The sequence below is a fragment of the Aotus nancymaae genome, unplaced genomic scaffold (assembly GCF_030222135.1).
Source record: "Aotus nancymaae isolate 86718 unplaced genomic scaffold, 86718_ANA_hifiasm-v0.15.2.pri h1tg000043l, whole genome shotgun sequence".
NCBI lineage: Eukaryota > Metazoa > Chordata > Mammalia > Primates > Aotidae > Aotus > Aotus nancymaae.
Window position 1 is genome coordinate 2,305,140 of NW_026988457.1, and position 144,179 is coordinate 2,449,318.

General features: G+C 38.3%; 1 protein-coding gene, 1 long non-coding RNA gene and 1 other non-coding gene across 5 annotated transcripts; 1 reads left to right on the forward strand and 2 right to left on the reverse strand.

Annotated features, from left to right (window-relative positions):
* Positions 1-5,047: 5,047 nt before the first annotated feature.
* KATNAL1 (katanin catalytic subunit A1 like 1) lies at positions 5,048-111,542 on the reverse strand. 3 transcript variants are annotated; one of them, XM_012474138.2, is made up of 11 exons: positions 111,485-111,542; positions 85,170-85,345; positions 81,654-81,814; positions 65,662-65,830; positions 39,068-39,195; positions 38,571-38,676; positions 31,048-31,206; positions 30,216-30,342; positions 27,158-27,292; positions 8,960-9,086; positions 5,048-7,757 (listed from the first exon to the last, which is right to left on the reverse strand). In XM_012474138.2, exons 2-11 carry the CDS (start codon positions 85,329-85,331, stop codon positions 7,559-7,561), a joined length of 1,473 nt encoding a protein of 490 aa, XP_012329561.1. In that variant the 5' UTR covers positions 85,332-85,345; positions 111,485-111,542; the 3' UTR covers positions 5,048-7,558. The 3 variants fall into 3 exon arrangements, with proteins under 3 accessions (XP_012329561.1, XP_012329563.1, XP_064217798.1); XM_012474140.3 differs by lacking the exon at positions 111,485-111,542 and adding an exon at positions 110,913-111,000; XM_064361728.1 differs by lacking the exons at positions 39,068-39,195; positions 65,662-65,830; positions 111,485-111,542.
* Positions 83,638-83,740, forward strand: LOC135268827 (U6 spliceosomal RNA). Its single transcript, XR_010337163.1, has one exon. It is a non-coding gene; the product is annotated as a U6 spliceosomal RNA (small nuclear RNA).
* Positions 111,543-119,521: 7,979 nt separating the features above from the next.
* On the reverse strand, positions 119,522-124,907 carry LOC105732126 (uncharacterized). The gene is made up of 2 exons (XR_001110906.2): positions 122,541-124,907; positions 119,522-121,162 (listed from the first exon to the last, which is right to left on the reverse strand). It is a non-coding gene; the product is annotated as an uncharacterized LOC105732126 (long non-coding RNA).
* Between the last annotated feature and the right edge of the window lie 19,272 nt (positions 124,908-144,179).

Genomic DNA, 144,179 nt, shown 5'->3' on the forward strand with positions numbered 1-144,179 from the left:
AATGAGTTACCATTACAAACCTATCAGTAAACCTAGTGAAACAGCTATTAGGCTTGTGATCATTATTGCTATTAGAATGGCAAATCCCAAACTACCGACAATACCAAATGCTGATGAGGATGTGGAGCAACAGAAACATTTATTCATTGCAAGTGGAAATATATAATGGTACAACCACTTTGGAAGATAGTCTGGTAGTTTCTTATGAAACTATACATACTCTTACCATACATTCCAGCAGTCACACTTGTACTCAAGTAAGTTGAAAACATTCTGCTATAAACATTCATGTGCTTGCAAAAACCTGCACATGAATGTTTACAGCAGCTTTACTCATAATTGCTAAAACTTGGACGCAAACAAGATGTCCTTCAGCAGGTGAATGGATAAACAAATTGTGGTACATCCAGACAATGAAGTATTAGTCAGTGCTAAAAAGAAATGAGCTATTGTGCTACAGAAAGACATGGAGGAACCTTAAGTGCATACTGCTAAGTAAAAGAAGGCTGTCTAAAAAGACTACATAATATATGATTCCAATTATATGACTTTCTGGAAAAGACAAAACTAGAGAGTCGGTAAAAAGGTCAGTGGTTGCCAGGAATTGGGAGGAGAGGGAAAGATGAATAGGTGAAGCACAGGGAATTTTTGAGCAGTGAAACTATTTTGTCTGCTATTGTAAAGATGGATACATGACACTATGCTTTTGTCAAAACCCATAAGAATGTCTAACACAAAGTGAACCCTAATGTCAACCGTGGACTTGAATAATAATGGATCAACATCAGTTCACCAATTATAACAAATATATCATAATAATATAATGTAAGATGTTAATAAGAGGAGAAACTGGGGGTGGGAGTTGAGAGTAAATAGGAGCTCCATATTTTCTGCTCAATTTTTCTGTAAACCTAAAACCACTCTAAAAAAAAAACAGTCTATTAACTTAAAAAAAATTATTTGAAGGTCATAAAGTAAAACTTAGTCATCTAGAAAATTCACCATCTGGAACATCCACTTTGCAATGGTGTTACACAAATAAGACAAGTGTATTGATTATGCCAGTTAGAATTAATTGAAAAAACACACATCTCACCTGCATCAACCTTGAAATTACTGGCATAATGCACAGCAAATACAAAATGTCAGGTTTACAATATGTGATTTTATGAGAACAAAAATCTGGGGAAAGCCATTCCTTACTAGTGAGGATTTTGTTGCTCCCACTGGTGGCAAGAAGTGCACCTGTGACTATAGATCAAAGTGAATCACAAAGAAAGCAATGACAACCAACACTATCTAAATTTATTACCAAATTGTAACCTATCCACAAACACAACCAAGTTAATGAGATTAGCAAAGTAGCAGCACAAAATGTAAGGAAAAACACATTTAATAAATAAAACTTGGAACGTCTTTTTCTTTAAATTAGGCTCGAATACTGGGGAGACAAACACTGAAACAAAAGTCTTAACAACGCACTTTTGACAAGCCATCATAACATGCAGTGATCCTGCTGGACACTGTGTCCACAACCATGTTAACTGGCGCCACTCCCAGCTGCCATATCATCATATGAATATACATTTGTCAGCAAAAATATGACAAAAATGTGACATTTGTCCAGGTTTGTGTGTTTTCATAAAGTTACTCAGGTTTTTAGAGAATGAACATAGGAACATGTAGGCTCCACAATTTTTAATGTCATCACATTAGTTTGTATTTACGAAACTATAGTAAAATAGATGTGTGCTGTTTGAAACTGCTGCTTAGAAAGCAATACAACCAAATAATGACGCTGGCCATAACAAAGAAGAGAAAAGTAATTCAGACATTTCACAGAGGCTTAATTTGGAATATAATGCTTTGCTAAGAAAGACAAAATATTTTAAACAATTTTAAGTTTAAAAAGAAAGGTTAATGGGAGGAGGGAAACAGCAGAACGGAAGAACGTGCTTAAAGAAACAAATCTGCATAGATGATGAACTGAATTTAATTCAATTCATTCCTGCCTAAAACCAAGCCTGGTTAACTGAGGTAGACTCTGGGAATTACACGTGCAAAGAGTCGGGTTTTCCAAAGGGTGATATTTTGTCATTTCAGATATGGTAAAGTAAAAGTGCATTTCATAGTTTTGAACAATCAAATGGGAGTCCTTTTATAAGAAGGAAATTTCTCTATACTAATTCCCTATTTTTTGTGCCAAATTTCCAAACATACAAAAACCTACACACTGCTGGTAATAAAGCAATATCCAGGTTTTGTTCATTTATTTATTTTCTCAGGAAATGAGGAAGGTAAAATAAATTTTATGACATTATCTGAATATTTTTCCTGTTTTTATTAATAAGTCACTGGGAATTAAGAAATATCATTAAAGCTAAAGAGTTGTCTGGAGCCAAAAAAACTAATAAAAATTCAAAGATCTATTTGTTAATGAGGTGAATGTTTAAAAATATATCTATCATCCTAAGGATTTAATTTTTTAAATACTCATACAATTTCTATATTAAGAAACAAACATTAAAAGCAAATGTTAAAAAAAATTAAATAAGTATGAAAAGCCTAATTTAAAAGTATAAATAAGTGAACTTACAGTAATTACAACAGAGTTTTTAGTTTTTTCCGTAAAAACAGTTAGTGGAGATGAGAGTAAAACATTTGAGGCTTAAATATTGTTGTCCTCCTAACATGTCCTCCAACTATAATTTCTGCTTTTATCTATTGTGACATATTCTTAAATTCACATAAATATTATGTGCATCACAAATTAAGTGGTTTCTTAAAAATATACAATCCAAACAGTTAAGGGAAAGAAAGATACAAAAAAGAGAATAGTTAGCATTTTTTCCTCATACAAGTTAAGGTAGCCTTTTCTTTTTTTTTTTTTTTTTTTTTTGAGACGGAGTTTCACTCTTGATACCCAGGCTGGAGCGCAATGGCGCGATCTCGGCTCACCGCAGTCTCCGCCTCCTGGGTTCAGGCAATTCTCCTGCCTCAGCCTCCTGAGTAGCTGGGATTACAGGCACGCGCCACCGTGCCCAGCTAATTTTTTGTATTAGTAGAGACGGGGTTTCACCATGTTGACCAGGATGGTCTCGATCTCTTGACCTCGTGATCCACCCGCCTCGGCCTCCCAAAGTGCTGGGATTACAGGCTTGAGCCACCGCGCCCGGCCAAGGTGGCCTTTTCTTGGAAAAGGCCAGCATACACCCTTAACATCTGATGGCTGTCATACAGAATATACCTAAAGTGATTTATCATTAATAAGACAAAACGAAGAGTGGGAATCCACTGGCAAAGAAAGACTCAATAACCAAGACAATACTGAAGGAACCAAAGTCCACTCATACAACATGAAATACTTGCCTAGGTCCTTCACTTCATCTCAAATTAGGGTGGGGGGAAAGTGAATTGTAATTACCTCAGCTGGTTACTGTTTTATGATTCTCATCACAGATTTAGCAGTGTATATAAAAGCTTACTCCTAAGGAAGGACTTCAAATGAATCCAGGCTATCCAAAACCTAGAGTACTAACAATTTCATGTTCAACAGAGGCTACACAAGGCAAAGTCAAGGAATGACAATTACATTGTAAATTTGGATTGTACACATACATTTTCCCCTGATGTATCTGTATGACTGTCCATAGTAGATTCACCAGGTATTTGCTTACTTTTTGAGTAATCAGTGCTTTCAGCCTATGTTTTGAGACTGAAATATGACATCACAAAAACTGTCATCTCAGAAGCTCAAATTAAGCCCCGAGCTATACAGCTAGATCATTGCATGCTTCCCCTTCCAAAATGGCTAGGTATTGTGGGAGGTACTGGTCAGACCTGAAAGTGTGTAAAGTCTCTGATGCCATCATCTATTGTCTATTTGGGTAACCAGAAGGTTGCAGCTTCCATTAAAGAGCTGTTTGATACATTTCACTAATATTAATTTCCTTTAAAAAAAGAAATTATGGGGGCAAAAGGTTTATAGTAAACATGTCATGCTTATAATAAATATGCAGCTTGGGAAATGATAAAAATTGTTCATTAAAATAGATCTAAAATAGTTACACATTATTCAAACAAACGGGTATCAGTTCCAATTTCAAAACAGATTTAAAGTGCAAAAAAGAGGGAAAAAACCTTTTACATAATATTTTTCCAAAGCACACAGATTACTATGCCTCTCCATCAGTGATCTAAACTCTTGTTTCAGCAGAGGCCAGAAGCTATACAGAATCATTAGAGAAACTGCCAAGTTGGAAAGGTACTCTCTAGTCCAGCTTTGTCTGGTCCACAGAGCTCCCACCCACTGTGTCTTGGACCAATCAACACACATCTACAGAATGAAGGGACTATCTGATCAGATATCTGCAAAGCAGACTTATACATAACTTAGTCCTACAATCATTGTGCTGCAGAACTCAAAATACTCATGTTTTGTTTTGTTTTTGGAGGAATTAAAGGAGCCAAATATTTCTCCTTTGATAACGCATCTGCTACTGCAACACAGAATAACAAAACAAAACGAAGCAAAACAACTCAATCTCATTCTGGGTAAGGCAACACACTGTGTTCTGCAATAACGACATTGTGTGTGTGTGTGTGTGATGTACACTAAAAGTTAGGACTGGGTGCAGTGGCTCATGCCTGTAATCCCAGGAGAGGGGTGGGTGTGTGGGTGGGTGAGAGAGAGTGTGTGTGTGTGCATGTGTGTGTCTAATCCCAGGAGGGGTGTGTGTGTGTATGCATGTGTGTGTATTAGTACATTAAAAGTTAGGGCTGAGAACAGTGGTTTACGCCTGTAATCCCAGGAGTTAGAGACTAGCCTGGCCAACATGGTGAAACTCCGTCTCTGAAAAAACAGGCGTGGTGGCGGCAACTATAATCCCCGCTACTCAGAAGGCTGAGGCAGGAGAATGGCTTGAACCTGGGAAATTAGCTGAAATCGCACCACTGCACTCCAGTGTGGGCGACAAGAGCAACATTCCATTTCAAAAAAATAAAATAAAAAAACCAAAATAAAATAAAAGTTAGAACACCTGAGGGATGTCTTCAAGATCCTTTAAGGGATTTAAGATATAAAGCATTTACCATCCACTGATAGGGCAAAATGAGAAACAAGGTAAATAAAAAGCACACCAGACTCACTTAACATAGTAAAATTAAGCTTCCAGGAAGTTTGAGTACTGCTTAACTGACATAAAAAGAATCACAATTACTATGTCATTATATAAAGATTTCAGAAAAATAATTAAATGCACACCAAAATATTTAATACAAAACTCAGAAAAGGTCTAACTAATCAACTAAAATATTGTTAGGCTGGTGCAAAAGTAATTGCAGTTTTTGCCACTGAAAGTAATGGAAAAACCACAATTACTTTTGCACTAATGAAAACAATTTTTTTTTTTTTTTTGAGATGGAATCTTGCTCTGTTGCCCAGGCTGGAGTGCAGTGGCATAATCTTAGCTCACTGCAACCTCTACCTCCTGGGTTCAAGCAATTCTCCTGCCTCAGCCTCCCTAGCAGTTGGGATTACAGGCACACACCACCATGCCTGGCTAATTTTTGTATTTTTAGTAGAGACGGGGTTTTGCCATGTTGGCCAGGCTGGTCTCAATCTCCTGACCTTGGAAGATCTGCCTGCCTCAGCCTCCCAAAGTGCTGGGATTACAAGGGTGAGCCACCACACCCTGCCCATACAAACAAGTTTTAACAATCACAAGACTAATGTTTTAGTGATGGCTCCTAAAACTTCAGGGAAAAAAAAAGTACATTTCTGAATGGCAATAGTTTGCAAAATAATCTTAATGGAACTACTTATTTCTTTATTTTAAATGTTAATGAATAAAAGGAACCTTCTGTCAATTTTTAGGAAGAATTCAATTACAATAAAATCATTATGCCTTATAATCTGGCATCTTATAATCTGTGTCTCAGAGAGAAGGGCAATTTATAGCCTCAGATGAATACTGGAGTTTAGAGTCAGACTTAAGTTATCTGAAAAGAACATAAGGCATTTATAGTTTTTAGCAGGGGAAAAAAAAATCAAATCTCTTTTAAAAAAGTCCTTCTTAGTATCTTGCTTAAGTGTCCAAAAAGCTGTATTATTTTTAGTTTTAAACCAGTAAGTGCTATTAAAAACTGAGAATTCAGGATGCTATCAAATACAAATTTAAAAAAGCTTGACCATTACAGCAATAAATTGCCTAATAAGACACATGTAATCATAAAAACTAACACCAGGATCATTTAGTTGTGATTAGATATATGCCATTTACTTTTTCTGGCTTTTTTCTAATGTATAATTCCTGCTGAATTGAGTGACCATGTCAGATTTCTATCCTTATCTTACAGTAAAAGTTCTCAACCTAGACAAGGATGAATTTTAAAATTTTCAAATGAACATCAGCCATTATGTACGATGCTGTTTTGTTAAACTAGCTGTCTGCAAAACTATAAAGATTTTATTTGTTTTGTGTTAGCCACAGAGAGTGGACTTGTTTAGAATGCCAAAGTATTTATCTCAAATATTAAAATCAAATTCAACAAAAAGCAAACAATGTTGGAGCTAAGAAAAATAATGGCTATATATCTGTTTGAATATTTTGAAAGAAAAGTGAAAATATAGCCAGGTGTGGTGGTGTGCCTATAGTCCCAGTCACTCAGGAGGCTGAGGCAGGAGAATTGCTTGAATCTAGGAGGCGGAGGTTGCAGTGAGCTGAGATCATGCCACTGCACTACAGCCTGGGTGACAGAGCAAGACTCTGTCTCAAAAAAAAAAGTGAAAATAAACTGAGAAGTCTAGAATGAAGAATTACACCTAATGCAATAATATTCTTCCCACCTTTCCAATATTAAGAAGCACCATCAAAAAATACTAAAGACAGAGAAACAACCTGGCAAAATGATCCAAATACCACAGAGCATGAGAATATTCCTGAATAAAGCTCAGGACGTTCTTAAACAGCTAATAGAAGAAATGGCAGGGGGAGGGGACGTAAAAATTCTAACCATAGGACAGACTCTAACCGTAAGTAATAAATTCTAAAGGTTTAACTAGTAAATTCATTATTTCCTCCAAAATATGCTCTTACTCTTCTCTTAACAATAAATAATGAATTTGACACATATCCAATTTTGATGTTAAAATCAACATATATAGATATGACCCTCATGTTGACAGAGCAAAGAATTGGAAAAAAAAATGACAAATGCAAATGAAAAATAGGGGTCTTTTTAAATCTTCTGTAAACAAGTTCTTCAAATAGCACACTGCTCCCTTTCTACAGCCTCCCTGATAGATTGGTTTGGGTGTGCAATATTAATGCAGGAACATGTGGAATACCAGCACAAAGCTGACGGCGACCAGCAAACTCTCGCCATGAAATGTTCTTATTTCTCAACTACATTTAGTATTCTTTAGAGTTTTAGACTTTTTTCCTTTAAGTGAAAACCATTCCACTGAAAAAAATTCCAAACCTGTTTTTTAAAAATTGCAGGAATTCTTTAACATTTCATAAACAAAAATACTGGAAATTAAAGAGCTGACAGAAATTCAAGCAGATCCAAATTCAACCATCCATTTTTCATACTTCTCCAAGTCTGCAGCAGAGACAGACTTAGCAATTTTCTTAAGGGCCAATTCAAAGTCTCCTTTGGTAACAGGCATCTGAAGCTCTTCTTTAGAAAGTGCACGGATCTCTTCTGGACTTAAGCCATTGATACGCCGTCTCATTGCCATTAAAGAGGCATCCCTAAAAATATACCAAAATCAGTTAACAGTAATTTCTGCAAATGTTTTGAACACTTTCAACTGTAACAAAGTTATAAAAAAAAAAATCAAAAGATTATTTTATATGTTTTTATGATGCTGCTTAGAATTTTCCACTTAAGAAAAATCCTGGGGGTTCAGGAGAAGTTAAAACAGAATGCAAATAACCAAAAACGTAAAATGTACATAGTTAATTAACCCTAAAAGTCTAGGTTAAGTTCAAATAGTACTGAATTTTCCTTGCCCCACTTGCTCCTCAAAGTCAGCCAAGAAGTTTAGGAAACTGGAGTCAAATTTTGAAATATTGAATTGTACACTCAGAAGTGAACCACAGACCAGTTTGTCTACAGCCTAAATAGAGGAAAGAAGCCAGGAATCACTCCCTCTGAAACATGAATATCCACATATAGTGGACATGGAATTCTCTACATGGAGTATTTGTAGGCAACTGAAGGCATAAACTCTGGCTTCTCCTGATCCCATCTGCAGCTCTCTTTGACCAACTATAAGTATGAAGGGCTGGAAGAAAAGGATAATTCATAATCACAAAAAAGCTATTAGGAGGGCCAAGCCAACAAAAATTTCAAGTTCTTAAATATTTTACTATTGTAGCAGTAGGAACTATTGTGAGCTTATCGTATGCCATTAAACTTAGATGCACATGGGAAAAATGTGAGCAGAAAAGGTGAGAAAAACAGATGCTATGGCTTTAAAGAAAGGCTACTAAAGTCAATTTAAGTACAGTTAGAAAAATAAGACAAAAATGCACAGAGTGACAGGAACTGTCTAAAAATTATGATGTTGCTAAACTGAAAAATTTTTAAATGTGTGTGTATCTTCCCAGCTTACACTGATCATTTTTGCTCATCTGCATGTGTTTAAATAACGCCAGCTGAAACTAAATATTACCTTATGTTGATGCAGAAAGGCTCCAACACAAAGCTAAAGTAATCTTAGGTTGTCAAAGTCATTATTACCAAGTTAGACACAATTTCTTAAAAATCGAAAGATCAAAAATGAGGAATAAAGTTATATGGGAAAAAAGGACAAATGGAAAACCATTTCAAAAATATGGGTAGCTGCTTTCATGTTTAACTACACTGGGCTAACTACACTGACTTGAAGAGCGGTCCTCCTGCCAAGTTTATAAGTAATGTCTAAAATCACAGATCATTAAAAAAATACCTGCAAACATTAGTGATGTCAGCACCAGAATAGCCCTCAATCTTCTCGGCTATATCTTCCAGTTGAATATCAGGATCTAATTCGACCTCTCGAAGGTTGATCTTCAGAAGCTCGGCTCTTCCTTTTGCTGTTACAAGATTTTGGTGGTGGTGTTAGATGTTTACTTTACAAATAATTTTGCTAAGAAATGACATTAACAACAGGGGGAAAAAATGACGCCAATGCAAAGAAGAATCAATAACTGTGTGTCCATTAGTATTATTACCAATTCACTGCATGACTTACGGAATCATTTAATTTCCTATGTGTCTCTGTTGCAGTAACTAAAAATTGACCAAAAAAACCTATCTAGGTTTTCTTTATAGACTGTGAAGTTACCTACTATGAGAACAAAGAATCTGAGATCCTTCAAGAAAAACACAAATATCAGTTTTCAAGCACCAGAAACGCTTCTCATAAAAAATACTTAGCCTGGTGTTACAAAATTAGACTGTATCAAGTGTAACTCCTATGAATTACTTTGCTCACCTGTTAGTATGACATGGATCTCCAGAACTCTTATTAGTAGTTTAAAGAACATTTCCTGAAAATCAGTAATTGGCACAAAAAGCTCATTAGTGTATTTTTTACTTGGAGCACCAGCCCACAGAAATTTGGTGTTCCAGTATGATTTAAATGTGAACTGAATAAGTTCAAACATACTACAGAATTTTTAAAATAACCAATCACGTTTGCCATTTCACTAGTGCTTTTAGTGGCAAATCTGCTTAGCACAGCGCACTAAGATAATGCATTACTAGTTTACCTGGCACTCTATTTCCTGAGATGCGAAATGAAATTTAATTTTCTTCTACTTTTATTTTGAAAAATGCTAAATCTACAGGAAAAGAAAAATCAATGAATACTCAGATTCACCAATTGCTAACATTTGGTGAATTGCTAACATTAGGCCATCACTCTAGTGGCCTCCTCATCTCCTCTCCTCCCCCAACTTTTTGAAGTGAGCACCAGCTGTAGGCATCACAACACTTCACCTTAAATTCCTCAGCATGTATCTCCTAAGAAAAAAGGTAGATATAACATTTCTAACCCTTATCAGGAGATTTAATACTGGTACATTAGTGTCTAATACACAATTCAAAGCAAAGTTTCCCCGTTTGTCCCAGGCCTTTGTAACTTTTACGTACCAACACATTGCATTCAGTTACCATGTCTCATTCATCTTCTTTCATCTAAAACAGTTTCCCAGTGTTTACTTTTTGGTTCATTTTGTTTTGTCTTTCATCTAATTGACAATCCTCCCCCAACTGATCTTACAGAGCCAAAGCATTCCAATAAAGATCCTCCTAAAAGGTCTATGTATAGAAATTAATGGGCAGATACCAAGTGTTCATGGAAATGGAAAGAACCAAGAACAGCCAAGATGCTCTGGAAGAGCATCAGCAAAGTGGAAAGAATTGCTCTATCAGATTTCAAGACTAATTACAAAGGTATAGGACTCAAAGCAGTGTGACACTGTTGTGGAAATAGACAAATAGAGCAATAGTACAGAACAGGGTGCCTAGCAGCAGACAAAAGCATACACTACAGACACTGAATTTATGACAGAGGTGGTTCAGGCCGTGAGGGGAAGGAATACTTTTCAATTAATGATGTAAGAACAGCTGACTATCCACAGGGAAAAAAATGAAATCAGGTCCTACCTCATACTGTACGTGAAAATCAGTGCCAGATATATTATATCTAAATGCAAAGTTGTAAGTATTTTATTAGATAACATAGAATATCTGAATCCTCAGGGAAGTATTCTCAAGACATATATTCAAAAAATCAACTAAACTAGGAAAAGATGGCTAAACTGACCACATTAAAATAAGAAACTTCTATTCATCAAAAGATACTGTAAACATAGTGAAAACAGGTAAGTTACCGAGTTTAAGAGATATTTGCAACATATATAAACAACCAAAGACTTATATCAAGAATATTTAAGGAATTCCTAAAAATCAGCAAGAAAAAGACTAGTCAACAGCCAGCATGCCTGGCTGTGCAGTGGCCAGACCACGGTGCTCGCTCGCTCATGAACCCCTCACCACTCTGTGCCTGGCTCACCCTTGGCAGGCATGGGATAAGGGCCAGTAGCTCCAGCTGAGCACAGGCTGCCAGGCCAAGTGGGTGAACACTGGGCTCAAGCAAAACTCCAGCAATGGTGCCACCAAGGATCCTGCAACACAAGCACTTTGGAAAACACACTGAATTCATCTATTAATATTGCAGCACAACCTAGCAATTCACTCCTAGGATGGACTGCTCCATTCTGGCATTCTTACTATTATGCATGTATGAAAATGTTCACAGTAGCACAGTTCATCACAGCCTAAAACAAGAAATAAAAATGTCCACTAAATAACATGATGGATACATTTCAATATAATCACATAATAGATGTTATGGGTTGAACCACGTCTCTCAAAATTTTTATGCAGCTCCTAACCCCCAGTACTTAAGAACATGACTGTATTTGGAGACAGGAGAGGTAATTAAGACAAAATAAGGCCATGTGGACTCTAATCCAGCATGACTGGTGTCCTTGTAAAAAGAAGAGATTAGGACATGAACACCCCTAAGGGAAAGACCACGTGAAGGCGCCAGGACAAGATGGCCACCTACAAGTCAAGAAGAGAGGCCCCAGAATGCAATCACCCTGCCTACACCTTGTTCTTGTACTTCTAGCTTCCAGTACTGTGAACAAATTAAATTCTGTTGTTTAAGCCACCCAGTCTTTGGTATTTGTTATGGCAGCCCTAGCAAACAAATATGATGGAATACCACACAGCAACAAAAATGAATCTGAGGTGGCATCTATATGTGGTAACATGGATGAACCTTAAAATACACTGAGCAAAAAGGTCAGGCATGGTGGCTCATGCCTGTAATCCTAGCACTTTGGGAGGCCAAGATGAGTGGATCATGAGGTCAGGAGTTCAAGACCAGCCTGGCCAACACGGTGAAATCCCATCTCTACCAAAAATACAAAAATTAGCTGGGCACGGTGGCAGGTGCCTGTGATCCCAGCTACTCAAGAGGCTAAGGCTGAAGAACCACTTGAACCAGGACCTGGAGGCTGCAGTGAGTCAAGATTGCACCACTGAACTCTAGCCTGGGCAAGTCTTCATCTCAAAAAAAAAAAAAAAAAAAAAAAAAAAAGTACACTGAGTGAAAGAAGATACAAATGAACACAATCCTAGTGATTTCATTTATGTAAAGTTTGAAAGGAGGTAAACTTTGTTTGGGGATAATATTATTAGATGATAAAATTATACAGAAAAGCAATACATTATTTCTGTAAGAGGAAACCACCGTAAGGAAAAAGTGGTGACCCCTAGCAGAGGGCAGGAAGGAGCCATGCTGGGAAGAAGCACACTGGGAGCTGCTGAGTTGCAAGGAGGCTCCACTTCTCCTGGAGCTGGTAACAGGGCTGTCTGCTTCACCAGCTACTGGAGAAACTAAACATTTTAGTAACTTTCTGTATTGAGTTCCATTTCACACACCATACACACACACAGTAAGACTGAGCAGAGCAGTGCCAAAAGCAGTAAGCAGGTGTGATTTGGGATTACCAGAAAACAGAAAGGGCAGGACTGGAAAACCTCTACCTACACAATTGCCTAATCTCAGACGCCCCTATCCTGGATCTCAGCCAACAGGCTTGCAGGGAGTACACCTGCTCAGTATGTGGTTTACAGCCAAAGAAGTCCTCCAGTAAGGCTGAAGGCAAGAGGGGTAGGGACAGGAAGGGGTGAGGGGAGGAAGCTCCTGTGCCTACTGCTACAGAAGGCTCATGTGCACCTGATGTCCAGGTAAGAACTAACATTAACATAAGAGCATCGTTACACCATGTTCTACATAGAGCCAGAGACAGCCAGTGAACAAATACCCCTTTTCATTCTTATAAGCCCAATATTAGAATACCACTGTATGTGTAAATCAAATGTTTCACTGTGCCTGGCCTAAGATCCTAACACCAAGTTTAATATAATATATTCTCCCATTGAAACAAAGTTCCAGACAGCCAACTTAAAATGAACCTGGGAACATAAACCTGATCATAAGTGAGGACCTGGTGGTATCGAAGCTTAACCAGAAGCATCCTCTGTTTCCCTAGTAACTATGATTTTGGGGGCAAGTAACTTAATACTAGTTATATCAGTAATTTTTTAGAATAGTCTTAAAATTTATCAGTGCTATAAAAATGAATTAATGATCTTCAATAAGCTTGTGAAAAGATTTAACAAGGGATTAATGTGTTGTTAATAATAGTGTAATGAACTGCCAATTCTGTATCACACATTCTAAATTTAAATAAATGTTGTTAGAAGAATCATACACTCCTTAAACAACTCCTCTTGAATACACCAGGCAGTCCAGTGCAGTTAAAAACACTATGCTCTGGGCCGGCCTATCTGGGCTGTGGACTCATATGCCTGCTCTCACTTAGCCTCTGGGTGTATCAGTTTCCTAAGTGAAATAAGAACAGAATCTACCTTATAAAGCTGTCATGAGGGTTAGGTGAGTTGATGCATGCAAAGCCTGGCCCATGGTAAGTACTCAATAAATGTTCACTGCCCCCACCACTAGTCAATCAACAAAGAGGACTCTGGGGAGACAGAAGTGTCCTTTTCCTGGGAGACATCTGGGAAAGCAGCAACCCAGATGAAATACCTGGGGACACAAGACAGGCCAGGGAGAGAAGACTGCATGACATCCACATGCTGTAACACTGGCTTTGAAAAGGGTCAAATTTAAAGAGAAGGGAAGAGAGAACCTGGGAAATGGGAGTACCATAGATAATGACACGGAAGTAGGAAGAAGCATGTGTGCAGCAGAATGAGAAAAAAAAGGGTAGAAAGTAGAAAAATACAATAAAATACTGATAGATGCAAACAGACACAGATAGGATACATAAGGTGTGAACTTGCAGTAAAAGGAATATAATAACAAAATAAAAATAAAAGGACTCTGACCCTGATGTAATAGGAAGTCAGAGTCACTTTGAGTCAAAAGGACTCTAATGCCTTGGTGCTTAGGGGGTCAGCCTAAAAGTGAAACAGAATTAAATGAAGGGAAGTTGAGGAAGGAGTATATTGGGCTCACCAGGTAGCTGCTGCCATAATAGATGCTTAAAATGAGAAAAGCCTTAAGGTAAGGACGTTAGAACTCACTTGTGCCTATGATTTTGCCATTGACTAAAGCAGATTGTATTTACCAAGATGGCGGTAACAGTTATCGCTCATCCCACACCCATTTCTACAATGTGACCCTACCAGTTCCCAACCCGGAGGCACTCTAATTCCCCTTCCCTTGATTGGTGTGGGCCTGAGAATGGCAGAAGTATGAGCAGAAGGGACATTATATAACCTCCAAAGCTAATTCATAAAATCTGATGCCGTTTCCACCTTATGCAGTGGAACAATCACATTTGGAGCACGGAGCTACCATTTATGAGATGCAAATATCCCAAGGCCACATCGAATGGCCACAGGTAAAACGTAGGTGCTCCTGAGAAACAGTCCCAGCAGAGGTCCAAACATGTGAATGAAGACATTCCAGAGGATCCCAGGCCCCAGCTGTGCAGCTGCCTCCAGCCATGACCCAAGGAATCATGGAACAGACACAAACCATCCCCACTGTGCCCTATCCGATGTCAGTGTAATAATATGATTACTTTGTCCCTTTAAATTTTGGAGTGGTTTGTTTAACCACAAGAGCAAGTGATATATTGGCTTTTCTTGCCACCAAGTTCTTAAAGAAATATGTATATTTCTTTATGGAAATTACATAAAAAGGCACATTAGATGATGGCTTTCTGGTTTCATCTATCCTGATTCTTGTAATCCTTGCCTTTTTCAAATAAAAATTCTTATTCACAGTTGCTTTTGTTCATAAAATATCCAATTTTTAAAATTTTAACACATTCTATGTTTCTTTTCATTAATTTTATCCTGGATTTCCAAAATCATTCTTTTCAGATCTCTTATCTTCTTAAATTTTCTTTATTGTTCAATCTCTTTTTTTGTTGTTCAGACCCTTTTATCCTATCAGTTGGCTCCAGCCCCAACACCTATCTATCTATTCATTTTCAAGCACCCTTCGATTCTACTTTTCTCTATGAAAATTCAGTTAAAATGCAACTTCCTTCATGAAATCTTCCCTAAGTACGCCAGTCAGAATTTATGATTCCTCCCTCTCCATTCCAAAAATACTGTGCAGAGCCCTTGGCTCATGCATTCCACTGTTTTACTGAAGTTTTAACCTAGCCCAGCCAAATTAAGCACTATTTTAAGAAAAACAAAAGTTTTCTTTTTAAATAATGAGATTATTAAATTAATAGAATACAGAGTAACAGCCAGAAAAGATAATATAAGATGGAATCTGTGAGCCAAAAATCTATCAGTTAATTATGTTATATACCCTTGGGGTCTAGTCAAAAAAGTGATCAAGGAATATGTTACAAAAATTAAGTTTCAAAATTCACAGGTGAAGTTTCCACTTCTAGTCATGATGAAGTAACTGTTACCAAACTTGCCCTCCCATGGTAAACAACTATAAAATAAGACAGAATATAAAGAAAACTGTTTTCAGGTATTAGTCAACAGGCAGTAAAGAACTGAATACTGATTTTTCTTAGTTCTGCCAGTAATCTGAGTGCCTGTCAGAACACCGTTTAAAGGAAAATACATAACCTGTAATCCCTACAATGTAGTGCATACAATAAAATTACGGGTATGTGAAGAAGCAAAAAAATATGGTCCACACTCAAGAAAATTAAAAAGTAGCTAACAGAAATGAATCAAATGCTAAAATTAGCTGACAAAAACTATAAAGTAGATTATCCGTTTCTGAATAAAAATTTATACTAAAACTTAGAGACTTAACATAACTTTGTTATCCTCAGAGTTTGTTATCCTCAGAGTTTCTGTGTGTCAAGAATTTAAGAGTGGCATAGCTACAGAGTTCTAGCTTGGGGTCTGTAATGGTTAATTTTATATGTCAGCTTGGCTGGGCAATGGATCCCGAAGAGTGGATGAAAAATTATTCTGGCCCAGGCACAGTGGCTCAGGTCTGTAATCCCAGCACTTTGGGAGGTGGAGGCGGGTGGATCACTTGAGGTCAGCAGTTCAAGACCAGTCTGACCAACATGGTGAAACCTCAACTCTACTAAAAATACAAAATTAGCCAGGCATGGTGGCACATACCTGTAATCCCAGCTACTTGGGAGGCTGAGTCAGGAGAACTGCTTGAACCCAGGAAGTGGAGGTTACAGTGAGCTGAGATTGCACCACTGCACTCCAGCCAGGGCAACAAGAGTGAAACTCCATCTCAAAAAAAAAAAGAAAAAGAAAAATGAAAAATTATTCTGAGTCTGTCTGTGAGCATGTTTTTCAATGAAAGTAACATTTAAATTGGTGGACTTTGAGTAAAGTAGATTGCCCTTCCTAATGTGGGTAGGCCTCATCTAATCAATGGAAGGTCTGAATAAAACACAACACTAAACGCCTCCACAGGAAGAGGAAATTCAGCAAATGGCCTTCAGATTTCAACTGCAACACTGGCTCTCCCTGAGTTTCTGGCCTGATAGCCTTTGGACCTGAACTGCAATATCAGTTCTTCCTGGGTCTCTAACCTGCCAGCTCAGGGTACAGATTTTGGACTTACCAGCCCCCATAATCATGTGAGCCAACTGCCTAAAATAAACCTCTCTATATATACACATCTTGTTGGTTCTGTTTCTCTGTAGAACCCTGACTAATACAAGGTCTCTCAGGAAGCTGCAATCAATATATGGACCAGAACTACAGTCATCCAAAGGTAGCTCACTCACACTGCTGGCACGATGATACTGCTTGCTGGTGGAAAACTTCAGTTCCTTCCCATTTGGGCTTCTCCACATGCTTCCAAGCGTGACAGGTGGCTTCCCCAAGAGCAAATTATTCCATGTGATCCAAGTGAGGGAGAGTCAGGCAGAAACTATCTTTTTCATGATCTAGCCTCAGAAATCATTTAGCATTACTTCTGACGTATTCTGTTCCTTAGAAGAAAATCACTAAGTCTAATCCACATTCAAATGGAGGGGAATTAAGCTCTACTTTTTCAAGGGAAGGATGTCAAAAAATTTTTAAAAAGAGAGAAAAATAAATAATCAAATGAGGAATCCCAGCCAAGTAATGAAAACTATAAAAAGTAACCAAATGGAAATGTTAGACTTGGAAAATACAGTATCTAAAATAAAAAATTCACTAGACAGGTTTAAAAGCAGATTGGGGATGACAAAAGAAAGTGTCAGTAAACATGAAGATAGATGACTAGAAATTATCCAACCTTAAAAGTATAAAGAAAAATCTTGGGAAAAAAACATTTAACAGTTTTAATGTCCTTTGAGACAATATCAAGAAGTCCAACATACATGCAAGACAAAAGGAAAATCCCACAGAGGCAAATCATAGTCAACCTGCTGAAACACAAAGATAAATAGAGTATTTTAAAAACACCATAGAAGACAATCACTCAAGAATATGCCAACTTATTTTCTACAGTAGATATATACCACACCACATGCCCCAGTCATTTCACATATAGGTGTTTATCCAAGAAAGACAAAAAGTCTATGTCTACATAGACTTGAACATGACTATTCACAGCAGCTTTATTCACAATAGCCCCAAACTAGAAATAATCCAAATATTTATCAAGAAGATAATGGATAAACAATCTGTGGTATGTTCATGTAATGGAACAAATACTACTCACCAATAAAAACAACAAATGTGGATGAAATTCAAAATCACCATGCTGAGTGAAAGAAGATAGTCACAAAATAATACCTACTCTATGATTCTATTAATATGAACTTCAAAATACTTTATACTGACAAAAATTAGACCAGTGGTTTCCTGAGGGGAAGGTGTAGAGGGAAGAGGGAAGGATGGATTACAAGAGGCACAAGGAATCTTTTGAGGATAAAAGACATGGTCTCCATCTTAACTGTGGTGTGGTTTCAAGGCTGTATAACTGTCAAACTCATCAAATTTTAAATGAATAAAATTTATTCCTCAGTAAAGTTGATTTAAAAAAAGTGGCCAGAGGGAGAAAGACACATCCCACACAAGGAAATAATGATATGAATGGCAGCTGACCATGTGTCAAAAAAATAATGGAGGCCAAAAGTGACATCAGCAAGGTAGTAGAATAGGATGTCTCAGACTGCCTATAGAAGTTCCACCACAGAAAAAACAACTTAACAATAAATATAGTTCAAAAAGCCTTTATAAGAACTTCAGACACTAGTTAGGAGGTCACAGAACCACAGGCAAGCTCAAAGCCTAGAACTGCACTGAAATGAGTAAGAAAAGCCATTTCATGTTAATTTTGAGTTAACTCCTTCCTCAAACTAGCAGAGCTCCATGAAATCAAGAGGAAATGCCTACCTCACAACTTCCCCCTTCGGAGAAACAGAAAAGCAGAATATACATCCAGCATTCCAGCTTTTCACAGGGCTACCCAAGGGACTGGTTTCTGTCTTGCTACACTTGGAGCAGTCACGAAGAGAGAACTCAGCAACTTTGTTGCAGCACTAGCAACTTACAATACAACAGACAAAAGCCAACACAGCTCCATATGATTGGGAGAAAGCAACCAGCCTGTGGCTCCTTCCTTGAGGGGGAAAGAGAGAAGAGGAATGTGTATCTAATGTTTTAGTTTTTCAGAGGACTGCCCAAGGGACTAATTTCTATCTCATCTGACTTTAAGGATTAATGGAACTGGGTGACCTTGGAGGCCCAGTGGCCACAAAGAACAAAAGAGAGTTAAGTAATTTGTTGCATGCCAGAGAACCTACAATACCACATATAGATAACAGAAGGAGCACCAGAGACCCCAAACTCATGAAAAAGAAATCAGCAAATCTCTCTAATTGGGAAATTACATGCATAAGCCCAGAGAGGTGGTAGCCCCACAAAAGGTTTGGGAGATCCTTGGAATATCCAGCCAGGATAATTGGCGAAGGTCTTCCCCTGCACAAAATGAGTTCATAAAAGAGCCAAAGGGCTTGCTGTTCTTTTAAATGCAAAAATCACAAAAACAGAAAAAACAAGGCACATGTTAAAGAGAAACATGCACCAATAAAGGGAAAAAATTAATTTCTAGGAATCAATAAAAAAAACTAAGAATTATCCAACAAAGAATTCAATATAATCATCTTAAAGAACCTCAGCAATATACAGGATAACCCAGAAAAACAATTAAATGTAATCAGGAGAACGATGCACAAGCAAAGAAAGAATTTAACAGACAGAAGCTATATAAAGAACCAAACAGAAATTTTGGAGCTAAAATATACAGATTCAGTAAAGAGGATCAACAGCAGTCTTGATCAAGCAGAATACTTAGTGAACCCCAAGACAAGTCATTTGAAATTATCATGTCAGAAATGAAAAAGAAAAAGAATGAAAAAATGTGAAGAAAGTCTAAGGGACTTAGATACAGCAAAATAGACCAATAAAGATAAAATGGAAGCTCCAGAAGGAATCCGAGTGAGAAAGAAACAGAGAGCTTATTTGAAGAAATAAAAGCCCAGAACTTCCTAAATACAAATATATTGCAGGTTTGGTTGCAGACCACCACAATAACATGAGTCACACAAATTTCCTGGTTTCCCAATGCATAGAAAAGCTGTATTTACACTATAGTCTATTAACTGTACAATAGCATTACATTAAAAAAAATAGACATTTTAATGTAAAAATACTTCATTGCTAAAAAAGAAAATGCTAACAATAATCTCCACCTTTAGCAAATTATAATATTTTGACTCATGTAGGGTCTTGCCTCAATGTTGATTGATGTATGTTGATGAATCAGGGTGGTGGCTGCTGAAGGGTGGGGTGGCAATATCCACTTCTTAAATACGAAAACAGTGAAGTCTGCTGTATCAGTTGTCTCTTCTTTTCATGAAAGAGTTCTCTGTAGCATGCATTGTTGTGTGATAGCATTTTACCCATAACAGCACTTCTTTTGAAATTGGAGTTCTCTTCAAATCTGCTGCTGTCTTATCAACTAAGTTTATAAACTAAGTTTATAGAATATTCTAAATCCTTTGTTGTTATTTCAACAATGTTCACAGCATCTTCACAGGAGATTCTACCTCAAGAAACATTTTCTTTGCTTATCTATAAGAAGCAACTTCTTGTCTGTTCAAGTTTTATCATGAGATTGCAGCAATCCAGTCCCATCTACAAGTTCCACTTCTAATGCTAGTTCTCTTGCTTTACCACCACATCTAGGTCCACCTCCACCGAAGTCTTGAACCCTTCAAAAAGTCACTCATAAGGGTTAGAATTAACTTTTTCCAAACTCCTGTTAAGGCTGATGTTTTGACATCCTCGCACAAATCACAAATGTTCTTAATGGCATCTAGAATGGTGAAACCTTTCGAAGGTTTTCAATTTACTTTGCCCAGATTTATCAGACAAATCGCCATCTATGGCAACTATAAGTTTATGAATGCATTCCTTAAAAGTAAGATTTGAAAGTCAACATGATTCCTTGATCCATGGGCTGCAGAATGAATGTTGTGCAAGCAGGCATGAAAACAACATGAATTTCCTTGTATATCTCCATCAAAGGTCTTGGATGACTCCAGGTGCACTGTCAGTAAGCAGTAACATTTCAAAAGGAATCTTAGTTAGTTCTTCTGGATAACTTGCTGCAGCTTCTGAGTGCTGCTTCAGTACTGCTGCTTTACCTTGCACTTTTATGTTATATAGATGGCTTCTTTCTTTAAACCTCATGAAACAACCTCTAGATTCCAATTGTTTTTTCTTGCAGCTTCCTCACCTCTCTCAGCCTTCATAGAATTGAAGAGTTGAGGCTTGCTCTGGATTAGGCTGTGCTTAAGGAAATACTGTGGCTGGTTTGGTCTTTAATCTGGATCACTAAACTCTATCCATATCAGCAATAAGGTTGTTTGACTTTCTTATCATTAATGTGTTTTCTGGAGTAACACTTTAAATTCCCTTCAATAAATTTTCCTTTTCATTCACAACTTGGCTGTTTGGCCTAAGTGGTCTAGCTTTGGTACAGCTCAGCTTTCATCATGCTTTCCTCACTAAGTTTATTCATTCCTAGCTTTTGATTTCATATAATGTCTTCCTTTACATGAAAAGGAAGATATAATTCTTCCTTCACTTGAGTTGCATTTTCCTTTTCACGTGAACACTTAGTGACACTGTAGAGTTCTTAACTGGCCTAATTCCAATATTGTTGTGTCTGAGAATATGGGGAGCCCTGAGTAGAGGAAGAGTCATAAAACACACATTTATCAATTAAGTTTGCCATCTGATGTGGACATAGTTGGTGGTACCCCAAAACAACAACACTAACATTAAAGATCACTGATCACAGATCACTGTAACAGATAAATGATAATGAAAAGTCTCAAAAATTGCGAGAATTACCAAAATGTGTCACGGACACAAAGTGAGCATGTGCTGTTGAAAAAATGGCACTCACAGACCTGCTTAATTCACGGTTGCCACAAACCTTCAATTTGTGAAAAACAAAGTATCTGCAAAGTTCAATAAAAAGAAGCATAATAAAACAAGGTATGCCTGTATAAGAAAAGAAATGAACAAATTCATGAAGCTTAAAAGGACTCCAAATAGGATGACCTAAAAAAGAGCACAGACACACATAATCAAATTGTCAAAATTCAAAGACAAAGACAGAATCATGAAAGCAACAAAAGAAAAGGTATTTGTCATCTATAAGGGAACACTCATAAAATATCAACATATTTCTAAGCAGAAACATTACAAGCCAGAAAGCAGTGACATTATATATTCAAAATACTAAAAGAAAGACCCTGCCAACCAAGAATACTATTTTGGCAAAACTGCGCTTCAAAAATGAAGGTGAAATAAATGAAGGAGACCTTTCTAGATCAACAAAAGCTGAGGGAGTTTATCATGAATAGACCTGCCATGCAAAAATTGCTGAATGGAGTCCTTCAAGTTGAAACAAAAGGAAACTAGACTGCAACACAAAAGCAAGTGAAAATATAAAGTTCTCTAATAAAGGTAAATATACAGACAGGTACAGAATCCTGTAGTACTATAATGGTGGTGGTATATAAATCACTTTTAATTTATGTTTACAATTTAAAAGATAAAAGCACAAATAATAACTATGTAAAATTATGCATACTGTAATTGCTAGAGCAACTAGTAAAATAGATATAGTTAGATATAGCTCAAAATCCAATAATGGCATTAAAACGAATAGTAAAAAACAGTCAATTAACCCAAAAGAAATTAGCAAAGGAGGTATAGAGAAACAAACAAACAGGACAAATAGCAAGATGGCAGACTTAAACACAGTCATATCACTAATTACATTACATTTAAATAGACTAAATACTCCTATTAAAAAGCAGAGATAGCCAAACGCAGTGGCTCACGCCTATAATCAGCATTTTTGGAGGCCAAGGTGGGCGAATCTCCTGAGTTCAGAAGTTCGAGACCAGCCTGGACAACATGGCCAAACCCCGTCGCTACTAAAAATACAAAAAAATTAGCCGGTGTGGTGGCACACACCTGTAGTTTCAGCTACTCAGGAGGCTGAGGCAGGAAAATTGCTTGAACCTGGGATGCAGAGGTTGCAGTGAGCTGAGATTGTGCCATGGCACTCCTGCCTAGGCAACAAAGCAAGACTCCGTCTTAGAAAAAAAAAACAACAACCAAAAAGCAGATATAGACTGGACAAATAGCAAGACTCAACTATATGCTGTCTATAAAAACTGCACTGTAATGGCCAGATGTGGTGGTTCATGCCTGTAATCCCAGCATTTTGGGAGCCTGAGGCGGGTAGATCACAAGGTCAAGAGATCAAGACCATCCTGGCCAACATGGTGAAACCCTGTCTCTATTAAAAACACAAAAATTAGCTGGGTGTGGTGGCACACGCCTGTAGTCCCAGCTACTCGGGAAGCTGAAGCAGGAGAATTGCTTGAACCGGGAGGCAGAGGCTGCAGTGAGCTGAGATCGCACCACTGCACCCTAGCTTGAGCAACAGAAGCGAGACTCTGTCTCAAAAAAAAAAAAAAAAAGAAAAAAAACCTGCACTGTAAATATAATGACAGACAGGGTAAAAATTAAAGATAAACAGCAGACATATCACATCAACAGTAGCAAAAGAAAGATGGTAAGGCTAAATTAATAGCAGTCAAAGCAGTATTTCCAGAGAGGAGTGTCAGAGTGTATTCTGGGAGATAAAGAGAGGCATTTCATAATGGTAAGAGGACCAAGAACATATAACAATGATAATTTATTTAACTAACAACAGAACATCAAAATACATGAAGCAAAACATAAAGCAGAAACTGAAAGAAGTAAAGGGAGAAATGAACAAGTTCCCAGTCATACTTGAAGATTTCCATAAGCCATTCTTAGTAACTGATAGAAAAACTAGACTAAAAAATCAGCAAGGATCTTAATTTTTGAGTAACACTATTACACCAAATTGATCTAGCTGACATTTATAGAATATTATAACAAGCTCAGAATAAACATTCTATTCAATTGCATCTGGAGCACTCACCAAGATAGACTATATGCTGAATCACAAATCTCAAGAATTTCAAAAATTGACATCTTACAGAGTATGTTCCTGACTGCAATGGGATTAAATTAAAAATCAACCATAAGATATCTAGAAAATATCCCAATTATTTGGCTCCCAAACCAATGTGAGTGCAAAATAACTCAAGGGCCAAAGAAAGGGGAAAAAAAGGAAAATTAGAAAATAGTTCTAACTTAATAGTAGAAAATATATTATGGTCATATTATGGTCATTGGTATGCTTTTTGTGTAGTATCATTTCAAGTCTTTTGCCCAGTTTTTAATTGGATTATTAGTTGCTTTATTAATGCTTTTTATATTATTTATCAGATCTGTGCACTGTGAATATTTTCTTCCAGTTCGTAGTTTGCCTTTTGATTTTCTTTATGGCATATAGGAAAATTTGTGAGATAAAAGCAAAGCAGTACTTACAAGAAATTTATAGCTTTAAAATGTGCACATTTAAAAAAGAAAAAAAAAAGCCAGGCACAGTGGCTCACATCTGTAATCCCAGTGCTACTAGGAGGATTGCTTGAGGCAAGGAATTCGAGTCCAGCCTGGGAAACACAGCAAGTCTCTGTCTCTACCAAAAATAAAAATAAAAAAAATTAACCAAACACAGTGGCATGTGTTTGTACTTCCTGCTCAGGAGGCTGAGGTGGGAGGATCTGTTGATCCCAAAAGTTTGAGGCTGCAGTTAGTTACAATCATGCCACTGCAATCCAGCCTGGGTAACAGAGCAAGACTCTGTCTCTTAAAAAAAGAGGGGGGAGGGTGGTTCCTAAAATCAATAATCTTAGTTTGTAACTTCAGAAAGAATAAATTGTACTCAAAGTATAAAACAAAAAAAATTTTTAAAGAGAGAAGAAATCATTGAAAAAGAAAATTAACAAAGCAAAAATTTGGTTCTTTGAAAAGATTAACAATATTGATCAATCTCAACCAAAAATGATGAAGAACAATAGAGATAAATTAGTAATATTAGGAATGAAAAATGAGCCATCACTACAGATCCTATGGCCAATAAAAGGAAAATAAGGTGTATAGATTTGTACTATGCCAACTTAAGTGAAGGTAGAATTTCATTTCCCAGAATTCTCTTCATTGCATAGCTCTGGATTAGTGTGGACCACATGAGTCATTATGTCTGAGCTGTGAAAGGCAAAAATTAATCATCTCAGAAAGTTGGCGCATACTGTCACTTATTTCTTGGTTCTCCTTGTTAGTATGAGGTAGCACTTGTGCTTTCAGCTCTTTGTAGTTTCTGCCAAATTTCTTCCTTCCGCTTTTTTGAACCTTGAACCAGGTATACATTTAGCTAGCTGCTTCTGTAGGAAAGCCCATTCATCTAGATTAGGAGTCTCAGTGGAATAAAAGAGCTCAACATAGATTCCAATGTATTCTCATGGACTGAGCTCATCCCCACAGGTAGAGTTTGTCCTTACTTCTACCATGGCACATTATCATCTCTTCCTAAGTGTTCTCCTTACTGACTTCAAATTTCAGAATCAGACGTGAAATCTACAATCGCCCATAAACTATTTCATCAGCTTCCACATTCACATTAGATCAAATCCAAATAAATTTGACAACTTATGAAAAATAGACAAATTCTTTGAAAGACACAAATTACCAAAGCTTGCTCAAGAAAAAAACAAGTAACTTAGATAAAAAAACAATGGAAAAGAATAGTATTCAGAAATAAACTCACACGTACACAAGAAAATAATTTTCAGTGAAGGTGCCAAAGGAATTCAATGAAAAAAGCAGTCCTTTCAGAAAGTGATACTACAACTGCATACATATATGAAAAAAATGAAACTCATCTCCTACCTGACACACACACACACACACACACACACTCTCTCTTCATTCAAGAGGAATCACAGATATAAATACAGTTTCCAAAAGAAAACAGGAGAAAAGCTTTGCGGCCTTGGGATAAACAAGATTTCTTAAGACACAAAAAGTACTATTCATTTAAAAAAATTGTCAACAGGACTTCTGCTTATTAAGAGATACCATAAAGAAAATCAAAAGGCAAACTACGAACTGGAAGAAAATATTCACTATGCACAGATCTGATAAATAACATAAAAAGCATTAATAAAGCAACTAATAATCCAATTAAAAACTGAGTATACCAATGACCATAAAAAGCACATAAAAAGATACTTAACATAAATCATCAGAGAAATACCAATTAAAATCATGAGACAGCATTTCATACTTAATAGATTGACTGAAATTAAAATACTGACAATGCCATGTGTTGGCAAGGATATGGAAGCATTTGAATTCTCATTTATTGATGATGGAATATAGAATGGTACAACCATTCTGAAAAACAGTTTGGGTATTTCCTATAAAGCTAAACATATGCCTGCCCTATGACCCATCTTTTCTATTCTTATACAAAAAAACTGAAAACATTCATCCACAAAAAAGATATATACAAGAAAGTTTGCAGCTTTATTCATAATGCCCAAAACCTAGAAATAACTTAAATACCAATCAAAAGAAGAATAAACAAATTGCGGCATAATCCTACCAGGAATAAGCTGCTGATACATGTGATCACATGGATGAACTTCAAGTGAAAGTAGCCAGATACAGTGAGTACACACTGTCATGATTCCATTTATATGAAGTCTAACAAGAGGCAGAACTAATCTATGGTGATAAAAATCAGGTACACTCAATGCCTATTGGAGGATTAGCTGGTAGGGGCACACAGAAACTTTATAGGATGATAGAAATGCCCTACATCTTGATTAGGGTATTGATTAAACAGGAGTACAGATTTGTACTCATCAAATTATATACTTAAGTACATTTCATTCTATGCAAACTTTATCTCAAAATAAAAAGAAAAAATTCACTCATGGAAATTTCATTACAGGATGAAATTATATTTTCCAGGCTGAGCATGGTGGTTCACACCTGTAATCCCAGCACTTTGTGAGGCCGAGGAGGGAAATCACTTGAGGCCAGGAGCTCGAGACCAGCCTGGACAACATGGCAAAACTCAGTCTCTACTAAAAATACAAAAATAGCTGGGTGTGGTGGTGTACATCTGTAATTCCAGTTCAGAAGGCTGAGGAACAAGAATCACCTGAACTTAGTAGGTGGAGGCTGCAGTGACCCGAGATCATGCCACTACTGCACTTCAGCCTGGGCAACAGAGTGCAACTCTGTCTCAAAAAAAAAAAAAAAAAAAAGAATATATACGTGTGTGTGTGTGTATATTCCAAAACAGCATATTTTGAAAAAGATCCAAAAAAACTTCAAGTTTAAAAGTGAAAACTTAAAAGTATTACCAAATTTATTAACATAAATATTGTTCTAAATTCAAGAATTTCTCTGAAATGTAAGAAATTTCAGTAGAGTACTGTGGTCTGTGTTTATATCTACTACAAATTAGTTTTGTGATGCTATAAACTTCTTTAAGCAGAATGGCAATGAAATAAAGATTTAGATACATGGGAAACATAACAGAAAGCTCAAAATAAAGAAGTCATCATACCTGTTGGGAGAGGTATATATATCCTTTTTTCTAACCTTCTTCGCAAAGCTTCATCAATGTCCCAAGGGAAGTTAGTAGCGGCCAATACCATAACCATTTTGGAAGGATCGTCATTTTCTAAAGCTCCTCCAACTCCTATACACAGTAAGGGAGGAAAAGATAGTGTTTTTCTTACAACCCTTTATTCTTTCATTCAATAAACATTTCTAACCATTAGCCATAGTGACAGAATCAATGATGAACACAGCGCAGTCTGATTTCTGTGTGATGGCAAAACCAGACTCATTAACAGATAACTACAAAACAAAGAAGTAGAAGAATTCACATAACCTAGTGCAGGATTTCTTTTCTTTTCTTTTTTAGTTGTGCAACCTAGTGCAGCATTTTAATCCAGTGAAAAACATCCATTTTTCTCTAAGAAAATGAACACATATTTCCTCTGAAAAGAAAAGGTATGGGAGAATAGGTTCTGTTTTATTCCTCTTATTTCTTTTAAATCATAAAGTTCCTTAAAATTTTTATTTTAGTTTTTAGTCTATTTTCTCAAGAAGTAAAAACAGAGGGTTCACATTTACTTAATATTCTAGCATGCAAGTATAATTCTGAAAGACAGGTTATATTGCAATGATGTTGTCCTTTAAACTTTTAAGTGACTTGTGAAAAATAAATAAGACATTTGAGGATGACCCTAGTAATCACAGATAAAAATAACCAAACCAACTACATGTATATACAGTGTCTCCTTTTCAGAATTAAAATTTTAGAATAAAAAATTTCAGGTCACACAACAGAAACTCTAGAAAATACCTAGTGGAAAAATAAAAGATAAAAAACTCATAAACTTTATTGATAAGACTTTTTAGACTGGCATAATAAAGTACTAGTGGATTTAAAGCAACTTAGTTCATTATAGTATTATTATTACTTTTTTTAACAACGTCTGGTTCTGTCATTCAGGCTGGAGTGCTCTGGCATGATCTTGGCTCACTGAAACTTACAATATTTTCTTGTTACTAAACTACTTCAAGCATTGGGACAAAGAATCAAGCTGTCCAACTAATAATCAACAATAGTCATAAGTATCCCTCAATGAAATTCAGCTGACTAAATTTGTATTCAGTGATTTCCTTTTCCAATTTTAAACCCCTAATGTTTTCTCCTATACCCCACCTCAAAAATCAAACATATTCATTCCTTCTCTCATACTTTAGTAAGTGAGGGAAAGGTCTCATACTACATTGTAAGTATTCAGTAAGTATCTACAGTTGATGAATAACCATGACTGTTTTTAAACAATACAACTTGGATATTGCTGGCATTTTGTTGTCGTTATGGGACATGTTCTTGCTCTGTCACCCACGCTGGAGAGCTACAATCACAGCTTACCGTGGCCTCAAACTCCTGGGCTCAAGCTTTCCTCCCACCTCAGCCTCCTGAGTAGGTAGGACTACAGGTAGGCGCCACCACACCCAGCTACTTTCTAAAGTTTTTGCTATGTTAAAAAGTCTTGCTGGTTTTCAACTTCTGGCCTCAAGTGACCCTCCCACCTTCGCCTCCCAAACTGCTGGCATTACAGGCATGAGCCACTGTACTCGACCCCTCAGCCTGGATATTTTTAAACAATTTTATTGGTTCTCATGTTTTGCTTAAATGGCCTCTTGCTTACCACACAACTAACTACCAGAGTAACTCATCTCTAAATAGCAACTCTGAGCCCATAACCCTCTTCCTTCCATGGCTCCCCAGGGCCCTTTTTCTCTGTCTGAATAACTCCTACCAATGCTTCAAAGTTCAACTAGTCTATCTCTTTCCATGACTCCTCTAGCCTTGGTGGTACCTCTCCTACTGTTTCCACTGCACCCAGACTTTACTTCTACCCAACTTACCATAATGTATTATACTCCTCGGATCAGCTGCCTGCTTCCCATCTAGATCAGTGGTTCTCAAACTTTCTGATCTCAGGAGCCTTTTATCCAAAAGAATTGAAAACATTCATTCATAAAAATTACTGAGGCTTAAAAATTACTGAAGCTGGGTGCAGTGGCTCATGCCTATGATCCCAGCACTTTGAGAGGCTGAGTCCAGAGGATCACCCGAGCTCGAGAGTTCAACTACAGCCTGGGCAACATGGTGAGAACCTGTCTTTACAAAAAATAAAACTTAGCCAGATGTGGTGGCGTGCGCCTGTGGTCCCAGCTACTCAGGAGGCTGAGGCAGGAGAATCGCTTGAGCCCAGGAGGTCGAGGCTGCAGTGAGCTGTGTTCACACCAGTGTACGCCAGCCTGGGCAACAGAGCAAGACTCTGAACCTAATATATATATACTCCAAAGACCTGTTTTGTGTGTGGAGTGCATCTATCAATACCTTTAAATGTGTACATTTAAGATGGTACATGCGTAAATTGTATGAAAAAAAGAAAAAAACTAAAATAGAAATTTAAAAATATTAATTCACTTAAAAATAATAAATCCATTAATCCATTACTTGGTTCATATATTTCTATGAAAAGTATGTTTCCCAAAATATTAAAAAAACAGAAGAGGGCCTTTTTTTTTTTTTTTTTACATTTTTGCAAATCTCTTTAATGTCTAACTAGAGAACAGCTGGATTCTCATATCTGCTTTTGCTTTCTATGCTTTTATGATATCCTATGTCTTATAGCCCCTAGAAAACTCTACTGTACACTTGTGAGAGAATGAGAGTGAAAAGGAAAGGCAAATAATGACTTGATATTCCTATGAAAATAGTTTTGACCTTGCAAATTCTTTAAAGGGTCTCAAGGAACCCTAGGACTCTAGATCACAGCTCTAAAACCCTTGCTCCAAATAGTAAGCTCACTGAAGGCCATTTTAGCCTTTTTCTTTGTAATCTCAGAATCTGAAATGGTGCATGATTTCTAACAAGTATGCAATAAATGCTTTCTGAGAGCATGAACAAATGGGTGAATTAACAAATAATTAAACTCAGGCTGCCTTCTAATCCAACCATTGATTATGAGTTTACACAAAATATTTTTTAAAAATTAAGAGTTTTGAAACAATAATTAAGTATCAATTACCATCCATCTGAATGAGTAGTTCAGACTTGACCCTGCGACTTGCCTCATGTTCATCAGAGGTTCCTCTTCGACTGCAGATAGAATCTATCTCATCAATGAAGATCGTGGTAGGCGCATAAAATCTAGCCTTTATGAAAATATTTTAAAGAAATCATTCAATGATCTCATAAAATAATCTGAGTATTTAAAAAACAATCTTTTAAAACAATGGCAAAAAAGAGCAGAAACTTCTCGTGTTTAATGCCATCATCTGGTTATGGTAGAGGCTAAATCAGTCATTCCCATGAGAAAAAAGAAATATCTAAAAATAAAGGTTATGGGTGAAGTTGGGTGACAGATACATGAGGGGTCATTGTACTATGCTTACTTTCAGGTCTGGAAATTTCCATAATAAAAAAACTTTCAAAAATAAATCAACCTCAATCCTCAAGTAGGCATTCTTAAGGTACTGCAAATCCCATACAAAAAAGGAATAAACTTTAACGACAGATTAGGCATTTTTAAAATAAATATTAAAGTATTATTCTGCTCCATCAGCTTCCTAGAGATCCAGAAACACCAGTCAACCCACACACATGGCCAAAGTCTCTCCTTCCAACCTCAACGGATAGGATGCTAAAAGGCGTTCTTTTACCTTAAAGAAAAAGATACATTGAAGATACACCAACTACCCCACAAAACCCACCATCCCATTTCTCATCAGTGTGTCAAGAACTATTAAAATATAACTATACTGTCCTTTTCAAAAAGATTCCAGGTGGACAGACCTGATTGATGGGGGCATCATAGGCCTACACACACTACTTCGAAATCTGAATATATCATCACTTACCATCTCAAACAACAGACGAACTAACTTCTCAGATTCACCTCTATATTTAGATGTCAGCGTAGAAGAGGAAACGTTGAAGAATGTTGTACCACATTCAGTAGCAACAGCTTTAGCTAGCATAGTTTTACCAGTGCCTGGGGGTCCAACCATTAGTACACCCTGAAATTTCAAAAGATGAATTAAATGATTTATCAGATTAAAAGTTTTTTTAATAAATTATCAGCTATTAATGTACATTAGGATTTTTCCATAAAAAGATAAACTCAAAATTGTCACAGTAAAATCATGATGCATTTAGCGAGAATATCATTTTATAGCTAGAAAAAATGATGTAATTTCATAAAATATCTCAAGTCAGAGGCAGTCAGAGATAACCTAACAAAAAGCCTAGACAACCAACAATTTTCTCATATATTTAGAAATAATCTACTGTTTCCTGAACCTGACATATGATATATACATATAATATTGAGCATTGCTTAAAAGCAACTATTCTGTTTACACATAGCAAAAATAAGACATTTTCTATCACATGTAGCAGAATTACACATTCCTTACCCTCTATAAGAGACGAAACCTATCTTCCACAGTGCATTTATAATATACAGCTTTCAGTAAAAAATAAAGACCTATTTATGAGTTAATAAAGTAACAGTAAAAATGCCAGTGGTGATTCAAACATAATCAAATTAGCAACATTTTAATCATTTTAGACAGTTTATATAAAACAGTGATCGTGATAAAGGAGACAATAAATACAGAATAAAAACTTCAGTTACTTCTTAGTTTTGAAAACAAACATAAAAGTATTCTATAAAAACAAATCAGAGAGGAATAAAAATTATTCAAGGAAACCAATCTTCTAGTCTTAAAAACTAATGGATATTTAAATAATTATTTTCTTCTAGCACTTTTAATGGAGTTTAAACACATGGCTCACACTAAATTTTTTTTGCATAATATTTGGTAATTCCTTAAGAGGAAATTCTGATCCAATTGCTACTTTGGCTTGACAAACTTTTGGGGATTTAAGCTTTGAAAACTGTATATGTCAAAGTTTCATAAACTCCAAATTCAGAAACTGTCCAAATGGTGGCTAAAGAATTTTGATACAGAGATCAACCAGGAATCACTAAGATTTGAAACGTTAGTTTTACAAAAATATTTTTTTGCTTTGTTATGGAGTCTTCAACTTTGCATGAGATTGAGATTTTAAAAACCATGAAAATGACCAACTGATGCTACAGACATAGCCATAGCAAAGTTCTTATTTCTTCCATAACTTTTTTCATGCTCTCTGAGAGGGGCATCCTATAATGTCCTTAATGTGGCCACCTCCTATAGGAGTTAATTTCTAACATTAGCATCTGTTCACAGCTACTGTACAACTTCACCTCCTCATGACATTACTCCTTTAATTAACTTCTCTCTTTCCTGTATCTCCTTGTCCACTGGCCCTTTCCCCTCGGTATATACATATACTTTAATCTGTCACATTATAAAATCTCTTAAGGAAAGAACAGTCTCTTTAATAAATGGTGCTAGAAAAACTGGATAACCATATGCAGAAGAATGAAACTAGATGCTGATCTCTCACCATATACAAAAATCAAATAAAAATGGACTAAAGAACATATATGAAAATCAAATCAAATAGATTAAAGACCTGAAACTATGAAACTACTAGAAGAAAAAACTAGGAAAATGATACAGGACATCAGTCCAGGCAGATTTTTTTTATGTGTAAGACCTCAATAGCACAGGCAACCAAAGCAAAAACAGAAAGATTATATCAAAAAAAAGCTTCTGTACAGAAAAAAAAAAATCAACAAAGAGACATCCCTGCAATGGGAGAAAATATTTGCAAAATATCCATCTGACAAGGGATTAGTAACCGGAACACATAAGCAGCTCAAGCAACTCAACAGCAAAAAGACAAATAATCCAATTATAAAATGGACAAAAGGTCTGAATAGACATTTGTCAAAAGAAGACATACAAATGTCCAACAGATAATGAAAAAATGCTCAACATCACTAATCGTTAGAGAAATTCAAGTCAAAATCAAAATGAGGTATCATCTCACTCCAATTAAAATGGCTTTCATCAAAAACATAGGCAATAACAGACGATGGTGAGGATATGGAGAAAGGGGAATGCTCCTATACTGTTGGTGGCAGCCACTGTGGAAAACTGTACAGAAGTTCCTCAAAAAATGAAAAGCAGGTCTATCATATGATCCAGTAATTCTACTACTGGGTATATATCAAAAAAAAAAAAAAAAAAGGAAATCAATATATTGAAGAGGTATCTGCTCTCCTGTGTTTATTACAACACTAGTCACAATAGCCAAAATATGAAATCAACTTCAGTGCCCAACAATGGATGAAATGGAAAAAGAAAATGTGGTATATATACAAAATGGAGAGATTAAGAACCATGGGCAATGATTCAATTGATCATGTGAGTTTCCCTAATTGGCAATACTCTGTGTATTTCTCTTAGTCCATTTGTGTTGCTATAGAGAAATACCTGAGGCTGGGTAATTTTAAAGAAAAAAAAGTTTATTTGGCTCACAGTTCTGCAGGCTGTACAGAAGCATGGTGCCTGCACCCGTTCAGCTTCTAGTGATGGCCTCATGCTTCTTCTACTTATGGAGAAAGGTGAAAGGGAGCCAGCATGCAGAACTCATACGGCAAGAGCAGAAGCAAGAGAGAGGGGAAACAGCCAGTTCTCATGAGAGCTAACAGAGTGAGAACTTGCTATTATTATCATGAGTTCGGCACCAAGCCATTCATGAGAGATCTGCCCCCATGCCCAAACTCCTCCCATTAGGCACCACTTCCCAACACCACACACCAAGAATCAAATTTCAACATAAGATTTGGTGGAACAAATATCCAAACCATATCCAAACTATAGCAGTACTGTCACATGTCCATGTACTGCAATAATCTGCATATTGTCACACATCCAGGAGAGTAAAGCATCCTGACTCCAGGAGGAGAGGACAAAAGCATCACCTTCAGCATCTTTCCAGACCTTGCCCTTTAAGTTTCTCCTCTTGGCTGGTTCCGATTTATATACTTTGGCTATAGTAACACTGTTATCATGAGTATGGCAGCTCCCTGTACAACTCAGGGGTTGGGGCACCAATCCCCGATACGGTCAAAAATCTGCCTATAATTTTTGATTCCCCAAAAACATAACAATGAATATCCTATTGTTGATTTGAAGCCTTATTGGTAATAAAAATTGTACATAAACACATATTTTGTATATGTATTGTATATTGTATTCTTACCATAAAGTAAGCTAGAAAAAAGAAAACGTTATTAAGAAAATTATGAGAGAATATATTTATTATTCATTAAGTGGAAGTGTATCACCTCTTCACCGTGGATAGGCTAAGGAGGAGGAGGAAAAGGAGGGGTTGTCTTGTTGTCTCCGGGGCGGCAGAGGCAGAAGAAAAGCCACGTGTAAGGGGACCCACAATGTTCATGCCTATGTTGTCCCAGGCTCAATTGTAAGGCTTCCTTTCCTTCTGTAAGGACTCACAGTTCTGTGAGTCATTCTAGAGAATAATCAAACCTGAGAGGGTAGTGGGAACCCCTGAATTTGTGGCCAGTTGGTCATAAGAGTGACTTGGAGACCCCCAAGTGTGCAGCTAGTGTGTGAAGTGAGGGCAGTCTTGCAGAAAACTGAGCTTTCAACCTTGTGAAGTTTGGTCCAACTCTGGGTAGGTGATGTCAGAAGTCATTGCATATGCCTTCCATTCAAGCCTGGAATCTGAGAGTCATACAACTTGTCTCTCTCCCACATCCCTGTAAACAGTCAGTCATTTATACCTTCTAAACATCCCTCACAAATTCATTCATTTTTCACTAGCCAAAAAGCCAATGCCTTTGTGCAGGCATTTTTCCTCACTGTTTGGCTAGATTATTTCAACTGCCTCCTGATCAGATTTCTTTTCCATATCCATCTATGCCCATCCCTAACCTATCCTCCATACTGCTACAGAAAAGAGATCTTCCTACACTTGCAAATCACCCTCCTACTAAAAACTCTTCAATAGCTTACTGACATCTTTAGCATGGCATGCAGGGCTCTTTGTGAGAAGTAGGTCACATCGACCATTCTAGCAGTGTCTTTTGTTACTATGTCCCATATAAACACTCTATACTTCCAGCCACACTGAACTACAGAAGATTCCTCACATATACTATGTTCTCTTACACTTTTCATGTGTTTGTACATGACATCCATTCTGCCTTAGAGCCCTTCTTCATCACATCTGCCTGCTGAACTTCTATTCATCTTTCAAGTCTCAGCTCAGAATCACCTGCTCTGGGGGGCTATCCCTGTTATTATTCTCCATAGCAGACTAAGTCCCTGTTCCTCTCTCCTGCCATAGCAACGTGTTCATTACTCTATCAGACACTAGTCACACTGTCCTCAACAAATACTGCACTTAACACATGGTGTCCATTAAATATATGCTATTCACCCAAAGACCATGAGCTTCTTGGGGGATGGTATTCACTCATTTTGGTATCCTCTGCACTTAGCCTATCACTTAACACAAGGTAAATACTCAATAAATGTGTATTTACCCAGTGTAAATTTATCCAATGCTTACTAAGTACTAGGCCCTGAGGAAAAAAAGTTGAATCTGTCAGGAATCACACATAAATCCTCAAGAGACTTTTAATCTATTAGAAAATATGGATAAATTATGGTGCAGTCTGAGAAGTGCTAAGATAGCCTGGATAATAAAAGGATAGATGAATAGAGTCTCAATGTAAGACTGATTCAAGGATATGTTTATATACTTCAGTCACTGAAAATACAGTAGGTCTATTCCTTGGGTATCTTCTTATTTTCTGAGTATAATTTTCTGATCTTAAAACTTATAAAGAAGAACCTCACTATTATTCTGTTAGAGAAATGTTTGTCCCAGAGATGTATTTTTGAAAAAGCATTTAATAGCTCCATCTTTTACTGCTCTCATAAGCTTCATTCCTGTATTTCTAACTTGGTGCATTTCTGCATGAATATTGTACCAAAATTTCACACTCAAAAATAATTCCTTATCTCTTTCCCTAGAAGCATCCCTTGCTCCTGCTGAACTTTCATCAAGAAGAATAAACCAGTGTCTTTCACCTTCCTGAGCTCCACATTTATGTTATTGTCACTATTTGCTATAGGCAAAACCCAATTTTCTTTGCCCCGCCTTCATCTTGACATACATATTACATTCAAAAGGTTACCAGCTTCCTTCATTAAATATCACCAGCATCTGTCCTTCCATTCCTAATCACCACCCAATTCAAGTTCTTTGAATTTTAAGCCTTAGCTACTGCCAATCACTTCTGAACATGCTCTCTGCCTCCCGTCTTTCTGTGCTCATTGCAACCAGACTGTTTTCCCCAACTCACTAGTTTAACTATGCTACCTACCTGCTCAAAGAGGTCTCCCAGATGCCTATAGAAAAAGGACCAAATTCCTGGGAAATACAATCTGGCCTCAACCTTCCTTCCCATTTGAATCTCCCACTAAGTTATTTCTTAACACTTATAAGTGCTAACTATTGCAGATACTGTCTCATTAACTCATTTTAACCTCACTACATCATATGAGATAACATTATTCCCATTTTATAGATAAGAAAACTGAGGAATGGAGAAGTTTTGTAACTTGCTCAAGATCACAGATCCAGTAAGTGGAAAGGGCTAGAATTCGTATGCACCCAGTCTGGATCCAGGGTCTGTGCTCCTTACCAATATGCTATGCTGCTTTCCTTACAAAACTTCAATGCATCTATTTCCCAAATACACTTACACTTTCTCACTATATTCTACTGCTCACGTCATTCATCCCCCACTCAAGTTCTTACAACTCCAAAATGTCTCCTCCAACACAGTGAAATCCTCACAACCCTACAAATTGCCACTTGAATCCCACATCCTCAAGCATAAAACCCTCTCTAATCACGTCATGTTCGCTCTCCAAGCACATGTGCACTGTACCACCCATTAGGCTCTGCTACTGACTAACACTGAAAGCTACCTGTAAGTGTCCAACTCTATTTGGGATGTCTCACAGTTCAGGACTATGTCTTGAAAAACAAAATAAAAGGGCTAAACAAGTGCCTGATGGATAAAGGAATAGTATCACACCATGCAGGAGAAAGTGTGCTGCTGAGGGAAGGCACATATTAACATAAGAAGCTGAGACACACTGAATTTTAAATTTTCTAAAGGTCTATTATGGTTGTCACAACCTATTTGGACTTCAATTTTCTAGTCTGTGACATAGTGGGGATTTAAGATGATCTCAAAGACTCATTCCAGTTCTGAAATTCTGGAATTTACGTTTTGACACAAATTTTATAAATATGAAAAATTTCTGAGGCCTCCTTATTTTCAAGTATTCTTTAAAATATATTTATCAGGCTCACACCTGTAATCCCAGCACTTGGGAAAGCTGAGACTAGTGGATCACTTGAGGCCAGGAGTTCAAGATCAGCCTGGCTAACATGACAAAACACAGCCTCTACCAAAAATACAAAAATTAGCTGGTGTGGTGGCGCGTACCTGTAATTCCAACTACTCAGGAGGTTGAGGCATGAGAATCACTTAAACCCAGGAGGCGGAGGCTGCAATGAGCTGAGATCATGCCACTGCCTACCAACCTAGGCAACAGAGTGAGACTCAATCTCAAAAAATTAATAAAATACATTTATTGTCCTATTTTAGTAAATATTCTCACAAATCCCTATAAAATTCAAACATACCCTTTTAAAAAACGTAAAAGTTCTATTCAAGAATTTTATTCTACTGTTACAGAAAAAAATGTATTAGGTCAGGAATAAGATTCTTTGGAAATATATCTTTACATTTATTTTCTTAATCTAGTTTGCCAATAAATACTACAAAAGCACAGCAAGGAGTAAATAAATTGATAAAGTCAGATCATATTTTGTAATGACATAAGAAATTGTTTTTTTAAACACAGCTAAATACCTTTTTAGAAAAAACATTTGTGAAAACTCAAAAGTATAAAAAATGTAGTCTATAGTTAACAATGAGCTTCAAGTCAGTGACGAGTAAAACAAATTAAAATAATTAACCATCAGTGAGAAATATTCCAACTTTTGAAAAATAACTGTTTTACCAAACCTTTCTTCTAGAAGACTATGTACTATTTCTGCTTAATCTGCTTAACTTTTTATCTACAAAAACATACATCTAGAAAATTCCTAAAACTAATCTCTAGCTCAGCACCTCTGAGGAAAGTGACTTTACCTAAAGGCTACATAGTTTAACACTGCAAGCCCATCTCTCCTGCCATGCAGATGCAGCACACCACACTACAAATTCAAATCCAGGTGTTTTGGGTGTATATAAACTTCTCCCAACCTTTTCAAAATGTGATAAATACATTAAAAACTACAGCAATGCTGCCTTTCATTCTGATATAAGCAGCATTCTTATACTAAAACCAGTTTAATAAATTCTCACCTTCCATGGCCTTCTAATCCCTTTGAAGAAGTCGGGCATCCACATTGGAAGAACGACAGCTTCTCTTAGCAGCTTCTTAGCTTCTTCCAGATCTGCTATGTCATCCCTTTGAAAGAATAGCAAAGTTTCATAAGGTTTATTCAGGGACCTTTGATTTATGGTCAAAACTAATTCTTTAAATTTTTTTTAATTATGAAATTATTCACCTATTAAGAACATTATTCTAATTCTTACTGCATAAAAAGATCAGTGAAAACGTTAGTTATTAATAAGGACATGTCATTCAATTAACAACTTTCATCAGTTACGTCAACTTCAAATTAATATGTAAAATGTCCTTGGTTATGTTCGACAGAAACTGTCCCACCAATTCTATACTCTCATATTATAAATGTGGTCATAATGAGATTAATGAATAACAAGAGAAAACTCACACCAAGCCAACCTATAACTTCTTTTATCCTCTAATTTAGTTCAATAATTTGAAAGACTCTAACCAATGAATGCTAGGATTCCTGGATACAATGTCTCTCTCAAGGGCTTCCACCAGATCCTTATCATAACCAGCACCATCAAATTTTTGAATTTCACCATCACTTGCACCATCTGGCATATTCTTCCTTCCCTGGGGATAGGTATAAAAAAAGTACTAGTCAATAACTGTATAATTTTAATTAACATCATTAAGCTTTGAAAGCATTGTAATGCCATCATTTTCTAAATAATTTTTATTATTTTAAGGTAGTATTTTCTGATTACTACCATTCTCCTCTATTTATCAGAAATACATGAACTGGTTAACTTTATTAAAAACTTCAAATCTACATCTTGCAGGGACAGTTGCAGGTAAGACTAAAATGAACCTTGCTAGATCCCAAAAGATTGGGAAAGCCTACCTCTGAACTGGTAGATGCAGAGGATTTCCATCACTGCAGAAAATATTTTGAATATTAATGTAGAAGGACCTTTTAAATAGTATTATTAAGACCATTAAAGCAATATGTTTTACCCCAAATTCTTCATTTAATAATATAGTTGTTTTAAAAGAATTATATGCTATGGTTTCTATGGGGTTCTGCCAAGATTTACACAGCTTTGAAGAGCTTTAAACGAAATGCACTTATTTGCCAGAGGCAGTCCAACTACTGGAAATACTTCAGCAAGCACAGCCAAGTGCCTCCCCAGAGCTTTAGCCCCAGTTACTGCCTAGAGTAAAAATGAAATGGGAAAATGGTCAAAATGAGTCAATCTCCTAAACTTCAACCTGAAAAGAGACAAGAGAACATGACAAACTTCTCCAATCCCACTTCTGAAATAGTCAAAAGGCTCAATCATAAGTGCTGGGAGGAAACTAAACAGCTCCCTTGGACAGAAGCTCTAGTTCCTTTAAGCCACTAGGTAAGTGACCAAACAGTATTCTGGTACTTCACCTCCCCAAAAATGAACAATTTATTATTTCTGGGCAGTATGGCAGTAGTATTAAATTTATTAGTAAATTTCAGGAAGATTCTTGCTTTCCAGATGACAGAAGATATCAATACTGACACTACTAAAGGAGTAAATTTCTGGCACCTACACAACAAACATAACATTGACAAACTTAAGTTTAGGCTAGAGTCACATTTTATAGTACAGATAGGCCAAGACTACCAAGTCATATTTCAACCAATCACTAGGAACATTTTGTAATCACTTAAAAACTATCCTAGAAATACATCAACTAAAGAATATACCAGAAACTAACATATCTGGGGCTAGAGCCTTCATATGGCATTGTAATTTATACTTACCAAGTTAAAATTAAAATATCATTTTAATATGAATGTCCAAGTAGCTGGAAAGAATTTAGTAAACACTACACCAGGAGAAAGAAAAAGCTGCATGCCTATCTGAAAGTAACAGGAGTACCATAGGATTTTAAGAATAGTAAGTATTTGTGCATCTTCTATGTGCAACACATGTTATTCTATATTAGGTTTTACAGCAGTGAATGAAAATACATTATCTGCCTTCATCAAGCATCTAGTCTAGTGGGGGAAACAAGTAAATAAAGCAAAAACACACATAAACTGTGAAATGCTATGAAAAAACCTGAGTAGCCAGTATAGATAAAAGGTACAGCGCGGAAGGCAGAGGTTGAAGATATGGGCAGAGGTGAGTTTGGATTTCTTCTGGCTGCTATAGAGGATGGGTAGAGAAGGAGAATTAAAGAAGTAAAAGTCTCTCACTAGGCAGAAGAAGAAATGTGTGTAGAGGCCAGTTAAATGATCTGCCCGAGAACACAAAGTTTCTCAGTGGTACACATGAGACTTGAATACAGATCGAGGGCTACAAAAAAGATTCTGGGAACGTTTTCAAATCAAAATGGTGACGTTATATAAAACAGACTTAGGGCCAGGTGCAGTGGCTCACACCTGTAATCCCAGCACTTTGGGAAGCCAAGGCGGGAAGATCACGAGGTCAAGAGATGGAGACCATCTGGCCAACATGGTGAAACCACATCTCTACTAAAAATGCAAAAGTAGCTTGGTGTGGTGGCACACACCTGTAGTCCCAGCTACTAGGGAGGCTGAGGCAGGAGAATCGCTTGAACTGGGGAGGCAGAGGTTGCAGTGAGCCGAGATCGTGCCACTGCATTCTAGCCTGGCAACAGAGTGAGACTCTGTCTCAAAAAAAAAGAAAAAAAAAAAGGAAAAGAAGAAAAACAAACTTAAGAAAACTAAAATTAATTTGGTTATACCAGGAAATCAGTAAAATGGGTGATAGTTATTCTTCATAACAAATACTTACATTAGAATATAGACATCAAATATAAACAGCTAGATTAAATGCAATACCTAAAAGAAACTGTTAGTTGAAGGCAATAAAGCTAACCTCCCCCAAGATATTATTAAGAGTACATAAATAATACTAACTGCAATGTCACTGAAATGATCTTAGAATTATTTCCTTAGATTTTCATATTAGTTGACTAAGGTCAACATTAGCAAGAATTTGATTTTTAGCATGAAGGTTGATATACTTTTTTTCTCAAAATTTACCATATCAAGAAAGCTTTGTTACTAACCTTTTATTAGCGTTGGCTAATCTTGTATTTGAGGAAAATTAGGCTCAAAGTGACTAACCAAATATTACAGTGTCAATTAATGATATATTGCCCTAAAATGCAAGTGTTTTTTACACTTTACTATGCAACTTCTCACACTAGCAGATTAAGTGAAACATGGTCAGTTACTAGCTCTGGGTCTTGCATCTTAAGAGAAATACCGATAAACGAATTACCCCCAGGGAAGGATAATCAACTTGTACAGTGTTCAAAACCCATGTGATATGGAGTAAGACCAAAGAAACTAAAGCTTTAAGCTGAAGAAGCAAATCCTAATGGAGCAATACAACCAACAGGCCTATTAGGTATTACGCACACCCCCGCCGCCACCAAAAAAAAGAGCCAGGGCCAGTTACAAAAGAGACAGACTTCAGATCAACAAAAGAAAGAATTTTCTTACAAAGGATTCTGTCCAACAGAGGAATCAACTCATTAGGTAGTAAGCTACCACACTTCGGGAATTACTGACTAATTAGTAATAAAAATCACTGGGGTCATAGTCACAGGGATGTCTAAGCTGAATTATAGCTGACCTTTTTCCTGTAAAGCCACTGACTCTCATTTGCCTAATTTATTCATCTGTTGCCTGATTTCAATGGCCCAAAGGAAGTATAAAATTTACTGGAAATCTCATTATTTCTCTCTTTTCTAAAATGATACTTTAAGTTCTAAGATACATGTGCACAACGTGCAAGTTTGTTACATAGGTATACATGTGCCATGGTGGTTTGCTGTACCCATCAACCCGTCATCTAGATTTTAAGCCCCGCATGCATTAGGTATCTGTTCTGATGCTCTTCTTCCCTTTGACCCCACCCCCTGACAGGCCCCAGTGTGGGTGATGTTCCCCTCCCTGTGTCCATGTGTTCTCATTGTTCAACTCCTACTTATGAGTGAGAACACGTGGTGTTTGGTTTTCTGTTCCTGTGTTAGTTTGCTGAGAATGATGGTTTCCAGCTTCATTCATGTCCCTGCAAAGGACATGAACTCATTGTTTTTTATGGCTGCATAGTATTCCACGGTGTATATGTGCCACGTTTTCTTTATCCAGTCTATCACTGATGGTCATTTGGGTTGGTTCCAAGTCTTTGCTACTATGAATAGTGCTGCAATAAACATACATGTGCATATGTCTTTATAGTAGAATGATTTATAATTTTTGGGGTATATACCCAGTAATGGGATTGCTGGGTCAAAACGTATTTCTTGTTCTAGATCCTTGAGAAATTGCCACATCTTCCACAATGGTTGAACTAATTTACACTCCCACCAACAATGTAAAAGCGTTCCTATTTCTCCATATCCTCTCCAGCAAACCCTTCAAAAAAAAAAAAAAAAAAAAAATCAATGAATCTGGGAGCTGGTTTTCTTTGAAAAGATTAACAAAATAGACTGCTAGCCAGACTAATGAAGAAAAGAGAGAAGAATAAAATTGACACAATAAAAAATGATAAATAGGATATCACCACTGATCCCAAAGAAATACAAACTAACATTAGAAAATACTATAAACACGTCTACACAAATGAACTAGAAAATCTAGAAGAAATGGATAAATTCCTGGAAACATACACCCTCCCAAGACTAAACCAGGAAGAAGTCGAATCCCTGAATAGACCAATAACAAGTTCTGAAATTGAGGCAGTAATTAATAACCTACCAACCAAAAAATGCCCAGGACCAGACGGATTCACAGCCGAATTCTATCTGAAGTACAAAGAGGAGCTGGTACCATTTCTTCTGAAACTACTCCAAACAGTAGAAAAAGAGGGACTCTTCCCTAACTATGAAACCAGCATCATCTTGCTACCAAAACCCGGCAGAAACACAACAAAAAAAGAAAATTTCAGGCCAATATCCCTGATGAACATCCATGTAAAATCCTCAGCAAAATACTGGCAAACCAAATCCAGCAGAACATCAAAAAGCTTATCCCATGATCAAGTTGGCTTCATCCCTGGGATACAAGGCTGGTTCAACATACACAAATCAATAAACATAATCCATCACATAAACAGAACCAATGACCAAAATGACATGGTTATCTCAACAGATGCAGAAAAGGCCTTCGATAAAATTCAACACCCCTTCATGCTAAAAACTCTCAATAAACTAGGCATTGACTAGCTATTTATGACAAATCCACAGTCAGTATCACACTGAATGGGCAAAAGCTGGAAGCATTCCCTTTGAATACCAGCATAAGACAAGGATGCCCGCTCTCATCCCTCCTATTCAACATGATATTGGAAGTTCTGGCCAGGGCAATCAGGCAAGAGAAAGAAATAAAGAGTATTCAAAGAGGAAGAAAGGAAGTCAAATTGTCTCTGTTGACAGATGATATGACTGTATATTTAGAAAACCCCATTGTCTCAGCCCAAGATCTCCTTAAGCTGATACGTAACTTCAGCAAAGTCTCAGGATACAAAATCAATGTGCAAAACTCACAAGCATTCCTATACACCAATAATAGACAAACAGCCATATCATGAGTGAACTCCCATTCACAACTGCTACAAAGAGAATAAAATACCTAGGAATACAACTTACAAGGGATGTGAAGGACCTCTTCAAGGAGAACTAAACACCACTACTCAAGGAAATAAGAGAGGACACAAACAAATGGAAAAACATTCCATGGTCATGGACAGAAAGAATCAATATCGTGAAAACGGTCATACTGCCCAAAGTAATTTATAGATTCAATGCTATCCCGATCAAGCTACTGTTGACTTTCTTCACAGAATTAGAAAAAACTACTTTAAATTTCATATAAAACCAAAAGCTCGATAGCCAAGCAACCCTAAGCAAAAAGAACAAACCTGGAAACATTAAGCTACCTGACTTCAAACTATACTACAAGGCTACAGTAATCAAAACAGCATGGTACTGGTACCAAAACAGAGATACAGACAGAACAGAACAGAATGGAACAGAACAGAAGCCTCAAAAATAACGCCACACATCTACAATCATCTGATCTTTGACAAACCTGACAAAAACAAGCAATGGAGAAAGGATTCCCTATTTAATAAACAGTGTTGGGAAAACTGTCTAGCCATAGGCAGAAAACTGACACTGGACTCCTACCTTATACAAAAATTAATTCCAGATGGATTAAAGACTTAAGCATCAGACCTAAAATATAAAACCCTAAGAAGAAAATGTAGGCATTACCATTCATAGGCATAGGCAAAGACTTCCTGACTAAAACACCAAATGCAAAGGCAACAAAAAGCCAAAATTGACAAATGGAACCTAATTAAACTAAAGAGCTTCTGCACAGCAAAAGGAACTATCATCACAGTGAACAGGCACCCTACAGAATGGGAGAAAATTTTTGCAATCTATCCATCTGACAAAGGGCTAATATTCACAATCTACAAGGAATTTAAACAAATTTACAAGAAAAAAACCAACCTCATCAAAAAGTGGGCAAAGAATATGAACAGACACTTCTCAAAAGAAGACACTTATGCAGCCAACAAACATATGAAAAAAAGCTCATCATCATTGGTCATGAGACAAATGCAAATCAAAGTCACAATGTAGATACCATCTCACACCAGTTAGAAAGGCGATTAACTCTCTTTTTTAAAAAAGTGATTTTATTCAACAAAATTCAATAGCCCTTTATGCTAAAAACCCTTAGTAAACTAGGTATTGATGAAACCTATCCCAAAATAATAAAAGTTATTTAAGACAAACCCACAGCCAATATCATATTGAATGAGCAAACACTGGAAGCATTCCCTTTGAAATCTGGCACTAGACAAGGACGCCCTCTCTCAACATTTCTATTCAATATAGTATTGGAAGTTCTAGCCAGAGCAATCAGGCAAGAAAAAGAAATAAAGGGTATTCAATTAGGAAAGGAGGAAGTCAAATTGTCTCTATTTGCAGACGACATGATTGTATATTAAGAAGACACTATTGTCTCTGCCCAAAATCTCCTTAAACTGATAAGCAATTTCAGCAAAGTCTCAGGATACAAAATCAATGTGCAAAAATCACAAGCATTCCTATACACCAATAACAGACTTAAAGACAGCCAAATCAAGAACGAACTGCCATTCACAATTGCTACAAAGAGAATAAAATACCTAGAAATACAACTAACAAAGGATGTAAAGGACCTCTTTAAGGAGAACTGCAAACCACTGTTCAACAAAATAAGAGAGGACACAAACAGATGGAGAAACATTCCATGCTCATGGTTAGAAAGAATCAATATCGTGAAAATGGCCTTACTGTCCAAAGTAATTTATAGATTCAACGCTATCCCCATCAAGCTACCAATGATCTTCTTCACAGAACTGGAAAAAAACACCTTAAACTTCATACGGAATCAAAAGAGAGCCTGCATGGCCAAGTCAATTCTAAGCAAAAAGAACAAAGCTGGAGGCATCATGCTACCTGACTTCAAACTATACTACAAGGCTACAGTAATCAAAACAGCATGGTACTGGTACTAAGACAGAGATACAGACCAATGGAACAGAACAGAGGCCTCAGAGGCAATGCCACACATCTAAAACCATCTGATCTTTGACAAACCTGACAAAAACAAGCAATGGGGAAAGGATTCCCTGTTTAATAAATGGTGTTGGGAAAAGTGGCTAGCCATGTGCAGAAAACAGAAACTGGACCCCTTCCTGACACCTTATGCTAAAATTAACTCCAGATGGATTAAAGACTTAAACATAAGACCTCACACCATAAAAACGCTCGAAGAAAACCTAGGCAAAATCATTCAGGACATAGGCATAGGCAAGGACTTCATGACTAAAACACCAAAAGCATTCGCAATAAAAGCCAAAATAGACAAATGGGATCTAATTAAACTCCAGAGCTTCTGTACAGCAAAAGAAACAATCATTAGAGTGAACCAGCAACCAACAGAATGGGAAAAAATTTTTGCAACCTACCTATTTGACAAAGGACTTATATCCAAAATCTACAAAGAACTAAAACAGACTTACAAGAAAAAAAAAACAAAAACCCATTCGAAAGTGGGCAAAGGATGTGAACAGACACTTTTCAAAAGAAGACATATATGAGGCCAACAAACATATGAAAAAATGCTCATCATCACTGGTCATTAGAGAAATGTAAATCAAAACTACATTGAGATACCATCTCACGCCAGTTAGAATGGCGATCATTAAAAAATCTGGAGACAACAGATGCTGGAGAGGATGTGGAGAAATAGGAACACTTTTCACTGTTGGTGGAAGTGTAAATTAGTTCAACCATTGTGGAAGACAGTGTGGCGATTCCTCAAGGACCTAGAAATAGAAATTCCATTTGACTCAGTAATCCCATTACTGGGTATATATCCAAAGGATTATAAATTGTTCTGTTATAAGGATACATGCACACGTATGTTCGTTGCAGCACTGTTTACAATAGCAAAGACCTGGAACCAACCCAAATGCTCATCAATGATAGACTGGATAGGGAAAATGCGGCACATATACACCATGGAATACTATGCAGCCATAAAAAACGATGAGTTTGTGTCCTTTGTAGGGACATGGATGAACTTGGAAATCATCATTCTCAGCAAACTGACACAAGAACAGAAAATCAAACACCACATGTTCTCACTGACATGTAGGTGTTGAACAATGAGAACACATGGACACAGGGAGGGAAGCATCACACACTGAGGTCTGTCGGGGAAGACTAGGGGAGGGACAGTGGGGGGTAGGGAGTTGGAGAGGGATAACATGGGGAGAAATGCCAGATATAGGTGACAGGGGGATGGAGGCAGCAAACCACATTGCCATGTATGTACCTATACAACAATCCTGCATGTTCTTTACATGTACCCCAGAACCTAAAATGCAATAAAACATACATACATATAAAAGTGATTTTATATTCTATTTCTTATCTGTGTTAGTCCCCCACTTTCATGTTACACTGATAACTAAAACTCATATATGGCCTACTCAATGTGCCACGTACTGTTCTAAGCACTTAATATTTACTAACTCTCTTATTGATCCTAAAAGTCCTATGAGGTAGGTACTCTTATCATTTCCATCTCATAGATGAAAAAACCAAAGCACAGAGATGGTAAGTAAATTGCCCAAGGACATGCAGCTAGATCCTAGGAAATCCAGCTCCAGAATCGGTGCTTTCAACCACTTTTTACTCTAGCATACTGCTGCACACTCCTGGGCTACTCTCATCCCAGTGTGAGAAGCAACACAGGAAAAGTTAGAAAAGGTTTCTAAATTGCATCCCACTCTAAGACTTTATTATTATTATTATTTATTATTATTATTATTTTTGAGACGGAGTTTCGCTCTTGTTACCCAGGCTGGAGTGCAATGGCGCGATCTCGGCTCACCGCAACCTCCACCTCCTGGGTTCAGGCAATTCTCCTGCCTCAGCCTCCTGAGTAGCTGGGATTACAGGCACGCGCCACCATGCCCAGCTAATTTTTTGTATTTTTTTAGTAGAGACGAGGTTTCACCACATTGACCAGGATGGTCTCGATCTCTTGACCTCGTGATCCACCCGCCTCGGCCTCCCAAAGTGCTGGGATTACAGGAAAACTTTATTATTTTACAAAGTAAAATAAGTTAACAAATGCAAACACTGCTTACTAATTTCAGTATCATGCCCTGCATTTGAGTATTAATACATGTAGACTGAAATTATGAATCCATAGCATTCTGCATACCTATCAACAATATTTGCCAGTACTTACTATGTGCTAAGCACTATTCTAGGCACTGGGGATATTACAATGAAGCAAACAGAAACCCCTGCCCTCATGAGGCATATATTCAATTTAGAAGGCACAATATATTAATAAGTAAAATATATAGTAAAACAGAGATAGAACAGCAAGTTCAAATGCATCACAGTCAGCATGAACTTGACAAGTCTGAGGAACAAGGAAACCAATAAAAAGAAATGAGATGAGGGGAAAAAGAAGATGAGGTCAAAGAAGAAATCTAAGATAGGAAACCACTAAAAGTTTTGAGCACAAGAAAAGACATAATCTGACCTATGTTTAAGAGGAACTCTCAGCCAGGTGCGGTGGCTCACACCTGTAATCCCAGCACTTTGGGAGGCTAAGGCAGGTGGATCATGAAGTCAAGAGTTGAAGACCAGCCTGGCCAAGATGGTGAAACCCCGTCTCTATTAAAAATACAAAAATTCCCCGGGCGTGGCGGTGGGTCCCTGTAATCCCAGCTACTCGGGAGGCTGAGGCAGAGAATTGCTTGAACCTGGGAGGCAGAGGTTGCAGTGAGCTGAAATCGCACCACCGCACTCCATCTTGGCTACAGAGTGAGACTCTGTCTAAAAAAAAAAAAAGGAAATGTGGAACTCTCTGGCTGTTCTGCTGCCAACAAGCCAGGGACAATGTGTTCTACACTTTCTGTAGTATATAGAATGGCTAAAATGAGTGGTAAAGTCTGAGAGAGGATAAGAAAAAACATATACAGCTATTCAGATCCCACATTTAATCTTACTATATAAGAAATACCAAATACCACATTAAATAAGAGCTCATGCACTCCTACTAAGATAGCCCTGAAACTGGGAAACTTAAGATAGTTCAATAAGGATAACAAAATTATAAAATCAAAAAGCTAAAGCACTCTCACTTGGCAAGGATGAAATACAGTAAGACTGTTCAGTTTGAGAAAAATATGTGTATTAGTCTTTTAAATAAGAGGTTAAAATATTTGAATGCAATTCTTCCATGACCTAAGACCTCATCCCTGTCAAAGACTAAGCTGACATTTGCACAGGAAAAGAAAATCAACAGCGGGTCAGTAAAAAAACCAGAATAGCACAAATTTCCACAAACGGGTTTAGAATTCTAAATCACAAGTTTGGTCAAATAGTTATTTAGATGTAAAAACTACTTTACCACAATTTAATACAGTAAGATAAAAAAATAAAAACAAAACCCAGCACTATAAATTAGCTACCATCAGAGACAAAATTCGTGGAGTAACTTAAGATTCAAAGGACAGAACAAGATATTTCTTAAAAACAAGTCATTGATGATACAAAACAAGCCAATGAACATATTCTCTTGAGGTTCCATAGTTTATTGTATCTCTACAATAAACTCTATTATATGGTGGAAACATCATATAATGGTGGGCTGCTACTCAAACTCATCTCAACTATTAGTTCAGTGACATGAAGTTGAAATCTATCATACAGGTAGTATTTATATCATAGAACTAGCAAATGCTATAAATCAGGGCTTGATTTATTGTTTTCTTGACTGCCTAGATTTAGAAAAGTAATAGGGAAAATGTTAATAATGCAGACTTAACTTAAAAGCATGTCATTTTTGCTGTTGCTATATTGTAAATAGTACAAAAAATCAGATTATTTTTCCAGTATTTGAAAACTGCTCAAGTCACTGATCAATGAGTGAAGCACTAGCATATGTTTTTATTGTTTCACTATCATCTTATTATTTAATGAAAACAAATTATCAACCAACATTCATGCCAACACTACACGACTCCATCATATGCAACCACAGGTTCACCACAGATAGAAGCTTAACAAAAATCAGTAAAAGCATTCTGTGAGAGTCCATTGGCTCTGTGAAATTTACAATAAAAAGTACTGGGTATTTGATTATTTGTAAATTATATAATCATCTTTTATATACTTTTATATGAGATTTATAATGAGCTCGTGTGTGAATGTGTATATGTGTGTATACACACACACATCTTTTTTCATAGAAGCAGTTATTAACATATACCACTGACTAGATTATCATTATTCATCAAAAAAGTACCCTTATAATTTGTGCACTTTTCTTCAATAAAAAGGTTTTTTATGAAGTCACTGTTCATCTGTATACTCAATCAATAGCTCTCAGAAGAATACGTCAATCCAGTTTGCAACATCTCACCTTATCAGATATCCCTAGACATAACAAGGCTTTCCTTCTCATGATAAATGGCCACTTGTTATGTATAATTCAATGAAATAAAGTCCTTTAACAACTTTAAAATGAATTCAGAGAATATAATTTACCCTAACTTAATCTGAATTTTAATGGGGTCTGTTGAGGGGGAATAGAGGAGGGATGGGGGGGTAGGGAGGTTGAGGAGGGATAACCTGGGGAGAAATGCCAGATATAGGTGACGGGGGATGGAGGCAGCAAACCACATTGGCACGTATGCAACAATCCTGCATGTTCTGCTCATGTACCTCAGAACCTAAAGTGCAATAAAATATATATAAAATAAATAAATGAATAAATAAAATTTAATTTAAAAGTATGTATAGCTTTAATCATGAGATGTTAATGGAAGTTGTGCTCATTTTACTGAGTTAATTAACCATAAAACTATAATCTTAACAATATTTGAAAATCAGAGTTTTATAAATTAAGGTTATAAAACAATAACATTTCTTCTACTCCCTGATATTTTACTTTCAGATTATACTTCTTAAATTAAAAAAATCCTTTTGTTACTTCTATGTATATTTCTATTTGACTCTCAGTTTAAATAGCAAAATAATAATAAATCCAATTTTCCCAGGTGCTATGGTCTGAATGTTTGTGTCCTTCCAAAATTCATGTTGATATCTAAGCCCCAATATGACGGTTATTAGGAGGCGGGGTTTTTGGAAGGTGATTAGGTCAATGAGGTTTCTGCCCTCACGAACAGAACTGGTGCGCTAATAAAAGATGCCCACCTGGCCAACATGGTGAAACCTCGTCTCTACTAAAAAAAAATACAAAAATTAGCTGGGCATGGTGGCACGTGCCTGTAGTCCCAGCTACTCAGGAGGCTGAGGCAGGAGAATTGCTTGAACCCGGGAGGCGGAGGTTGCAGTGAGCCGAGATCCCGCCACAGCACTCCAGCCTGGCGCCTGGCAACAGAGCAAGACTCTGTCTCAAAAAAAAAGAAAAAAGATGCCCAAGGGAGCCTGTTAGACCCTTCCATCCTGTGAGGACACATAAGAAGGTGCAACCTAGAAGGAACAGACCCTCAGCAGACATCAAATCTGCTAGTGGCTTGATCTTAGACTTCACAGCCTCCAAAATTGTGAGAAATAAATTTCTATTACTTCTAAATTATCCAGTCTAAGTCACTTTATTATAGTAGGAAGAAGAGACCAGATGCATTGAAATAAAATAATATAGCTTAAAGGTTACTAAGGCCAGGAGCTACGTTTCGTTAATGTTTGTATTTCTAACACCTAGAAGTTTTACTGACACAAAATGTACACTTAATAAAGATGTGTTCAATAAACAGAGTGCTAACTAGCCTTATAGATGACCCTGTGGACCTCAGGGGGGAAAATGATAAAGCCTCAACAACAGATCACTATGCAAAGTGACTATTACTTACTGAAAAATGGCATTTTATGCTTGGACCTAACCTGAAGCCTGTCAGTAACTTAAAAGACATAATCACTCGCAGAAAATAAATTGGTACTCTTAGAAGAAGATAGTAGGCATTTGCAAATAAGAGGCTGTATAGCACAATGATTCAAAACTCAGGTATTTCAATTAGACAAGGTACAAATCCTAGTTCACCATCTATTTACAGTTAAGACTTCAGTGTCTCAATTTCTTTACACATGAAACAGGAAAAATAATGCTGAGCTCACAGGATTATGCAAGGATCAAATAAACCAATAAATGTAAAAAGCTTCAAAGAAGGCTTTTTTGGTAGAAAGCTTCAAAAAGGATAAGTGTGCTCAAGGAAGACTAACATTTGCTACTACTGCTATTATTAGTTCTTCCATCGTACAGTTCCCAACACCAAATTAAAAATCCAAAAATACACCAGGGACCTTAAGCAAGATATGTCTAACTTCTCTTATTCTCATTTTTTTTTTATATCTATAAAGTTAAGTACACAGTTAGAGTGCTGCAGAAGCTTTCAAAATTCTGACCCAAGCACAAAGTAAAAATGCATTCTGGATCATAAGCTGGTGTACATAAACATATATGCCTATATGAATTAATTTCCATATATTTTTATAAATAAATTTGTATCAAAATAATACTGTACTTATGGTCAATAAACTCTGAATTTTCTATTCTATTCTGCTTCAATTTTAAAGTTAGTTGCAACATACAAAACTGATCTTAAGAAAAACAAATACAACAAACACCGGGGACTCTCATACCTCTTCTGAGGGTACTTCCAAACAACGCTAATTTTCCTTTTTTTTTTTTTTGGAGATCGAGTCTCGCTCTGTTGCCCAGGCTAAACTGCAGTGGCATGATCTCAGCTCACTGCAATCTCTGCCTCTCAGGTTCAAGCAATTCTCGTACCTCAGCCTCCTGAGTAGCTGGGATTACATGCCACCATGCCCAACTAATTTTGTGTTTTTAGTAGAGGCAGGGTTTCACTATGTTGCCCAGGCTGGTCTTGAACTCCTGGGCTCAAGCAATTCACCTGCCTTAGCCTCCCAAAGTGCTGGGATTATAGGCGTGAGCCACTGCCCCCAGCCCCAACATTCATTTTCACATCATCTTTTAGCAGTAGATATCTATTAGTTTCACCTAACCTGCCTCAAATCCTATCACAGCCTTCAATGAGTTTTATAAACTTCAGTATCCTAATGAATATTTGCACAGTTGGGAAAGCCATAACTGAGTCAAATATACTTTTCAAAGGCTAACGAAGTTTCCATGAGTTTGTTTTTAAAAATTGTAGTCCCCTTTCCCAAAGTGGACTCAGAAAATTTATTTTATCTCCAAACAACTGTGGAGTTATTTTCTCTTCTTACATAAAAGGCTTACGTTCTAGTGACATTCTGAGTACTTACATGTCAATGAAAGAATAACTAAGATTGAGATCAAAGATGGCCGAATAGGAACAGCTCTGGAGTGCAGTTTCCAGCAAGAGGAACACAGAGGGTGAGTGATCACTGCATTTCCAAACAAGTTTTTACTGCCCACAGACCAGGAGATTCCTGTGAAAAGCACCACAAGTTTCCAGCATGGCTGTTTCAGCCAGTGCTGTGGGTCTCCGCACAAAAACTCACACAAATCTGGGCAGCCATTTCAACAGGTGCCCAGAATGCCTGATACAGAGCCACCCATTCAACTGAAAAAAAAGGGGGGGCTGAAACAGGGAGCCAGGAGATCTGGCTCAGTGGGGTCCACCGCCACAAAGACCAGCAATCTGAAACACTCTGGATTGAGAGTTTTGCAGCAAGCACAGCTGGACCCAGGACGGTCCAGCTTGGTGAGAGGAAGGGCATCACCCATTACCGAGGCAGTCTGCCACTACTGAGGCAGTCTGCCATTACCAAGGCAATCTGCCTTTTACTGAGGCAGTCCGTCATTACTGAGGCAGTCCTCCATTACTGAGGCAGACCATCATCACTGAGGCAGACCACCATTACCAAGGCAGTTCTAACTGTACCTTTGTAAACAAAACCTCAAAGAAGTTCACACAGCAGCTGGGCAGAGCCCACAGCAGCTCAGTAACAACTCTGCTGGCAGACTGTGATCAGACTATCTCCTTGCTGGGCAGGGCATCTCTGTAAAAAGGCAGCAGCACATCAGGAATTTATAAATAAAGTCCTACTTTCCCAGGACAGAGCACCTGGGAAAAAAGGGGGTGATGAGTTCCACTGCAGCAGACATAAACGTACCTGCCCAGCAGCTCTGAACCAAACAACAGAGCTCCCAGCTCAGCACTTGAGCTCCCATAAGGGACAGACTGTCTCCTCAAGCAGCTCCCTGACCCTTGCTGTCCAAAGAGACACCTCATAAAGGAGAGCTCAGGCTGACATCGGGGGGTATTCTTCTGGGACAAAGATAACAAAAGAAGAAACCAGCAGCAACCCTAACTGTTCTGCAGCTGCCGCAGGTGATCCCAGGCAAGCAGAGTCTGGAGTGGACTTCCAGCAGTCCCATAGCAGAGGGGCCAGACTGTTAGAAGGAAAACTAAAAAACAGAAAGAAATAACTTCAACATCAACAAAAAGGACATCCACTCAGAGACCCCACCAACTACAAAGACCACAGGTAGATAAATCAACAAAGATGGGAGGAAACCAGTGCAAAAAGGATGAAAACACGAAAAACCAGAACACCTCTCCTCCTCCAAGGGATCACAACTCCTCACCAGCAAGGGAACAAAGCTGGATGGAGAATGAGTTTGATGAACTGACAGAAACAGGCTTCAGAAGGTGGGTAATAACAAATTTCTCTGAGCTAAAAGAACACGTACTAACCCAATGCAAAGAAACTAAGAACCTTGAAAAAAGGTTAGATGAAATGCTTAATGAGAATAGACAGCTTAGAGAAGAATATAAATGACTTGGTGCTGAAAAACACAAGAGAACTTCGTGAAGCATACAAAAGTTTCAATAGCCAAATCGACCAAGAAGAAGAAAGGATATCAGAGATTGAAGATCAACTCAATGAAATAAAACAAGAAGGCAAAATTAGAGAAAAAGGAGTGAAAAGAAATGAACAAAGCCTCCAAGAAATATGGAATTAAATGAAAAGACCCAATCTACGTTTGATAGGTGTACCTGAATCTGATGAAGAGAATGAATCCACGCTGGAAAACACTCTTCAGAATATTATCCAGGAGAACTTCCCCAACCTAGCAAGGCAGGCCAATATTCAAGTGCAGGAAATATAGAGACCACCACAAAGATATTCCTTAAGAAGAGCGACCCTAAGGCACATAATCGTCAGATTCACCAGGGTTTAAATGAAGGAAAAAATGCCAAGGGCAGCCAGAGAGAAACGTCGGGTTACTCACAAAGGGAAGCCAATCAGACTCAGAGCGGATGTCTCAGTAGAAACCCTACAAGCCAGAAGAGAGTGGGGGCCGATATTCAACATCCTTGAAGAAAAGAACTTTCAACCTAGAATTTCATATCCAGCCAAACTAAGCTTCATAAGCGAAGGAGAAATAAAATCCTTTACAAACAAGCAATTGCTGAGAGATTCCATCACCACCAGGCCTGCCTTACAAGAGCTCCTGAAAGAAGCCACTCCAAAAATGTACCAAATGGTAAAGACCATCGACACAATGAAGAAACTGCGTCAACTAATGGGCAAAACAACCAGCTAGTATCAAAATGGCAGGATCAAATTCACACATAGCAATATTAACCTTAAATGTAAATGGTCTAAATGTCCCACTCAAAAGACACAGACTGGCAAATTGGATAAAAAGTCAAGATCCATCGGAGTGCTGTATTCAGGAAAACCATCTCATGTGCAAGGACACACAAAGGCTCAAAATAAAGGGATGGAGAAAGATTTAGCAAGCAAATGGAGAGCAAAAAAAATCATGAGTTGAAATCCTAGTCTGATAAAATAGACTTTAAACCAAAAAAGATCAAAAGAGACAAAGAAGAGTATTACATAATGGTAAAAGGATCAATGCAACAAGAAGAGCTAAAGATCCTAAATATATATGCACCCAACACAGGAGCACCGAGATACATAAAGCAAGTTCTTAACGACCTACAAAGAGACTTAGACTCCCACACAATAATAGTGGGAGACTTTAACACTCCACTGTCAATATTAGACAGATCAATGAGACAGAAAATTAGCAAGGATATCCAGGACTTGAACTCAGATCTGGACCAAGCAAACCTAATAGACATCTACAGAACTCTCCATCCCAAATCCACAGAACATACATTCTTCTCAGCATCACATCACACCTACTCTAAAACTGACCACATAATTGGAAGTAAATCACTCCTCAGCAAATGCAAAAGAACGGAAATCATAACAGTCTCTCAGACCACAGTGCAATCAAATTAAAACTCTGGATTAAGAAACTAACTCAGAACCGCACAACTTCATGGAAACTGAACATCTGGCTCTTGAATGTTGACTGGATAAATAATGAAATGAAGGCAGAAATAAAGATGTTCTTTGAAACCAACGAGAATGAAGACACAACATACCAGAATCTCTGGGACACATTTAAAGCAGTGTTTAGAGGGAAATTTATAGCAATAAATGCCCACATGAGAAGGAAGGAAATATCTAAAAATCAACATCCTATCATTAAAACTGAAAAAGCCAGAGGAACAAGGTCAAAAAACTCAAAAGCTAGCAGAAGACAAGAAATAACTAAGATCAGAGCAGAACTGAAGGAGTCAGAGACACAAAAAAAACCTTCAAAAAATCAGTAAATCCAGGAGCTGGTTTTTGAAAAGATCAACAAAATAGATTGCTAGCCAGATTAATAAAAAAGAAAAGAGAGGAATCAAATAAGTGGGGAAAAAAAAAATAAAGGGGATATCAACCATAGATTCCACAGAAATACGAACTACCATCACAGATTACTACAAACAACTCTATGCACATAAACCAGTAAACCTGGAAGAAGAGGATAAATTCCTGGACACTTGCACCCTCCCAAGCCTAAACCAGGAAGAAGTTGAAACCCTGAGTAGACCAATAACAAGGGCTGAAGTTGAGGCAGCAATTAATAGCCTATCAACCAAAAAAAGCCCAGGTCCAGATGGGTTCACAGCTGAATTCTACCAGACATACAAAGAGAAGCTGGTACCACTCCTTCTGAAACTATTCCAAATAATACAAAAAGAAGGAATCCTTTCCAAATCATTTCATGCGACCAACATCATCTTGATACCAAAACCCAGCAGAGACTCAACAAAAAAAGAAAACTTCAGGCCAATATCCATGATGAACATAGATGCAAAAATCTTCAATAAAATACTGGTGAACAGATTGCAACAGCACATCAAAAAGCTTATCCATCACGATCAAGTAGGTTTCATCCCGGGGATACGAGGCTGGTTCAACATACACAAGTCTATAAAGGTCATCCACTACATAAACAGAACCAAAGACAAAAACCACATGATCATCTCAATAGATGCAGAGAAGGCCTTTGACAAAATTCAATAGCACTTTACGCTAAAAACTCTCAATAAACTAGGTATTGATGGAACGTATCTCAAAATAATAAAAGCTATTTACGACAAACCCACAGTCAATGTCATACTGAATGGGCAAAAACTGGAAGCATTCCCTTTGAAATCTGGCACTAGACAAGGATGCCCTCTCTCACCACTCCTATTCAATATAGTATTGGAAGTTCTAGCCGGAGCAATCAAGCAAGAAAGAGAAATTAAGGGTATTAAATTAAGAAAAGAGGAAGTCAAATTGTCTCTATTTGCAGACAACATGACTGTATATCTAGAAGACCCCATCGTCTCAGCCCAAAATCTCCTTAAACTGATAAGCAACTTCAGCAAAGTCTCAGGATACAAAATCAATGTGCAGAAATCACAAGCATTCCTATACACCAATAACAGACTAAAAGAGAACCAAATCAAGAGCGAACTCCCATTCACAATTGCTACAAAGAGAATAAAATATCTAGGAATATAACTAACAAAAGATGTAAAGGACCTCTTCAAGAACTGAGAACCAGTGCTCAAGGAAACAAGAGAGGACACAAACAGAAGAAAAATATTCCATGCTAATGTTTAGGAAGAATTAATATTGTGAAAATGGCCATACTGCCCAAAGTAACGTATAGATTCAATGCTATCCCTATCAAGGTACCTATGACTCTCTTCACAAATCTGAAAAAAACTACTTTAAACTTCATATATAACCAAAAGAGAGCCTGCATAGTCAAGACAATCATAAGCAAAAAGAACAAAGCTAGAGGCATCACGCTATCTGACTTCAAATTATACTGCAAGGCAAGTAATCAAAACAGCATGGTACTGGTACGAAAACAGAAATAGACCAATGGAATAGAACAGAGGCCTCAGAGGCAACGCCACACATCTACAACCATCTGATCTTTGACAAACCTGACAAAAACAAGCAATGGGGAAAGGATTCCCTGTTTAATAAATAATGTTGGGATAACTGGCTAGCCATGTGCAGAAAGCAGAAACTGGACCCCTTCCTGACACCTTATACTAAAATTAACTCCAGATGGATTAAAGACTTAAACATAAGACCTCACACCATAAAAACCCTAGCAGAAAACATAGGGAAAACCATTCAGGACATAGGCATAGGCAAGGACTTCATTACTAAAACACCAAAAGCATTGGCAACAAAAGCCAGAATAGACAAATGGGATCTAATTAAACTCCAGAGCTTCTGTACAGCAAAAGAAACAATCACTAGAGTGAACAAGCAACCAACAGAATGGGAAAAAATTTTTACAATCTATCCATCTGACAAAGGGCTAATATCCAGAATCTAAAAAGAACTAAAACAGATTTACAAGAAAAAAACAAACAAACCCATTCAAAAGTGGGCAAAGGACATGAACAGACACTTTTCTAAAGAAGACATATTTGAGGCCAACAAACATGAAAAAATGCTCATCATCACTGGTCATTAGAGAAATGTAAATCAAAACCACATTGAGATACCATCTCAGTCAGTTAGAATGGCGATCATTAAAAAATTTGGAGATAACAGATGCTGGAGAGGATATGGAAAAATAGGAATACTTTTATACTGTTGGTGGGAGTGTAAATTAGTTCAACCATTGTGAAGACAGTGAAGCTCAAGGACCTTGAAACAGAAATTCCATTTGACCCAGAAATCCCATTACCGGGCATATATCCAAAGGATTATAAATCATTCTATTATAAAGACACATGTACATGGTATGTTCACTGCGGCACCGTTTACAATAGCAAAGACCTGGAACCAACCCAATGCCCATCAAGGATAGACTGGACAAGGAAAATGTGGCACATATACACCATGAAATTCTACGCAGCCATAAAAAATGATGAGTTTGTGTCCTTTGTAGGGAGGGACATGGATGAATCTGTAAGCAACATTCTCAGCAAACTGACACAAGAACAGAAAATCAAATACCACACGTTCTTACTGATAGGCAGGTGCTGAATAATGGGAACACATGGACACAGGGAGGGGAGCATCACACACTGGGGTCTGTTGAGGGGGACGAGGGGAGGGACAGCAGGGGGGTAGGGAAGTTGGGGAGGAATAACATGGGGAGAAATGCCACCTATAGGTAACGGGGGGATGGAGGCAGCAAACCACATTGCTACATGGTCTGCACATGTACCCAAAACCTAAAGTACAATAAAAATAATAAAAAATAACTAAGATTTAGAAAATCATTTGAAAACATTATAAATTAAAGATAATTTATAAATTCCAGAAAAAATGTAATTGACATTCAAAAAATGCTGCTTATTTTGTTCTTTGCTTAAGAGTCACATTTAAAAACCCACATTTAGAGTATCAAATTCACACATAACAATATTAACCCTAAACGTAAAGGGACTAAATGCCCCAATCAAAAGACACAGACTGGCAAATTGGATAAAAAGCCAAAACCCATCAGTGTGCTGTATCCAGGAAACCCATCTCACATGCAAGGATACACAAAGGCTCAAAATAAAGGGATGGAGGAAGATTTACCAAGGAAATGGAGAGCAAAAAAAATCATGAGTTGCAATTCTCATCTCTGATAAAATAACTTTAAAGCAACAAAGATCAAAAGAGACAAAGAAGGACATTACATAATGGTAAAAGGATCAATGCAACAAGAAGAGCTAACGATCCTAAATATATATGCACCTAATACAGGAGCACCCAGATACATAAGGCAAGTTCTTAATGACTTACAAAGAGACTTAGACTCCCACACAATAATAGTGGGAGACTTTAACAAACCATTGTCAATATTAGACAGATCAACAAGACAGAAAATTAACAAGGATATCCAGGACCTGAACTCAGACCTAGACCAAGCAAACCTAATAGACATTTACAGAACTCTCCACCCCAAATCCACAGAATATACATTCTTCTCAGCACCACATCACACCTACTCTAAAATTGACCACATAATTGGAAGTAAACCACTCCTCAGCAAATGCAAAAGAACGGAAACCGTAACAGTCTCTCAGACCACAGTGTAATCAAGTTAGAACTCAGAATTCAGAAACCAACCCAGAACCACACAGCTTCATGGAAACTGAACAACTTTCTCTTGAATGTTGACTGGATAAACAATGAAATGAAGGCAGAAATAAAGATGTTCTTCGAAACCAAAGAGAACGAAGACACTACATACCAGAATCTCTGGGACACATTTAAAGCAGTCTCTAGAGGAAAATATATAGCAATAAGTGCCCACATGAGAAGCAAGGAGAGATCTAAAATTGACACCCTATTGTCAAAATTGAAAGAGTTAGAGGAGCAAGATCAAAAAAACTCAAAAGCTAGCAGAAGACAAGAAATAACTAAGATCAGAGCAGAACTGAAGGAGATAGAGACACGAAAAACCCTTCAAAAAATCAATAAATCCAGGAGCTGGTTTTTTGAAAAGATCAACAAAATAGACAGACCACTAGCCAGATTAATAAAAAAGAAAAGAGAGAATAACCAAATAGATGCAAAAAAAATGATAAAGGGGATATCACCATAGATTCCACAGAAATTCAAACCATCATCAGAGATTATTACAAACAACTCTATGCACATAAACTAGAAAACCTGGAAGAAATGGATAAATTCCTGGACACTTGCACCCTCCCAAGCCTAAACCAGGAAGAAGTCAAAACCCTGAATAGACCAATAATAAGGTCTTAAGTTGAGACAGCAATTAAGAGCCTACCACCCAAAAAAAGCCCAGGTCCAGATGGGTTCACAGCTGAATTCTACCAGACATACAAAGAGGAGCTGGTACCATTCCTTCTGAAACTATTCCAAATAATCCAAAAAGAGGGAATCCTTCCCAAATCATTTTATGAGACCAACATCATCCTGATACCAAAACCAGGCAGAGACTCAACAAGAAAAGAAAACTACAGGCCAATATCCACGATGAACATAGATGCAAAAATCTTCAATAAAATACTGGCAAGCCGATTGCAACAGCACATCCAAAAGCTTATCCACCATGATCAAGTAGGATTCATCCTGGGGATGCAAGGCTGGTTCAACATAACGCAAGTCTATAAATGTAATTCACCACACAAACAGAACCAAAGACAAAAACCACACGATTATCTCAATTGATGCAGAGAAGGCCTTCGACAAAATTCAACAGCCCTTTATGCTAAAAACCCTCAATAAACTAGGAATTGACGGAACGTATCTCAAAATAATAAAAGCTATTTACAACAAACGAACAGCCAGTATCATACTGAATGGGCAAAAACTGGAAGCATTCCCTTTGAAATCTGGCACTAGACAAGGATGCCCTCTCTCACCACTCCTATTCAATATAGTACTGGAAGTTCTAGCCAGAGCAATCAGGAAAGAAAAAGAAATCAAGGGTATTCAATTAGGAAAAGAGGAAGTCAAATTGTCTCTATTTGCAGACGACATGATTGTATATCTAGAAGACCCCATCATCTCAGCCCAAAATCTCCTTAAACTGATAAGCAACTTCAGCAAAGTCTCAGGATACAAAATCAATGTGCAAAAATCACAAGCATTCCTAAACGCCAATAACAGACTTAAAGAGAGTCAAATCAAGAACGAACTGCCATTCACAATTGCACAAGAGAATAAAATACCTAGGAATACAACTAACAAGGAACGTAAAGGACCTCTTCAAGGAGAACTACAAACCACTGCTCAACGAAATAAGAGAGGACACAAACAGATGGAGAAACATTCCATGTTCATGGTTAGGAAGAATCAATATCGTGAAAATGGCCATACTGCCCAAAGTAATTTACAGATTCAACACTATCCCCATCAAGCTACCAATGACCTTCTTCACAGAACTGGAAAAAAACACCTTAAACTTCATATGGAACCAAAAGAGAGCCCGCATAGCCAAGTCAATTCTAAGCAAAAAGAACAAAGCGGGAGGCATCACACTACTGGACATCAAACTATACTACAAGGCTACAGTAATCAAAACAGCATGGTACTGGTACCAAAACAGAGATATAGACCAATGGAACAGAACAGAGGCCTCGGAGGCAACACAACATATCTACAACCATCCGATCTTTGACAAACCTGACAAAAACAAGCAATGGGGAAAGGATTCCCTGTTTAATAAGTGGTGTTGGGAAAAGTGGCTAGCCATATGCAGAAAGCAGAAACTGGACCCCTTCCTGACACCTTACACTAAAATTAACTCCAGATGGATTAAAGACTTAAACATAAGACCTAACACCATAAAAACCCTAGAAGAAAACCTAGGCAAAACCATTCAGGACATAGGCGTAGGCAAGGACTTCATGACCAAAACACCAAAAGCATTGGTAACAAAAGCCAAAATAGACAAATGGGACCTAATCAAACTCCACAGCTTCTGCACGGCAAAAGAAACAGTCATTAGAGTGAATTGGCAACCAACAGAATGGGAAAAAATTTTTGCAGCTTATCCATCTGACAAAGGGCTGATAGCCAGAATTTACCACGAACTAAAATAGATTTACAAGAAAAAATCAAAGAAGCCCATTTAAAAATGGGCAAAGGATATGAACAGATACTTTACAAAAGAAGACATACATGAGGCCAACAAACATATGAAAAAATGCTCATCATCACTGGTCATTAGAGAAATGCAAATCAAAACTACATTGAGATACCACCTCACGCCAGTGAGAATGGCGATCATTAAAAAATCTGGAGACAACAGATGCTGGGGAGGATGTGGAGAAATAGGAACAATTTTACACTGTTGGTGGGAGTGTAAATTAGTTCAACCATTGTGGAAGACAGTGTGGCGATTCCTCAAGGACCTAGAAATAGAAATTCCATTTGACCCAGCAATCCCATTACTGGGTATATATCCAAAGGATTATAAATCATTTTACTATAAGCACACATGCACACGAATGTTCATTGCAGCACTGTTTACAATAGCAAAGACCTGGAACCAACTCAAATGCTCATCGATGATAGACTGGACAGGGAAAATGTGGCACATATACACCATGGAATATTATGCAGTCATCAAGAACGATGAGTTCATGTCCTTTGTAGGGACATGGATGAACCTGGAAACCATCATTCTCAGCAAACTGACACAAGAACACAAAATCAAACACCACATGTTCTCACTCATAGGCGGGTGTTGAACAATGAGAACACATGGACACACGGAGAGGAGCACTATACACTGGGGTCTGTTGGGGGAAATAGGGGAGGGACAGCAGGGGGTGGGGAGTCAGGGAGAGAGAGCATGGGGAGAAATGCCAGATATAGGTGAAGGGGAGGAAGGCAGCAAATCACACTGCCATGTATGCACCTATGCAAGAATCTTGCATGTTCTCCACATGTACCCCAAAACCTAAAATGCAATTTAGAAAAAAAAACCCACATTTAATTGTTCTGGATTTCTTTGGTAAATCCAAACCAGACTTTTCATCTAGCTCAGCAGGTAGGGATACTACATAATATGAAAAATCTTAAGGTAAACAAGAAAAAGATGTGTGACTTTACAAATTCCATTCTTCCAGTCTCCATCTCTTACTGTAAGACCTTGGCAACTTTTAGCTCTTTGTACCACAGTTTCTTCCTCTGTAAAGTGGGGATAGTAAGACACCTACTTCCCGGGATTGTTTCATGAATTACTGTTTAATCACTTTGAACAGTTCCTAGCAAAGCAGCATCCAGTAAACCATGACCATGGTTCCTCTCTTAGAACTCAAGAAAGAAAGTTCCTCACCCTGTTCTAAAGGTTTATCTAAAAGCTACTAGCAAAGTGGGGGTTGGATTTCAGCCCCTACTTTATTCTCTATAATGCAAACCAACATTAGCTGCATAAAAATGAAGAAAAGAAACAAAAATGATATTTAAGATACAGAATTTCAAGTATCCACTTATGTGGTTTTTGATAATGGGAGAGAACAAATTTGAAAAGTTAATGTATTTATTACTACCCTTCAGTAATCCCAAAAAGGATCTGAAACAGAATCACTTGCAGTTTCATGGCATAAAAGCTCTCCTACAAATTACAAACATTAAAAAAATATAATTCATTTTCAGTGTAATACTGAGGCAGGGAGGTAAAAGTCTTTGAACTATCTCATAAATAGAAATACTCAGGAAACATCAATTTTATTGTACCATGGTCTAAGTATTACGGATATAAGACCTAGGAAGTTGGTCTAGAGTCCTTATCTACAGATCAAAATTACATGTAATAAAAATATCCAAATATAGTTTTGAAGGATAACCACTTGTTATTAGATGTATCTTTGTTATACACATCATGGCCTCAATGGGATGACAGATCCTGAATCTCTAACTAGTAAAATAAAACTTCTTTGTGGCAAATCAATTACATTATCATTTATTTATGACATCACAATGGAAACGGGAAATACTATCACTTAAAAATTTTTGTCTTTTTAATAAAATAAAGGCATAAGAGGCACATCAGATCATCCTGGCTACCTCCTTAGTAAGAATATCTTTGACCCACTGTCCTAAGTTCATTTTAAGGGAAGAACATAATTTCTAACCAGCACTATGTCTATTCACCAATCAATTTCCTAAATAAGTAAATGTGCATAATGAACCCTAAGCAAGGCAAATTTTCTCAAGGAAAAAAAAAAATCCTGTTCTATTATAATCTACAGATAAATCAAAGATAGTTATTTTTAGCGTAGTAATTCATGTCCTCATCTTATTCTGTGAACATATATATCTACTTTCTTATAAGTCTTTCCCCATAACTGTTTTCATTTATTGCTCATTTCTACTCAGAACACTTATTAAAATATTTTTCAAAAAAGTTTAAAGCCTTATTTTTTTCTTACAGGGGATCCATTTCACTAAATATTTTTATACACATATGTGTATATATATATTTATTACTCCTCTGAGGTACTTTGCATTGCAACATGGCCTTCAATATACAAAGACTACTTAGGTTTTGAATGAAATTTTTTTCTAACTCTTCCACATCAAAACCAGGGTATCCTGAAAAGCCAATAAAAATCATAACATCCACCAAAAGTCATGGGCTTCAAGTGAGTGAACTACAGAAAGACAGCGTCTTGCCTTGTCATCTCTCCCTCTTGCTCTACAATCCTTGTCCCTACTTGTAGAAGGTTTTTCACTCTTTGATATAGGATGTGCTCGGCCTACAGGTCCCCGGGCTCCTACTCCTGCCATTTCTTTCCTCAGAGGTCTTACTTCTCGATTGGCACGCCTGATCTGAGGTGGAGCTCTGACAAAAAAAAATATAAAAAAAAAAAAATTAAAATTAATTAAAGGCAAAAGTATCTCAATACTACCCTAGTCAATAAAATTGTTAAATCAAGAAGACAGAAATCTAATTTTTTCACCTTTGGACAATTCATGGCCACAACTATCAGGCTGGTTTTCCCAAATTCTTTTTTCTAAAACATACTAGCTGATACAATTATTAAATACACATACATGACACATACAGCAATTAATCTGTCAAAAGTAACTATTAATCACCAATAGAGGGCAACACAGACTATCCCCATCTAATAATCTTAACAGCATAATGGAAAGGCAGTAATTTTATTCATTACTGTCCTAAACCAAGAATAAGTAACTTTCTTTGGAAAAAAAGCATTAAAAGCTGAAAGAATAGGAACTCTAATATGTCTGTTTGTACAGTTTATTAATTTCTGTTTTACAACCAAGATGATTTTCTCTGCTTCTATAATGGAAAATTAAACATTTCATTCATCAAATTACAAATGGCAGAGCTAACAATGAAATCTCCTTAAAGTAATTTATGTGTAAAAATGTTCATGTTTTGAGAATGTCACAAACCACAGAATCATTCAAATTATAGTCCTCAAAATGTGATAAAAACGTTTGATAAATACATAAAAGTGTGCATTCAAAACAGCATATTTTGTTTCATCTGCTGTGGAACTTGTCTCCTTCAAACAGTAAGTTTTGAGGCATCTCAACAGTTTTTGTCTCTTTTTGGTTCTTGGGTAAGGGACTCTATCACTTCGTGTTTAATCTTAGTTCTCTCTTGAAATGTCTCTACTTCTATTTTCCTACCTTTTCTTTCCCTATAGCTATGTATGTATCTATAGCCCTTCAGATCCCATATGTGTATTCTGTTTTTAACCACATGCCATATCTATTATTATCCCCTTTCCAGCCTCACACTTTTAATTCACCTAACTCATCATGGAGTTTCGTTCCTTGCATCAGAAAAGGTGACACATATGCACAACTCAAAGAATGGAAAATGAATGAAAAGCCATGAAGGTTGCAAACTAAGGACCAAAAGGCTAAGAAAAAGAAAAGAAAAATGTGTTAACATGTTGCGAGTCTGATACAGCATATTTAGACATTGGAATAAGACTACATCATGAAATTGCTAAGGAAAAGAAAGGCTGGTGAAAACCATATGTCTATCTATGAGGTTACCATCCACTGACATCTCAATTTTTGCAGTTCAGTCCAGTTAAACAAGTATTTACTGACCACCCATTAGATGGTATATGGCCTCTACCTCACTGGCCCTAAGAGGAGACAAACACAAATAAGCAATCTTGTGAAAGAAATCCATAGAAAAGGAAATACAAAATAGTGCATGGTAATGGCTATGAGGCATTTTGAAATTTAAAGTATTACTACATTATTGTCTTTAGGACATTAGTAGTCTTTTAAGAACTCTGTCTATAAAATAAAAATGTGATGAGTCTAGTAAAGAATAAAAAATTTTAATTGTTAAATTGCTCTATTTCTAGTATTTCAACATGACCACTGTTTGACCTAACTTTTTTTTTTTTAGTTTGATGAAAGGGTGGAAAGTAATAAAGTACAATTTTACTTTTATTTGTATGCACTTGTGTATATATAAATGTATTTCCTGAATCAGATTTATGGGTATGGCCAAAGACAGTAAAATAAGACCAACAATCTTTTCCACACAGAATGTGCATCAAGTTTGCCTTTTTGTAAGCAGCTTCACCTGCTTTTTAAATAGTCTGTTTTCTTTGTGATCCGGTTTTTAGACTAAACAGCTAGCCACAGCCTCCACTCACCAATAACAAGCCATCCCTCCCAGCTGCATTGCTCGCCCGCAGCTAAGCTTGCTCCTCTGGACTCACTGCTTAGGGTACACTACAGCGGGTCTCAGACAACATTCCTTCTGCCGTCTCAGCTTGTGCCTTCCCCACCTCAGCTTGCGATTCAACGGCAACCTAGGACTTCTGCCGTAGTCCGTTCTGCACACACATCCCACTGGGTAAAGCTGTATTGTAGAAGAATTGTTTCAAAGCTCTTACAGAGGCTACATTCTGAGTGTCTGCCATTACTGACCTTGTCCTGCCACTCAATATTCTGATGGGCTCCTAAACAGTCTGAGTGAAACTGCTTAAGAAGCCAGATGTGTCATCTGTGGCAAGGCTCCTGTCTCACAGAATTGTGCCTCTGCTTTGTTAGTCTTCAGTTCCATCTCACTGCAACTGGATATTACATTTGTAACAGACTCTGTGGGCTCCCCAAAGGACATCCTTGATTCTGTTCTGTACTTCTTTGTCCACTAGTGCATCACTGCACAATGTCATGCTTCAATTTAAGGACTCAGTGACAGCTTCCAGGCTGTGTAAACAATAAAGATCTCAAGGCTTCTTTTACTAGTGTCTCTTTAAAAAGAGACTTTAGTAGGGTTGCATAGCATCATTGACCTCTGTCCTAATGGTCGAACAGAATGACACTGTACTAGCTTATAGCACTTCAAATTTAGAGAATAACTGGTTAGATCTGCAGGTGACAGACAAAAATATCTATATTGTGCTCAATTCTCCTATTTGAGATTTCCATATAGGAATGAGAAGAAATATGCCTTATTCTATCACATGCAAATCAGCCTCATTTCCTTCAAAATCCAATATTTCCTCTTTCTAAGCTGTATTAAATATCAACATTATATGTAAATGTTCTTATTGGTACTGCTTTATACAGTCTACATAGAAGTCCTCTGTCAAATACATGCTTTGTAAATATCTTCTCCCAGTGTGTGATCTGCCTTTTTTCTCTTTTTTTTTTTTTGCATTTTATTTTATTTTCAATGTTTTAGATTCAGGGATATATGCACAGGTGCTCATTTGTTACAAAGGTATTTTACTCTCTTAATGGTATCTTTCTTGATAAAGAGGTCATAATTCTAGAAGTCCAATTTATCAACCTTTAATATTTAATGCTTTAGTGGCCACTCTAATAAATCTTTGCCTACCCTGAGATTATGATGATATCACTCCCATGTTTTCTTCTAGAAGTTTTACTTTATTACTTTTAATATTTTAGGTATTGATCTATTTTAAGTTAATTTTTGTATAATGTTAGGTGGGAAAGAAGAGTATCTTGATATTTTTTTCACCCAAATGGATAATGAATTACCCCAGAAGCATTTACTGATAAGGCCCACCTTTTTCTACTGAATTTCAGTGGCGTCTTCACAAATCAAGTGACTTCCCAAGATTTAATCCTTAAGGATAACTTCTGATTCTAAAAAGGACTTTAGAATTTTTAAATTATTTGCTATCAGAAGATTATAAACAAATATCCTAAGTAGGAATCTTTAAAATATTATTAATTCTTTCAACAAATAGCTAAATCTTACTGAATGCAAGGCACTGTGCTACACAATGTAAAAGGCTGGATTAAGGGTCGTGTGCCGTGGCTCATGCTTGTAATCCCAGCACTCTGGGAGGCTGAGGCAGGCAGATCACTTGAGGTCAGGAGTTCCAGACCAGTCGGGCCAACATGGCAAACCCCGTCTTTACTAAAAATATAAAACTCAGCCGTACATGGTAGTGGGCACCCGTAATCCCAGCTACTTGGGAGGCTGAGACAGGAAAACCACTTGAACCTGAGAGGCGAAGGTTGCAGTCAGTTGAGATCATGCCACTGCACTCCATCCTGAGCCACAGAGCAAGGCTCCGTCTCAAAGAAAAAAAAGGCGGGGGTGGGGGGTGGGAATTAAGTCTTCCCTCATTATCTAAGCAAATAAATCACATTCATAAATATATTTAGCATAACAGACAATGGTATGATACGAGTTGATATGAGTTGTTTTGTAACCTCAAGGGTACTTTTTGTGCAGAAAACACTCTCAGAGGCTTACTTTGATTTTTAAAATATTCAATTTATTAAATTTGAAAATGCAAAAAATCAGTTTTTCCTTAAAGCTTTTAGATTCAGCTACAATTTTTTTTCTATGTACAAGCCTAGCAGATTTTAGAAGTCACTTTGAAGAAATTTTTCTTTTCTTTAAAAACAAAAACAAAACAAAGACTCACTCTGCCACCCAGGCTGGAGCGCAGCAGCACAATCCTGGCTCACTGCAACCTCCGCCTCCCAGGTTCAAGCGATTCTCCTGCCTCAGCTGAGATTACAGGAATGCACCACCATGCCCAGATAATTTTTGTATTTTTTGTAGAGACAGATTTCACCATGTTGACCAGGCTTGTCTTGAACTCCTGTCCTCAAGTGATCTGCCTACCTCAGCCTCCCAAAGTGCTGGAATTACAGGTGTGAGCCATTGCACCTGGCCCACTTTTAAGAGATTTTAAAATAATGCTTGGTCCCAGTTACAAACCTGGTTAATAAAATGCCACCAGAATTTTTTAACCAAATTTATAAACTTAATGTATTTCCTTCTTAGTTCTTATCTTACTTAGTAAAGCATAATTTACATATAATTACTTTTATAAACTTACAATAAATTAAGTTTACAAATAAGATAATATTAAATTTCTCCTAAGAGTTCCAATAAAATACTTAACATAAATTTTCTGTATGAAAAAAAATCACAAGTCTAAATTAGTCCATAATACATTTAAAGTGGAATTGCATGCATGTCACCCTCATTAGCCTATTTTCTTAAATATTCCTAGTACATAAAAATAAATATGCAAATACATACATATTCTTTAACAGAAAAATATTATTACCATAGTTTTTATCCTCTTAGACATGTCTAGTCTTAATTTTAAATCTACTTGGAGTTAAAAGATCTGCTTAACTACTAAAGACAACACTTACCATCCAACTTAACCAAGGTAATAGCAAACCAGAAATTTCAGATGGTTTAAGATCTGAAGCTACAGATATTACTTCTCACACCAAATATTATACAATCCCACTTAATATGTTGGGGGTTGGACTCTCAGCATTTTGATGTTACCCATAACAGTTACTTAAGCTGAGATATTTCATGGATTCTTGTCAGTGTTTCTTATGAGCCATATGAAATCTTATTTAAAGTTGCTAAGCCATTCACTCAGTCACTTCAAGAGTGGGGCAAGTGGTGTGAAAACTACTAAACCTTTCACTAATGATGGAATTCCATCACTCCCAGGCAAGTTAATCACTGCTTGTATCTTGCTTTTCTTTGGCTCTACAGATAGGTCCTTGCCTTTACTATTAAATTCTAAAAATCTTTGAACTTGAAAAACCTAAGATATTTATTTTTTGCCTAACTCTAAAGACTTTAAAACTTGACAAACGATGGTATTTTTTCATATTATCAGGAATATACAACCTCCACTCTACAGATAATAAAATAGTATCAGTTGAACTTTAGATAAATTCTCACAGGTCTTTGTCCAGTTTATTGTCAACTTCTGAGATTAGTCTGCTGATTTATAAAATGAAGTTGATACCAGAAGATGTGACATATTACCAGCATTCACTAAGCCTATAATTTAGCTGAATATACATACATATTTTACAATTATACTAGACATCTCTTTCTGTCCACATAAACCCTGTAACTAAAGCCTTGGTGAAGAAAAGTCCTCAACTCAAATAAAAACAAGTCACATAAAAACAACAAACTGTAAGAAAAGCCTCTCAAGAATTGATAACAGAACTACAAAAATAATATGCAGTGACAACAAAAACAAATAATAAGCTGAAAACCTTCCCACAATAAAACATGTAGGAATTCTAGGTAAAATGTATTCAATATCCTTCTATATACACAGCTGGTCTTACTAAGTGAAATACCTAATAGACAAAAAAGAGAGAGAGACATATAAGCACATGAGCTGAAGACACGGCAGTCCTTCAGTGTTTGGGATCTCGGACATCTGAGGGCTTGATATTTATTGACCACAAGTGAGATTTGATACAGGGCCGTAGGCCCACACAAATCAAAGAAGTTGAGACTACCACATAAAGCCAGGACCCTCAAGGACAACCACCTTGTTAAAAAGGGTAGAATTTTAAAGACAGAAGAAATAAGTACACTTTTCTCTTTGGATCTACGTTCTACATTTGTGGAGTGAAGCAAAAGCGCCCCCCAGATATAGCAGAAAAGGGCCCATCCTCATGTGATTTGGGACTGAATTTTATACTACCTTAAGCAGAGAACGTGGATATAAAAGCAGGCCTAGTCAGGTAACATCCCTAAGGCACCCGGCTGAAGCAAGCACAGAAGTCTCAGGAGTGACACCTTCTTCAAAACAAGCCACATATTGAAATGACTCATTAAAACCTTGTTGAAGAAACGTTCTCAACTTTACCACAAAAAAGGCTCACCAGAAAAAACAAAAAGCAAGATGACTCTCAATGACTCTGATAAGAGAACTGCCAGTTATAGACAAAATAAGTATTTTTATGATTAGAAGCATTTAAAATTTTTCAAGCAAAAGATGCACAAGTCTTAAGTAGTATTAAAAAAATGGACACTTAAATAATTCATAGTGACACTGTTTAACACAAAGACAGAAAAATTCTTAAAACCAATGAGAAAAAAATGTTACCTATAAACAAACAACAAACAGACTGATAATACAAGCCAGAAGACAAAATACTTTCACAAACGTCATCTTCAAAGTATAGAGATTAACTACCAAACTAGTATTTTATACTAAAATATCACATAAGAGTGACAGAAAAATACAGATATTTTGAGAAAAGAACTGTTAGTTTACCACTAATAGACACCTTGGCTGTAAAAACTGCTAAATATTCTTCAGCAAAGATGAAACTAAATTTAGAAATAGTGAAATGCAAGAAATAGTAAACATAACCACTGGCAAACACACGAATAAACCTAAATAAGCATTTTATTTACTCATTCTTTCAACAAGTATTTATTGAATACATACACTGTGGCAGGCAATATTCTTGGTGCTGGGGGTAAAGCAGTGAACAAATAAAAGGCCCTGACCTTACAAAGCTTACAATCTAGCAGGGATAGGAACACACACATAATTAATATAATATAATATGGTGGGATAATATAATGTAATACAATATATTATCAAGTGGCAATGAGTACTATAAAGAAAAATGAAGCCGACTTAAGGGAACAAGAGTGGTGACAAGTGAAGGGGTACATATTTTAAATAGGGTGGTCAGGGTAGGACTCTCTCTCTGACATTTGAACAAATGAAGTGAGGGCATTTGCCATGTGAACATCAAGTAAGGTGGAAGTAAGGGATGGGCAATAAAAATGGCAAACATATCTTGAGCTCTTCCTGTATGTGCAGATGTTCTTCATGCTTTACATGTGTTAAATCACTTAATTCTCACAATAACCCTACGAAGTAATTTTCATATTGATCCCCAACTTACAGAGGAGGAAAATGAGGGACAGGTGAATGATTTGTCCTCAGAGAAGCTATGTGGTAGGGCTAGAGAAGAACTTGTTCTTGCATGGCTATAAAGAAACACCTGAGACTGGGTAATTTACAAAGAAAAGAGGTGTAATTGGTTCACAGTTCAGCAGGCTGCACAGGGAGCTGGCATCTGCTCAGCTTCTGGAGAGGCCTCAGGAAACTTATAATCATGGCAGAAGGTGAAGGAAGAGCAGACACATCACATGGCCAGAGGAGCAAGAGGTTGGGGGGTGGGGTGAAGATGGGAGAGGTGCTATACACTTTTAAACAACCAGATCTTTTGAGAATTCTATCATGAGAACAGCACCAAAGGGGGCAATCAGCCCCCACGATCCAATCATCTTCCACTAGGCCCCTCCACCAACATTGGGGATTACAATTCAACATGAGATGTTGGCAGGGACAGAGATCCAAACCGTACCAGAACCCCTGTAGCCTGGTGAATTGTCAAGCTCTGTGCAAAGGAGGGTAAGGACCTTCTTCCTACTGCTCTTTGCCTCCATAGGGTCCACAAAGCTAAGGACTAGGGAGCAACAAGTGGAAGAGATAGGAGAAAGAGGCTGCAGTCAGAATAAAGGAAAAGAGGAAAAAAACAAAGTTGTGTAATGTCACAGAAGCCTCAAGAGGGAAAAGAGGGTTCCAAAGAATGCAGTCAACATTATCAAATATTATGAAGGTTAAACAGTGTAAGTCCAGAGAAGAGGCATTTCATTATTAAGTGAGGAAGCTACTTGGTATTTTCAAGAATTCAGTCCCAATACTGCAATGACTGGAGAGTAGCAGGATTTCTTGTATTTAAATAAAAAGGGGCCAGGCGTGATGGCTCACGTCTGTAATCCCAGCACTTTGGGAGGCCAAGGAGGGTGGATCACGAGGTCAGGAGTTTGAGACCAGCCTGACCGACATGGTTAAACTCCATTTCTACTAAAAATACAAAAATTAGTCGGTGTGGTGGTGCGTGACTGTAATCCCAGCTACTCAGGAAGCTAAGGCAGGAGAATCGCTTGAATCCGGGAGGCAGAGGTTGTAGTGAGCCAAGATTGTGCCACTGCATTCCAGCCTGGGTGACAGAGCAAGACTCCATCTCAAAAAAAAAAAAAAAGAAAGAAAAAGAAAAAAGAGGGAGTGAAAGTCAACAGATGAATACTACACATTCAACAGCAGTTTGCAAAGAAGAGGGGAAATGATAGTCACTAACATGCAGCAAGGCAAATATTTTTTCAACAAAAAACATAAAAGTAATGTGTTATGGCTTCATTCTGACTTACCACTATCTTGTTCCTTACTTAATCTTTAATGAATTATAATTTCTATCTTTCAGTTGCCTTTTCTCTAACATTAATAAAAAGAAATACCAAGTTTTTAAGCACTTACTGTATTACATATCTAGAATCGGAGGGTGGAGATTTAAGAGTAACCACTGAGTGCTATAAAATAATGCAAATGTTCCCTAGAGAAGACTTACATAAAAGGAACAATAAAATAACATAACCAAATGGAATGTTCCCCTACCCTTGGAACACGTTAGATCAGAATTTAGACCCTCAAAAACACGTGCTTCCTCTGTTCTCAATCTCACATAGTCTTGCTAGCATTTTTCTCCTTGCTGAAATGACTGCACAAGCACTCACCTCTCTATCTACCCACCTCTCCACAACCACACCCTTACAACCCCTACCTCCCTGCTGTGACTCTGAGCCAGTTGTCCATGCACTCCCTCGACATGTGCATTAGATCCCATCTCCTCGTCACCTCAAGGACATTGCTCCATTAGTCAACCATCTAGCCCATGCATCATCAATTTTCCTCTTTCTACTGCAGCGTTCCCATCAGCATAAAAACATCCTGCTATTTCTTTCTCTCTAAAAAAACAAACCTTAACTACTTGTCTTCCCCAACTAGCACTCACTTTCCTGGCTCCCTTTTTTAGCAAGACTCATTGAGGGAATTGTACATACTCTTATCTTCTGCTCCTCTCTTTGCATTCTATGAACCCACTCCATCATTCTCTACCATTCCACCAAAACTGTGCATCAAGACCACCAGTGAGCTCCTGCTGCTAAACCCATGCCAATTCTCAATCCTTATCCTATCTGACCTAGATGCATTTGATAAAGTAAATTAGAATCTTTAATTAAGCCTCAGTGTCTTCTTCTAAAAAACAGGGATGATAATAATAGTATCTATTTTAAGATTGGTTATGAAGATTTAAAAAGAAATAAACCAGGTAAAAGCACAAAACCTGGTTCACAGTTAAGAACTCACCAAATGTCAGTTATTAGCGTGTTTAATCAGCCCTGCTACCTACATTCTACTCAGTCTAAAAATAGAGTCCATCCCATACTCCAGAAACAGAATTTTAGAAGATAATATAACTCCAGAATTTTAAGAAAATGACTATAATCTCAATCTGCAATAGTATTAGGCAAATAACCTATTCCATCATATAAAGAATGACCTTAAAATTTCTGTGTCATTAGTTGTGATGATTCTGAAATAACTACATTAACCCCAGTCTCTCTCAGAGTCTGGCTCTCATTTCTAACTCTTTTTCAACAGCTTGATTTAGATATCATCTGCTCCAATTTTTCTCTCATTATCTGTATCTCATTAATCACCAAATCCAGTCCATTCTTCCTCAGTAACAACTCTCACACCATCTACAAAATCATAAGCCGAAGAGAGCAGGGAACATGTCTGTTTCTGCATCCACCATATGTGGGACAGCAACAGGCACAGTACTATACATATAATAGATGCCAGCATCCTACAAAGCAATCTCATTTCAATAAACATTTTACAGAAGGGAAAATGAGGTATGGAGAAAGGAACTTGTAGATCACTCAATCAGTAGTGGAACTGATACAAAAACTTGCTCCCCAACCTTCTAATCACAGGAAAATAACTGAGCCAGAGCCTGGGTGAAATACCTGTAATGCATGAATGATAGTTGATTCTCTATCAGTACTTGACTTTGACCTTAATTGATCTTTTTCACTGCAAATTGGGATGAAAACTACTGCCAGTTACTTAATCTGAGTACCCAAAGAAACATAAGACAACAACTTTAATTCCAAGTCAGTAAGAATTTACTCTTTGCTGAAATTCTACAGAATAGCCCTAAATTGATCAAAAAAAATCAATCTTCCTATCTATATGTATACAGAAACATATTATACCATTCTTCTTGGTTCTTGATGAAATAACATTAAAAGACCTATTAGAGTTTTCGTGCACGTATAGAGAAGAAGTAAAATGATTAATTTCAGGTTTGCATGTCCTATTCTTACTGCTACCTCTTCCAAAAGATGTAACTTTGAAAGACCTACCACTTGGAATTGGTACTATATAGGTATTAAAAAGAACAGCATGGAGAGTCCTCAAAAAATTAAACAGAACTACCTCATGATATAGCAATCTCACTTCAGAGCATACATCCAAAGAAAATCTGTATGTCAGATCTCTGCACTCTCATGTTCATTTCAGCATTAGTAGTAATAAGATACGGAAACAAACTAAACATCCATTGACAGATGAATGGATAAAGAAAATGTGGTGTGCATATATGTTGCGGGCAGGGTGTGTACATACACACACACAAACACACACACACACCCCGAGGAATATTATTCAGCCTTAAAGAGAAGGAAATTCTACCATTTCCTTGTGACAAGTGAAATAAGCCAGATGCAGAAAGACAAATAGTACATGATCTGACTGTGTTAGTATGTTTGTTTTCTTTTCTTTTCTTTTCTTTTTTACATTGCTATAAAGAAATACCTGAGGTTGGATAATTTATAAAAAGAGGTTTACTTAGCTCATGGTTCTGCAGGCTGAACAAGCACGACACAACATCTGTTCAGCTTATGGTGAAACCTCAGGAAGCTTACGATCATGGCTGAAGGCAAAGGGGGAAGACAGTAAGCCAGCATATCACATAGCAAAAGAGTGAGCAAGAGGAGTTGTGGGGGGCAGTGCTACACTCTTTTAAACAATCAGATCTCATGTGAACTGAGTAAGAACTCATTCACTGCCAAGGAAATGGCACTAAGTCATTCATGAGGAATCTGCCCCCATGACCCTGCATCTCCCACCAGGCCCCATCTCCAAGAATGGAGGTTACATTTCAACATGAGATTTAAATGGGACAAACATCCAAACCATATTACTCACTTAAATGTGGAATCTAAAAGAGTCAAATTCATAGAAAGAGAGTAGAGTGGTGATTAGCAGGGGCTAGGAGAGAAGAAAATGGGGTTATATTGGTCAAAGGGTACATAATTTCAGTCACGAAGGGTAAGTTCTGGATATCTGACGTACAAGGTGACTACAGTTAACAACACTGTAAACTTGAATCTGCTAAGAGGGTAGATCTTAAGTGTTCTCACCACAAAATGAAAAAGAAAAAAGAAAAAAATGATAAACTACATGAGGTAATGGATATGCTACTTAGCTTATTGTGATAAATATTTCAAAATACATATATATCAAATAATCTACCTGTGTACCTTAAATACGTACAATTTTTAATTGTCAATTATACCTTAATGAAGCTGGGGGAAAAAAGGACCTACCACATTTATTTTTTAAGCTAAATAAAGAATAGCTTATTGCATATACACCATGTTAATACTGCTGCAATATAGAAAATACTAGTTTCATGGCTTCAGTTTATCACTGGAAGAAACCAACTCATTAAAGAAAATGTAGTTAACCATTTCATTAATACAAGAAACATTTTAACTTAGGACACTAAGAATGAGCTAGAGACTTCATCTCTTTGGAGTTTAATTCTAAAATTGCCAATACCTATCATCATGATCCAACTTTTTGTAGCCCAGTTTCCTCACATTTAAGGCAATGAATCAAAATTTTAAACTATTATTTTGATGTATCCAAGCAGCTGCTGGTGATTTAAAATTTAATTATGATGAAACTCAGCAGATGCATGACACAGAAGTAGAACTTCAAACAATGTGGCAAAACCAGTGATGGAAAACCACAGTACACAGATTACCTTGGTATGCAGCAATAGGGATGGAGAAGTGTGTGTTAAAAGTCAATGAAGTGAAAAGAACAGAACCATAAACAGGGCTACCAAATTAGTGGCTAATGCCAAACACACCAGAAACATCTCTGAAATGCTTTGCATAAAACAAGGTAAATTACAAGGTGACAGATGGCAAAAAAAGAAAAAACTAAACAAGATAAAATAAGTATTATATTTTCCTATTGACTTAAATTGTAATTTCAGTGTGGTGCTCACATGGAAAGTTCTTTTTAGTTACCCTTAAAATATCAATATTTCATTAAGCATTTTCAGTTTCTTTATTCTCCCACCACTGCTAAGAATGTTAACAAGTAGGTAATACCAGGATATACAAATGTGTATCAAAATATACCCATAATATATCCACTGAGTATATATATAAAAGTAATATAGCAGAGTGTATACAAATAAGACTCCTGAATATGAAGAGATCTGGTTTCAAATCCTGGCTCTGCCACTTTCTTATTCAGATGACTCTGGAGAAATTACAAACTATAAGTTTCAGTTTCCTCACTGTAAATGGGGCTCATAATAACAAATTAGCAATGATAATATGGATACACAATAACAGTACCTAAACTTCATGGGATCACTTGAGTTTTAAATAAAATAATGCTTATAACATATACAGTAAGTGATTAATAATTATTAGCTATCATCCTTTCCGTAAAAATAATCACCAACTGCTTATGACTTGGACATTTAAAAAGCCACATCCTCTCGTCATAGTTATCGAAATGTTTCAGGAAACTAAAGAATTAGTAAAATCTGCAAGGAGAAAAAAAATGACTTGTGTTTTATGACTGAGGCTATCATTTTTAATTGTTATTCTTGATATTTCTCTAAAAGAATGTTGTATTCCTTTATTTCAGAGATGACCATTAATTTTAATTATTTATTACATGCCAGTTACTGTCTTAAATTTTTTTATTCAATTCCATGAAGTAGAGATCCCCATTTTACAGATAGTGAAACTAATGTTTAGAGAGGTTAAATCGCTAGCTCAAGGTCATAAAGCAAGTAGATTTCAGAAACAGAATTGACAATCTCATCAACTCAAGTCAAATGTGTTTTCATTAAACCAAGAATATCCAATGACTTATATCTACCATTCACTATCACTAGGTGAAAATCTTATTATATTTGTTTTACACGACCTGGAGAAGAAAAAAAGTTTATGAAACAAGAAACATATTATACAACTGTAACCTTCCATAACCTTTAAGTCTAAATTTGCAATCTGAATATTTATTTTATCAGCCCTTACATACATTCTGTGCCATGAAGCAGCATAATAGTTCATTAACATTTGCTTTACACTGTTAATTGATGAAGAACCCACTGTTTTTGCTTACATAAAAAATTTACTCATAAAGTTTTAAACTATTAATCCCATGCTATTACTCAATGTATTATACTTCCTTCTCTAGTAGAACCTTGTAGAGTTATTAGGTGTTTTCTTATTGTTGTTAATGATATACATAGGAATGAAAATCTTTTTTCCAGACAATATGCAATCTGAGATTTGCTTTTATTCAGGGTTTCTGATACACAAGGAAAAAAAACACACACACATACAATGGCTATGCACAAAGAAAACTTTTTTAAAAATTTAGTAGAGAGAAAGGAGAATCAGTGAAATACATTCTGGTCCATTCATCTTTCACTTTCATTTAGAAAAAGGATTTAAAAACAAGTAGAAGAATAAGTTAGATCTATGTTATGAATAGTTAAGAAAGGACAAAGAAAAGAAAAAACTGGACTAGTGTTATTCTAGTAATGTTTAGAGATTAGCAGTCATCAATGGGAAAATGTCATCTACAATTTTTTTTATTCAGTTTGAGCCATCAATATTAGTTATTATCTGTGGACAATGCTGTTTGAAATGCATCATGGTGCTCTAGCAATTCAGAACATATATTCCTATATTTAAAGGTATTGTCAGCTTTTAGCTTTAAACTAGAAGTATATTTTAGAATTAATGACTTTCAGTAAAAAACAAGGTATTTCATTATATGTACATACAGGAAAATTTCAAGTTCTAGTAGATTAAAATGCCATTCTTTCAGTATTTATCTTGGAACTTCCAGGGTAACAATGATATGACTCTTAAAACACTGCCTTTTGAGGGACATGGGTCACTTTAGTATAAAACACCTGAAGATGGTTATATCAGAGGAAAAATACATTGATACATTGTTGTAGACCTTAAAAAAGAATTCTCATCTACTATTTTCACACTGAAAAATTACAAAATTATCTGTAATTAAATGGAAAAAAACCAAAGGAATAGATTAACCACTTCTCATAGTTCTTAAAATGTTTTTAGAAAATTTCAACAGATGATTACAGCTACTGACAAAAGGAAAACTTATTTTTTATGGTGCAATACTCTGGCCATGGTACCACTTCACAATAAAGTGGACAGAAAGCCAGAAAAACCTAAATTCACATCCTGATTTACCATGATTAGGATCTCCTAGGTTTCAGTTTTCTCACTTGTGAAACTAATGGAGTTAACTCATTTAATGTTGGTTAAATGCCAACTATGTGCCAAACCCTGTGTTAGCAATGGAAGTTTATTACTTAATTTTTGTTTTAAGTAAATGAAACCATGGTCCTTGTCGTTGCAAATCTTGTGAAGAGACAAATAAATGCAACATGATAACCACTATGAACAAACTACTATGTCTGGGCAAATCAAAAAAGACTGCAGAGGGGATAGTCAGTTGAGACGAGACTTGAATGAATATGAGTTGCTAAGAGATGGGGACTACAGATATTTCTTGAAGAAAGAAGACACAGCACAGACAAGATGACAAAGACAAAAAGAGAGAGGTTTACCGTAAAGGATGCACAGCCTGGGATTAGAGAAAACTGGTGGGAGATGCCACACTGAGGAATCTGACCTTTAAGCAGTAAGCCACTTAAACATTATCGGTAAGGTTCCTCCTATACTAAAACTCTGGAAATTGGCTGTAGACCCAACCAGGTAAATTCAATTTCTCCACCACTTCATTTGAAGTTGTTAAGAGTCTCTTCAAGCAAAAAAGCAAAACTATTCAAATTTTGTTGCTGCCATTATGAAATCTAAAAGACCTCTCTTAACTGATAAATTTTAGGACCAGCAATAAACTTCTATTGTTATTAGAATCATAAAGCATTCTAAAAGCACAAGATATGTAACAAGTCAATTACTTCTGTACTTTATCAAATACAAAACTGTAAACCTATAAATGTCAATATTAAAAACAGATATTGAATTTACATGTCCCCAAAAATGTTTTTTCATACTTTGTTCAAAGCAAGCTTCATTGTGAACATCAATTAACTAGAAGCACCTAAAGAGAATATAAAGCCCTATTTACCTGTGTTCTGCAGGAACAGGGGGTGGCCACACAGCAGGATCTCTAAATGGTTCATCTTGACAGGACACAGGGAAATCTGGAGGCTTGTCGATTTTAAAACTTTCTAAAGTGCTGACAATACTTTTAACTTGTTCATATTCTTCCAATAATTCCTGTCGAACCTTAAAAAAAATAGGCTTTATGCTAGAAACTGTTTAAAGACTTCATAAATTGTAAATAATAAATTGCTATAGAGTGCATGTTTTCTTAAGGTCAAAGTATGAAAAATGAATCATTAAAACATTCAAAAACACAAAGAATTATTTCAAGTAATACAGAAAGAAGGGAAGAAATTGGTTTGAAAAAACATAATTCTATACATTTTAATAAGGAAAGTAGTTACATATCTTTCATAATGGAATTCCATTTCTACAAAAGAATGTGATCATTAATACAATTGAAAATAAGCAACTAAGTAGGTGACAAGTTAACCATTCCCAGAAATCTAAAATATTGTGCTAAATATTTTAATATATTTGTAAATAGATTTGAAAAAATTGTAAGCCAAAATTTTCAACACCACTTCCTATTCCCAGTATCACTAAATATAAAATGTCTGTCATGAGTGTCTGAAAGTTAGAAGTGGTATAATACTATGAATTACAAACTTCCAGGTTTGTTTTGTATTCTTTTGAGACAGAGTCTTGCTCTATTGCCATGCTGGAGTGCAGTGGCACAATCTCAGGACACTGCAACCTCCGCCTCCTGGGTTCAAGCGGTTCTCCTGCCTCAGCCTCCCAAGTAGCTGAGATTATAGGTGCATGCCACCACGCCCAGCTAATTTTTATATTTTTAGTAGAGACAGGGTTTCACCATATTGGCCAGGATGGTCTCGATCTCCAGACCTTGTGATCTGCCTGCCTTGGCCTCCCAAAGTGGTGGGATTACAGGTATGAGCCACTGCACCCCAGTTTTTATTTAAATTCTCCTTCACCTGAAATCTGAATCATTTTGGCCTTATTTAAATTATTTCAAGTTTTGAATAAAGCTTATTTTTATATCAAAGACAAAATTTTTCCTGTCTTTAAAAAACTTAACTGAGCACATATTAGGAGGAAATTCTTGTGTTTTCACACTTTGAGCCCAAACTAATTTTCAAAAGCAAGCAGATAAATATTAAAAATTACATTCAAGACCAGTCTGGGGAAACAAAAATATTAGCCCAGGCATAACAGCACGAGGCTGTAGTTCTAGCTGCTCAGGAGGCTGAGGCAGAAAAATCACTTGAGCCTGGGAGTTTGAAGCTATAGTGAGCTATGATCACACTATTGCACTCCAGCCTGGGCAACAGAGCAAGACTCCATATCAAAAACAAAAAAAGAAAATTACATTTATAAAATCATTTTAACAAACAATTCTGGTTTTTTTAAACCAGAAAGTACATTTTACTGTCAAGCAGAGTGTAAGAAAGTTTCTCTTATCATTATACTGAGTAATATATTAAAAGGAACATATGAAAGAGTTACAGATCCAAAGAAAAAGCTAGGTAAAATTCAATTGCTAATACATAAAATTACACTATACTGGGATATGCTATACTGGAAGAAATGTAATTTCAGAACCCAATGGAAAGAAGCATAGTAGAAATATCTGAGTAGAAACGGTCACTATTTAACATACACAATTAGAAATATATCAAAAATATTTCCATAACAGATTAATGAAACACCCCGCCTGTGGCTAATGGGAAAGATAGAAGAAAACAACTAAAATTTTCAACCTGAGTTAGAGTAAGTATATTGTTCTCAATGAACATAATTTGGTAACATTTAATTACGAAAATAAGCCAAATTTACCCTCAAAACTTAGGAAAACACCAATTTCTGACTAATGGAAAAATGAGACAAAACACTTGAAAGGCATTAGTACATAAAATGGAAACATCAAAGAAACACTTGACTTTGTACTTTTAAGTTTTAAAAGATTTTAATTTTAAAAGTGGGGAGTGTTTGCATTGGCAGCACACATACTGAAACTGGAATAACAGAGAAGATCAGCACGTCCCCTGTGCAGGACGCACACACACTCCTGAAGTGTTCTGTATTTTTTTACTTAATGTTTTCTAAAAAGGCTGTTACATTATTTTAGTATAACAGGTGAAAAATACAAGCTTAAATAATAAGCCCTTATAAAAACAAAAGGCAATTTTGTTTAACTAAACATCACTGAAGACAGACAGATGATTTATTTATTTCCTTAAAGATATATTGTTTATAAGTATGATAAGCAAAAATTCTTTTTTAAAAGTTACAATTAATTTGGAACCGGGGAAGCAAAGCAAGAACTACGCTAAAAATACTGATCAATTAAAACATTAAATTTAAATTAAACTTAAAGAACAGTAAGTGGGGAAATTAAAATTCAAGTTTTTATTAACTAGCTTATTAAATAAGCAAATTATATAGTCAAAAGACAGCAAATACAGTAATGTTTTTTATTAGATTATTGACTCATTTGCATTTTTAAGGAGTCTTTCAGAAGAGGAGTTTTGTAAAATGGGTCAAAACAACATGTAAAAATGAAAGGGAAAAGCGCAAGTATGAATACTTTATTTCAGGTTCAGCACGGTGGCTCACACATATAATACCAGTGCTTTAAGAGGCCAAGGCAGGAGGACCACTTGAAGTCAGGAGTTTGAGACCACCCTGGGCAACACAGCAAGAGCCAGTCCTTACAAAAAACTTAAAAATTAGCTGGGCATGGTGGTGTGCACCTGTAGCCCTATCTACTTAGGAAGCTGTGGTGGGAGGATCACTTGAGCCCAGGAGTTTGAGGCTGCAGTGAACTGTAATGGCGCCAATGCACTCCAGCCTGGGTGACAGAGCAAAACCCTGTCTCTTAAAAAAAAAAAAAAAGAAAGAAAGAAAGAATAGCCAGGCACGGTGGCTCATGCATGTAATCCTAGCACTTTGGGAGGCTGAGGCAGGCGGATCACAAGGTCAGGAGTTCGAGACCAGCCTGGGCAACACGGTGAAAGCCCATCTCTACTAAAATACAAAAAATTAGAGGGCCGTGGTGGCAGATGTCTGTAATCCTAGCTAGTCAGGGGACTGAGGCAGGAGAATCACTTGAACCTGGGCAGCAGAGGTTGCAGTGAGCCAAGACTGTGCCACTGCACTCCAACCTGAGCAACAGAGCAAGACTCCGTCTCCAAAAACATAAAAGAATGAATGGAATACTTTATTTCAAATGTCTGTAGTCACACAATTAGGTAACTAATTAGGAAAAGAGAAAAAAGTAAAAGTAGATTCAATTAGAATTAAATATCTTCAAAATATACCTCATGGAATATATGATCACAAAAACAAAACATTAGGTAAGATACTAGTAAATTATTCAAGAATATATTTTAAATATATTTCAGTATTCAGATAAATAGAAAATATTTCCATCTCAAACTCATTTTCCAACTCTAATCTCTCCAGTATAATAGGGTACTGCTTTCCTAACACATCTAATACTTTAATATCATCTTACCTGTTGCCATTTGCCTTTGATAGCTGGATCTCTTACTGACTGGCAATGTCTCTGAATCTGTTGTATCACCCCCTGGTAATACACCATTGATGAGTCATAATTTCCAAGAAGGGCATATTCTCTTCCTTTCTTTGCATTATCACAAATCTCAGCTAAATTCATCTTCTTTCAGAGACCTAAACATAAAATATAATGACTTTTTAAAAAATTTCAGCACTGACTTTAAAACATTTATTATTCTTTAAAATGTTTAAAACTACTCTTTTTTTGAGACAGAGTCTCACTTTGTTGCCCAGGCTGGAGTGCAGTGGCATGATCTTGACTCACTGCAACCTCCACCTCCCAGGTTCAAGTGATTCTTGAGTAGCTGGGACTACAGGGATGTACCATCACGTCCAGCTAATTTTTGTATATTTAGTAGAAACAGGGGTTTCACTGTGTTGGCCAGGCTGGTCTCGAACTCCTGACCTTGGGCAGTACACCTACCTCAGCCTCCCAAAGTGCTGGGATTACAGGCATGAGCCACCGTGCCCAGCGTGGAGCTACTTTGAAAGCCAAGAGTTAACTTTCATTCTTTGAGGTTATCTGAATGCATCTTATAATACTAAACAAAATTTTCAAATTTGGAAGTATAAAGGAGATTACAAAAGAACATCCATGGAAATAATAGGAAGAGACATTACATAGCTCTGAACTACTGATTTACTTATAGGTACATAAAATTGGACCCTAGTTTTCTTTATTCCTTTATAATTACCATAGACTGCAATAATAGATGAACTTGTTTTGCTTTATTCAATTTATTCTTGACAACATAAAAATAAATATATATATCACATAAATATAGGAATGTTACATTTTCCACTGAAGTCAGTTGAAACTAAAAATTAGTTCTCACTAAAATTGCTTGGCTCAAGAAAAAAAGTTTTACTTAAAGAACACATTTTAAAGGAACAGTCTATAGTTGTCCATATACCATTTATACTCATGTAATTGCCTCATAAACTTAAATCTAAGCAAACACCTATAAATTAAACTATAGGAACCCCAGCTTGTAATCTTCTAAGACCCTGTCATTCTCTATAACTCTTTGGCCATGCAAATAACTACCATTATTTTCCTTTCTATAAGATGTTAGTTAGAACACCCTCTAAATATCTGGCTTCCACCAAAGCTCCAGTCCAGTAATTCTGGCTTTTCTTCCAGGCTTTCCAAAGGTCTCCTAGAAACATCCAAGGCTTCTATGCAAAGACACTTTCCTCCCAAGACTAAAAAGAATCAGAAGTCCAGAGATACAGGAGAATGGTATCCCAAGAAAGAGTCCAAACTACCTTCTTATTTCCAGGTACAGTAAACCAATGAATACATATAGAGGAGAAAAACAAAATACTTCTCTACGCCTTGCTCAGGGAATTAAACTTTGGTTTGGGGAGCCTGACTTTCCCTCTCTTGACTCTCAATCTCTTATCTATTCTTCAGGGGCTCAAAAATTCTTCCTGGAAATTAACCACAACTAGTTCTAGGCATTTCAATGGACTGCAACACATTCTTGAAAATAAATGTTTCTTTATGTGTTTGGCATGTTATTTGCCCATTATAGGGTCCCTGAAGGCAGAGTTATATCACTTGAGAATCACACTGCAGCAAACAGTAAACTACTGATGTGGTTTGGCTCTGTGTCCCCACCCAAATCTTACCTTGAATTGTAGTAATTCCCACGTGTCAAGGGCGGGACCAGGTGGTGGTAAATGGATCATGGGGGCAGTTTCCTCCATGCTGTTCTTGTGATAATGAGTAAGTCTCATAAGATCTGATGGTTTTATAAGCATCTGGTATTCCCCCTGCTGGCATGCATTCTCTCTCCTGCTGCCCTGTGAAGAGGTGCTTCCACCATGATTCTAAGTTTCCTGAGGCCTCCCCAGCCATGCAGAACTGTGATTCAGTTAAATCTCTTTTCTTTATAAATTACCCAGTCTCAGGTTTTTCATTATAGCAGTGTTAGAAAGGACTAATACAGATTAGTACCAGGAGTGGGGTGCTGCTAGAAGGATACCTGAAAATGTGTAAGTGATTTTGGAACTGAGTAACAGGCAGAGGCTGGAACAGTTTGGAGGGCTCAGAAGAACACAGAAAAATGTGGGAAAGTTGGAACTTCCTAGGGACTTGTTGAATGGCTTTGACCAAAATGGTAATAGTGATACGGACAATACAAGCTGAGTTGGTCTTAGATGAAGATGAGGAACTTGTTGGGAACTTGAATAAACATGATCCTTGCTATGCTTTGGCAAAGAAACTGGCAGCATTTTGTCCCTGCTCTAGAGATCTGTGGAACTTTGAACTTGAGAGAGATGATTTATGGTATCTGGCAGAAGAAATTTCTAAGCAGCAAAGCCTTCAAGAGGTGATTTGGGGGGTGCTCTTAAAAGCACTCAGTTTTATGCATTCACAAAGATACAGTTTAGGATTGGAATTTATATTTAAAAGGGAAGCAGCACATAAAGGTTTGAAAAATGTGTAGCCTGACAATGAAATAGAAAAGACAAATCCATTTTCTGGGAAGAAATTCAAGCCAGCCACAGAATTTACATAAGTGACAAAGAATCAAAAGCTCATCACCAAGACAATGGGGAAAATGCCTCTAGGACATGTCAGGGATGTTTGGCAGCCCCTCCCATCATAAGCCCAGAGGCCTAGGAGAGAAAAATGGGTTTCCTGGACTGGGTCCAGGGCCCCCCTGCTATATGCAGCCTTGGGACTTGCTGCCCTGCACCTAGCCGCTCCAGCCATGGCTAAAAGGGGCCAAGGTACTGCTCAGGCCATGGCTTTAGAAGATCCAAGTCCAAAGCCTTGGCAGCCTCCACATGGTCTTGGGCCTGCAGGTGCATAGAAGATGAGAAATGAGGTTTGGGAACCACCACCTAGATTTCAGAGGATGCATGGAAATGCCTGGATGTCCAGGCAAAAGTCTGCTGCAGGGGCAGGACCCTCATGGAGAACCTCTCCTGGGGAAGTACAGAAGGGAAATGTGTGGTTGGAGCTCATAAGTCCTGTGAGAAGAGGGCCAACATACTCCAGACCCCAGAATGGTATATTCACTGATAGCTTGCACCATGCATCTGGAAAAGCCATAGGCACTCAAGGCCAGCCATGAAAGCAGCCAGAAGGTGGGGATGTACCCTGCAAAGCCATAGGGGTGGAGCTGCCCAAGGCCATGGAAACCTACCTCTTATATCAGTGTGACCTGTATGTCAGACATGGAGTCAAAGGAAATAATTTTGGAACTTTAAGACTTTATGACTGCCCTATTGGACTTCAGACTTGGGTCCTATAGCCCCTTTGTTTTAGCCAATTTCTCCCATTGGGAACAGGTGTATTTGCCCAGTGCCTGTACTTCCATTATATGTAGAAAGCAACCCACATACTTTTGATTTTACAGGCTCATAGGTGGAAGGAACTTGCCTTGTCTCAGATGAGACTTTGGACTCGGACTTTTGAGTTAATGCTGGAATTAGTTAAGACTTTAGGGGACTGCTGGAAAGGCATAATTGTGTTTTTTAATGTTGAGGACATGAGATTTGGGAAGGGCCAGGGGCAGAATGATATGGTTTGTCTCCATGTCCCCACCCAAATCTCACCTTGAATTGTAATAATCACATGTCAAGGGCAGGAGCAGGTAGAGGTGACTGGATCATGGAAGTGGTTCCCCCATGCTGTTCTAATGATAATGAGTGAGTCTCATGAAATCTGATGTTTCTGTAAGCATCCGGCATTTCCCCTGTTGGCATTCATTCTCTCTCTTGCCGCCCTGTGAAGAGGTGCCTTCTGCCATAATTTTAAGTTTCCTGAGGCCTCCCCAACCATGCAGAACTATGAGTCACTTAAACCTCCTTTCTTTATAAATTACCTAGTCTCCATTATTTCTTCACAGCAGCATGAGAATGAACCAATACAACTACTTTTACCCAGTAACAAATTTCAATGTCCAGTGGATCTATCCACAGAATACAGGACAACCACGCAAAGTCTCATCTTCAAATTTAGAACATTAACACAAAACGATATGGTCTTATTATAATGAGTAATATGTAATTAATAAATCCAGCAGAAACAAAGATGCTCTATAAATTATTTCCCTTTAAAGTCATTGTGAAACAAAACCTTAATTCTGCTCACAAATATAGACACAAAACTATGAAAGATAAAAATATCTTGCCGGGCGCGGTGGCTCATGCCTGTAATCCCAGCACTTTGGGAGGCCAAGGCAGGTGGATCACGAGGTCAAGAGATCGAGACCATCCTGGTCAACATGGTGAAACCCCGTCTCTACTAAAATACAAAAAATTAGGTGGGCATGGTGGCGTGTGCCTGTAATCCCAGCTACTCAGGAGGCTGAGGCAGGAGAATTGCCTGAACCCAGGAGGCGGAGGTTGCGGTGAGCCAAGATCGCGCCATTGCACTCCAGCCTGGGTAACAAGAGCGAAACTCCGTCTCAAAAAAAAAAAAAAAAAAAAAAAAAAAAATCTTGATATAAAGTAGAAGTTGGCAAATTTGTCCTGTACAAGTAAATATTTTAGGCTTTGAGGATTAACAAATGAAATGAAGGATATTACATAACTACTTATATAATGAGACAAAAAATGTCCATAATTCTTATTGATGCAATTCAAAATATTATAGAAACAATAACAGAGTACAACTTTTTATAAGACAGGTTGACTAAGAAGAATGATTTTTGGAGACAATACTTCACTTAGTTGGCATTCAAAGTTAGTGTTCCCTATCACCAAAATCAATCACAAATGTTCATACATTCTAATGTTTACCTTGAATACAACAAATTTCACGTTTGAAAATGTATTTTTTCAAAAGTACCAGTTAGGTGCTACCGCAAACTGATAGTAAACCACAAGTAAATGATTTCAATTCAGCATAATCATTGTTTAGAAACGATTAGCTTTTGATTCCTTGTTACTTAGCGAATTTCTGTGGCTGGCTTGAATTTCTCCCCATAATGACTCATTATAATAAGACCATATTGTTTTGTGTTAACATTTTAAATTTGAAGATGAGATTTTACATGGTTGTCCTGTGGATACAGGATAGATCCAATGGACACTGAAATTTGTTACTGTGTAAAAGTCATTGTAAAGAATTTACTCTTCTCTTAGTATTTACCTTTTAGCGTGTAATTAATTGCAAATTAATCATTCCAATTAAAGGTTAGGTAAAAAGTGCCTCAACGGTACAGTTAAATGGAAATTTCCTTTGTACTTGCATCAAGTTCTAAGAAATGTTGCTGAAACTGTAGTTTGAACTCAGAAAACATACCTATTGCAATAGTGGGTAGGAATACAGACCTTATTTGTTTGTTTTATTATGACAGCATGGAAAGCTATATAAAATGACTTCATATTACTTGTGATTCAAAGAACAGTAGTTGTCATTGAAACAACTTTACTGCAGTATTAATTTTGATATAAGAACTGTTTTATCTTGTAATTTCAGGTTGAATTCATTAAGAAATACTATTGAGTCTGCAACACAAATTGATTTCTAAAGTCATTCAGCGTTCAATAACAGTGATTGACAGCAGTTTCTCACATTCAGAAAAATTCAAATCTCACTTCTAAATTCAAAAGTTTGCAATAAAACCTTACAACTATTAAGTCATCAAACTGCTGTACAGCAGGGAAGTGAGATTATTCAGGCTCTATTTCTAACAAAAATTCCTGGAACTGACAACAGCTAAGTCCACAAGAGCAAATGTTGACACTACTGGTTCGATATTACATGATAGATTCAGATATTCTCTGCAAAATAACTGCTAAGAAATAAAGTAAGTAACAATAGACTAAACATCTTACACTTTCACAGCTTTATCAATTTGTCCACCTGAGTTTTTTTCTATTCTACAGAAATCTTTACCACCATCAGTTATTATACATCTTAGCAGACTACACTTATTCAGGTTGTACACAGTGTTTTCTTAACTTTTGAAATATTCTCATCTGTAGTTATTCTACACATACTATTCATTAAGATTAATTATTTAATAACTTCAAACTCAGCCTTGACTTTCCAAATAAACAATTGAGCAGTACTGGTAACATCTGTCAACTTATCAAAAGCCAAGGAAAACCACTTGAAATCATTTGCCTTGTTTTTAAATTGATTACTGATATCCTCAATTCTTTGAGCAACTCTTCTTGCCAAAAGTCTAACAGTCTTAAGTTTACCTTCTCCAGACACAATTCTGTGTCTGCTGTAACCAAACACAATTTAGTTAATCCACTATTGGTAAATGACTTCCTTGCTTGGCTAACAAATGAGCCACTTGGAAGTTTACTCTGGGTGCAGCCTTAATTTTATTTTTAAATTTTGTGAAGAAATTCTACTAGAATAAGATATTAGTTTTTAAGTTTTCTCATTTTTCTGACCATTACTTTCCTGTGAGTTGGGAATACTGTGATGAATGCACAGTTTGGTAATCAACGTATACTGTGTTTAACACAGCTATAGTGTCACTGTATAATACAATGCCTTGTCATCTAATTCAATAATCCATGCTTCACTGTGCTTTAAAAGTGTAACGTTCCAAGTCTATTTTTTTCCATCTTTTCTTGTTTTGACATGATGTGGATGCATTGATAATAAAGTAAAATGTCACAGTACAGTGATATGCATGGCACTTAAAACAGTGATTACAGTTGAGAAATAGCAGTGCAAAAACTATGAGAATGCCACATGGTTTCTGTCACAACCCCTCAAATTTGCCAATCCAGCACAAAGCAGCCAGAGACAATATGTAAACAATAAGTGTGGTTGTGTTCCAATAAAACCTTATTTGTGGACAATGAAATCTGAATTTCATTTAATTTCCACATGTCACAAAATAGCATTCTTTTGATTTTTCTTCAACCTTATAAAAATGCAAAAATCATTCCTGATTTATGACCCATTCAAGAACAAGTGGCAAGCTGGATTTGGCCCCTGGACCGTAGTTCTCTGACTCTTGCTTTCAACCTCTATCTTAAAAATCTAGCAGGGGAAGCAAATTAAAACCAAAAGAAGTAGAACAATGTAAGAAAGTTAAGGTAAGAAATCAATAAAATAGAAAACAGCAAACAACAGAAAATTTCAATGTAGCCAAAAGCAGGTTCTTCACAAAGATCAATAAAATGAATAAACCTCTAGAATGATTGACCAGGAAAGGGAGGAAAAGAAGCGAGGTGCAGTGCTTCATGCCTGTAATCCCAGCACTTTGGGAGGCTGAGGCAGGTTGATCATGAGGTCAGGAGTTCGAGATCAGCCTGGCCAAGATGGTGAAACCCTGTCTTTACTAAAAATACAAAAATTAGTTGGGCATGGTAGCGAGCACCTGTAACCCCCACCTACTTGGGAGGCTGAGGCAGGAGAATCACTTGAATGCAGAAAGTGGAAGTTGCAGTGAGCCAAGATCGCACCAGGGCACCCTAGCCTGGGCAACAGAACAAGACTGCGCCTCAAAACACACACACACACACACACACACAATAAAAATAAAAATGAAGGAGGGCTATCACTACAAACCTTGGAGCTACTGAAAGACAAAAGAGGGCTTAAGGAAATGGGACAAATTCTATGATGGTTCCATACAAAGCTTGCCCAAGAAGAGATAGAGTACTTAATCTAAATAGTCCTATATCAATTAATGAAACTGAATACAGAAGAGGTAGAATTACTTCCAACTCTTCTTTTTCTTTTTGCCAGAGTTCTTTTGGCTATCCAACTCATATTTTAAAGCCAGTGTTAGCCTGACACCAAAATCAGACAAATATCAGAAAATTACCTATCAATATCCCTCACAAACATAGATACAAAAAAACTTTAAATTTTAGCTAATCAAATCCAGCAATATGTAAAATGGATACTGTATTATGACCCAGTGAGGTTTATCCCGAGAATCCAAGATGGTTTGTTTTAAAATCCATCAATATAATTTTAAGAGAATAAAAACAAAACATTATAAATCATCTCGATACAGAAAATGCATTTGACAAAATTCAACATAATTCATGTTAAGAATGCTTAGCAAAGCATATGTATTGTGAAAGACTAAATGCTCTCCCTCTAAGATCAAGAACAAGACAAGGATATCTGCTCTCAACCCTTCTATTCCACAACAGAATTGAGGTTCTAACCAGTGCAATAAGGCAATACAAAAATAAAAGGCATACTGATTGGAAAAAAGTAAAGCTGCTTTTATATACAGAAAATATGATCATCAGTACAGAAAATCCTAGGGAATCTGCAAATAGCTCTAGAACTAATAAGCAAGTTGTGTAAGGTTGCAGAATACAAGGTCAGAATACAAAAATCAATCTTATTTCCATATACAAGAAATAATTGGAAACTAAAAACAGTAAAATCATTCAAAAATATTAAATATTCAGGGATAAATTTAACAAAATATGTGCAAGACCTATAACCTGAGAACTATTAAAACCTACTAAGAGAATTAAAGATGACCTAAATTAATAGATATGTGTGCATGTGTTTATGAATAAAAACACTCAATATGGGTAAGACGTCAACCGTCTTGAAAGTGATCCATAGAGTCAATGCAACCCAAATCAAAATCCCAGCAGCCTTTCTTGGAAAAATTGACAAGCTGATTCTAAAATTTACATGAAAATGAAAGAATATAAAATAGACAAAAGTTTTGAAAAACAGTAAAGTAGGAGGACTTACACTACATAATTTTAAATTTACTATAAAGTTACAGTAATCAAGATAGTGTGGAATTGACATAAAGAAAGACACAAAGATCAGTGAAAGAAATTAGAGTCAAGAAATAGATTCCTAGATACAAAGCCAACTAATTTTCAACCAAAGTGCCAAAGCAATTCAAGGAGGGAAGGACAATTTTTTCCAACAAAAGGGTACTGAAACAAACTGGCTATCCATATTCAAAACAAAAACTGAATCTCAACCCTTACATCACATACAAAAAATTAACTCAAATGGATTATTGACCTAAATGTAAGAGTTAAAACTACAATGCTTCCAAAAGACAACCTAATCCAAGGTATTTTTTTTCCCACCAGTTTCCCAAGCCCCAGTTCCCACGGGACAATTTGAAAAGGACCATGTAACATCTGCAAATGAAGTAGTCTGAATTACAGGAGAGGAGGCCTAAGCTTAGAGAACGTGAATCTATTAAGCTTTATACTTCCCTATCCCTTGTTCCAAAAGGACATACTGTATGTTCCAAGGCTGTAAGCAAACCTGACCTTTGCTCCGGAGAAAGACACTATCCCTTTCTATCCTCCAAGGCTGTTCAACTTGCCTCCCTTCATCGTGGGGAGCCCTTCTGCCTCTTCTATGCTGTCCTTTTTTTATGTATCACATGTCTTTCTCTTTCTTGGTTCACTCCCTTACCTTTATGGAACACATTTTCCACAAATGGGAGATAAAATTTTTGCAACTGTGAATGTCTGTAAATATCTTTATTCTACCCTCATACTTCCATGAGAGTTTGGCTGGCTACTGAATCTTAGTTCGCAAATAATTTTCCTTGACAATTTTTATAGCATTTCCTTAATGCCTTTTAGGTTTCAATAATAGGTTAAGAAGACTGAAGTCATTTAAATTGCTTATCCGTTATATATCACTTGTTTTTCCCCTTTTCTGGAAACTTGTAGGATCTTCTTTTTGACATGTGTTTTCTAAAATTTTTGATGATGTGCTTTGAAATGGGTCTATTTGCAGTTCTTTCAATGTAGAAATTAATGTCTTTCAATTTTAGGAAATATTCTGAATTATTTCATTAAAAATTTCTATTTTCTTTTTTTCTGTTCTGATACGCCTTTTATCCAGGAATTAGACTTCCTAGGCTGGTCCTCTGATTTTCTTAGTTTTTCTCTCCTATTTTCCATCTCTCTGTCCTTTTGCTCTACTCTCTTGGTGATTTTCTCAACTTTATATTCTAATCCTTCTTTAAAACCTTTTCCTTTTTTATCAAGGTATATAACTTACATAAAGTGCACAAGTCTCAAGTGTGCAGCTCAATGACCTTTCACCCTGTGCATATACACCTGTGTACACCCAGGCAACCCCACTTCAAAATACAGAACACTTCCAACTCCCCAGAAGTATCCTTCATCCCTCCCAGTCAGTACTTTAATCACTATTCTGACACCACAGATGAGTTTTGCCTGCTTTTTTAAAAATCAGCTTTATTGAGATATAATTTTCATATAATTAAATCCACTAATGTTAAGTGTACAAGTAGATAAGGTTTGAAAACGTGATAAACTGCATAACCACCACTACCACCACAATAGAGGTAAAGAACATTTCTATCAGCCCAGAAAGCTCCCTTTCACCACTTTAAATTTGACCTCTGACTCTCACCATGCACTCTCCCAATCCCTTATCACTACACAGGCCCACCTCCCTTTACCTCACTTCGCAAACACTTTGTTTTACAATTTGAAGATTTTTGGCAACCATGCACGAGCAAGTTTGCCGCGACCATTTTTCTAAGAGCATGTGCTCATTTTGTGTCTCCGTGTCATATTTTGTTAATTCTCACACTATTCCAAACTTCTCCATTTTTATGGAGTGATCAGTGATCACTGATGTTACCGTTGTAATTGTATTGGGGCACCACAAACCATGCCCTATAGCAAGGTGATTTAATTGATAAATACTGTGTTCTGACTGCTCTACCAATAGGCTGTTGTTGCCCTGTCTCTATTCTCTTCAGGCCTCCCTTTTCCGGGAGACACAATACTGAAACTAGGCCAATGAAGAACTCTACAATAGCCTCCAAGTGTTCAAGTGAAAGGGAATAGTTGTATGTCTCTCACTTGAAATCAAAAGCTAGAAACGGCTAACCTCAGTGAGCAAGGCATGTTGAAAGCTAAGACAGGCCAAAAGGCAGATCTCTCAGGCCAAAGAGCCAATTTGTAAATTCAAAGAAAAAGTTCTTGAAAGAAATTTAAAAGTGCTACTCCAGTGAACCTATGAATGTTGAGAAAGCAAAACAGCCTTATTGCTGATAAGGAGAAAGTGTGAGTGGTCTGAACAGAAGATCAAACCAGCCACAATATTCCCTTAAGCCAAAGCTTAATCCAGAACAAGACCCTAATTGTCTTCATTTCTATGAATGGTGAGAGAGGTGAGGGTGCTGCAGAAGTATGAAGCAAACAGAGATTGGTTTATAAGGTTGAAGGAAAGAAGCCTTTTCCATAACACAAAAGGGCAAGGTGAAGCAGCAAGTCCTAATGTAGAAGCTGCAGCAAGTTCTCTAGAATCAGCTAAGATCATTGATGAAGGTGGCTAACACTAAACAACGGATTTTTAGTGTAGACAAAATAGCCTTCTATTGGAAAAAGATGACATCTAGGACTTTCCTAGCTAGAGTGGAGGGGTGAAGGCCTGGGTTCAAACCCTTAAAGGACAGGCTGGCTCTCTTATTAGGGGCTGATTTAGCTGACAGCTTGAAATTGAAGCCAATGCTCATTTACCTAGGGCCCTTAAGAATTATGCTAAACAAATGGGACCTGATCAAACTCCACAGCTTCTGCACGGCAAAAGAAAGTCATTAGAGTGAATCGGCAACCAACAGAATGGGAAAAAATTTTTGCAGCTTACCCACCTGACAAAAGGCTGATAGCCAGAATGTACCACGAACTAAAGCAGATTTACAAGAAAAAAACAAACAAGCCCGTTCAAAAGTGGGTGAAGGATATGAACAGACACTTTACAAAAGAAGACATACATGAGGCCAACAAACATATGAAAAAATGTTCATCATCACTGGTCATTACAGAAATGCAAATCAAAACTACATTGAGATACCATCTCACGCCAGTGAGAATGGCGATCATTAAAAAATCTGGAGACAACAGATGCTGGGGAGGATGTGGAGAAATAGGAACAATTTTACACTGTTGGTGGGAGTGTAAATTAGTTCAACCATTGTGGAAGACAGTGTGGCGATTCCTCAAGGACCTAGAAATAGAAATTCCATTTGACTCAGCAATCCCATTACTGGGTATATATCCAAAGGATTATAAATTGTTCTACTATAAGGACACATGCACACGAATGTTCATTGCAGCACTGTTTACAATAGTAAAGACCTGGAACCAACCCAAATGCCCATTGATGATAGACTGGACAGGGAAAATGTGGCACACATATACCATGGAATATTATGCAGCCATCAAAAACGGTAAGTTCGCGTCCTTTGTAGGGACATGGATGAACCTGGAAACCATCATTCTCAGCAAACTGACAGAAGAACAGAAAATCAAACATCGCATGTTCTCACTCATAGACGGGTGTTGAACAATGAGAACACATGGACACAGGGAGGGGAGCACTACACACTGGGGTCTGTTGGGGGGAAATAGGGGACGGGACAGCGGGGGTGGGGAGTGGAGGAGAGATATCATGGGGAGAAATGCCAGATATAGGTGAAGGGGAGGAAGGCAGCATATCACACTGCCACATGTGTACCTATGCAACAATCTTGCATGTTCTTCACATGTACCCCAAAACCTAAAATACAATAAAAAAATACTTTGAACCTGAAAAGTAAAAAAAAAAAGAATTATGCTAAATCTACTCTGCCTGTGCTCCATAAATGGAACAGCAAAGTCTAGATGACGGCACATCTGTTTACAGTATGGCTTATTGAATATTCTAAGCCCAACTTTGAGAGCTATGGCTCAGAAAAAGATTCCTTTCAAAATATTGCTACTCATTGACAATGCACCTGGTCACCAAAGAGCTCTGATGGAGACGCACAAGGAAATAAATGCTGTTTTCATGACTGCTTATCCATTCTGCAGCCCATGAATAAATGAGTTATTTCAACTTTCAAATCTTATTATTTAAGAAATATATTTTGTAAAGCTACAGGTGCCATAGATAGTGAACTCCTTTGATGAAACTGGTAAGTAAATTGAACACTATCTGAAACAGAGTCACCATTCTATATGCCAATAAGAACATTTGTGATTCATGGGAGGATGTCAAAACAATTAACACTAACAGGAGTGTTACAGAAATTGATTCCAACCCTCACGAATGACTTTGAGGGTTTCAAGACTTTAGTGGAGGAAGTTACTGCAGATGTGGTAGAAATAGCAAGAGAACTAGAATTAGAAGTGGAGCCTGTAGATGTGACTGAATTGCTGCAGTCTCATGATAAAACATAAACAGGGTAGAGTAGAGTGGCTCACGCCTATAACCTCAACACTTCAAGAGGCCAAGGCAGAAGGATCGCTAAACCAGGAGTTCACGACTAGCCTGGGCAACACAGCAAGACCCCATCTCTACAAAAAAATAAAAATTAAAAAAAAAAAACTTGAATAGACAAGAAGTTGTTTCTTATGGATGAGCAAAGAAAGTGGTTTCTTTAGCTGGAATCTACTCCTGGTGAAGATACTTGTGACCACTCCATAAAGCAGCAGCAGCGTTTGGCGAGGACTGACTACAATTTTGAAAGAACTGCTACTGTGGGTAATGCTGTCAAACAGCATAATCACATGCCGTGGAGTAATTTTTCACAAAAGGAAGAATCAATACATCCACCAAACTTTATTGTTGTCTTATTTTAAGAATTGCCCTGGGCCAGTCACAGTGGTTCACACCAGTAATCCCAATGCTTTGGGAGGCCAAGGCAGGAGTATCACTTGGGGCCAGGAGTTCAAGACCAGCCTGGGCAACATAGCAAGATGCCAATTCTACGAAAAAAAAAATTTTTAATTAGTATGTGGTGACATGCATCTGTGGTCCTAGCTACTCAAAAAGCTGGGGTGGGAAGATCACTTGAATCCGAGAATTTGAGGCTGCGGTAAGTTATGATCACACCGCTACACTCCAGCCCTCCAGCCTGGGTGAGAGAGTAAGACCCTGTCTCTTAAAAAAAAAAAAAAAAAGAAAAGAAAAAAAAAAGAAAAGATGAGGAAGGAAGGAGGAAGAGAAGAAGAAAAAGAACAAAGGAGGAGGAGGAGGAAGAAGAAGAAAGGAGGAGGAGGAAAAAGAAATTGCCACAGCCACCCCAACCTTCAGCAACCACTACCTTGATCTGTCAGCAGCCATCAAGATAAGACCCCCCACCAGTAAAAAGGTTAAGACTGTCTGAGTCTTAGATAATTGTTAGCATTTTTTAGCAATACAGTTTTTTTTTTTTTTTGAGACAGTTTCGCTCTTGTTACCCAGGCTGGACTGCAATGGCGAGATCTCGGCTCACCGCAACTTCCGCCTCCAGGGTTCAAGCAATTCTCCTGCCTCAGCCTCCCAAGAAGCTGGGAATACAGGCGTGCGCCACCATGCCCAACTAATTTTTTTTTTGTATTTTTAGTAGAGACGGGGTTTCACCACGTTGACCAGGATGGTCTCGATCTCTTGACCTCGTGATCCACCCGCCTCGGCCTCCCAAAGCAATACAGTCTTTTTTAACAACAGATGCTGGTAAGGCTGCAGCAAAAAAGGAATACTTATACACTGTTTGTATGGAAAGCAGAGATTTCTCAAAGAACTTAAAACAGGACCATCATTTGACCCAGCAGTCCCATTACTGGTTGGTTACGTACCCAAAAGAAAACCAAACATTCTGCCAAAAAGACACATGCACTCGTATGTTCACTGCAGCACTATTCACAAGAGCAAAGCCATGGAATCAATCTAGGTACTCATCAACAGTGGATTGGATAAAGAAAATGTGATACATATATACCATGGAATAGTACACTGTCATAAAAAAGAACAAAATCATGTCCTTTACAGCAACATGGATGTAGCTGGGGACCATTATCCTTAGTAAATTAATGCAGGAACAGAAAAGCAAATACCACATATTCTTACATACAAGTGGGAGCTAAACATTGGGTACTCCTAGACATAGAGATGGCAACAATAGACACTGGAAACTAATAGAGGCAGGAGGGAGGCAGGCAAGGGATGAAAAACTATCCTGTGGTTAGTATACTCACTCTCTGTGTGATAGGATCATTCACATCCCAAACCTCAGTATCCTGCAATACACCCATACGACAAACCTGCAGAGGTACCCCCTAAATCTAAAATAAAAGTTAAAATTATTTTTCAGTCTTTTTAAATTGAGGCATGTACATTTTTTAAATGTAATGCTATTGCACATTTAATTGACTATAGTATAGTGTAAATGTAACTTTTATATGCATTGGGAAACCAGAAAGCTTGTGTGACTAGCTTTATTGCAATACTTGCTTTACCAAAATGATCTGGAACAAGGCCCCAGGATCTCTGAAGTATGTCTGCAGTTTTGTCACTTCTAGAATGCAAAATAAATAGACTCATGGAGTATGTACTCTGATTTCCTTCATCTAGAATAACGCTTTTGAGAGTCAATTATGCCCTTACATGTATCAGTAATGCTTTTTATTGCTGAGTAGTATCCCATTATACATACTAAAATTGTTTATTTACTCGTCAGTTCTCCATTGGGCACTTCATAGAAACAATCACAAAAATATAGGACATACCATTTACCCAGGCCTTACTTTATTTCCACTGAGTTTACATCTAAAATTACAAGATACAAAGAAAACAATCCACTATGAGTGAGAATTAATACCACATAGAGCAAAATTAAGGCCTTTATCTAAAGCACTTGATGATATATTAGATAGCTACTGTAAAATAAGTACATTTAAAGATAAAAGGACAAGAAATTAAAATAAATAAGCTTATTTGAAAAATAATCCAAAAGAACTTCTGGCATTAAAATATACAGTCACCAAAATAGAAAAACACTCAGTGGACTGAGGAAGCAAAAGATTAGACACAGATGAAAGGAGAATCAATAAACCAGAAGACAGAGCTGTAGAAGCTGACCAGAATGCAGCATATACAGACAGAAGAAGTAAATAAGATTAAGAAATGCAGAACAGAAAATCAATCATATGTCTCTATTATGAAAGGCAAAATTCAAAAATATAATGGCCGAGCATTTTCCAAAATTGGCAAAAGACAGTAATTTTCAGTTTGAAAACATATCAAAGTTCACACCTAGAGACAATGTAGTAAGACTGAAGAACATTTGAAATGACAAATTATAAACAAATGAAAAAATTATATTGAAAGCTAACTTTTCAAAAGGAACACTGGGAGCCTGGAGACAGTGAAATATCTTCCAAGGGGTAAGTGGGTAAGGGGCTGGCAACCTAGAATTGTATACCAAACCATTCGAGTTTATGTTTGATAAAGGCAACATAAAAATTTCAGACAGAAGGCTGGGTGCAGTGGCTCATGCCTGTAATTCCAGCACTTTAGGAGGTTGCAGCAGGCAGATCATGAGGTCAGGAGATCAAGACCATCCTGGCCAACACGGTGAAACCCGTCTCTACTAAAATACAAAAAATTAGCCGGGTATGGTGGCATGCGTCTATAGTCCCAGTAGTTGGGAGGCTGAGGCAGGGGAATCGCTTGAACCCAGGAGGCAGAGACTGCAGTGTGCCGAGATGGTGCCACTACACTCCACCATGGCAACAGAGCAAGACTCTGGCTCAAAAAAAAAAAAGAAAAAAAGAAAAACCTGGGTATTAAACCAAGCACCGTAAGTTCTTAGCTGTGACCTCAGACAAATCATGTAATTTCACTAGGCCTCAGTTCTGTCTACAAAATAGGGAAAATAATATTTATCATCATAAGGTTATTTTAAAAATTAAGTGTGATCATATGTTAACATATTCCTCACATACAACACTGAATCAATGTAAGGAATATTTTTACTTCTCTTCAGTTTATTATGTTTTCAAAAATAAATTGAGAATCTTCTTACAGTGTTTACTGCTGAACTGACCCAGCAATGCTGCCATATACAGAATGCTCCAGATAATATCTTCAAGGAGAGTTCTAGGCTGAGACTGAGAAGAGCTCAGTCCAAGTCCATGCTCAGACCAAGAAGGAATACTGCTTTATCTGGTCCCAGATAATTATTTTTGTAACTGTTTTATGACTCAGATCTCAATATAACACATAAAGCCATGGTTCCAACCTATCTCCTCAGCTGCATCTTCAACTTTTTGGTTCTCTCCTTTAAATCTACCATCACCCAACACACACACACACACACACACACACACACACACACACACACTTTCTCTCCCAAGATACCTGAATTTTTAATTTCATGCCAAGACTAAGATATATAACTGAAAAAACGAAAAGCTAGCTTGTATCCAGAACCCAATCCTACCAGGGACATCACTCATAATTCCTTTTACAAATAAAATCATAATATTTATTATTCTCTTGTCTTCACAGTAATGGTTTTTAAATAGGAAAGAAAATATTTTTTTCAAACTAATTTTATGTGAATGTCAATCTAATTCAGTTATACTTACAATATATACAAGGCTAAGACAATAATTTCTGCTTTAAACTATTTTTATTCTGACACTGCCATACTTTTCTCATATTGTTCCTTTTCCTCCTAATAGTTGTAAATTCCTGAAAGCAGATACCTATTTATAAACTCCAAAGTAACCTGCACTAAAGCAAAGTGAACTATTAATAACACTAGTTAGAACAGTGGTAAGCAACACAACAAATCAAGTTCTATTTTCAGTATTTTGTACCACAATGAATTTTAACAATATGTCTAGGCTTTACATGTTTAATGAAAAAAAAAAAAGTCTCCAAATCACCAAAGTCCAGTTTATGTCATACAATGGCTGCTATAAATAAAAGCAATTAAGAAAACACATAATCATGACTTCTCAAATCAATGCATCTTGAAGTATAAGTTTCAAGCTCAATAAATGAACCTACTATGTGAGTGCTAATCAACAAAATAGTTAATTTTGAAAATCACAATACCTCCCATCTCTTTATGTTGGGCAATATTCTCAAGGGCTACAGTTTGCCATGAATAATAAAGAATACAACTTAATCATAAACCCAGATATTACAGAAGAATGTATGTAGCAAGGAAGACTTTTCATTTATTTTTTACATGTATATAAATCACTTCTCAAATATTTGAGAAACAAAAAAACTGTTCATAAACATAAAAGAATCTAGATATTAATATAGGGTTCTAAGAGCTTAAATGTTTCACAGAAGTAACCATCACAGTCATTTCTGCTCATGTTCTAAATTCTCCTGGCAACTTTAAAACATTACAAAGGACAGAAAATGTGGATCATCTGTTACTACGTCTCAAGATGGAAGCTTAAACTACAAACTTAAGTGCATAAACACCCTTTTTAGCACAAAAATAATAGTAGCAACATTTATTGAATGCTTACTCCCCACCAAGTAATACGATAAAAATGGTTTTCTAGCCATTATCTCATCTAATCCTTATAACACAATGCAACTGTTAACAGTTATCCACCATTAACAGAGGAGGTCTACTAAAAATATAAAAATTAGCCAGGCGGGGTGGCATGTACCTGCAGTCCCTGCTACTTGGGAGGTTGAAGCAGAAGAATCACTTGAACCTGGGAGGTGGAGGTTGCAGTGAGCCAAGATCGTGCCACTGCACTCCAGCGACAGAGCGAGATTCTGTCTCCAAAAAAAAAAAAAAAAAACCAGGAAGGTGACTGAGGCTTTAAAGAATTTAAACAATTTACCATAGAGCCTGGATTTGAACCCAGATGTGTCGAACTCAGAGCCTGTCCTCCTAGCACATTACACTTTACTGCCTCAAATTCCTTTAAAGTTACCCAGCTAATCTAAAAATAAATATAAAAGGCTTATTAACAGAAATAGATATTTTGTTCTGGTTACCTATATAATTAAATATTACTTGTTTTTAAATATCATAGTGCTTTGAACAACATAAAACCCTTCAAAAGCATCTGTTTCATATTACTTTATTTTATGAAGTATTTATTTTTGAGACACGCTCTCGCTCTGTTGCCCAGGCTGGAGTGCAATGGTGCAATCTTGGTTCACTGCAACCTTGACCTCCTGGGCTAACCAATCCTGCCACCTCGGCCTCCTGAGTAGCTGGGACCACAGGTGTGTGCAGCCACGTCTGGCTAATTTTTGTACTTTTTGCAGAGATGAGGCCTCACCATGTTGCCCAGGCTTGTCTCAAACTCCTGGGCTCAAGTGTTCTGCCCCCTACCACAAAGTGCTGGGATAACAAGCAAGAGTCACCACACCCAGCCTCAAGTAGTCTTTGAACAAGTAATTTATTATCATATTTACTTATTCATCCATTCATCATCCAATGTAATTAGTAGCACCTACCACATTTAGCAAATAACCTATGTATATGTAAAAAACAATGAAAGGCCACATGGAGTTTACCAACATATAATTCTTGACTTCAAATAATATCTAATAATGCAGAGAAAATACTAGTATAAAAATACCAGGAATTGGCCAGGTGCAGTGGCTCACACCTGTAATTCCAGCATTTTGGGAGGCCCAGGCGGGTAAATCACGAGGTCAGGAGATCGAGACCATCCTGGCCAACATGGTAAAACCCCATCTCTACTAAAATACAAAAAATTAGCCTGGCGTGGTGGCATGCGCCTGTAGTCCCAGCTACTTGGGAGGCTGAGGCAGGGGAATCACTTGAACCCAGGAGGCAGAGATTGCAGTGAGCCAAGATCACGTCACTACACTTCACCCTGGCGACAGAGCAAGATTCCGTCTCCAAAAAAGAAAAAAAAAAAAACAGGAATTATGTGTTAAATACCACAGTCATCCACATTCTCACATAAGTAGTCAGAAAAAAAAAACTGCCACTACTGATTCTCTCTCTCATTCATTTCTCTTCCCACTGCCAAATAACAAGGAAAAATGGCAAGGCAAAAACATCAGAAAGAAAAGAATACTGATGTATAAAGACATTCATAGAGACATAGGAATAAATGAGAATAAAGGAACAATGAAGTTATACTGTTCGTCCCTCAAACATGTAAAAGCTATGAAAATACAAAATAAAATACATTGTTTTTGGAGACAATTTCCTTAAAAAACACAAGAGTCAAGAGTAAGTATACTAAAACTAGTTTGAGCACTGATTGAAATGTAACCTCCTTTGAGAGAGGGGCCAGATCTTATTCATGTATCGTGTAGCATTTGGTGCACTATTTGACCTGAAATGCAAGGCACATATGTTTGATAAATGTCCATAAAATAACCATTCTAAAGAGTTCTATAATACTCTGGAAAGTAAATACAATTGGGGGTCAGCAACTAAGCATTAAATTCTCTACAAAATGCAAAACAATACTTAGACATGATTAAAAACTATAAAAAGTGTTTACTAAAAACAGCTTCATACCAAAAGAATATTAAAAATAATAAAGATTTCAAACCAAAGTTCACTTTTTAATAGGCTGCTTAATAGGAGTTTTACAATTACTAATGGACAGAACAAAGTTACAAAGGGACTTAAAAGGTCATTTACTCCTTTGCCATTCGTTCAATTAGGACCACAATCAAACCATCCCCCAGCAAAAGAAACATATCTAAAGATATCCAGTGAAGATTAAACCACCTTGATAAACTACTCCATTTTTTTAAACTACTTTCACAATCTGTGCCATGAATTTATCTGGCCAATGTCTATATCTCACTTTTATCAGATATTTTAGGGCATAATTTCCCTAGGACTACCATATATAAGTCTAGTTATCACTGAAGAGAAAAATGTTTAAAATAATGTTGAGCCGGGTGTGGGCACACGCCTGAAATCCCAGTTATTGGGGAGGCTGAGACAGGAAGGCTGCTTGAGCCAGGAGTTCAAGGCTGCAGTGAGCTATGACTGTACCACTGCATTCCAGCCTAGGTGACAGAGTCAGACCCTGTCTCTAAAAAAATAAAATGAAATGAAATACTCTTGAGCACATTAAAATATAAACATATTTTCATTTACAAAAAGATGCTCAAATATCAGTGAAATAATAAATCAGTCCAGACATGAAATATTGTCAGAATTGAAGAATTTTAGAACTATTGGGATCTAAAATGATCTAGTGGAACTTGTTTCTTTAAAGATGAAAACAAGGCAAAACACAATAGTATTAATACCCTATAAAATAACATTTTATAGCATTAAAGGAAGCTTCGTTTAAAAAAAATGATTCATCCTCAGACTCAAATCATCACTTTGGAATAACTACTACCTGATTCACCTGCTTAATACGGTCAAGTAAATTCACAGAACAGGGCCTTTCTCTCAGAACTGGCAGTCCTGCCACGCTGTTAGTAAGGAAGCAGGAGAAGGAGAAATGCATTCAGTTGTTGAGCACTTTAGGGTTTACCACCACTAAACTGCTTTAACTTCCTAAAATCAAATAAGACGGATAGTATTAACACTCCATATGACATAAGGGTACAGATTTGGAGGCCTGCCTATGATCACACAGAAAATAAGCTGTAGTTACAAAATTTAGACAAGTCTGACTCCTTCCACTACATCACAGTCAGTAAATGACACTTGGGGGAATGTCCTCTATAAAAGATTATCACTCTAAATGTTGAGACAATAAAGTATAAAGTATTAATCTGTAAGGGCCTTTCTAGTTTTACTGTTATATTTACACAAAATAGACAATTATTAAACTGATAAATCTAAAGTGGCGGAGGAGTTAATTCAATCATCAGTTCTTGGCCGGGATTCTCTTCTCTTCAGCAACCCATTAGGCTATTGGTTTCCTCAATATTTTAAATTCTCCCCTAATAAATCAATCAAAATTTAAGGAGAAAAAATCATACCACCTCATGTTTTGCTGTCACTGAAAACTGACTTCTAGTCACAGCTCAATTAAAAATCTTGCATGTCCTAGCTCAACTCCTTTTCCACAGAGGCTATTCCAAATCTCCATCATTCTTTGGCAACCCCAATCTCTTCTCTCATCAGTTGGCATTATCCCTATCGTCTTAGAGACTTAGGGTTTTTTTGGTGGTGGGCTTTTTTTTTGGGGGGGGGCTATCTTTTTCCTGCAGTAGAGACCATAAACTTTGAACACTCTCATCTTTTCACCACCCAACTTATAAATATCTATATCCATTATCTTTTCTTGTTTCTCAGTGCCTAGGAATACAGTTAGCCCTTAACTGATACTTATGTGACAAATGAATTCAAGAACAACTCTTTGCCCTGCTCCATCCCATCCCTTCCTACATTTTCAGGGATCTGTATCAGCTACCTTCTCTCTCTCTTCATCACCTACATCTTCAACTATCACCTCTGTGGCTCTTTCCCTTACAGTTTATCATCAATCTTCCACCTCCCTCAAAAAAAAAAAAAATCAACTCTACAAACTTTAGTTATTGTTCCATCTCTTTCTTCTCTTTATAGTCAAACACCTTTAAAAAAAAATGTACAACTGGAAATTTCCTTTTTTGAGACAGGAAGGGTCTTGCTCTGTCACCCAGGCTGGAATGCACTGGAATACTGCAGCCTTGAAATCCTGAACTCAAGCCACTGTCTCACCTCATGGAAATTTTATATCAAGGAGGTACTATGAAGTAGGATAATGAAATTAAAGTTAATTTTTTTTTTTTTGAGACGGAGTCTCACTCTGTGGCCAGGCTGAAGTGCTCGGCTCACTGCAACCTCTGCCTCTCGGGTTCAAACAATTCTCCTGCCTCAGCCTCCCAAGTAGCTGGGATTACAGGCGCGCACCACTACGCCCAGCTAATTTTTGTATTTTAGTACAGACAGGGTTTCACTATGTTGGCCAGGATAGTCTTGATCTCTTGATCTCATGATCCGCCACCTCAGCCTCCCAAAGTGCTGGGATTACAGGCATGAGCCACTGCATCCAGCCTAAAGTTAATTTTTGAAAGAATCCCTACCTTTTAAAAATACATATTGAAATACCTAGAGATGAAAAGCTGTATCTGAGTTTAGCTTCAAAACAACCCACAGGAGAAGTAGGAATTACAGATGAAACAAAATTAGTTATGTGTGCATTCTTCAAGCAAGGTGATAGTTACACTGGAGTTCATTTTATTTTCCCTTGTGTTTGTATTATGGGAAATTTTCAGTATTTAAAGTAGCATGTGCTCACTGATTCCTCTTCATTTCTACAAAGTTCTAAAATGATTTCTAGCCACAAAATACATCAAGCACTTCTCAGTCTTTACCTTACATGCCCTCTCCAAGGCACCCCATACTCTGGACCACCCCATGCTTCTTACTTTCTCCTCCTTTGTTTGTTATGCTCTCTCCCAGTTCTTCTTTCTCTCGGCCTCCTAACCATGGTCTCATTTGTAGGCTCCTCCCCCAAACACATACACACATCTCTTTTTCTTTTTTTTCTCTTGAGACAGAGTCCCGCTCTGTCACCAGGCTGGAGCGCAGTGGCGCCATTTTGGCTCACTGCAACCTCCACCTCCTGGGTTCAAGCGATTCAACCTCCACCTCCAGGGTTCAGGTGAACAGCTAGGACTACAGGTGTGTGCCATCATGCCCAGCTAATTTTTGTATTTTTAGTAGAGACAGGGTTTCACCATGCTGGCCAGGATGGTCTCGATTTCTTGACCTCGTGATCCACCCGCCTCCCAAAGTGCTGGGATTACAGGTGTGAGCCATTCCACCCAGCCTACACACATCTCTTAAATAAGAGTTCCATATCCAAACCTCTTCCTTTTTCTACTCATTACTCCAACGTGAGCTGGTCCATTCTCCCTTGTAGCTCTAACTACTTATCTATATGCAAACTTCTAACTCCAGCCTGCTCTCTCTGAACTCCAGATGCAAATGCATCCCCACCTGAATATCCCACAAGAACCTGAAAAAAATACTCAAAACTGAACTAATACCTTTATCTTTCACCTCAACAAAAACCAGTTACTCCTCATCTCAATCAATGGGTTCACTATTACCTCAGTTGTGCTAGCCAGAAACCGAGGAATCAATCATCTTAGAGATCCAAATCTCTCTCCCAACACACAAACACTTATCAAGTCAATTTTATCGCTTAAACATTCCTTGAATCCATGTCTCTCTGTGACTCCAACTGCTTAATTCAGACACTCTTCATTTCTCTACTGGACTTTTTTTTTTTTAATCTATTATACAACTGGCTTTTCTACTACCACTCTAATCTTTCCCCTCCCAGGTCCATTCTCTACACTGGAGCTGGAGTTATCTTTCTAAAACACAAACCTGATGACACCACCACACTAGCTAAACTCTTCAATGGCTGCCCCATGTCAAGATGAATTGTAAACTCTGAACACAGTACCAAGTACTTTAATATCTGGCCTCAACCACTAATTGCAAGTATTCTGGAATCCAGTCATTCAGAACTACCTAGGGTTCCCCAAATACAATACTCATTCTTCAATCTATCCTTTGCTCATGTTGTGCCATCCATTTATCCTAGACTGACTTTCCTCATCATCACTCCAATGAAAGCTTATTCAACTATTTTAACACAAGTTTAAAGTCAAATCATACTCAAGACCTCCCCTGACTTCTTTAGACAGAGTCAGTATCTTTCTACTCATTGACAAAGAGAATGATCACTGCTTGAGCTCATGACCAGACCCATTTGAGCTGAAATCCCAGGTTCACCCTTTACCAATTATGATTTTGTAGAAGGCCTCTAAAGCCTGTTTCCTCATCTCTAAAAATCAGTAACTACTTCACCAACTGTTTTGAGGATTAACTAAGGAGCTGTATGCAAAATACTCTGCACAGCACCTTACATATTCAATAAATGTTACTGTTATGTGATTATTTCCACTTTGGGCTCCTATAGCAACTTGAACATATCTGTTTCACACTATTGTGATGACATGACTGTTTGCCCATGCAGGATACTATCTTTTTTCATCTCTTTATTCTCACCATCTGGCATAATGCCTAGCACATAGGTTCTTAACAAATTTGAATGAATAAATAAAATACTTCAATCCTTATACTGTATCACATAAGGCCTCAATTTTGTTTTCTACCTGTCTTACTAACTCTACTTTCCATCTCCTCCTTGTACAAAATTGCTACCTCAAGTAAAATTTACACAGGTCAGCTTCATTTTAATTGAGAGAGAAATAATTTTATGGGGATTTGTGTATTTTTGCTTCTAAACACACACAAACTCACAATAATATCAACAATTCTCCAACTCACTTCATAAAGCAGCAAATTTCTAGAATGGTTATCTACCTATTGAAAATTTTTAAAGGGTCGCCAAGGAAGGTTTCCTAAATCTGTGTCACCTCCCTTTACCACCAATTCTTGGGTCAACCCTAAGGACTCAGGTGTACTCCTGAGCATAATTAATTAATTAATTTAAAAAGATGGTATTTTTCCTACTGAAAGCATGCACTGAGAAATTCTGAATAACATTGAAATAACCAAAGAAAATAATTATTGCTGCTTACGACTAAAAAAAGTATGTTTTTAAAAATTACTAGTAATTTAAAACTGAACTAATCAAAATATGTGTATGCACTCTTGAGGATGGCAAGTTGGGGTGGGGTAGAGAACTCATTTCACAACCTCGAACCTCAAGAAATAAAATGCAAAAATGCAAAACGTTAAAAATTCCAGGTACCACCATAAAATAGCAATGACATCTTTTTATCTATTTCCGCACTTAACCTTGAAACATTACTGCCCTTTGAGTAATTACCAATTGATGGGTTTAATATGCAGTCACCTCTGAGCTACTTTAAAACAAACATGACTAATCTAGAAATAAACGTATCCGGGAAAGGAGAATCAAGACTGTTAAAACACGGTTTCTCGGGTCTCACATCCAATGTGTGACTTACATACGGTTCTGCACGAAGAAGCAGCAACCTGCGAGTGTCAGAGGTGCCGAAGGCCGAAGGCCCCGCAGCTTGGGCGGCTGCTCATCCCTCAGACTGTGCAGGGCGGTGGCCCAGACCGGGTGGGGCTGAGCGCTGCAGCCGGGGCGGGCCCAGCAACCGGGCGGGAAGCCCCAGGTTCACCTCCACTTCCCTTTCCCAACGCACAGAGCCCAGTTCTGCGACCACCCAACAGCCCCCTCAAGACAAAGAGAGATTTTTTTTCTGCCCGGTCCGCTCAAAGTTTATCGGTCTTTCCCGGCCATCGGGGCCGCCGGGCTTTGTAGTTCGCCAGTCTGAGCTACCCCACCAAGGCCGCGAGCCCGAGGAGCCACTGAACTACAATCCCCATGATGCCCCACGAGCCTAGCGCTCCCGCGCTCCTCCCAGTCTCCGCACGGGGGCCAGCGCCCAAGGAACCCCACCACGCATTGCCCAGGCGTCTCCGGTGGTGGGAGGTCGGGAGGGGCTATAGGCTAGAGCCCCCCCCCACCATCTGCTGTCCCGCTCGCGCCCCTGTCCCTCGGATTCATTACCTAGGAGGCACAGGTCGGGGCACAGTCCGCGATGCGGTCCAGATGGGGTGGGGGTGGGACACACGCCGCCGCCGCCGCCGAGTCCGTTAGTTCGCGACGTGCGTGAAGAGGCTGCGGCGGCGGCGGCGGCGGCGGCGTAGGGTTGCCGTGGCAGCCGCGGTCACGCGGTGGGGGCAGCGCGGGTGGGAGCGCGGGGCGTGGGAGTCCACTCTGGGGCGGAGCTTGGGACGCCCTCCCCGGTTTCCGGGGAAGGGAGGTGCCGCAGCACAGGGTGGGAGAGTAGGGAGACAGTGACATTGGAGGAGGACGCGTGGCTGACTGAGCTCCGGTAGTGCTTGATGAGCTCGCCTCGACTGCATCCAGCCCCGTGGCGGGGCGCTTTCGTGCCTGCTGCTTTCGCAGGGGGCACCCGGGGCATCGCTGGGCCCTTGGCGTCCGCCGCCGGACCTGCCCCGATGGGATGTGTGGAACCTACGCCACCTCTGTGTTTATCTCCAGTCAAACCGAATTGAAGTCGTTCGCACCCCCTTTCTCCATTCTCTGGAGAGTGGGATAGAAAGGAGTCCTTCAATAAGATGGAATGCATATGGTTTTTAGGATTATTCAGGATGTTTTAGAACTTGCAAATGGCATTGCTTTCGACTGAATTTGGATTTATGCTGTTTCTTGGGCAATAGTTTGTGGATTCCAAGATAAACAGGTTAAGAGCAACGAATTCTTAGTTCACGTCCTGCCCCTATAACATGGTAGCTGATGACCAGGGGCGCTTTTCTCACCTCTTGACGTTTTGGTCTGCAAAATGGAGATAACCATCTTGCAGCTCTTGTAAGAAATAAACCTAGCATTTAACAGTAGGTATTAAATATTAATTATTTAATCAATAGTGATAAAAGGCAGTATAGTGGTTGACTGGCCGTCAGGGAGGACTTGAGATTTTTTGTAGTGATGAAAAAGTTCTATAGCTAAGCGTTTCGGTTACAGAAGTATATGCATTTGTCAAAACTCTTGGAATGGGACAGTTAAGATTTGTACATTTCCCTGCATATAGATTTGCCTCAAAAAGGAACATAAAAATGTGTTGTTGTTATTATTATTAAAACTATGGACTCTAATAGAAACCACAGAGATGTTCTAGGCCCAATCTCTAGATTTTATAGATGAGAAAACTGAGGCCCAGAGATTTAATAGAAAAAAAGAGGAAGGGAATTGAATTACTGACCTTGTCATTTTCTAGTAATGAATGTCACCTGAAAAATTACGTCGAAAATAACAAGTCACTATGCCTGTAATCCAGCTGAGTCATCTTACCGCAGAGATTTTCTTGAAATAGACTGAGTCCCTTATCCATCTTGTTGTTCACCAAGGCCAATGTCCTCTCAATGATTGCACTTCTGGCTCTCAGTTCTTACTTTTTCTGAACACTTAAGACTTCTCCACATATCACCTCTTGCAACTCCTTTCTGTCTACTGCTGCTGACACATAATGTCGAAATTAGCCCCTTTTATTTGGCTGTTTCTGTAGCCAACTCTGGAAGGTTTGGAGCAGATGAGTGGTTTTAAATTAAGGATACAAAAAACCTAAAATTAGAAATCCCTGCTCTTAAAAGGCCTCCAGTTGCTCCAGTGGTGTTTTTATCCACTTACTCCCATTTCTTCATCATAACCTGTAACCTCCCACTATTATACCATCTCTCTGGTCCCATCTCTCCCCTCCTCTCTTCTCTCTTTATAGAATATTTTTATCTCCATCTCCTAATCTGTGCCTTCGTAGCTAGCTACCATTCCTAAACTGTTTACCAAAGTATTTTCCTACACAAAGTAACTAAGAGGAACTCTGGTGCCAGCTATTAAAATATTTTTTTCACATAGGTATCCTCATATTCTATTTGATTCAGTCCACAGTACAGTTGCTCAATAAATGTTAAGCAGTTTATGTACGTGACCTGTTGATATGGTTTGGCTGTGTCCCCACCCACCTCTCACCTTGTATTATAATAACCCCCACGTGTCAAGGCCAGGGCATGGTGGAGATAATTGAATCATGAGGATAGTTTCCCCCACACTGTTCTCATGGTAGTGCATGAGCCTCAAAATCTGATGGTTTAATAAATGGGAGTTCCCCTACACAAGTTCTTTTGCCTGCCACTGTGTAAGAAGTCCCTTTGCTCTTCCTCATCTTCTGCCATGATTATCAGGCCTCCCCAGCCATGTGGAACTCAGTTCATTAAACCTCTTTCCTTTATAAATTACCCTGTCTTGGATATGTCTTTATAAGCAGCGTGAAAATGGACTAACACCGCTGTCCAGACTACCTTCACAGTGGGTTCACTTATGAAACCCATTTTCTTACATCAATAATAATGGTTTCCTCTATTTAGTATAAATGAGGAAACTATGTGATCGTACCTGGAATCTGCTGTTTTAAGAGGAAGAAAAGAAACCAAAGTAACCATAGCTTATGCAGAAAACATAACAGCACTTAAGAGATGATAGTCCAGAACAAAGTTTGAGTATTAAGCCATAGGACATACTTATAGGACCTGTCACCTGCAGCAATTTGATCACAACTCTGCATATGTAATGAGCATGTAAATACATTCTCCTTTACTGCTGGAGAAGATGATACTGATTTGCTACCAACTGAGCACGTGTTTGTAGTAGAGATGATAGGGTCATTGGATCCATCTCTCCCTCGCCTGGTTTCCCTTGTGACCTGTTGCTTGTCTTTGCAAGGCGGCTGGCCGGGGTTGTAGTGCAGCCTACAGCCATGATGAAGTCTCCCAAGGGCAAGGTCCCAATGCATAACGCTCCTTGTTTTGTGAAGCCAGGATCCCAGAAAATCAGCTCAGCAGGACAGGCCACTTGAGAATGGATGATGGCAGCACCAACAGCTGCTTTGCAGTGAGTTGGAGGAGGGAAGACCACAAGCCACTGAAGCACAGTGGCTCAGGTGGCTGTGGACAGGTAGGAAAAGTAAGGACTGACGGTAAATCGTAGTTACTTTGGACCTTTTCAAGTGATAAACACCCTATGCAAATCCAAAAGATGGAGCTGAAAGCGGCACATTAATCCCCACAGGCAGCATGGTCAAGAGGCACCACCCTCATTTACAGCATATCTGGTTCACAGTTGAGGTCCTTCTCAGTTATTGGTGTTCTTGGGATCTCTAGCAATTGACTTTGCTCACCACCCTCCTTGATGGTCCATGACCTTGGATCTCTTCAGAGCTTTCCAACCAGACTTCGTTATGTTATTAACCAGCTCTTTTATCTACTCCTTAAATGTGGGGATCATTGCCAAGGTCCAGTCACTACACCTTCTCCATTTACAAGCTTCCACCTCAGCCAAGGTTGACGCTCCGATTTCTCTTGCTAGTTCTGATCCGCAAGTTCAAGTACTGCACAAGCAGACCTCCTCTTCCTTCCTTAATTTGTTCTCTTACGTCTATTCTCTATGCCTGAGTTGCCAGCCCCTTATCCCATCTAAGTTCTATGTATTTTGAAAACTAACCTTCACTTGAAACCTTTGCAGATCATTCATGCTCAGTCATATCACCCTGCTCTGTACTCAGACTATTTCCTGCCAATGTCACTCCCTCAACAGCTTACCATACTGAGTGGCTGCTCATCTATCGTTTACTCATTGGCTTTTTGTCTTTTCTCACTATATTGCAAGCTCCTCCAACGTGCATTTTTGGGTATTCTCAAAAACACCTTCATAGTACCCTATATATAATAAGGGCACAATAAATGTTTTTGACTGGTGGTTCTTTTAATGTTTCCCTTAGCAAAACCTCCTTTATCTGGTAGCTCTTCCTCTTCTAGTGCTATACAGGACATTTGCAGCCGCTTGGTAAAAATTTCCCTGAAACCTATAGAACTGTGGGCCCCCATACATATTCAGTGGAGGAGTACCTTGGGAAGTAATTCCTTAAGTCACTGTTGCTGTGGAAGGAATTCAGTATGTAAGTAGCACTGAATTCCAACATTCAGTCCCTCTTACCCTTGAAGATCTAGAACAGAGTTTTCCTCACTGTGAGTCACAGCCCATTAGTAGGTCATGAAGTCAATGTGATGAGTCTCTTCCAGCTTTGTAATATTGAAAATGTGATAAGGTAAGGTAGTGTAGGGTAAAGCAGAACGCAGTAGAATGTGATAGAAAATGAAATCCAGAGGGGATGTGCATGGTGAGGGTCAAGTATCGTATGGCAGTTACTGAGCTGTCATCTTTCAGCTTTAAACCTACCCTCTGTCCTCTGTGTTGGTGGGGCTGGAATTGTGTAGACATTTCTCCTTTGTCATCTGGGTCGAGAGGGAGGGGCAGCACAGCAGGACCAGAGGAAGAGCACAAGGCTGGAGGAAGCACTTTGCTCCTTCCTGATGGCCTGCTATGTTTGTCAGCATCACTCCTGCAACAGCCTTTTAGCCTGGTGGCAGTTTTACCTGTCGCCAGCTTCTTGTTGTATCTCAGAACCAGCCTCATCTCCTCTCTTCTCCCTCCACCCCAGAGCATGACCCGCAGCAGTGGCCAGGCAGCATCCCTCTTCAGAAGCCTGTGCCCCAGCTTCACCAGAACTTTCCTCCAAACCCCAACCTCTCCTGCCTTGGATCTCCAGCCCTACAGGCAGGAGCTGCTTCTCGCAGGTATAACCTATGTGTTACTCCAGTGTTTTTTAATTTTTCAGTCCTTGAACATCTGACTAATCAATTCCCTGTGCTAAATTCTCGCTCTTGAAATACCTACTTAAGTTTCTTTTTTCCTGACTGGACCCTGACTGATATGAATTGCGAAGTAAAATGTACTTCCTGCCATAAGTGTCCATCAAAAGGGTTTAAGAAACACTGCTTTAGAGGATTGAGAGTTTTTAAATAGCCAGATGCCGTCAGTCCTAACATGTAGAGGTACTCTGGATTTCAGGTCCATGAAAAGCAAAGACCCTGTTCCATTACAGCAGTTGTCACTGTTGGACCCCAGGCCTGGAATGTAGGGATCACTAGAGGTGAGTCTGCACTTGTCTATGAGAGTTTAGCCTGAACCCCAAGCTTCATATGGAATCTGACCTCTCTCAGACATGCAGAAACTCAGCTTCTTTACTTGCTACAGTTTTACTCCTTAGTAGCAAGTGAGAGGAAGCAGAAAGTTAATGATGAAGAAAGCCAGGAACTGGTACCAGAGACCTCATACAGTGAAATGCAATTTGATTGAGTGGAAGAGAAGGACTTAAAAGGTAGATTTTTTTTTTTTTTTTTTGAGTGGAGTTTTGCTCTTGTTGCCCAGGCTAGAGTGCGATAGCGGGATCTCAGCTCGCCACAATCTCTGCTTCATGGGTTAACGCAATTCTCCTGCCTCAGCCTCCAGAGTAGCTGGGATTACAGGCCTGTGCCACCAAGCCCAGCTAATTTTGTATTTTTAGTAAAGATGGGGTTTCACCATATTGGTCAGGCTGGTCTCAAACTCCTCACCTCAGGGAATCCGCCTACCTTGGCCTCCCAAAGTGCTGGGATTACAGGCGTAAGCTACCACGCCTGGCTAAAAGGTAGATTTTCAAGGTGTCAATTTTGTCTTTCTGTTGTTGCCTTCTTTTTTTTTTTTAAACAGAATCTCACTCTATCACCCAGGCTGGAGTGCAGTAGCACAAGCTCGGCTCACTGCAAGCTCCGCCTCCCAGGTTCAAGCGCCTCAGCCTCCCAAGTAGCTGTTACTACAGGCTTGCACCACCATGCCCTGCTAATCTTTGTATTCCTTAATAGAAACACGGTTTCACCATACTGGGCAGGCTGGTCTTGAACTCCTGACACTATGATCCGCCTCCCTCAGCCTCCCAAAGTGCTGGGATTACAAGCATGAGCCACTGCACTTGGCCAGATGATGCCTTTTCTATGTAATGTGAAGAGATAGTAGACAAGGAGGAAATTAAGAACCTTATGCTAATACCTTATACCTGTGTTTCTGCCTTATCTAGTCAAAATGAGGCTTTTGCTCTATTTTATTCATGAACTTACTATACTTATGCCTCAGTCTCCCATTAGAAGTGAGACTCACTTAATCACATATTCTTAATAAAAAGAGCTACTCCACATTTTAGGAACTCAAAATATTTCTTATGTATGCCAAGATAAACACAAAACCTCTTGGCAGCAATCTATGAGGATTCTCCTTGCTTATGATTTTGCATTTCTTTATGCTAATTCAGAAATATGAACAGAAAACCCAGGACTTGAGGCTGTTAAGTAGATTTGTAACACTTGGAGTGTTGTGGGCACATAACTCAATGAATGAATATATAGTCATCTGTGATAGCTGGAGGAATAGTATTTTCATTGAGCACTGCAGTAAGTCATTGCAGATACTCTGCTAGATACTAATACATTAGCAACACTTTTTTCACCTAACTGTTTTAGGACCTTGCATTTAGTAGAATATATAACTCAAAGTGAATTACTCAGGCAAATGTTGGCAAGAGTTACTTCATTTGTGACCTGCAGAGAATCTTCTAGTGAATTGAAAAGCATGTCACCTTCTGATTTATCCACTGAAGCATGTTACAATATAGGTGACATGTCACAGAGGAAGAGCAGCTTGTGATCAGGTTTTCTATTCATAGAAGAGAGAGAGTGTTGTGCCAGGCAACCCCAACCACAGAACATTTCAAGTATGAATGAAAAAGGAGCAGTACAGCTGGGATTCCGTTTCCCCTTCTAAGGAGATGCACACCCTCTCCAGGGCCCCTCCCATGTCTGAAATCCTTTCTTTTCCTATTTTTCTTGAGTCTGTTCTACTTCCACTATAGACAATTGAGAGAGATGAGTTTTGAAGGAAAATTCCATTTCCTTTCTTCCTTCCTATTTCTCATGCATTTTAGGTTGTCTTTGTGATTTATGTGCATAAATGATAGAAAATCATAAACGTTGGCTTACATGAATTGTTCCTAAATGGTTAACAATTCAAGCACACTGTTCATCATCCTATTCTCCCTGGTATTCTCTCCTTATATTCGCTGGCCTGACTCACTCCTTTCTTCAGTTTCACCTCAATTTTCACATGTCCAGAAAATCCTCACTGACAATAAAGGATTCTAACAGCACTTATTCAACCTCATCTCAATCCCTTTTTCCCAAATTACTGGTTACCTATTCTTACCGTCTGAAAGTGAAGTTAAGATGAAATAAAGTAAGTATGGCAATTACATAAGATTTGGAAGAAACATATGTTGCTTCCTTCTTGATCTGTGCCAGGATTTACACCTTCATGACAGAAAAGCATTTGAGTTTTTTTTAAATTTAAAACACAAAAAAAAATTATAGAGAGTTGCATAACAAAAAAGAAACCCTGGTACTCACCACACATCCTGATTTTGATGTTATTTTTGGATTCATGTTCTTTTACTATTATTACATATCTGTATATCATAGGCATTATATAATAAATATTTTGCATTTTTCAAGCTTTCTATAAATGTCATTATGTTATGCTTTCTTGAGTTTGCCTTTTTTTGTTCAACAATGTGTTTCTGAGATTTATACACGTTAATAGATTTAGTTCACTCATTTTTAATTGCCATAACCATATAATACCATTCATCTATTTCCTGTTGGTGACTATTTAGTCCATTTCTATCCTTCACTAAAACTAAAGATTGTACAATAAACATTGTTGAATACTTCCTTGTATGTATGTGTGAAAGGTTTTGGAGAGTTTATCCAAGAAGTAGAATGATAGATAGCAAAAATCCTTCATCTTCAGTTTTCCTAGATTTCACCAGTGTTCCCTAAAGTCGCTGTATTCATGTATGCTCAGAATAGCAATGTAAGAGAATTCCCACTTCATCATATCTTGGAATTATCTGACATTTCTATTTTTGCTGGTCTCATGAGTAGGAATGTATGAAAGTGTATTTGGGTTTGATGTAGGTGTCACTGTATGAGGGTTGTCAAGGCAGGAATGTGAGGCTGAAGCTCAGGAAGCAGAGGAAGTCAAATATAAATTAGGCAGCATATTAGTTTTCAATTGCTGCATAACAAATTACCACACACTTGCTCAAAACAACGCATATTTATTACAGTTTCTGTGGGAATTCAGTTACAGCTTAGCTGGGTTCTCTGCTCCAGGGTGTCTCATGAGGCTGCAGTCAAGGTGTCATCCAGGGCTGGAATCTCTTCTGAAGGCTTGACATGGGAAGGATCTGCTTCCAGGCTCTCGTGGTGGTTGCCAGAATTCAGTTCCTTGCAGATTGTCGGACTGAGGGCCTTGGTTAGTGTCCTGTGCTCTGGTGTTCTCTGTCCTATTTTATTTACATTTAGTTCATGAACTACTAATAGGTGTAGCAAACACAGCTTGCAGGATGGAGTGCAGAGTATGTGGTGACCTGGCCTGCTCACTCTTCCTTGTTTTCTGCCTCCTCATGCTCCCAGACCTCTGTGCCTGCACATGTCCTTCTCCTTCCTGCACCCACCTTCCCCTACTGTACCTGTCATCTCCCCAACTCCTCTTTGTCCCTCAAGAATCAGCTCAGGCATTGCCTCTGGAACCCATTGCTGACCCTGGTCTTCTTTCTCTGTGCCCTGTAGAACCCTATGCCCCCACCATCACAGCACTTACTCTGAATTGAATCATCTGTTCACTTCTCTGTTTTCCCACCAGACAAGTTCTTTGACAATGGGGAGTAGGTCTCTACAGTTTCGTATACCCAGCCCTAGCATTGTGCCTGACATAAAGTCAAAACCTAATAGGTGTTTCTTATATGAGCAAATGAATGAATGTCTTAGAGATTAAGGATAGAGAAAGAAGTTCCTGACAACATTTATTGAAAATCTGTTATACATAGAGCACTGTGGTAGAGAGAATTATGAAAAAAATAGTGGAACTTGACAGTGCTAAATGAAAAAAAAATAGGTATAAAATGACCTGTACTTATAAATGAGGATTCTTTATATTACTTTATAACTAAGTACCATCAGATGTCTCACTGACAGTGGATTGAATGATGAAAGTGAGATTTAAAAAACCCATTTCTTTCTTTTTTTTTTTCTTAACTGATTCCCTGTGTTCATCTCTTATAAGAGAAACCTCAGATATTGCTCTCTTAACCCAGGTCTGCTCTCAAACAGAGAGGCCCAGTGTTGAGCAAAAGAAAAGGGTTGTTAAATATTTTTTAATCAAATACCCCACATGACTAATTCAGGTCCTCCAAAATAGTCCCAGGGAGCCAAAATGAGGTAATATGGCATGCTATGGCCTAAAAGGGTGGTTAAGGACACATATAGCCACTGCTTCAGATGCCACTGTGAGGCAGAAAATCCAGGAATGCAGTAGAGAAGGGGAATGTGAACCCAGAAGGTACTCAGTGTCTCCCCTTCAGACACTTTTTTGATACTCGGAAGCCTGGTCTGCTCAGGTCAATTCTGCAACCCTGGATGTTGAATTAATAAACAAACTGGGTCAAAAACAGATGCAGACAATATTAAAAAGAATAAGATATTGTAAGGTAACAACTCATGTTTTGGGCTTAATTTAAAATCCTAAGAGCAGGATAACAGCATTGTAAATAACCTGACCTCTCTCAAACTACTGCCTTCTCCCGCTAGTTAATAATAATAGCCACAGCTTATATATGTACCTATTTTTATAGTCTGTGAGAATGCTTTATCTTCTTTGAGCTTATTTGAGCTCAGAGCAGCCCTGTGAAGTAGATACAAGTATTACCAATTTTGTAGGTGAGGAAACTGAGGTTCACAGAGGTTAAACAACTGTCCGTGGGTCACACAGCAACTGACTAGAACTGTTGGGGATTCTCATGTATGATAGTGCCAATTTGTTGCAAGGCAATAGCAACAAAAAAAAACTTGGAATCTAACCCCAAGCCTGCCAGCTATTAAGGTATATGACCTTGGACATGTTGTTCACTTTTATATTTTTTCTTTTGAGACAGGGTCGTACTCTGTCACCCAGTTTGGAGTGCAGGGGTGCGATAATAGCTCACTGCAGCCTTGAACTCCTGGGCTCAAGTGATCCTCCTACCTCAGCCGCTCCCGTAGCGCAAACCACACCTGCCTGATTTTTTTAATTTGTTGTAGAGATGGGTCTTGCTATGTTGCCCAGACTGGTCTTGAACTCCTGGACTCAAGGGATCCTCCCAAAGTGCTGGGATTACAGAAATGAGCCACCACACCTGGCCCCATTCAACCTTCTGACCTTCATTTCCTCACTTATAAAAAATCTGCATAATCATACCTTCCCTTTCTGCCTCACGGGTGCCTATGAGGACAAAACAGGTGGTATGTGTGAAAGTGCTTCATAACTGAGCTGGTAATCCACAGATATCTAGTATTAGCAATGTTTTCTAACAAAATAATAAGAGTAATACTTGTTACAACCTCTTTACTTTAACGGTGCCTTTCATTGAAGCCATTCAGTAATTTTGCAGCTTATTATCACCTATATAACACCCCTGTTGCTACCATATCTAAAGGTGCACAAGCAGCCAGCCAGCAAGCGAAGGGGAAGCTCTTTCTTCTCAGCATGTCTTTAGATCAGTGATTCTAAGTTGGAGCACACAGGAATCCCCTGGGGAGCTTTACACAGGCAGGTGTCTAGGTCCCACCCTGGCCAATTAAAATTTAATCTGGTGGGGAGGAACTGGGCATCAGTATTTTTTTAAAGTTCCCCAAGTCATCCTAATATGCAGCTAAGGTTAGGAACCACTGCTATTTGAGACTATTTGTACATTTCAGTGACTGCTGAAAGTGATCACAGTTTTAAAATTATACAGCATGTGGTTCTGGAAAAATCCATCTGTTTGTTCCAAAAATGAAGTACGTAAGTCAAATAGGTCTGAGATCACTTGGGAAAGAAATCCAAGAGTTGGACCGAGAGCTCAAACCACAAAGATTCTAAATGCCACCATCACGTAGGTAGTTGGCCTTTTTCCTGAACTGCCACTGTTGACAGATGAGATGGTGCACACAGCCTCCCGTCCCCTTCACTGTTCCTCCACTAAGCTTCCCTTGAAAACATTCCACAGGACTTCCTATGTCATAGTGATTAGAAAATTGAATACCTTTTATTTTAAAAGAAAAAAAATCTCAGAGGATAAGCGCATAGCTGACAAGTGGCCAACTCTGTTATTTTCCCTGTGGATAAGAAGGAAAAAATCATACATTATTTAATAATGTTATTTTCCTGTTGAATTCCAATGTATTTACAAATTATACATGTTTTATATGATGTTTCACTTTAGGATTAACCCAAATAAGCATACATTTATTTTATAAATATAAATATATTATCTATTAAAAATAGTTCCTAGCAAAAACATGGGTTTAGCTATTTGACTCAAATTTCTTAAAGAAGCCATTGTCAGAAGAAAATATCCACTAGAGTACACTAGACTTTGTGTCTTCACAGAAGTAACACTTCCTCCTCTATTTACCTCTGAACTCCCTTCTCAAACCAGATGTGAAGACACAAGATGATAAAAGGATTTGACTTTTCAGTATCCCCTTTTGAACTGGGCACCACCCAGAAGGAACATTCCCTTAACTACTCCTTTTAGAAATTATCTTGAGGTGAGTTTCAGTGTCTCATTTGATCACTTATTTTACAAGACTGGAAACAATCTGAATGGAGTAAACTCCTGTACCAGACCTGGAGGTTTAAATAAAGAAGAGGTTTATCTCTCATCTGAGGAGAGTTTATAGTCCACAGCAATAGCCTGGAGACAAATACTCACACCTCTGGGATCCCACAAAGGTGGTAATTAGGCAGCATTTTATTGTGATGCAGTGAGGGTGCAAAAGACAGAGCTGGATTACTCTTAGGAACAAAATTGGCTTCCTGGAGAGCCAAAGAAGAAATCTGGCAACCTAAAAATATTTAAAGAGCTTATGACCCCCAAGGGAGAACTTCCAACTATTACAGTAGTCAAGATTAAACATTTGCTGGGTTTGAAAAGGAGATTTTTAATGGAAAAACTCAGCAAAATACAGCTTAGATAGATCATCTTTAAAAAAAAAGTAAGATCAGACCTATCATATACAGAGTAATCAAAGTGGAGACTTTATATTTTCTTTATAATGACATAAGAAAAGGGATCTAAAAATAGATCCTACAGATAATGAACTCTTCTTTCTCCTGCGTTTGTTAAAATATAACACCTTCATTATGCAGAGGATATGTTCCAGCTCACCATCTCGCAGGCATAAATCCTGACGTGGTCTTCACAACCTTTTCCTCTGGCCTCTAATTATATTTCTGCTATTTATTTCTCAACACAGCCTACATTTCATGTGTTTCTTGTATGAATGAGTTGCAGTGTGCGCTGTGGTTAAGCCAGTGGGCAGCAGGTCCAGCTCCCTCAAGTCTGGCTTTCCAACCTTGCCAATGACTTCACCTCATTGTGTCTTAGTTCCTTGGCTATATAATGGGGATAATAATAGCACCAGTCTCTGTGAGTTGTCAGGAGGATTAAGGCAGTTACTGCACAGCATAGCACTGAGGAAAATACCCAACACACAGTAAAAACACAACAAATGTTGGTCATTATTATCACCACACTGCATTCCCTTAGTGCCTATAAAAATAGCATATTCTTAAAATAAGAACAAGACACATGGTCTAACAAAAGATTGTTTTCAGATTCATGGATTTATGTGAAAAGTCTCACAAGACATTTAGTTATACATTAAGGTATCTATTTTATTACTATAATTACTTACAATCCTAAAATCCAAGAAGTATTCCATAGCATGGTCCCTGACCTCAAGCAGTTTATATTCCACTTGAGAGACAGAACATATGCCCGTGAACTATTAAACACAAATCCAAAGCAGTTTATTATTATGTATAGTTCAGAAGGTAAGAACTACAAAAATGGGGAGAAGGAATTCTGAGGGAATCATGTCTCCATTGTGCACATGAAGTTGATAGAGAACTATGATTGGACCATGAAATAAAGGGAAGGAAAATGAAGGGACTTCCCAGCAGGCAGGAAGTCATGAAGGTAAGAGCAAGTCAACAGAGCCATTCATCTGCAGCAGGTGATTTGCCTCTGAAATTAGGTGAGATTGGTGGATGAGGTACAGGTTAAGTGGTTGAGGTCTTCAAATGCCAGAGGGAAGACTCTGACTTCACCCTGAGAGTCTCTGAAGTTTTGTTTGTTGGAAAGTGGCATAAACACAGATGTGTACAAGATAAGTTCATATAGGGAGAGACAGGAAGCAACGAGAAACTCTGATGGTTTTTTAATAATAATCCAGGTATAACTCAAATGGGGCCGACCAGGGTAGGGACATTGGAACATAAAGGAAGTGGCAGACAGTCATAAAAGCATGACAAAAACTCATCCCCTTCACTCCATTCTCACTGTCCAAATCCTCCCACACCAGCCTTTGCTATCTGAGCACATCAAGCCAAGTTCAGGAGTGCCAGATGCCAGATGCATCTCTAGGGTTTTCCAAGGTCCTTGTGGACAGTCTCATCCTGATTCCCATTTGCTCCCACTTGCCTTTCTATCATGTGTACCCAATAGATTCCAAAAATATAAAATCATATTCATGTCTCTTTCTTTCTAAAGGCATGTAGTACTTTGCAGTCATGTAGGGTTTCTAAAAATATTTTTATTCATACTGATTAATAATTTTAAATTAATGTCATTAGTAATTTAGTAGTTTTAAAAGTTAGACTAGTGTACACTTTAAATGGGTGCAGTTTATTGTACCTAAATCGGTCCCCAATAAAGTTCATGTGAAACAAAAATAGGTTTAATGATTAAAGATACAGAGAGGTGGCAATTGTTTGAAGGTCAAGTTAAAGAAGCTTAATTAGCCAGTTTCCTTTGTCCCAAGGCATTAACAACTGTTGTTTGGAATTTTATGTGTCATTTGTTATAGGCATGATAACATATACTGTGTCATGGGATCATTTCTTATGCAAGATTAACAAAATGTAATAACCAAAACAACCAAGTTCTATTTCTATGAGTACGGGGACTTGAAACTACATTTAACTGCTTTCACTTGGTACCTCATTGGAGTAGCCTTGGATAGTAGCTCAAAGTGATGATTAGTCTAGATAACCTCTTAAAACGCCTTTCAACTCAGCAAGTAACATATGGATTAGTGATCTCTAATCCATATGTTTAGAGTTTAATAATGGAGATAGCAGCATGTAGAGAAATGCAATTGAAAGAGTGGTCTCCAGATTGGCAGCATAGGCGTCACCTGTGCCTGTGTTAGACATTATTGAGCTTCACCTGCCTCCTCCCAAATCAGTGGGGATGGGGCTAGGAATCTAGCAATTGTGTTTTATATCAGCAATAGGGAGGCTCTGTGTGTGTGCACACCTGTGTGTGAGCTACAGTCCACATGGGGTGGGAAGCAGAAACAATGAATAGTCACATGGTTAAAAATAAGATAGATTTAGTTGATTTTTATAGTAATAGGTATGGAATATTCTGCTAATTATTTTTAGATTTTAGACTATTTCCAGTCAAAATTCAACAACAGTTAAATATATACTATAAGTACTATCTTACAGTAATTCCCAGGAAAGGAAGAAAGAAGATAAAGAGAAGGTAGTGAAACAGAGTAGGAAGAATTAATTTCATTTACATATTGCTCCACGCACTCAGAAACAAATGTTACTCTGTGATTACTACTCTTATCATTTGGGGGAGTGAGAGTACCCTTTAAATTAAAAATGGTTCCAGCAGATTTTTCTTATCTACATTTCTTTTTTTTGAGATGGAGCCTCGCTCTGTCACCCAGGCCGGAGTGCAGTGGCACAATCTTGGCCCACTGCAACCTCTGCCTCCCAGGTTCAAGCAATTCTCCCTGTCTCAGCCTTCAAGTAGCTGGGATTACAGGTGCTCATCACCGTGCCCAGCTAATTTTTATATTTTTAGTAGAGACAGGTTTCGCCATGTTGGCCAGGCTGGTCTTGAACTCCTGATCTCAGTGCTCCTCCTGCCTCAGCCTCTCAAAATGCTGGGATTACAGTCGTGAGCCACCAGGCCCAGCCCTTATCTACATTTTTTTAAAGCACACATCTTTCTGAAATGCTTTTACTCCTGGAATCTAATTCCTTCAGACAGTCTAACCTCCTACACATTGCAGGAACCCCCGGTCATTGTCTCAGGAGGGAGCCACACAGCCTCTGCTTTGGCAGCTGTCCTGTATGCTACCTTACAAACCCTACAGCCACCCCTCAGGCTTTGCATCTGTCAATGTGAGCTCTCCTTCCCCGAGTGCCTTGCTCTGCCACAGTTCAGTGCCTTCACATGTGCTCTTCCTTCTACCTGAAATCTCCTGCCTCTACTGGTCTACCAGGAAACCCCTACCCAACCACCAAACCTCAGCTCAAATGCTGTGTCCTGTGGAAGCTCCTCTGGGCAGATTTAAAGGCTTCTTCTCCTGGACCTCCCATAGATACACACATGCACACACACTCACCTTTGTACACACATCCATTATAACCACCATCTTCTCTCATTGTATATGTTTAATACACTCAAATTCATCTCCACTAGACTAAGTCCCTTGAGGCCAGGAATGATATTTTGCTTTTGCATTCTCAGCAGCTAGTCTATTGCCCAGTAATAAAGTATTACTTAATGAATAAATCAAATGCATGAATGTATGAATAAATGATACCTAAACAAAGTTCCACAGAAGCCTAGAAATGGGAGCTATAACCAGTGACTGGCCACACTGAAGAAGCAGTATTTGACGTTGTATTGAAGAACAAGTTTGATTTTACTTGGCAGGAAAAAAAAAAAGGAGAGGACTATAAGCGGAAAATAACAGGAACAAAGGCATAGGAATGGGCAAATACATGGTCTTCTTAGAGAGCACCTCATGTTACAGGTCCAGTGGAAGACAAACACAAAAGAGGAAGCTGGGACCTGATGCTTGGGCCAGAATAATGTATGTGCTAAGGAGTGTGGGCCTTATTCTGGACATAATAAAGAACCATGAAAAGTTTTGAATAGGGAAGAGACACGACCAGATACGTGACTTGATTGGAAATTGGTTAGAAGGGAATTGCTGTGGTCTGGGCAACTGAAGTAAGAGAAAGCCTGATAGAGTTGCCGCAGCAGTAGGAGGAAGAAAACCAAGTAAATTTGAGAAGCATTTTGGAAATAGGATCAAGATGACTTGGCAACCAATTGAATGTGGGAAGTGAGGAACCAGTGAAGCTGAAGCTTGGCCAAGCTTTCTGACCTGGCAACTGAGTGAATGCTCAGACACCACCACCTACGAGCGTATCATCTTCGCAAGCAGACTGCAAGCTCTCAGAGAGCAAGGCCCTTGCTCTTGGTGTATCCTCTACATCTCTTGCAGCTCCTAACACTGATCGTGCATTCAGAGGTTCTTAGTAAACATTTGCTGAAAGAATTGATGATGTTTCTTATACTCACCAAATATGTCAAAAAGGAAAATATTATAATCCAATGTCTTTTTTCAGAGACATTTTTAGATTCTCAGCATGTTTTTCCATCACAAGTGAATTCACACTGTGTCAACTACATCATTCAACTTGTACACCCACAAAAGTGACCCATCACTGCACAAACTGAAATCTCCTTTAAGACTGTGTGTGCTGGGGGAGGACAACCAAAAGGTTGGTATTTTTACTTTTTGTTTTTTTAGAAAGAGGGCTATATTTTTGGTCCTCTGAAAATGAATCCAAAACAATAAAACAGGCTGAATGTTTTCCTCTAGTGGAAGGAAAGAAAGCAAACCTACTACAGGTAAATTGAAATCTTCAAACAGACCCATAACACATTGCTGAGACATTCTTGAGATAATGGCTTTAGTTAGACTGGGGCCACAAATCTTTACATTTCTCCATTCTCCTGGCAGGACTAATGAGATTTTATGGCAAGCACGCTGTTTATCCCTTGGGTGACATTGGCAAGCACATCTATATTTTTATCAATCAAGGGTTTTCTGCACTGCAGCTTTTTTCCCATAAAGATGGCCCCAGCCTGGATCACAACATTTATAACATGTAAGAACCTCATTCCTTCTCATCAACACTCCACCCATCTTTTTCTGTTATCTAGATCTAATCACGTGTGTCCTAACATCACATTACTCCATAACAAGGGGCAGGAAGAAGAAATGAATAAAAGGAAAAGCAAAAAAGTTTTAGATGGCAACCCTAAGTTGATGCAGGGCTGATAGTTCCATGTCTAGAATATTATATGTGCCCAATAGGCCAGTAGATCTGCAGGCAAGCTGTTGCCTACAGTATTGTAGCTGCTGAGTAGGCAGAAAAAAGCTCTCTTCCATCTGCAGTGACTAGGAATATGAGGAGGTGACCGCCACTCCAGTTTGGGACAAGGATTTGATTTCCCCTTGTAGCTTTCATATTGCCTGAATTCACCTGCAATATCTGTTTTCAGTACTTAATAAATACTCATATATACATAAATATACAAACTCACATATTTAACAGTTGGCATCATAAACTCTCAGGATGATGTATCCATTCTACTTTTGTGACCTGGAAAATGTCCCCAGATTTCTGACCAAGGAGATACTGGGGAGATGGCTCTGCAAAAATCCAGAAACAGGTTTTGGTTCTGGTTCTCCTATTGAATGTATCTATAATACCTGGACAGAATGCTTGGAGCAGCTGCTTGAGAACTCTTTAAAAAGTAAATAGTAGCAGGCAGATTGCAGAAGAAAACCAGAATTCAAAAGTATCACCAGCTGACTGTGGATTTGCCATGTTTACCCTCTGTATTCCCTGGATAGTACTCAGCAGATAGTACTTCAAAGAAGTCAGCATCAGTGTGACAGGGAGAGTTCCAGCATAAACCTTCTAGTTCAGGCTCAAGGTGAAAGAAAAGAGTCTTCTGGCAGTGGCAGCCACAGCGTGGAAGGTCCACAGCACAGAATATGCTGTCGAAGAGGGACCTTCCTCTTCATTCAAAGGAACCATGGTCTCAAGAGCAAGCTTTTTCTTTTCTTTGGGTTCCCACCACTTGGTTCTGGACATGGGCAGAGTCACAGGAAGTGCACAGAAGAGCACGGTGATAGGCTCCAGCTTTCTGGATGGATAACCAAAAAGACAATCCTGGGAAACTGGAAAGTGACAGGGAGATTGTAGAGAGAAAGGAGCTTGGGAAAACAAACCCAGACAGTGATTTGCTAGCTTTTGGGCACACCCCTGAGCTATGCATGCTTGGGTTTGATCACAAACATCATAACAGCTTTTGAGAACTGAATGAACAGCTGCATCACCATCTAGGTCCCATCCTGACCATGAAATAATAGGCATCCAGGAGAAATGTGAACAGGACCACAGTGACTTTGAAAATAGAACTGATATTGCAGCCACAACCACAGAAAGCTGATGAGAACTTGCAGTCTAAACCAACTGTGTCAACTGCTAAAAAAAATAGGCAAATGAACAAACCTTCTGTACAGGTTTTGAACAAGACCTAGTGTCTCATAATATTCAAAATGTTCATGATACGCTCCAAAACTACTCGGCATATGAACCAGGAAAATCTCAACTCCTGAGAGAAAAGACAATCAGTGGATGTCAATATGAAGAAAACACGGATGTGACAGTTACTTGACAATAACTTAAACCATCTATGATAAAAATGTTCCAAGAAGAACCAACACTCTAGAAAGCTTTAGCAAAGAGAATAAAGATTGACCAAAAAAAAAAAAAAAAAAACCCAGAACTTCAGGGTCCTGTGAAACAATTCCCCAAAAGCCTAATATTTGTGTCATCAGAGCCACAAAAGGACAGGAAAAAGTGGGGTGCATAAAAATACTCAAAAAATAAAGACTGGAAACTCCCCAAATTTGGCAAAAAGCACAACCCTATAGAAATTCAATGAACCCCAAACAGGACAAACCCAAAGGAACCTATACCCAAACACATTCTAATCTGCTAAGAACTAAAAATAACCCCCCAAATTATTAAAACAGTCAGAAAACCAACACACTATTTAAAAAGGAACAATTAAATGACTATAGAATTCTCATCTAAAACAATTGGAGGCAAGAAGGTAAAGTGCTGAAAGAAAAAAAATTGTCACCCTAGAATTCTGTATTCTAAGAAAATACCCTTCAGGGATGAAGGTGGAATAAGAACATTCCCAGATAAATGAAAAATAAGAAAATTTGTTGGCAGCAGTCATGCTGTAGAAGAATTACTAAAGAAAGATCTACAGACAATTACCTCGTGTGAAAGAAGCTAGACTCAAAAGGTTATGCACTGTAATGATTTCATTTATATAGCACTTTCAAAAAGATAAAACTATGGCAACAGAGAGCAGATCAGTGGTTGCTAGGGGTCAGGAGTGGGATGAGGGTGTGATTAAAATGGGACAGCATGAAGAAATTTTGGAGTGATGAAGCCACTCTACAACCTGATTCTCTACACTCATTACAAGGCGAAGAATTCTACACACACTCAAGGTCGATTTTGCTGCATGTTAATTTTTTTAGGCCAATAAACAAGAGATGTTGCTCCCTAAGAACGTTTTAGTCTAAACAATACTGAATAACACTTCACCACCTTTCTTGGACACCTGCTTGTGAAGGTTATTGACAAGGCCAATGTGAACTTGTTTCTGCTGCCCTTGAGTGTGCAGCTCACAGCTGAATTTACCCTCCCCACCTGCCCCACTGCCAGTTAAAGCTGAGAAAAGATCACATGTTTGAGCTGAACAATGAGTAAGAAGTCAGGAAGCATTCTGTGGGACAGCCCTCTTCTGCAAAATCTATAAAGCTCACCTCCCTTCACCCCTCCTGAGAAACAAGATAAGAAAAAAAACACAGTTGGGAGTGTAAATTAGTTCAACCATTGTGGAAGACAATGTGGTGATTTCTCAAGGATCTAGAAATAGAAATTCCATTTGACCCAGCAATCCCATTACTGGGTATATACCCAAAGAACGATAAATCGTTCTACTATAAAGACACATGCACACATATGTTAATTGCAGCCCTGTGTACAATAGCCAAGACCTGGAACCAACCCAATGCCCATCAGTGATAGACTGGACAAAGAAAATGTGGCACATATACACCATGGAATACTACGCAGCCATAAAAAACAATGAGTTCGTGTCCTTTGTAGAGACTTGGATGAATCTGGAAACCATCATTCTCAGCAAACTGACACAAGAACAGAAAACCAAACATCACATGTTCTCACTCATAGGTGGGTGTTGGACAATGAGAACACGTGGACTCAGGGAGAGGAGCATCACACACTGGGGCAGTGAGGGGGGCGCTGGGGAGGGACACTTGGGGGGTGGGGAGGGATAACATGGGGAGAAATGCCGGATATAGTCAAAGGGGGAATAGAGGCAGCAAACCACCTGGTTATGTATGCACCTATGCAACAACCCTGCATGACCTGCACATGTACCCCAAAACCTAAAGTAAAATAAAATTTAAAAAAAAAAGAAAGAAAAAAAGCCATTGAACTCATGAGGATCAGGACTCATAGATCTAGGTGTCACCTCATCATTGGAGCACCCACTTGTGGTTTCTTTCCTAGCTGTTGCACCCCAAAATGTGCAGCAGAGCCCCAGAAGGCCCTGGAGCCCCTACCTGCTGCAGCACCCTACCACTGATGTGTAGAGTATTTCCCTTGCAGCAGATACCCTTTTGGTCAAAATAATAGTTCTTTTGTATGAGGTGGTTGGTATTCTTATTTTTGCCTTTGGCAGACCCATAGCAGGAAAAGAGAATCACATGTTTGCAGGAAAAAGGATAAAATAAAAAGACCTTAGGCATTGTTCTAATACTGCAGTTCTGCATTGTTTAAAAACTGTGTTTGTGTGACTCTCTCCCCCTTAAGGCAGGCATTATGCCTTACTCAGTTTTGTGTCTCCAGGGAATTGCACAGTGGTAGACACGAGGAGGCACTCATAGAGATGTGGGTTGTAAATCAGTGAATGCATGCACCCAGTGCTGAATAAATGAACCATGTGACTGATACAGTTCTGCAAATACAGCAGATGCCCAAGTGGGTCTCTTGCCCCTAACAGCTGGCAAAGGTGGTGGTGATCTAGTGGCCTAGGAAGGACAGGGAGCCAATGGAGAGGTACAGGTTGGTAACTGGAAGGCAGGAGAAATGGGCCACAGCAGGCAGCTCATCCCCCTGCTGCATGGATTGGCATGAGCAGTGCATCTCTAGGATGAGCAGAAGGAAGGAAATCAGCAACAGAAAACATAGGCCCAGTGAGACGCTCTAAGGTCAATATTCAGACCAAAACATCACTCCTCTAAAGTGTTTCCTGTTCCATGAGATGCTCCTTCAAATAAAGTCCCCTCCTCAAACACGTTTAAGAAACACTCTATGCTGTGTCTCCTTCTTAAAGATGCACAATACATATTTGCTTATTAAATCCTCTGGAAAGTCTCAGAGTAAAGAAATGTTTATTTTTAATTTAAAAAAAAATTTTTTTTTTAGATGGAGTCTTGCTCTGTTGCCCAGGCTGGCGTACAGTGGTGGAATCTCAGCTCACTGTAACCTCTGCCTCCTGAGTTCAAGAGATTCTCCTGCCTCAGCCTCCCGAGTAGCTGGAACTACAGGCGTGCACCACCACACCCGGCTAATTTTTTTGTATTTTAGTAGAGATGGGGTTTCACCATATTGGCCAGAATGGTCTCAGTCTCCTGACCTCATGATCTGCCCACCTCAGCCTCCCAAAGTGCTGGGATTACAGGTGTGAGCCACCATGCCCAGCCTAATTTTTAAATATTTAGTTGAGGTAGAATGAACATATGCACAGATCTTGTGGTCAGCTCAATAATATTTGAGAGTTTAATGCTCAATTTACCATCATCCAAAATAAGAGGTAGAACATTTCCATCACCCCAGAAAGTTTCTCCATGCCCCATTCTCGTCAAAGCCCTGTTCCCACTCAGAGACAGCCACTGTCTTCGCGCTCATCAACATCATCTGGTTTTGCTCATTCTTAGAATATGCCATATGTATTTTTGTGTGGCTTGCTTCTTTTGCTCAGTGTGAGATATTTTGGTTTCATTAATGCTGTTGTGTATATTAATAGTTCTTTTTTTATTGTTGAGTTGTATTGCATTGTGTGTAAACAAATTTTGATAGATTATATACAGCTATATTATAATATATATAGATTATATATATACATATCTCATAATTCGTTTATCCATTTTCCTGTTGATGGACATTTGGGTGGTTTCCAAGTTTTGACTAGAATGAATAAGGCTGGTATGAACATTCTTATGTAAGCCTTTTTGTAGACATGTTTTTGTTTTTCTTAGGTAAATATGTAGAAGTGAAATTGCTGGGCCATAGGGTATATATGTTCAACTTTATAAAAACAGTCAAACAGCTCTCCAAAGTGGTTGCACCTGCTTAACTTTTTAAACTTAGTATTTCCTGTATTCATTTGACCACAGAGCCCCACAGATCTGTAAAATGAGCAGGTTGGACTAGATAGCATTTTTTTTTTTTTTTTTTTTTTTTGAGACAGAGTCTCGCTCTGCCACCCAGGGTGGAGTGCAGTGGCTCTATCTCGGCTCACTGCAAGCTCTGCCTCCCAGATTCAAGTGATTCTCCTGCCTCAGCCTCCTGAGTAGCTGGGATTACAGGCACACGCCACCACATCTGGATAATTTTTGTATTTTTTGTAGAGACGGGGTTTCACCATGTTGGTCAGGCTGGTCTCAAACTCTGACCTTATGATATGCCTGCCTCGGCCTCCCAAAGAGCTGGGATTACAGGCATGAGCCATCGTGCCCGGCTTGGACTAGATAGCTTTCAGGATTCTTTCCAGCTTTATCAATGAGAGAGGCCAAGGCATTCAGGAGTGGAGTAGATCAAGGTCAGGATTTTGTCTTCTTTTATAAATCTTGTAGGCAAGAGCAAATGACATGAAATCCGGAATAACCAAATGTTGGGAATAGGAAGATAGAAAACATTGCTGAGTCCAGGGAGTAGAGGGAGGAACTAGCAGGCAGTCACCTGGACAGAGGCATGAAAGAGGAAATATTTAAGCCAGAGGGAATCTGAGATACCAGAGGTACAAACAATTAAAGCAGAGACCATGGCATACAGAAGATTCCGGCAGTGTTTAAGAAGTTTCTTTGGATCGGGGCATCAATAATCACAAGACATTCAGAAAACTCTTCAAGCGACTGTTTTCTAAAGTTGGGGCTGGAGAGAGGACTTGGGGCACAACTGAAAAGGTACAGTAAAATTGTATTCATTTTCTTTCAATGTATTAATAATTTAAGTTTTAAAGGACATTACTGGTGGGATATACTTCGCTATGGATTTCTTGCATTTCTGTATATGTTTTTGTTTTGAGGGAGGGTCTTGCTGTATCACTCAGGCTGGAGTGCAGTGGTAAGATCTCAGCTCACTGAAACTTCTGCCTCCCCGGTTCAAGCAATCCTCCCGCCTCAGCCACCTGAGTAGCTGGGATTACACGTGTGCACCACCCTGTCCCGCTGACTTTTTTTTTTTTTTTTTTTAAAGTAGAGACAGGGTTTCACCATGTTGCCCAGGCTGCTCTTGAACTCATGGACTCAAGTGATTCGCCTCAGCCTCCCAATGTTCTGGGATTACAGGTGTGAGCCACCACACTGGGCTGCATTTCTGTATATCCTGAGTAGAAACACTAGTTGTCCTTTGCTTTGGACTGTCTTTTGAAGGATGTTTCTGTAGGGAACAAACTTGAAAACAGGGATCATGTGTACCTTGGGAGCAAAGGGCAGGTTTGCCTACATCCTTGGAAGACAGAGATAATATGTAATCCTGAAATCAAGGGTGTGCATGCTTACTGCCCTTGGTCCAGGTCCCCTAAACTCAGAATTCCTCTCCTAAAATGCAACCCACTGTATTTGCATGTATAATCTGACCCTCTTCAATCACTCTTTTGAGACAAGGAGGCCAGTATAAATTGTTTAAAGCATGCTGACTGTTTATCTGCTGCCATGGCTGTAAATAATAAATCGTCTCTCTGACTCAGCAGTCTCACGTCTTTTCCCACTATCCGTGAAACTAACTTGGGGTAAGCTAACTTGTTTGCTTGCAAGAGGGATAAAATCTCAACCCCTTCAAAAGTTCTTGACAATTACATATGAATTCTCGAGTAAAAGCAAAAGTTCTTTCTTCACACAATTCCAGAGGCTAATTTGTCAACAAAAGGAACTAATTCTAAAATCAGATTTATTTTTTAAAACAGGGGTTCAAGAAATTAAAGATTTCTCAATATGTTGTTCATTTTTAATCCTAACGGCTCTGGAGCAAGTATTTTCCTGCACTTTTTCAAAAGTTATTTTGCTGGCCCCAAAAAGATACTCCCTTCATTCCAGGAACTAACACAATAAAACATCTCTCAGATCCTCAGAGAATCAAACTCAGCCTCAGCTGCTGAGATCACTAGTACCGCCCAAGGGCAAGGGCCTCCTGTGCTTCTTCAATTTCAAAGGTTGGCTGGCTCACTGCCCCAGCCCGCCCCCATGGAAACTCTGAGCAAGGCACAGCTCTTGCATGGTTTCTGAAAGGCAGAAGATAAATGTCTATCCACAGTGCAAACAGTAGAAGAGCCCTTCAGCACATCTCTGCCCAGAAAGCAGAGGGTTGGTGGCAGGGTGCCCACACATTCCACTTGCCAGGAACAGTCCAGGGTCTTGTTGTTCTGCATTTGCACAGAAAATTAGACAGTTCTGGAAGTCAAAGGACACAGATGATGCTGTAGTTCCAACCCCACAGCCCATGTGTCACCTCCTCTTTTGTTTCATTCACTTCATGGATGTGATCTTTTGAAAATGACCTAAGTCACATGAAGGCTTCCCATTCACTCCTAGCTTCATATAATTGTATCCTCCTCTAAAATCCTGACCTTCCCTTAACTCCTTTCTCTGCAGTGCCAGCATCATCTCACCAGTCTCCAAAAAGCAATCCCCTTTCTTTTTTCTTTTCTTTTTTTTTTTTTTGAGACAGAGTCTCACTCTGTCGCCAGGCTGGAGTGAGTACAGTGGCGTGATCTCAGCTCACTGCAGCCTCCACCTCCTGGATTCAAGCAATTCGCATGCCTCAGCCTCCCAAGTAGCTGGGATTATAGGCACGCGCCACCACACTCAGGCAAGTTTTGTATTTTTAGTAGAGATGGGATTTCAACATGTTGGCCAGGATGGACTCGATCTCCTGACCTCGTGATCCACCCATCTCAGCCTCTCAAAGTGCTGGGATTACAGGTGTGAGCCACCACACCCAGCCCCCTTTCTATTTTGAATCAGTGACCTTCTTCTTCATCAGAACTGATTCTTACCTTCAACTATTAAACCAGATGATTTCTTTAGATTCCTTCCAGATATAGTATCTGTCAGTCAATGTTCCCCACTCACTTATTCACTCCTCTTAGAATACAGACACATCAAAAAAAAAAAAACAACAACAACAACAAAAAAAAAAAAAAAACTGGCATTGACCCTATCTATATTCCCTTCTCTTCAAATACCAGTTCCTAAAGTGTCCTGTTTACAAGTCAACTCACTGCTGGATAATCCAATATATAGTTTACTCTCCATATGCCACAGCAGTAGTGTGCTTAATAAGGTCCCTTGAGACCTACTCATTTCCAATCCAATGAGCATCTCCACTCTCTCCTCCTCATTCTCTCTTATCCTAAGGGTGTGTGTGTGTGTGTGTGTTTGTGTGTGTGCATTGTACACGTTATTGTCTGAATTGTGTCCCCCCAAAATTCCTGTTGCATCCCTAATACCCAGTGTGACTATATTTGTAGATAGGGCCTTTAAGGAGGTAACTAAGGGTAAATGAGATCACAAGGGTGGGGCCCTGATCCCATAGGACTGGTGTCCTTAGAACAACAGACACCAGAGAGCTGTGTTTCTCTGCACATGTGCACACACACACAGAAAAGGTCATGTGAGGACAAGGCGAGAAGGCTCTGTCAGACAAGCCGGGAAGAGAGATCTCACCAGAAGCAAAGTTTGCCGGCACCTTGATCTTGCCCTTCTAGCCTACAGAACGGTGAGAAAATAAATTTCTGTTGTTTTAAGCCACCCAGTCAGTGGTATTTTTTATGGCAGCCCGAGCTGACTAATGCAGCGGGCATGCCCTTTATTGGTTCTTAACCTTTTTATGCCTAGTAAACTGTTAAAAGGTAGTATGCTCAGCAGACTGCATACACTATGCATTCTATTCTGCATAATATAGTCTACATAGTATGCAAAGTACACATGACATATTAGATAATTACGGAATGACAGGGCTGGAAGAAAAGGTCACTGTTAACAGCAGAGTGCTGGCTATTTGCAGAAAAAAAGGAACAGAGAGGAAATGCATAGGTTGTCTTATTTATATTTCAAATAAGTTCTTCTTTTAGCGAACACGCTTATACCTTGTTTACTCACCATTAGTGGCTACTGATAAATATAACCATTTTAACTTGACACGCACAATTACATTTCACAAAAAGGTTAACCTTAGTATTTTCATACAGTACCACCTGGGATGGAGGAGGAAAGTGTGACTTAAGCTAATATTCAATGCAAAAAGAGGGATGATTCATCAATGGCTCTTATTTCATGTTTTAAACATTAATTGGAGATTTTTGCTTAAGAACCAACCATTTTGAGGCAATTGGGAAAAATCTGAACATGGGTTCAGTCACAAATAATATTAAAGAATTGTTAATTTTGTTAGGTATGATAATGATATTGTGGTTATGAAAGAAAACAGAGAAACAGAACTACTTAGGGGAAAAGAAGAAAGAGGAAGAGAGAAGAAAAAGGAAGAGGAGAAAAAAGATGTAAATATAACAAAATGTTGAGAAATTAAATTGGGAAGGGCACATGAGGTTCTTATATGATGTGTGTCGCCTTTGTGTACATTTGAAAATCTTCAATATAAAGTGCTTTTAGCCAGGTGCAGTGGCACAAACCTGTAGCTCCGGCTACTTGGGATGCTGAAGCAGGTAGATCACTTGAGCCTAGGAGTTTGAGAACAGCCTGGCAACATAATGAGATCCCAACTCTACCAGAAAAAAAGAAAAAGTTGCCAAACATTCACTGAATGTCTGAAGCAGCAGTCAATCAGTTGCCTGCCATCAAGGGTAGATGGAGGGTTTGTGAGGCCTCAAGCTTTCACCATTTGAGGAGCCCTTTGTGAGAAACTGATGAATACACAATTCTCTTGGGAGGGACCTGTGCTGGTGACAGGCTCAGACATCTGCATTTCATCAGCTGCATGGTAGATTCACCTCTGTCAGCCATGGGTATGGCTTGGTTAGCCCAGTGATTCTTCCTTTTTCAGCCTTTTTTTTTTTAATGAACATTTCAAACATAACCAAAAGTTAGAGGGTTTAAGACAATGATCGTTCATGCATCTGTTGTCCAACTTCCACAACCATGAGTCCTTGGCTAGCTAGTCTTAATTCATCTGTAATGAATTAACCAGCCATTCCCTTCATACAAACTGTGTTATTTTAAAGAAAATCCTGGCTGGGCGCAGTGGCTCATGCCTGTAATCCCAGCACTTTGGGAGGCCGAGGAGGGTGGATCACCCGAGGTCGGGAGTTTGAGACCAGCCTGGCCAACTTGGAGAAATCCTCGTCTCTAGTAAAAAATACAAAATTAGCCAGGCATGGTGGTGGATGCCTGTAATCTCAGCTACTCAGGAGGCTGAGACAGGAGAATCACTTGAACCCAGGAGTTGGAGGTTGCGGTGAGCCAAGATGGCGCCATTGCACTCCAGGCTGGGCAACAAGATTGAAACTCCATCTCAAAAAAATGAAAATCCCTAATATCATTTTATCTCTAAAATATTTCAGTATGCATGTTTAAAAGATAAGGACTCTTTAAAAAAATACCACAATATCATTATCATACCTAAAAAACATAATTCCTTAATCAGGCCAGTATTTAAAATATATATTAGATTATCCAGGAGTGAATTGACTTGTAAACTGGACACTTTAGAACTTGTATTTGAAGAGAAGGGGAGATACATAAGGTCAATGTCTGTTTTTTAAATTTCTTTAATTGCCTCAAATAGTTTTCTATAAAGTTTATTCAGATCAGGAATCAAATAAAATATATATCACAACTGGTTGATATTGCTCTTAAACGTCTTTTAATCTATAGGCTTGCCTTTCACATTTGTTATATTCTTTGCAATGTATTTGTTGAGGAAACTGGGTCATTTTGTCCCATAGGGTTTCCCACAGTCTGGTTCTTACTAATTGCATTCCTGTGGTATCGTTAAACATGTTCCTCTCATTTATGTCCTGTAAATTGGTAGTTACACCTAGAAGCTTGATCGGATTCAGGTTTGCTTTTTTGACACAGATTCATCAAAGGTATATATTTCTATGAAGACATAAAATAAATAGTTGTCTTTTTTTTTTTTCAGGTGAGTAGCCACTGCTGATCATTACTTTGACCCGTTATTTCCCAATGTTCGTTTATTTTTTTTGTTTAAACGTGAGTGCCTTCAGACAGAGGCAGGGATTGCATACATTGTAGGGTGCTGCCTCCTCTTCACCCCAGGCCCACTTCACATGGTCCCCTGGCTGGCTCCTAAGGCACTGGACTGTCAGAGGATCCAGGTGGGGACAGCATGGCCAAGGGGAACAAGAAGCAAGACTTGTCCTAAAAGAATTCATAGCATGGTTGGAGACGCAGGACGTAAACACGGGAAAATAACAATAAAAGAGATGCCATAAAGCCTCACAAATAACTTAGGTAGCGATCCCCTTGGGAGTGCAGAGGACAAGGGAGCCATCCACTTGGGTAGTCAGTAAAGGACTTTAGCCCAGACACTGACTTTCTCCAATGAAACACAGTATTGTATCTGGATGCCCAGTTACCATTTGGCGTCCACCCTGGGCTTCCTGTTGCAAAACGTCCAGTCCATTTCCCCTCCACTGCGCATGTTGGACAAAAAGCTGAACAGCCAGGATTGTGACTCCCTCCCGGTTACATGCCCCCTTGTGGTATAACCACAAATTACAACAGATTTTCCAACCATGAAGACAGGAACAGCCATCAAAGACAGGGACAGCAGGGAGGAGGTTTGGAAAGAGGAGCAGCTATAGTGGGTCCAGTCTGTGTCTGGCACAGAGCTGGGCACATCTGTATGTGTTAGCACATTCTTACCTCCAAGAGCCTAGTAATCTGCCAACATTTGTGGCCGATGCTACTAGGCATGGATCCAGTATCTGCATTCCCCTTCTTCCTTTCTGACAAATCCCAATTTTGTTCACAATGGCAAAGTGTCCCCTAATGCTTGCCTGCTCAGACTGGTAGCTAAGATGCTAGCCAGGGAGTTCTAGCTGGAAGTTGGCTGGAGATTTCTAGGAAAGGCTTTGCTTTCCTAATATAGGAGCTTCACCTTCTTCCCTTCCTGCCTGGAATGTAGTTAGGTGGGAGGTAGAGCTGGCATCATGTGGGCACGAGAAGGCAAATGTGAAGACAAAGCTTCACACTGAGAAAGCAGCAGGAAGAAAGAAACAACCTGGGTCACAGATGTCCCCCAAACCCCCCAAATGCCTCCCTCTGTACTTCTTGAGAAGTGTGAGAAAAGAGTTTTATTTGCATCCACCACTGTAGTCAGCTTTCTATTATACGCAGCATAAACAGAATCCATCTGATAGTTATCATCATGGTAGTTCCACTGATGTACTAAGATACGGATGTTCAGGTCAGTTAACTCCCTCAACTGGCCAGCAGCAGTGGCTCGCCCCTGCGATCCCAGCATTTTGGGAGGCTGAAGCGGGTGGATCACCTAGGGTCAGGAGTTCGAGACGAGCCTGACCAACATGGTGAAACCCCACCTCTACTAAAAATACAAAAAAGTAGCCAGGCATGGTGGCAGAGCACCTGTAGTCCCAGCTACTCAGGAGGCTGAGGCAGGAGAATCACTTGAACCTGGGAGGCAGAGGTTGCAGTGAGTCAAGATCGCGCCACTGCACTCCAGCCTGGGCAACAGAGTGAGACTCCATCTCAAAATATATATTATATATATTAAAAAATATATAAAATATAATATACATTATACATTTATATATTATATGTATTATATAAAATATATATTATATATAATATATATGTATAAAATATATATTTTTTGAGATGCAGTCTCACTCTATTGCCCAGGCTGAAGTGCAGTGAGCTATATCCTGGTGATATTATATTTTTATATATATTATATATATATATATATATATATAAATGCTCTCAAGTTCACATAGCCACAATAGGACACAGCTGGGGCTCAACGCCACTTCCCATCAGCTTCCTCACCACCACCCCTACCCTGCTACCTGATGACAACATATATGCACCTTTTTCTGTTTCACGATACCTCTCACCTGGCAAGCCAGAAGGCTGTTTCTCAGGGTGGGGCTGGGGTCATTACACTCTTCTGCCCACCAGAGCCCAGGCTGCCGGCAATGAAGACATCATTTCTTCCTTCCTGGGCCAGTCCTCTTGAACAGAGAGCAGTGGCAGCTGCTGGAAATCCCTTCTCCCCTCCAGTGCCTCCTCTGCCTGCCCTTTCTACCACATCGCCCACATTTGGTCATATCCAGAACATCCCTGTTAAAATAGAATCATCTTGCCCAGCAGTTCCTCACAGGTGTTCCACAAAACCCTAGTCCCAAGGGAAGTGACTTTCTATCACTGGATTTAACTAAGACTAAAGTGCATAAGCTTTCACGTTTTAAGGTCTCTGAAATTAGGATGTTTGTTACAATTAACCTATATTATCAACAGCCATTTTCCCCATGTTTTAACCTACCAGAAATCATGTCTCATAGACATTGGCCTCAGTTTTATTGGAATAGCGCTTGAAAATAAAGGAGTTCCCTGGTCAAATACGTTTGGGGAATGATGGAACAAACTAAAATCAACAAGCCCTTGCAATGCAGATCTTCTCAAAGCCTTTGACATGCTAAAATGCCTCTCCAAGAGATTTGTAAGATTATTTGGCCATGGAATTTTCCTTTTGTAGAGTGCTTCACAGTACTAGTGTTATATGGAATGCAAATTAAGAAACTTTGCCGTTATATTCGGGGATAATTGACCAGATTTGCCGACCAACTAGCTGTCTTCTGGAAGAAAGCTCCAAGAAAGCTGGTCAGAAGACATAAAATGAGCAGCTGACAAGTCTGAAGCACGGCCCTTTGGTGGGAAGATCAAAGCCCTCACAGAGGCACCACCACCTGCATAAGTCACCAGAAAACAGAGCAGACGCCTTCAGGGGGAATAATGAAAAGTGAAACGTGTAATGATGTTAAATTTCTCCCAGTTGACTCTTTTTATTGACAGCCAAGCCTGCCTGCCTTCATCCAGTCCAAAGAGACAAGAGTATGACTCAGGCCTTGGCTGCTTAATGCTTGGATACGAGGTCTGAGCGACCCCAGAAACTACTGCTCGATGCTCGGATACGAGGTCTGAGCGACCCCAGAATCTACTGCTCGATGCTCGGATACGAGGCCTGAGCGACCCCAGAATCTACTGCTCGATGCTCGGATACGAGGCCTGAGCGACCCCAGAATCTACTGCTCGATGCTTGGATACGAGGCCTGAGCGACCCCAGAATCTACTGCTCGATGCTTGGATACGAGGCCTGAGCGACCCCAGAATCTACTGCTCGATGCTCGGATACGAGGCCTGAGCGACCCCAGAATCTACTACAACATCATTGGTCTCAGAGATACAAACACACCTTATATGACCCTGGTAATGCTGAAAAGGGAGATGATTCTTAGAGAATTCGTAGTGCTGCTTAAACTCTCCAAGTGATCCCAATATTCAAAGTCGAAGCCCATAGTTTAAGGGTCTGACTTGATGACGCAGCGTTTAAACTGTGACAGCTGGTGAATGACATATTTCATCGTCTTGGTCATCCCAGCCCTAGGTGACAAAGGCCAAAATTGTAGTGATAGGGAAAATGGAAATGAGAGATGGAGATAAGAAATGTTTTAGGGATAGAATTCCCGAGGAAAGGTTCAGAATAACTCAGATTTTGAGAAGTTTGACAGAATGACATACCATGAAAAAACACAGGCCAGTGAGGGGCGGAGGCCTGGGTGTTGAAGGGAAGATGGTTATTTGGGTTTCTACATTGCACTCTGGCCTTTAGAAGGATGTCCTCATAGAAATGTCCAGGAGGCACTGGAGAGTGGGCTGGATTTTAGAGGGCAGAGCTAAACATTTGGAAGTGATCTGTATCCTGGTGATGTCTGGAGCCTTAGGAGTTTAAAGATTGTCTTCCCTGCAATGCAATACTGTTTGGAATACTGCACGTTTATAACTGCTGGACTCAGCCTGAAGGATGTGAAGTTCTGGTTCTGCCTCTGCCACTTCCCAGTGTGTGGCCTGAAACATGACCCTCTGCCTTCTCAGCCTCAGGTTCCTCATCTGGAAAGCAGACATAATCATACCAACCTCGCTGGGCAGTTGTGAACATTAGATGAGAAAATCCTCATCAAGTGCCTGGCATAATGCCTGCTGCTAAACATGGCCTCCAGCCTTGGCAACTCTCTCTAATCGTCCTCGCCCCACCCCAAGCAACTCCCAAGCAGACCGTAATAGAAGTCCACTTCTCTCTAGCAACAACAAGCAATCGATTTGCATTCATCTCAATGGTGTGTGAAGATCAAATCTTGGCAGACCGATTTAATTTTCTTTGATGATAG

What these genes read in the sequence shown, in the direction of transcription:
- KATNAL1 (XM_012474138.2), bottom strand. Translation starts at nt 85,331, where the DNA reads ATGAATTTAGCTGAGATTTGTGATAATGCAAAGAAAGGAAGAGAATAT. An exon ending in CCTGTTCCTGCAGAACACAG is followed by an intron (nt 65,831 to 81,653) that starts GTAAATAGGGCT and finishes TTTTTTTGTCAG; the next exon opens with AGCTCCACCTCAGATCAGGC. An exon ending in GACATCACTAATGTTTGCAG is followed by an intron (nt 7,758 to 8,959) that starts GTATTTTTTTAA and finishes GTATATTTTTAG; the next exon opens with GGATGCCTCTTTAATGGCAA.